Source organism: Leucoraja erinacea, chromosome 11, assembly GCF_028641065.1.
Source record: "Leucoraja erinacea ecotype New England chromosome 11, Leri_hhj_1, whole genome shotgun sequence".
NCBI lineage: Eukaryota > Metazoa > Chordata > Chondrichthyes > Rajiformes > Rajidae > Leucoraja > Leucoraja erinaceus.
This window is the reverse complement of record NC_073387.1, coordinates 53,648,101-53,764,218: the sequence shown is the minus strand read 5'-3', so window position 1 is coordinate 53,764,218 and position 116,118 is coordinate 53,648,101. Positions and strand designations below refer to the sequence as shown.

Genomic DNA, 116,118 nt, shown 5'->3' with positions numbered 1-116,118 from the left:
AAGATCATTCATCTCCCAACTCTTTACCTACCAATGCATGTTGGCAGATAAAGTTAAATCTCAGTTAAATCTAAATTACTAAAAGTCTCATCTTGACCACTTCCTGTTGCTCTGTATATTGATTTTAGAAAAAACGCTGCCACTTACAACGGTGATTTTTGGCCATCTTACTCAGAGTCCCCCTCCGCTGCGTAGGACAAGAGGATTTTTCCCATCAATGAAAAATAAGAGTTATTGATGTTTTGAAAATGTTGTGATACTCTCCTGAAGGCCACATCCCTTCCGGAGGGACTATAAAGCCTGGAAGTGTGGAGGTGTCTCAGTTCTCTGCAAGATGGGGGAGCGAGAGGTCACAATTCTCAGTCTGTGAATAACGCTAAACACATGTCTACTATACTGTGAGTGATTTTATTGACCTGTCAGTGCCCTTAATGTGGTTTGAAAATGTAGTTTAAAAGTGCTAAAGCTGTGTTGCCTTTGGTTTGAAAGTACTAGAGCTGTGTTGCCTTTGGTTTGAAAGTGCTAAAGCTGTGTCGCCTTTGGTTTGAAACTGCTAGAGCTGTGTAGCCTTTAGTTTGAAAATGCAAAAGCTGTGTTGCCTTTGGTTTGAAAGTGCTAAAGCTGCCTTGCCTAAGGTTTGAAAGTGCTAAAGCTGCCTTGCCTAAGGTTTGAAAGTGCTAAAGCTGCCTTGCCTAAGGTTTGAAAGTGCTAAAGCAGCCTTGCCGAATTAAAGCTGCCTTGCCCAATTAAAGCTGCCTTGCCTAATTAAAGTTGCCTTGTCTTCTATATATAATTAAAAGTTTAATCTTGACCACTTCCTGTTTGCGCTTTATATTGATTTTAGAAAAAACGCTACCACGTACGGCTGTGATTTTTGGCCATCTTACTCAGAGTCCCCCTCTGCACATTAGGTGCCGAGGAAGTTCCCCATTCATGAAAAATAAAAGTTATTAGTGTTTAAAAGCTGTTGAGATTCTCTTCTCACCTGTCAATCACGCCCCTTCTGGTGCGAGGGGAGAGGGACTAGAAAACCCGGAAGTGTGGGCGTGGCTCAGTCTCTGCAAGATGGGGGAGGGAAAGGTCATGACTCGCTGTCTTTAGTGGCCTTGCACCCTGCTTGAAATGGTATGAAACTGCACTTGAATTTGGTGGCCTTGCACTCTGCTTGAAGTGGTATGAAACTGCACTTGAATTTGGTGGCCTTGCACCCTGCTTGAAATGGAATTTCATGGGATAGCCGTGAGTCAACTGCCAGCCAACCAGCCGTGAGTGAGCTGCCAGCACAACAGGCTTGAGTGACTGAACCGCCAGCCCAAGAATCCATTCTGCCCACAATGTCCATACTAGCCCACAGGAAACCAGTCCCTTCAGTGCACAACACCCACACTAGCACTCCAGAAAGCCCCCCACTAGCCACCAATATTGGAATTGGTGGAGAGGTAGAATATTGCGTTGGGGGACCAGCCCTCCCATGTGATGCTGGGACCCGACGGGTCCCACTTAGTCTAGTAACATTTTAAAATTCTTATTTTCGTTTTGAAATCTCTCTATGGCCAATGCCTTAAATTTAATTTATTGTTGCCTTGCTTTTTGCTAAACTCCAAACTCCATATATTTGTCCATAAACTTCTCCTTCCCCATTTATTTTTTTAATCCCCTTTTGATCTTTGTGATGAAATGAAATAGAAATGCGTTTGTTCACATTCAGGTGTAGTAGTATCTTGGGTACTGAAATAAAAATATATTGCATATTTAACCTAACCCATCACGGGCACAACCCTTCCCACCATCAAAAGCATCTACGCGAGGCACTGCCTCAATAGACGGAATCTTTCATCTAGAATCCCCAACATCCGGCCCATGCTCCCTTCTTTCTGTTGCCATCAGGCAGGAGCTGTAGAAGCCTTAAATCCCACACCATCATGTTCAGGAACCTTTACAGCACCCATCAGGTTTTTGAACTGACCTACACAATCCTAATCCTCCCTTGGCAACAAGACTGGATGATCAGCCATGATCATATTGAATGGCGGTGCTGGCTCAAAGGGCCGAATAGCCTACTCGTGCACCTATTGTCTATTGACTCCATGGACCACTACTTTCACTACTATGGACTTGTTTTCTAATTGTGTTTTGCACCTTGATATTTTGCAGTCTTTTCTTTTCACCTCATTGTAAAATTTATGTGTAATTTATATGTAATTCACACATTTGTGTGTTTGCCTGAGTCTGTGCACCTGATGCTGTTGTAAAATTTTCATATACCTGTACCTCACTGTACTTGTGCATATAACAATAAATGACTTGATAAATAAATTATTGTTTTGGCTAGACTGAACTGAACCAGGTTCTAAGTAAAAGTAGTATCAAATAGTAAAAGTATGAGGGGCGACAAATGTCATGTTCTAATGTTTTGTCTACATCTATTTGATAGTTCCACATCTTTGGAAAAATGTTCTTATCTGACCCAACACAAATGAGCGGGATCTTTTGGTAGCAAAAGCTTTCCATGCTGAAAGTTTTCTCAACTTGTTTATCACAGAGACCAACTTGGAGGTATTGATTCTTCTGGTTATTCAACAAGGTATGACCATGTAACTAACTGGATAACATCCGGCTAACTGTCCATGCTGGCGTAATAATTGTTAAAATCAACCCTTTAAGTCTTCAATACTAACCATTTCAAACACTATAGAGAGTAATGGGCCTGTCCCACTTAGGTGATTTTCAGTGGACTGCCGGCAACTGTCATGTTGCTGGCAGTCGCCTAAAAAACCGGGAACTGGAATGGCGACTGTCAGAGTGGACACACACAGACAGCGCTTTCCCCGCTCGAAAAAAATTCACACGGTGCAAAGCCAAGATGATACAGACACACACCACCATGTTGGCGCGGTAAAAAGATGGCTAAAGCACATTGTATGGTAAGTCCTTTAAAAGAGAGGGGAGAAGGAGTGGAGACAACTTTTAAGAAGCCTGAGATACATGGCTGTGAAGCGGACATTTAACATTACCAGTCGGTTATCCTTAATTCTGAAAACTACTGCTTACACTTTTTTCCCCAATGAGCCAATGAAATTCACCAGTCAGCACTGGATCCAACCTACGAGAACTTCCGAGAACCTTTGACTTCCTGGCAACCCACTAGGACCTCCTGGCAACCCACTAGGACCCCCTGGCAACCCACTAGGACCCCCTGGCAACCCACTAGGACCTCCTGGCTACCCACTAGGACCTCCTGGCAACACACCTAGGACTCGAGAATTCTCGCTACTCTCCATGGCGGCTTCATTCTAGTCGCCGCTAATTTTTCAACATGTTGAAAATTTACGGTGACCATGAGGCCACGACTAGTTCCCAGAATGCGAGAATTCCTCACGTCCATGAAGGCGACTCCCCGGCAACTACCTGCAAACATGAGGCGACCATGTGACGACTGCAAAGTCTCCTGCAGTCGCTTAAATAGTTGCCTAAGTGGGACAGGCCCATTAGACTTCAATGTAGGGAATAAATGACAAGATCTGGATATGTTTAGCTCTTCATCAAAGCTACGAGGTAACCGGTGTGAACTAAAACGGACCATTTCCATTGGTGAACTGCACCTCATTTCTGAAATAACAAGCAAAATGACAGCCAAAAACAGGCACAGAATTGCGTAAACAAGCACAATTTGTTCTGCTTCAAAGATTCCTCATAGTAGGCATTGTGGATAGCCATTCATCTTGAATAAATGGGACAATGAAGCACTCCAACGTCCATCAACGCTGCACACTGCACCATTTTGCAACCTGGGTGCCCAAAAACATAACTGAAGACTAGTGTGTTCTTTAATCTAATGGTTTAAATCTCTGAAGATAGACACAGAGTGCTGGCGTAACTCAGCGCATCAGGCAGCCTATCTGGAGACAAAGGAAGGATGACATTTTGGGTCGGGCATTTTTGAACGTCACCCATCCTTTTTCTCCAGAGATGCTGCCTGACCTGCTGAATTACTCCAGCACTTTGTGTCTGTCTTGGGTATAAACCAATATCTGCAGTTCTTTGTTCCGAGCTTTAAATCTCCTTGCAGATGATTTGTAATTGAATTACAAAATTCAGTCTGAAAAATCCCTCAGAGCTGCTGGGTGTAGGTACCTACTCAGAAAATAACATGAACTATATTCTTCTCCCCTTTAAGAGATGAGGAGCGCAAATCCATCTTAAAGAAAGATGAAGAGAAGCCAAATTAATGGCACTAGTGCGAGGGTGATAGGAATCCGTTAAAAAGAAGCACTCTTCCAAATGATCTTGCAGAATGAGGTTGCGGTTATCATATTTTATCTCTCTCATTTTCCCTATGGACACTGCACTCTGGTGGAATTTTGCAAATATCGAGAGTTGGGTCAAGCCACCCACCCTCCATTCTTCCCTTCTCTCCCCTTTTATTCTTTTATCTCCCCTTCCCTCCATTCTTCACTCCCTCCCCATCCCTCCATCTTCTCTCCTTCCCCATTCTTCCCTCTCCCTCCATTTTACTCCTCTCCCTTTCCCTCCCTTCTTTTCCCACCCTCGTTTCTTCTCATCTCTCCATTCTTCTCTTCTCCCCTTCCCTCCATTCTTCCCTTCTATCCCTTTATTTTTCTCTTCTCTCCCGTTCCTCCATTCTTCTCCTCCCCTTCCCATATTATACTATCTCCCTCTTCCTCCATTCTCTTACACCATTCATCTCTCCCTCTCCTTCCATTCTTCTCCTACACTCTTCTCTCCCCTTCCCTCTATTCTTTTCTCTCCCTGCTCTCCATTCTTCTCTTTTCTCCCTGCATTCTTCTCCTCTCCCCTTCATTCTTTTCTCTCCCCTTCCCCCATTCTTCCGCTCCCCATGCTTCCATTCTATTCTCCCTCTACTCTTCTTTTCTCTCCCTCACCATTCTTCTCTCCCCCATCCCCTCTTCTCTCCCCATCCCTCCATTTATCTTCTCTCCCCTTCCTTCTATTCTCTTCTCTTCCTCCATTCTTCTCCCTCCCTCCATTCTTCTATCCGTCACCCTCCATTCTTCTCCTCTCCCCTTCCTACGATTCATCTTCCACTCTCTCCATTATTCTTGCCTCCCTTCCATTCTTTTCCTCTCCCCCTCCACTCTTCTCTCCCCCACCCCTCCCTCCATTCTTCTCACCCCTCCATTCTTCTTCTTTCCTTCCCTTCCTTCTCCTCTCCCTCCTTCTCCCCTTCCCTCCATCTTCTCTCTTCCTCTCCCCTCCTTCCATTCTTCTTCATTCCCTCCATTCTCCTCTCCACTCCATTCTTCTCTCTCTCTCTCTTTCTCTCTTTCTCCTTCTCTCTAACCCTCTCTCTCTCTCCTTCTCTCTCTTCACTGTCTCTCTCTCCTCTCTCCCCCTTATCTTTCTTTCTTCTCTCTCTCTTCTTCCGCTCATTCTCCTCTCCACTCCATTCTTCTCTCTCTCTCCATTCTTCTCCTTTCCCCCTTCCTTCCATTCTTCTCTTCGCTTCCTCCTCTCCCCTTCCCTCCATTCTTCTCTCTCTCTCCATTCTCATCTCCTTCCCTCCAATCTTCTCCTCTCCATTCTTCTCCTTTTTCTCTCCCTCCATTATTCTCTTCTCTCCCTCTCCTCCTCCTCTCCCCTTCCCTCCATTCTTCTCTTCCTCCACCCCCCCCCCCCCCCCCTCCCATTTTCCATTTTCCCGCCTTCAGCCCCGCACCACGCGACGGACGGGGGGGACGCGCGAGCCCGGCCGTTATTTTTCAATCCGCGCGCGCGCGCTCGGGGGGAGAGGGGGGGGGGGGGGGGGGTGAGCGGCAGCAGATGCATAAACGCAACCAAAAAAAAACCAAACACCCATCTGCAAATGCATCATTAAAAAACACAAATTGCAACGCCGAAACCCATGCAACGGAGAGTTAAAATAAAAATACATCGAAAAACACCCTCAGAAGGCGATGGACGCGTGTGCCTGGCTGCGTGCTGGCGAATATTAATTAATGTGGAGCCAGCCTCCTCCTCCCATCGCCGCGGCATTTGTTTCTCCCCCCTCACATCGCTTTCCCCCCCCTCCCCCCCCCCCCCCCCCCCCCCACCACCCCCCCCACCACCACCCCCCCCCCCCCCCCTCACATTTTTTTTTTATTTCCAAAAAGGAAGCCGTGCGCGCTGTAAACTGACAGCATCCTCCAACAATTTGGAAGCAAACCCCCCTTTATATTCTTCTTCTTCTCCTCCCTCTCTCCCCACCGTGGGGATGACGAGCCGGCTGCGAGGATAACGATCTGGAAGCAGCACCATGCGCCAAGATTTTTGCAAGAGACAAGCACGCCGTGTCCTTCTTCCTCCCCGGCGCTTCTCAGACGCTCTCAACATCTAAAGAGAAGAAGGGCTGAAGGAAAAAAAAAACCCAAACACACACAAAAAAAAGGAAGAAAACTGCGTTGAGAACAGCCACAGACATCTTGTTTTCTTCTTCTCCCTCCTCCCTGTTTACTTCTTTCCTCCCCCCCCCTCCCCTCTCCCTCCCTCTGCAACGCTACCCTCTGCTATATTAATTTTATTTTTGCATTATTTGCTCTGCACACATCTTCGATGTGAAGGAGGGAGAGAGGAAAAAAAGAAGTGAGGGAAGTGTGCGCAGGCGTCCCCCACCTTGGAATTACTGCACTGGTCAGAATAAGTTGCATCTTCTCTCTCTCTCTCTCTCTCTCACTCGCTTGCCTTCGCTAGGGGGGTTTGGAAATAAAATATAAATTTGTGTGTAGAGAGAGAGAGAGACCCCCCCGCGAAATCATCTGCAAACTTAGGGATGCTGAAAAGGGGCTACTTTAGGGTTCTGTCGTTCCCCTTGCTGGTGGCGATGGTGTGTGCACAAAGGTAAGCCACCTCTTCCTTTGCACAATACTTCAGGCTGTATATATACACATGTATATATATATATTTGAGCATGTTATTTATCGTTTCTGCTCTTCTTTCCCCTCTCTCCCTCCAGTGTCAATGACCCCAGTAACATGGCATTGGTGAAGGAGACGGTTGACAGACTGCTGAAGGGCTATGACATCCGTCTGAGGCCAGATTTTGGAGGTAATTTTAATGTTGGTGTTAATTATCAGTTGCTTGTGTTTCCCTCATTGAAGCCTGGTTTGAGGGGGTTTATTGTCATGTTGGTGTCAACATTGTCCATCCCAGAGTGAGGCTAGATTTTGGGGGCGAGTCTCATGTTGGTGTCAATATAGTTCTGTCCTTCCCTTATTGAAGCTAAATGTTGGGGTGAATCTCATGTTGGTGTCAAAATAGTTATCTGTACTTCCCTTATTGAAGCCAGATTTTGGGGGGGGGGGGGGGGGGGGGGTTAATGCCATGTTGGTGTCAATATAGTTTGTGTTTCCCTCAGTGAGGCTAGATTTTAGGGTGAATATCACGTTGGTGTTAACATTGCTCCTGTTTCCCCCAATTGACTAGATTTTAGGTTTAATTCCATTGTTGGTGTTAATATATTGCACTGTGATTGTTCCACTGATATGGGGGTTAATTTAATTGTTGACGTTAATATATTTCCCTGTGTTCCTTCCACTGATGCTAGATTCTGAGGTTTAATTTCCTTGCTGGTGTGAATAAATATATTTCTTTGTTTCACCCAATGCGGTCAGATTTTGGAGATAACATCTGGCTAGTGTTTATAAATCCTTGTGTCCCCCCTAGATTTGGGGAGTAATGTCATATTATTCCTGAAGTTTTCCCCTCTGAGGCCATATTCTGGGGTTAAGTTCACGTTGGTCTTAAAATGATTCCTCTCCCCCCCTCTCACCTTGCATCTTGCCCGTCAGGTCCAGGGCGATTTAAAAGTTTAACAAGATGCTCAGTTTGCTCGGGATCCCACTCTTGGTGCCCCCCATGTGTCCCCACCATCTGATGGCGAGACCCCCCCCAAAAAAAACACAAACAACTTGTCTTCTTACTTACAACCGATACATCCTCTGGTGGTGGAGGGAAGTAAAAAAATAACATTCAGCCAGCGTATTCAATTGGAACAAGTTTAATGTTTATAAGCGAGACATATTAATGTTAAGTGAGACATTTTAGTTTTAATGGAGATATGAATGTTAAGCGGGGCTTTGTTTTTGGTGGTGCCATTCAATCCCAAAACATTGGGCAGGATGAGAAACAGGATATCAAATGCCGGTCACATACTGTTACATTACAGGGAACCAGTGCGTTTCGTGTTTGTGATTAATTTGTGGGGAGGGTAGGAAAGAGAATAATGTGCTTTAAATGCAATGGGGATGTGTGTGTGTTTTTGTTGTTGGGGGGAGGGGGAGGGGGGTTTATACTACCAGCGGGTTAAAGAGCTGAACGTTGCGGACGGTCTTGTCTGTCTGCAGGTGATCCCGTCCTGGTGGGCATGAACATAGACATCGCCAGTATAGATATGGTGTCTGAAGTCAATATGGTGAGTACTCGGCTCTCCTACAGCAACTCCCAGGCCGTGGAGCTGTCGGCATTAAGTTGTTCGCCCGGTGCTGGTTATGTTTTTGTGCATCCTGGCGTGTCAAGCATTGGTTGACATTTTTTTTGCAGCAGCATCGGCTGCGTGTGTGTGTGTGTGTGTGTGGGTGTGTGTGGGTGTGGTGCGAGTGATGTGCAATGCATGGCCCTGTGTGGCAGGGCCGGGGGTGGGTGCAAGGGACCACTCCTCCCTCACCGGCCTTACGGACCGGGGGCTATGCAGTGCAACCCTCCCGGGCCGGGCCGAGCGGTTGCCAGCGATCTCCCTCCCCGCAAAGTGTGCGGGCCGAGTGTCCCCGTCACCGGCCGGCAGCGCCATCTGCTGCTCACCGCTCTCTGTATAACTGTCCAGCTCCCCGCTCACTGTTCTCAGTGACGCTCCCGGCCCCGCACAATTGATCCGAACCCGCACACTGCCTGCCCCGAATCCGCACAGTTGCCCCCCGGCTCCGCACTGTTGCCCCGGACCCGCACATTGTCCCAGCTCCCCGCACATTTGCCCCAGCTCCCCGCACATTTGCCCCTGCCGCGCACAATTGCCCGGCTCCCAGCACACTCTTCTCAGCCAGACGCCCCCCGGCTCCGCACTATTGCCCCGGATCCGCACATTGTCCCAACTCCCCGCACATTTGCCCCAGCTCCCCGCACACTGTCCAGGACCCGCACACTGCCCAGGACCCCGCACAGTTGCCCCGGCCGCGCACAATTGCCCGGCTCCCAGCACACTCTTCTCAGCCAGACGCTCCGGGAGCCGCACAACTGCCCCAGCTCCCACACATTGCATGACCCGGATCCGCACAACTGCCCCCGCTCTCCACACAACTGCCCGCTCATCCACCCCGGCCACCATGCCCCAGATCCCCGCACACGCTGCCTGCCCCGGACCTGCACATTGCATCCACTCCCAGCTCGCTGTTCTCCGCCAGCCGCTCGCGGTCTTGGGTCCCCACAACTGCTGTAGTTGGCCGCACAACTGCCCCCCGCCCCGCTCAAATGCCCAGGTCCCCGCACACTGTTCACAACCAGACACTACTAAGATCCACACAGCTGCCCCGGACCGCATCTTACTCCCAGGCAATCGAACCCTGGAGCTAGCCCCGCGTAACTGTCCCAACTACCCGCACTGCTCTCAGCTTTGATCACAATCAATACTTCTTTCAGATAGTGATCGATAAAGACTTGTACAACCCAATTGCGTCGGAGTCCTCTCGCTTTTGTTTGAGGGGTGCAGGTAACAGTAGAGAGGGTGGAACTTGACTCATCTTAGACTGACATCAGAAAATTGATATATTATTTACCTAAAAACTCTTATGGGAAGCAGGGCGGTCGAATCAAGTTGTAAACATTGGCTATTGTAAATCGTAACTTTGAACAAATATTCAACATGGGTATTTAAAGTATCTATAACTGTTAATTGAGTCTGAAGAAGCGTCCCAACCCGAAATGTCGCCTGACCTCCAGAGATGTTGCCTGACCCGCTGAGTTAAGGGCCTGTCCCACTGAGTTAAGGGCCTGTCCCACTGTACGAGGTAATTCAAGAGCTCTCCCGAGTTTTAAAAAATCAAACTTGTGGCACGTAGAATGTATGTAGTGGGTATGTCAGAGCTCGGGACATCTCTTAGCGGCTCGTAACGCTAACGGCAGGTACTCGGGAAAAGCGGTAATCTCGTGAAGACTCGTGAAGATTTTTCAACATGTTGAAAAATGTCCACGAGAGCCCCGAGTACCTACGAACAGCTAATACCGTAATTCTCCGAGTTCGAATCAGGGGAAACTCGGGAGAATCAGCTCGTACAGTGGGACAGCTCTTGAATCAGCTCGTACAGTGGGACAGTCCCATTATTCCAGCACTTTGTGTTCTATACTACTATAAAAGTAACACACCCGATGTTTGACTCCTGTAAATTTCATTTTGATTTAATTAGTTATATGGCGGTTTATTGAAAGTTTGTAAATCGGGTCGTGGGGTCAGTTGACTGACCTGAGGATTTCAAAAGCATAAAATGAAATTAGTTGTGCATAAACGTGTCCTCTATAATGTAAATTAATTTGATATTTGTGACATTATAGATGATTTTTTCACTCTCGTTGCATCATTAAGGTCACCAGATGTGTAGATGTAACTACGAAGTTGTCTCATTGACTTGGTACTAGCACTGATGCTTTGGTTGCCTTGTGGAATAAGGTCGACAAGGTCTCCCTTTTACTTCTATTTTCCCTTCATAACTGACTCTTGGTATTATTTAATCCTTTTAGCTCTATTGCTTAGTGGATCAGTGGGCTGGGGATGGCAAGTTGGGGGGGGGGGGGGCTTAACTCATGGTAGACTGACATAAAAAAATTGGACTCATTTCATTCACTTACCTGAAATGTCTTTTAAGTAAGTAAGTAATTAATTTATTAGCCAAGTATGTAAAAACATACAAGGAATTTTAGGAAGTGAGATGATAAATAATAAGTTGTACAACATTGTTTATTGTAAATTGTAACTTTGAATACATATTCAACATAGGTAATTAGAGTATTACTGTTAATTGAAGTATAATTTTAAATTACACGATTAACAGTGAAGGATTATAAGTAGTAATCTTGTTAATGTATCATCAGCTGAAGTTATTATCTCCGGAAAAACTTTAAAGTTATAAATGACAGTTATGTAGGCCACTTAATGTGACCTCTGGCAGTGCCATCTAGTGTTGCAGTGTTATGTATTTATACGATTAGCAGCAGCTGTTGAATGGGGGCAGTCAACAGGAAGAACAATTAAAGTGTTTTTTTTTCTATCTTTATTCATTAGTTTGCTTTAAGATTTATATGGGAATTTTAAATATGTTGAGAAAAAAAAATTACACTAGGATATCATTTTCCATTTGTCATTTCATTTTGTTTGTAACTTTTTCTTCCACCTTATTTCACCAACAGTTAATGCCTCATTAGCTGCAAAATGATTACCTCAAATCTTGTAACCTCATTCTGTATAAATTTCATAATGAATTATAATTAACAAAAAAAGAGTTAATGTGCTATCTGTCTTATGATGCACAAGAACACATGAGTATATACTCACATGACGTCTTGTTATCAACCTTTACAATGATTCTGCTTCAATTCATCCTGTGAGGTTTTTTTAGTGGTTGCATTTGAAGCCAGGTATGATGTCCCGCTGACTTTCTTATGGGATATATAATGAACATGCTGCTTCAGGTGTTTCTTACACATAGTTCTGTATCTTAAACACAATTAAAGGGAATGTTTGATTATTTGCCCATTTGTGGGGGGGATAACGTGGGCGTACTGATTTTGTTAATATTATGATTTTGTTAATACTATATATTTTTAGAAATTACTGAGATACCCAATTAGTTTATGACTGGGAATACATTTGCTGATCAAGTCTTGCTTAAATTAAATCAACTACCCTTAACACGAATAAAAGGGTACATATAGGTCCATTGAACACCCTGATTATAAACAGCTTGCAAAGAATTAAAGTGGAAAATAAACCCAAGTTGCAAGACTAACCTTTTCATGGTATTTGTTACCTTATATTCATTTTATTTTAATCTTTACTCATTGATATAAGAGTACAGGTTGATTAATACAGATGTGAGAGGTTACGGGGAGAAGGTGGGAGAATGGGGTTTGGAGGGAGAGATAAATCAGCCATGATTGTATGGTGGACTAGATTTGATGGGCAGAATGACCTAATTCTACTCCTATTCCTTATGACCATATGAGAGTTTTGTCTTTGGTTGTTTATTAGTTTGTAACTTGTAGTTTGATTATAACTCTTGAGTATTCTGACAGAGATAATGTAATTCCAATAACATCTTACATCACTGATCATGCATTAATATGAAATGTAACTGATTCTGCAATATTTCACATATGTATTGCAAATGTGAACCTAGTGTACTTACAAAAAGGCAAAAGTGCATGATTGCTCGAATTTAGGGTTTTTTTCTCTCATAAAGTGAAAAAATATTTCTCATATTTTCTGTTTGGACTCCAATATAATAACAATGTTCACACAGAGGGTAGTGGGTGTATGGATTGAGATGCCAGAGGAGGTACTATAACAGCACTTATAAAACATTTGATTAGGTATATGAAGAGAAGAGGTTTAGGGGGATATGGGCCAAACGCAGGGAAATGGGACTAGCTTAGGTGGGGCATTATGGTCAGCTTGGACGAATTGGGCCGAAGGGCCTGATTCCATGCTGCATGGCTCTATAACAATGTTTTAATCTGGCTTTTTATGAAAACTCTTATCTCTCTGCTGGTAGGATGTTATTGTTAATCAACGGCAAATCAATTGTTAGTATGTTTGTAAGGGTTAATAAGGTTACAACATGGATTTTTGTAGATTCCTGACCATTGGAAATACAATTTAATATTAACATTTATTTTGATATAGAACAGGAATGAAAGCCTTTTTTGTTTCCATTTTTTCATGTAATATAAAACTTGCTTCCAGGATCATTGGAAGTTAAAAATAGTAGGTTAGGTTACCAAACCAAGAGTGCAGCAGCCCTTGGGAAGTCAATCTTTTTGAAGACCAGAAAGGAATACCAACATAAAACAATTCTTGAAATAAGCAAAAGGACTTTGAAGTTGGCTATTTAGCTGATGGCAAATAGGTGACCCATTTTTCACCATGCCAACTTTTTTTCAAAATTAAAATTGAACAGAATGTGAAATAGATTGCCAGCTTGTTGGGACCTATGTCATGCCACCAGCAAGATGAATTACTGCATGTCTTTTTCAAACCAGAGCAGAACTAATTCCTAACAAAGCATCACCATTTTGTGAGATGTTTTTGATATTTTCTATTTCAAATATTTTCATACATCAAAAAACTGGGTATATATCTGCATCATTGACTTCATTAACACCACCAATTTCCCCCCTGCACTCAAATTCACTTGGACCATCTCCAACATCTCCACTTTTCTGGTCTCACCATCTACATCACAGGAGATAGACGATTGACTGACGTCCATTACAAACCCACTGACTCCCACAATTTTCTCAACTACACTTCTTCCCACCATGCTTCCTACAAAGACTATCGCCTACACCCAATTCCTCCGTTTACGCTGCAACTGCGCCCAAGATGAGGTGTTCCATGCCAGGACATCCGAGATGTCCTCATTCTTTAGGGAATGGGGGTGTCCCTCTTCCATCATAGATGAGGCCCTCACACGTGTCCCCTCGGTACCCCGCAGCTCCGCCCTTGCTCTCACTACCCCTCCCCCTAGTCACACCAGGACAGAGTCCCCTAATCTTTACCTTTTACCCCATCAGCCGTCACATACAAAACATAATCCTCCAAAGTTTTAGCCACATCCAACGGGATCCCACCACTAGCTGCATTTTCCCATTTCCACACCTTTCTGCCTTCTCCAGAGACCGTTCCCTCTGCAACTCCTTGGGTAACTACTCCCTTCCCACCCAAAGACCCCCCCCCAGGTACCTTCTCCTGCAATCGCAGGAGATGCAACACTTGTGCCTATACCTCTTCCCTCAACACTGTCCAGGGACCCCGACATTCCTTTCAGGTTAGGCTGAGGTTCACTTGCACCGCCTCCAACCTCATCTACTATATCTGTTGTTCATGATGTGGACTCTTATACATAGGTGAGACCAAACGTAGACTGGGGGATCGTTTTGCTGAACACCATCGCTCAATCCGCTTGGACCTACCTGTTCTCCCGGTTGCTAAACACTTTAATTCCTCTTCCCATTCCTACACTGATCTTTCTGTCCTAGGCCTCCTCCAGTGTCAGAGTGAGGCTAAATGCAAACAACATCTCATATTTCCCTTGGGCAGCTTAAAACCCAGGGTATAAGTATTGATTTATTTAACCTCAAGTAATCCCTGCATTCTCCATCCCTCCCCCTCCCAAGTCACACCAGCTTTTCGTTCTCACCTAGCTCCAGCTAACAATTACCTGTTTCCTTTATCATTGTTTCTTTTTTGCATATCTTTCATTCATATGTTCTATATCTCTCTACATCTTCGTGTGTATCCCTCGTTTCCCTTTGCCATGACTTTCAGTCTGAAGAAGGGTCTCGACCCGAAAAGTCACCCATTCCTTCTCTCCAGAGATGCTGCCAGTCCTGCTGAGTTACTCCAGCATTTTGTGTCTATCTTCGGTTTAAACCAGCATCTGCAGTTCCTTCCTATATATTCTGCATGCTAGATTTATAAGGCATTTAGTTTCTGTGATTGCTATAAATATTACATAAACTCTTCTCACTTTTGTTACATACCAAATCAACACTTTCCTTACAAATATCAAAATTACTATTGATATTTTTCTTCCAAACATTTTATAATGCAGTGTGCTTGTCACTAGCAGGAATAGTCATTTTGATTTTTATATTTTGTTGAAAGTGAACATTTCCACATGAGTGAAGAAATCCAGATGACATTCTAGAGATTCTTCAAAAATTAAAAATCAGTTTGATGTGCGATTTGACTCCAAACTAATCTTGGTCATTTGCTCATCAAGTGTTATATTGAAGACTGAAGAAATTTTATACAAATTTACTGTCGGAGCAATTCAATGTTTCAATGTTTACTGCGAATTAAAAAGAAAAGCCTCAAAAGCAAATTGAGTTTTTGCCCCTTTAGATACGGCACTACATATGTGGAAGTGGTGGCGCCTAATGGCAGCGGCTCGACTACAGTCGTCTGTCTTTTTTTTTTTTTGTCTTGTTAAATGTATGTCTTTGAGTCAGTTTTTATTATTACTTTTAGCTGTGTATATGTGGGGGGTGGTGGGGGGGGGCAGTGGGGGACACTGTTTTAAATCTCTTCCCTGTGCGGAGACCCGACTATTCCCTGTCGGGTCTCGGATGTCGTTGGGCCTAACATCGTGGAGCTGGCGGCGACCTCCAGCCGGGACTAACCTGAGGGCTCCAGTTGCAGAGCCTGCAGAACTGACATCGCGGAGCTGGCCAACTTCGGAGCGGGAAGAGCTGTGGTGGCGTGCGGCTGCGACCCGACTTTTGGAGTTCGGAGGCACCGGCCGCAGACCCGGTGGACGGGAACATCGGGAGCTCGCAGGTCACTGGTGGGAGACCGCTTTTCTGAGCTCCGCAACGGCGACTTCTCCCGCTAGAATCGTGGGTTTGAAGGACATGGCGCCGGGGTCTAACATTGTCCGGCGTGGCTTAAACGGCCTCAGCACTTACCATCGCCCGCCAGGGGCTTTAACATCGGAGCCCCAGTTCGCCTCGACACTGCAGTTGGACTGCTGAACCACGGGAGAAGGAACAAAGGGAAGAGATAAAGACTTTGCCTTCCATCACAGTGAGGAGATGTTGGAGACTCACTGTGATGGATGTTTATGTAAACTATGTTAAGTGTGGGTCTTGGATTGTGTTTGTAATGTAAAAAAAATCTGTAGAAATGGAATTTCGTTCAAACCCAGGTTTGAATGACAATAAATAGCATTCTATTCTATTCTATTCTATTCTATTTTACTTCGGAGTCACGTGAGTGACTACGTGAAGAACCCGCTTCCAACGCATGCGTGTCATAATGCTACACGCATTGCAACGAGTCACACAGGGGGAACGACGTTCCCCAAGCGGGAGAATTTGAAAGTCGGGAACAGCAGGTAAGAGACTCTGCGTTCCTTCCACTTACCCTTTTAGGTGGAGACATGGACCGGATCCATGAAGGCTGCGGAAAGCTGGCGGGGGAGAACCGCGGAGTGCGGGCAGCAGGCAGCAGCAGCAACGGCACCAATTTCCCGGAGAGGAAACACCTGTGCCCGACTTCGCTCCCGCACCGGCAAAATTCACTTCTCGGCCGGGCGGGAAGCGAAGCAAAGACGTCCCGTATGCCAGCCTCAAGCGAGACTGGCTTGGAGCAGTCGCTAACGGCCAGCGCCGAGGCTGCATGACAGAGAGCAACGAGGGACCAGTGCTGTAAGTACCGGGGATACACAGGAGAAGCTCAGCGGGTGCAGCGGCATCTATGGAGCAAAGGAAGTGGGGACGTTTTCGGGCCGAAACCCTTCTTCAGACGGTAAGTGCCGGTGTTGGTCCGAGGGGTCCCTACGAGCAGCTGGGAGCGGCCAAGGCTGAGGGAACAGCCGGTTTTCCTGACTGCGAACTGCCGCGAGGGACCAGTCCCGTGAACACCGGGGGTCAGTCCGAGCGGTTCGAACCCGACACGCAGGGAACGACGTTCACCAGCGGGAGAATTTGAAAGTCGGGAACAGCAGGTAAGAGACTCTGCGTTCCTTCCACTTACTTTTTAGGTGTAGACATGGACCGGGTCCATGAAGGCTGCAGAAAGAGTGCGGGCAGCCGGCAGGAGCAGCAACGGCACACTGATTTCCGAAGAGGAAAACACCTGTGCCCGACTTCGCCCCCGCACCGGGGACAAATTCACTTCTCGGCCGGGCGGGCAGCAAAGCAAAGACGCAAGTATATGCCAGTCTCAAGTGAGTCTGGCTTGGAGCAGCGCTAGCGGCCAGCACCGAGGCTCACAGAACTGAGGACATTGGAGTAGGGTTGACCGGCTACAAACGACCGCGAGGGACCTGTACCGTGAGTACCGGGGTCGGTCTCAGCGGTTTAAGTTTACAGACAGCGGGAGCGCCCAGAACTGAGGGCATTGGAGTGGGGTTGACCGGCTGCAACGACCGCGAGGGACCAGTACCGTGAGTACCGGGGTCGGTCCCAGCGGTCTGAGATAAACGAGCAGCCAGGAGCGCTGAGAGCATTGGAGCCGGTTTTGACCGGCTACACAGCAAAATCCCGACGAATCGGGTACAACCCCACGGACCCCATTGAATTGAGTGGCGGTGCAGGCTCGAGGGGCTGAATGGCCTGCTCCTGCACCTAATTTCTATGTTATTTCTATGTTTTTTCTATGATACTATGACCCTTATTATATGTGGGAAAATGGAGTAGACCTAAAAATAGGGGTTTTTTCATAAAAATCTGTTTGTTAATCCATTGGTTAAAGTATTAGATGGGTCCAGGGCGCCGGAAGTACGGAGACGGCGAGGACCGCTAGCCCACGCTGGAGGAAGCCGGTACGAGTGGCTGCAGCATGACAGCAGCCAGCACAGGTGCCTGTGAGTACCGGGACCATGTGGAGGGAAACCCACAAACCAGTGCCCGTGTGTACGGGGGACGGAAACAGCGGGGGAAAAAAGGAGCTCCTTCACAGTAGCAGTCACATGGATGTGGAGACTAGCCACAGTGGGCAGGAGGTAAGCCCCACACGGGTACCCCGTGCGGGACCCCTAGAGATCTCTAACTCTATAAAAAAGAGTAGGCAGGACCCTGATGGGCCAGATCCTGGTAATACAGCGTCCCATGATCCTAAAACAGCAGGGACTCTGCTGGACATGGTGGCTGATTACTTTAAACCAAGTCAAACAGGGGTAGACTTGGATCCCAGGATGGCAATAGTATTAACTATATGTCTGGCCACAAACTCCAACAAGAAATATTTACAGAGACTGGCCAGACATCTGCCACCTGGCAACTGTGAGGCATTACAGGTGCCCAGTGTAAACCAATGCATCTGGCAGCATATGGGGAGGAACATCAGGAACCAGGACCTCAAGATCCAGAAAACCTTAAAGGAACTAACGGCGGGGATCACAGCATACACCCGCACCCTGGACAAAACAGAGCTAACCAAAGACCATCAAGAAGCACTAGCTCTGTTTTGCAATGTGCAATATGAGCTGAACTACATGCGGAAGGCTGCCATTCAGCCAGCACTGGACCCCTAATATGCTACCATTTGCAAACAAAGAACTGCAAATACCTCAACCCTTTTGTTTGGACAAGACTTGACCGCACAAGTCAAAAAACTGGATGACGAAGCCAAGACACTGGGGCTCACAAAGGCCTATTTTGGAGCACGATACCAGCCACATGCAAGACCATAAAAATGTGGCTCATACCAGTGGCAGTGCCAGAAATCAATATTACCCGCAGCAGCCTTTTTTAGGGTATGGCCAGGGACGGCCACCCTGGAAGATGCGGAAGCCCAAACCTCCCACACAACCCTGAACAAAAGATATCAAACCAGAACCCCCCCCCTTTTCAAAAAACCAAGGAAATAACACAACCACCAGTAACCATGGAGGTAGGTGGGTGTGGTTCTTCTGTAAAAAAGGGACCCACGACGGTGGGGGGGGGGGGGGAGGTTGCAATACTACAGTTATGAATGGTGTAAAATCACTACAGACTCATATATTCTAAGCAGTATTCAGGGTTATCTGATAGAATTTACTTATCCCAATAACCCCCCAGTACAACATACACCAGAGAGGCATTTTGTCCTTACAAAACCAAACAATCTAAAGCCACATGGTGCTACAAAGATTGTACACAAAAGGTGTGATTGAGCATACTATTCATGAAAAATTAGAATTTGTATCAAACATATTTATTAAAAATAAAAAAGATGGGGGTTGCAGGATTATCATTGACCTTTCAACCCTAAACACATTTGTTCAATATGTTCATTTTAAGATGGATACTCTTATTACTGCTAAAGAATTAGTGTCAGCTGGGTTTCTATATGGCAAGCATTGACTCAAAAGATGCATACTATACAGTACCCATCAGAGGGGATCACAGACGGTATTTGAAATTTAACTGGAGGGGGGGAACTTTGGTAAAAGAGCTTTACCAAAAGGGCAAACATCAGCCCCAAGATTATTTACTAGAATTCTAAAACCAGCTTGGCATTGTTACGTAAACAAAGCCATAGGGTGATGTTTTCCCCCGTTCTGCCTCATCAATCGGGTACTAAGGAAAATTCAACAAGACTCGGCATCTGGGATTCTCATAGTACCCGACTGGCCTACTCAACCATGGTATTCGGTCATACAGGGGATGGTGTTAGAACCATGTTCCCTTATGGACATAGCCCGAATTTATTAATTCATCCAGTGACTGGGGGCAGTCATCCATGCCATAAGACTAGGGATTTGTTGATTTGTAGAGTCTGAAAGACCCACTACACGGCATGGGGCTGTCAGACAGGACGATGAATCTCATCTCATCTGCACAAAGACTGTCAACACGGAAGCAGTACCTTGGACACATCAAGAAATGGGGCATATACTGCTTGGACAACAACCTCGACCAAAAGGCCAAGAACATTCCGGCCGTATTGGAATTTTAACAAGCCTCCATTATGATAATCGATTGAGCTACAGTGCCATCAATAGTGCCAGAAGTGCACTCTCCAATTACCTATCACAAGGAATGGAGCGGCACACGGTGGGAACACACCCCCTGGTAACAAAACTCATGAGGGGCATATTCAATGCAAATCCCCCTAAAACCAGCTACTCCAAAATCTGTGAGGTGGGTGTCGTTCTAAACATGCTGAGGAGCTGGTCGCCCATAACATCATTGTCACTTCAGAAACTGACCATGAAGATGGTTATGCTCATGGCGTTAGTTACCGCACAACGAGTCCAGTCATTAAGCAAACTGAGCCTGGACTCCCTGATCATCTCACCCGAGAAACTGGTGTTTGTCATACAGGATTTAATAAAACAAAACAGACCAGGTTCATCGGGTCAAGTGTTTGAATTTATGGTATATCCATATGACGAACGACTGTGTATAGCAAGACACATCCAACTATACATAGAATATACTAAGAGCATTCGAGGTCAGGAAATGGCGTTGTTAATCTCTTACAAGAAACCGCACAAAAGGGTCACGACCCAAACTATATCAAGGTGGCTCAAATATGTCCTAAAGATGGCAGGAATAGACACTAATGTTTTTAACTCTCATTCCACCAGGGCTGCAGCAACATCCGCAGCAAAAATTCTAGAGGTACCCACAGACCAAATCCTCAGAATGGCAGGATGGTCATCCGAAAGGACTTTCCAAAGGTTTTTTATAATAAACCAGTTTTTTGGAGCCATCATCGTGTTCGGAAACCATTTTACGTTCAACAATATAATTTGCCCGAAAGGTTACAGGTCTATGATTTTCAATTTAAAAAAAATTATATTTTTTCGTTATACCACACAACTCTTTGTATAAGTGTGTTTTAAAATTACTAATGATGCTCTCTCCCAATACCCAAGGCAGTTGTGAAGCATGGACTCGTTCCACGGCATGAGGTCACAGAGCTTTGAAATCTTCACGTAGTCACTCACGTGACTCCGAAGTAAAATAGTAAGATTAAACGAAAACTTACCAGTTTGAAGTTTGATCTGTATTTTATGAGGAGGAACGTTGAGGGAATACGTGCCCTCCGCTCCCACCCTCCTATGATCATATCAAAAACTGGTATCTCTTTGATAATCTTACTATGTTAGGTCATTATAGGTTCCTGTGACCTCACACCGCTGCTTTGAAGAATGACACGCATGCGTTGGAAGCGGGTTCTTCACGTATTCCCTCAACGTTCCTCCTCATAAAATACAGATCAAACTTCAAACTGGTAAGTTCTCGTTTAATCTTACTATTCTTATTCTATTCTATTCTATTCTATTCTATTCTATGTCATTGTGTCACAGAAATCCAGAATTTCTAAAATTTTGGAAGACAGCAATTCTTGAATTCAGGTAGAAGTCCTGAGTATTTAGTTTTTCAGTTCCATCGATTTAATCCATTGTTTTGATGTAGCTGATGGTAATTTATTTGAAATTTTAATTCACTTCAGACGTGCAGGTCTACAAGGTGTTGTGTATCGCTTGTCAATGCAGCCACAGAATATGTGCAACCCTGCTAATCCAAAAGAAAAACTATTATGACATTAGAGATTAAATTGTAGGAATTATAATCTGAATTTTCTAACAATAATATTTTAGGATTATTTTGTAAACTTGACTGATAAAAGTATAAGGTTGACATTCTGTGTGCTTATTTTGCACTGGTATGTTTAATTACTTGTTTTTTTCTGAGGTGAGATCTGCATTGTAAGCTTTTTATTGTGATACAAATGTTGGGCTTTACATATCTGGTACATAATATGCAATTGGTTGTTACAATGTTAATCTTTACCTCACCTTAAGCTTTCCACATTGCCAACATAGATCTTTGGTTTCTCTGGATAATCATACTATTAGGATTTGAGTTTCATTCTTGAAGGTTAGGATTTTTTGATGATAATGAAATGTACATTTTGTACCTTTCCTTGCCTATTCCACACTTTTGAAATTCAGTATAGTACAGACATGGATCACCTAAAATAAATGCCGTGTGAAGGTAATTCATACCGGAAGCAGTATTGGTGAAATGGTTTGTAAATAATTAAATAAGTGTTATATATAAAAATATAAAATCTTGGAAATGTTATCTTACACTAGAGAGTTGGAAAATATGTTAACATATAAGGGGCACCAGTGTTAGTTACTAATCAGCAATCTGTTAGAAGAACTCAGCAGGTCCAACAGCATCTATGGAGGGAAATGGACAGATGGTGTTTTGGGTTGGGAGTCTTCGTAAGCAGTTTTTTTTTTAATTCAAGATTCCAGCATCTGCAGTCTCTTGTGTGTCCATTAGTAAATAATCAGGTATGTAAAATGGTCTGTCTTTATAAACTTTGAGCGAGAACAATTACAGTGGTGGTGATTTCTCTCCAGTGTTTTGAGAAACTGTCAGTCAACCATGTTTCAAGCATTGAGGAGGCAGGGATTATTGCTGCCCAGTAGATCATGAATGTTAAAGCTGTGTTTGAAATCTTGAACTTCAAACATTGCTCCTGAGACAGTTAAAGGCTGTAGTGGCATATTGATGGCAATCATAAATTTTATCTTGGATTTTTGCATTCACAACACAATAAATTGACTGTTTTATATTGTCTTTCTGTGGCACTTTTGATGTAGTGGGGACAGATTGGTAGAAGATGCCTGTTTTGTGGATATTGTGTCAAAGAATTGTTGTTGATTTCTGCATTATATACCATGCTTTTGAATTTTTTTCTCTCCGCTGTTCTTAACCATGCACCAAGTTGCTGCTTTTGCACCTTCAATGAGGGAAACAATATAAGGATGGTAGGACAGCATCTTTTCCCCATCCAACCTTATTCTCCAAAACGTGCTTCAGTCTTATACTACATCAGGAGTTACCTCAGTGTATCAGGACAGGCAACTCAGAAATACTTTAGACTCCTTGATTCTCTTTATTTTCACCTTTTTTTTTGGATCAGAATTTTGAAAAATGTGACAGATTAAAAAAAGAAAATAATTAGACATTAAACATGTTTCATGAAATTCTAAATCACCATGATTTTTTTCATTTAGCTTCTCAGGATACTGCTGTCCTGTATTTGAACAGTAGTTTGCATATTACATATGCAACTGAATAATGCGAAGCAGGAACATTACAGTGTAAGGATATACAATAGGTACAACCACTTTTGTCACTATTGTCTTTCATCCCTTTCACATTCTATTTCTCTGCCACTAACTTCACCCAATTCCTAATAGTATTGAAGGTTTAAATATGTCATTATTGGTACCAAATTTCATTTCACAATGACCTTTTGGCTATATGTGACTGTCTTGCTTGTCTGACTTTCTCCCTCAGTAAGATCAGTGACTGCCTTGCTTGTTTGGTTTATCGGCTAATGAAACATTCACCAAAGCCTCTGTACTTTGACCACCCCTGCTGGCACTTTGCATTTTATCCTCCGTAAAATTGTCATTTAAACATTGCTGTCATCACCTAACTTCCAACCAACATAGAAACATAGAAAATAGGTGCAGGAGTAGGCCATTCGGCCCTTTGAGCCTGCACCGCCATTCAATATGATCATGGCTGATCATCCAACTCAGTATCCTGTACCTGCCTTCTCTCCATACCCCCTGATCCCTTTAGCCACAAGGGCCACATCTAACTCCCTCTTAAATATAGCCAATGAACTGGCCTCAACTACCTTCTGTGACAGAGAATTCCAGTGATTCACCTCTCTCTGTGTGAAAAATGTTTTCCTCATCTCGGTCCTAAAAGATTTCCCCCTTATCCTTAAACTGTGACCCCTTGTTCTGGACTTCCCCAACATCGGGAACAATCGGGAACAATCTTTCTGCATCTAGCCTGTCCAACCCCTTAAGAATTTGTAAGTTTCTATAAGATCCCCCCTCAATCTTCTAAACTCTAGCGAGTACAAACCGAGTCTATCCAGTCTTTCTTCATATGAAAGTCCTGACATCCCAGGAATCATTCTGGTGAACCTTCTCTATACTCCCTCTATGGCAAGAATGTCTTTCCTCAGATTAGGAGACCAAAACTCCAGGTGTGGTCTCACCAAGACCCTGTACAACTGCAGTAGAACCTCCCTGCTCCTATACTCAAATCCTTTTGCTATGAATGCTAACATGCCATTCACCTTCTTCACTGCTGTATGGACAAGGCAAAAGAGGGATCATAAATAACTAATTTACAAAAGAGGCTGATGCAGTTTTGGTCGCCCCCTTTACAAGAAGGATATGAATGCTTTGGAAGGGGTGCAGAAGACTTTTGCCAGAATATATTCTGGATTACAGGGTATTGGTTATAAGAAATTGTACAAATTTGAATTGTACAATTTGGAGTGTCGGAGGTTGGCATAGATAGTAAGAAATGTTTTCCCAGGTTGTAAATATCAAAAAGCAGAGGACAGAGCTTTAAGGTGAGCGGGGCAAAGTTTAATGGAAACATGCAGGGCAAGTATTTTTACGCAGAGTGATGGGTGCCAGGGATGGTGGTGGTGGAAGTAGACATGATAATGGTGTTTAAGAGGCTTTTTGATAGGTAGATTGATATGCAGGGAATGGAGGAATATGTTTTTCATGCAGGCAGAAGGGATTATTTTAACTTGGCATCATGTTTGGCACAAACATTGAGGCAAAGGCTCTGTTCCTATGCTGTACTGTTCTATGTTCATTGTCATTCATTGGATCTTAATGAAGTCAAGCCTCTTTTATAAATTAGTTATTTATGATCCCTCTTTGGCCTTGTCCATACAGCTGTCCAGTAAGATGTAGAAACAGGTCTTAAAATACCACACACAAGGAACTGCAGATGCTGGCTTGGAGAAAAGGACGAAAAAGATGATAAGGTCCCACATAGAAAATTAGTGGGCAAAATTAGAGCACATGATATTGGGGGTAGGGTATTGACATGGATAGAAAATTGGTTGGCAGACAGGAAACAGAGTTGGGATTAACGGGTCCCTTTCAGAATGGCAGGCAGTGACTAGTGGGGTACTGCAAGGCTCGGTGCTGGGACCACAGCTATTTACAATATACATTAATTTAGATGAAGGGATTAAAAGTAACATGAGCAATTTGGCAGATGTCACAAAGCTGGGTGGCAGTGTGAACTGTGAGGAGGATGCTATGAGGATGCAGGGTGACATGGACAGGTTGGGTTAGTGGGCAAATGCACGGCAGATGCCGTTAAATGGGGATAAATGTGAGGTTGTCCACTGGTGGCAAAAACAGGAAGGCAGATTATTATCTGAATGGTGTTAAGTTGGGAAAAGGGGAAGTATAACAAAATCTGGGGGGTCCTTGTTCATCAGTCACTGAAAGTAAGCATGCAGGTACAACAGGCAGTGAAGAAAGCGAATGGCATGTTGGCCTTCATAACAAGAGGAGTTGAGTATAGGATCAAAGAGGTCCTTCTGCAGTTGTACAGGGCCCTAGTGAGACCACACCTGGAGTATTGTGTGCAGTTTTGGTCTCCTAATTTGATAAAAGACATTCTTGCTATTGAGGGAGTAGATCGTAAGTTCATGAGGTTAATTCCCGGGATGGCAGGACTGTCATATGTTGATTGGATCGAGCGACTGGGCTTGTCTACACTGGAATTTAGAAGGATGAGAGGGTATTCTTACTGAAACATATAAGATTATTATGGGATTGGTCACGCTAGAGGTAGGAAACATGTTCCCGATGTTGGGCGAGTCCAGAAACAGGGGCCACAGTTTAAGAATAAGGGGTAGGCCATTTAGAACGGAGATGAGGAAACACTTTTTCACACTCAGAGTTGTGAATCTGTGGAATTCTCTGCCTCAGAATCCGATTCTCTGGATGCTTTCAAAAGAGAGTTAGATAGAACTCTTAAAGATAGCAGAGTCAAGGAATATGGAGAGAAGGCAGGAACGGGGTACTGATTGTGGATGATCAGCCATGATCACAGTGAATGGCGTTGCTGGCTCGAAGGGCAGAATGGCCTACTCCTGCATTTATTGTCTTTTGTCTATTGTCTAAAGTGCTGGAGTAACTCAGCGGATCTGGCAGCATTATTGGAGAACATGGATGGATGACGTTTCGGATCGGGATCCTTCTTCAGATTGATTGTAGTGGGAATGGGTGGTGAAGGAAGCAGGGAGAGAGGAGGGGCCCGACAAAGCCTGGCAGGTAATAGATTGAGACAGATGAGGGGGGGAGTTTGATAGGCAGATGGTTCAACAAAGCCCGGAGATGATAAGAAAGAAGGTATGAGACAAAAGGATGGAAAAGATGTGAATTCTGAAGCTAGTGGAAGGAAAATAATGGGGGGGGGGGGGGGGGGGCGGTGGGGAATAGATACATCCAGGTGGGGCACAGAGGTGTGGGGAGGGGGGGGGAGGGAGAAGGGGGGGGGGTTTTACAGTTACCTAAAATGAGAGAATTCAATCAGTTGGGTTGCAAGGTCCCCAAGTGCTGTTCCTCCAGTTTGCGTTTGACCTCACTTTGGCAAACGAAGAGGCCCAGAACAGAAAGGTCAGTATGAGAAGGGGAAGAGATTAACTGGAGATCAGTAGGCATTGGCAGACGGGGCACATGTGTTTGGAGAACTGATCACCAAGGCTGTGCATGGTCTTGCCGATGTACAGGAGACCACATTGAGTAGATGATGTTAGAGGAGGTTAGAGGAGGTGTACATTAACCTGTGTCTCATCTGGAAGGACTGCTGGGGTCCTTGGATGGAGGTAAGGGATGAGATATAGGGACAGATGTTACATAATCTGCGGTTGCAGGGGAAAGTACCAGTGGAGAGAGTGGATTGGGTGAGAAGGGATGGGTGAACCATGGAGTTGTGAAAGGAGCGGACTGCGGAAGGCAGAAAGAGGTAGGGTAAAGGAAGATGCGACTGGTTGTAGGATCACATTGGAGATGAAGGAAATGTCGACAATTGATGTGCTGGATGTGGATGCTGGTGAGGTGAAAGGTGACAACCAGGGAACTCTTTGCTTTTCCATCTGCGGGGAGGGTGAGCAAGAGCGGAACTATGGGACACAGAGGAGACGCGGGTGAGGGATCCATCTATGACAGCAGGTGGAAACGGGAGAGAGGTGCCAGAGATAATCCAAGTGAATTTGAAGGCAGGGTGGATGGTAGTGAGAATGTCAGGAGGCAGTCCCGGTGCAGTTGTCGATGTAGCAGAGAAAGAGTTGGGGAATGGTATCAATATACATTTGGAACAAGAACGGCTCAACACAACGACAAAAAGGCTGGAGCCTACTTTCCATTCTACTCAAGGGACAATGAGTCTCCTACTCCCCTTCTCAGATATTAATTTGAATAATTGATTACTTTGGATCCTCAATTTAGTTTAGAGATGGAAAGAGACACTTGGACCACAGGTCCATGTCGACCATCAATCACCCGTTGACACTAATCCTATGTTATCCCGCTTACTCATCCACTTCCTACACACTAGGGGGACTTTACAGAGTCCATTACTGCTACAAACCTGCACATCTTTCGCCTGGAGGAAACCATTTAGTCACAGGGAGAATGTGTAAAACTATACAGGTAGCACCTGAAGTTAAGATGGAACCCGGGTATTTGGCGCTGTGAGGCAGCAGCTCTACCAGCTGTGCTACTGTGCCTCCGTCTTGCAGGAACTTCTGCTACAGCCTATTTGCTTGTCTTTGACTGTCAGATTTTATATTGGATGTGCTTTAGCTGGTTACTGAAGGCTCTCTAATGTTTACTTCCACTGAGAGATCCATTGAGTACAACATTACAACGTAACCTAACCATGGCCAATCTGAACCTGATACAACCAAGAATTCTTTTTTTTCTTCTGTAGTTAATCCAGTAGTGCGGTGATATAAAATTATTAAATTTTTCTCAGAAGAAATTTTGAGGGTCTGAAGAGGGGTCTTGACCCAAAACATCACATATTCCTTTTCTCCAGAGATGCTGCCTGACCTGCTGAGTCACTCTAGCATTTTGTGTCTATCTTCAGTGTAAACCAGCAGCTGCAGTTCTTTCCTAAACGTTATTGAAACTAATTTGCTTGCAAATAGAACATAATAGGTATACAATATCGCTAATCAAAGCATCCAAACTTGGATTAAGGACTGAGCTGCTTTGGAATAGTCCAACTCAATTTAGAGGATTTATCAAAATGTTTGTCTGACCTTGAACCCAATAACCTCTGCAACCAAATTCTTCCATCTCCCTTCCCTCAGCCACTTGATGGTGCTGCTTCTCTTGCATTATTCCTTGATAGATCACAATAAGGCAAAGAGGGATTGGCTTTAGATTGTTTGACCTGAGGTGATGCTTGGAGCTTTCACACCCACAACCGACAAATGTTGGTGACAAGGGATGAGGTGTACCTTCGGAGCCGTCAGGCCAGCCAAGAGCAACACCCAGGAAATCTTTACTGAGATTCAGATAGAAAAGGTTGCGCAGCAAATAATATGAAGTAACAGTGAAGGCAAACTATTAAACTGCATCCAAAAACTAGGAATTTATAGATCAGAACCAGGTGATTTGAAAGCCAGGAAAACAAGAAAAGACTGAACAACTGTATAAACTGCAAGAAAACCTGCAAATTGTTTAGATTGGACAGTAGTAACTTTTTACAGTTTTTTTTCAGGGAGTGAAATAGCATTTTTTGACATTAAAATAACATTTTAATGATTGTATACAACCACAGTTCATAACTTCAGTCTTGCATATTTTATCATGTTTAAATCCCCATGCTCTGAAAATCAACAGGAACAAGTGGGGATTTGAGGCACCACAGTTGGCTAGACGTGATTTGTGTGATGTATATATTTTTTAATCTGCAGAGTGTGATTGAAGAAATCGTCAGAGTTGTATTTGTGTTAATCATATGTAGATAAAAATGCTGGAGAAACTTAGCGGGTGAGGCAGCATCTATGGAGCGAAGGAAATAGGCAACATTTAGGGTCGAAACACTTCTTCATGTGTTAATCATGCTGTTAATGGCAATTAATTGACAATACTGCACTGTATTGCTTGCAATGGAAATCAATATTTGAAAATGTAGAATGATACAAAAATATTGATGTTATTGTTTAACTGTACGTTATATGTGATTAACTCTACCTAATTTTAATTGCCCTATTTTGTACTGAATAGATAAAAAAGTGTTTTGATGTGATAGGCTGGAACCCGTACCGAGAGAGAAGAGCTATTGATAGCATGAACTCCCAGTGGAAAAGCTTTGACAATTCAGATAATTAGGGCAGCATACAAGGCTTCAAACCAGGAAACTGTTTTAAGTGAGAAAGATACATTTTAATGAAAAAATTCAAAACCCATTGGTTGTTACTAAGATTGCTGTTTTGATCAACTGCATCAGTAAATAAACCCAATTCTAGAAAGAAAGATTAACAGAATATAAAATTGGGTATCTTAGGGCATTATATTAATGGCAAAAATAGAGATAGATTGCTTTGCTGTTGATCTAGTAACTGCTAAAGATTGTTTGCTGGAATGGTGAGCAGGGTTGGAAATTATTGGGTAGATCATTTTGAAAGGACAGATATCGAGAAAGGCAAATGACTTGGAGTGAAGATTTTTGGCTCAGAAAAGCAGGGATTAATGGTGCAGATGAAAGATCAGAGGGACAAAAAATATACGTTTGTTAGTGGTTCCAATGACAGGTACAGGGTTGGAGAGAGAGTTAAAGAAGAAATAAGAATAGCTTGCCGGAAGGTATGCAAAAGTTATGACTATATGAGGGATTTCAATTTCAAAACGACCAGACAAATCAAATTGGCAAACATAATTTAGGCTTTTGAACATACTTGGAACAGTTATTTGGAGCAATGCATTGTGGAATGGCATGATAGATTTTACTTAATGAAACAGTTAATTGATAATGGATCCTCTTGGGAAATGGTGCCTTAGCATGATAGAATTATGTATGCAATTATTAAGAAAGACCATTTTGAGAGCAGATTCATGAATATTGGCAAGCATTTAAAGAAATAAAGAATTCTCAACAAATGGATAGATTGTTACTAGAACTCAAGGGCTTGAGTTATAAGGAGAGTCCAGATGGGCTGGGACTATTTTCCATGGCCTCTGAAAGACGACCTTATAGAGGTATACAAAATCATGAAGCATAGAAAAATTGAATGGTCAGTCTTCTTCCCAGGATAGAGCAGTCCAGATCTGGAGGGGATAAGTTCAAGGAGAGAAGGAAAAGATTTAAAACAGACTGGAGGGGAGGGGCATTTTCTTCATGCAGAGGGTGGTGTGTTTGGGGAAACTGTAGAGGTGGGTACAGTGGGTAGATTTAAAACAAGCTTAGAATCGTTAACGGATAGTAAAGGTTTAGGACAGTGGCCGAATGCAGGCAAATGAGTCGAGTATAATTATAACTCTTAATTGGCATGGATGGGTTAGGCCAAAGGGCCTCTCTCTGTGCTGAATTATTTTAAATGAGAAATAAAAACTTCACAGCAAATTAATCTCACCTTGGCTAAAGAGGTTAATTAATATTGTTAGAGTAACAGAAAAAGACTGATAAAGTTGCCCAAGAGTGACAAACCTGTGAATTAGAAGAGCTTTAGGAATCAAGTCAATGAGAAAAAAAATCACAGAAGAAGATAAAGTAAATTATAATAGGAATTTAAAGGAAACATGTTAAGGTTCATTAGCAATAAAAGGAGGAAGAGAATATAAAAAAATAAATCTCCAATAGTGACAAAGATAAGAGCAATTTAAAACAAAAAGCAGCAACAAATTGGCTGAGGCATTTTTGTTTTCACTGCAGAAGACATGTTAGCAGAAGGGAAGATGAATCTCGAGTCTAATGACAGTGAAACCTGGAAAATATTAAGTGCTGGAGAAATTAAGGGAACTAAAATGGAAAATCCTTTGGACCCGAATCTATAGCTTGGGATCCTTAAAGGAACTGCTGAGGTAGTGGATGTATTAACGATAGCTTTCCAAAATTCTTCTCAATTTTATTAGATTGGAATGAAACAAATGTGACTGCTATTTAAGAAAGAAGAACAAAATATGAGACAAGAAATCAAGTTCTGTATGGCTTGACTGAAAATATTGGAACCCATCATTAAAGGACACTTATGGGCCTGTCCCACTTAGGCCACTGCCGGCGACTAGGCTGTCGTCACATGGTTGCCGGGGTGTCGCCTGTATGGATGTGAGTAGTCTCCTCAGTCGCCCAAAGATTCATAGTGTCTTTCTGGTCGCCGCTGGTTTTTCAACACGTTGAAACATTTTCGGAGACAGTCGGCGACTGGGTTTGACGCCAATGAGCGGGGGGGTCATTGGGGGGTCCAGTCGCGTTTTTTTCGGCGACCTGCTACGACTATGACAGTCGCCTAAAAATAGCCTAAGTGGGACAGGCCCATTAGAGTATCATAACAACCTGATTTGCTGAAGGGAAAATAATGCGAATTTAACAAGCGATATTGGCTGACTGATAGATGAAGTTTATTTGGATCATTAAAAATCATTTATTCGTTAACTATCACACGATAGTTGTAACAAGCAATAATCAGGAAGATATTAATGGGCATCTCGAGAAGTTGCTATTAAATCGTAACCTTTTTATTTTAAATTCCCCTCTAATTTACTTTTTTGCTACATGAAAGCAAACATGGTTTGTTAAAGCGAATCATGTATGAGTGACCTGATTTAATTCTCAATAAGTTAACAGAGAAGATTGACCAGAGCATTGTGCCCAGCTTTTGGAAGGATACAAAGGTCCTAAAGTGGTCGTGGAAAGAATTGACCAGAAATAATCCGCAAATTAGGGATTTTAACTGTAAAATTAGATGGAAGAAGCTGGAATTGTTATTCTTGAGTCAAGAAGATTGAGATTTGAATGAGCTGCTAAGCATGGGAGTTGTGGATGCCTTTTCTTGTCTTCAACTCTCCTAATGTTTCTCTTTGTTGCAGTTTTGATTAATCTGATTACTTGTGCCAAAGGCTGATTTCACAAAAAAGATTAATGAAAGGAAAATGTATTGATCACTGTTGAACTGCCTGAAGTATCCAGATTGTGTAATGTTACTGTTGGTGTTCACTTTGACGCTAACAAATAATAACAAATACGCAGTGTAGAATGTTATTTAAGATATGTAGGGCCTGCAGTCTGTCTTTCAGGTGTTTCATGAGTGATTTGGACAAATCAAGGCAAACCTGGCTGGATTTTGACGTCTCTGCCAGAGCCCCAACAATCTCCTCCCTTACGTCTCATAGCCTGCAAATAACCTCTTTCAATCATTTTTTGCGAGTTCCTGTCCGATTGGCCTTTGTCCCATTTAGGACATAACTTAGGAACTGGGCCTGCACTTTTCTTTGATTTTCTTGAAACTAAGAATTATGTTCACTAGTCCCAAAGTGCTCATGTACTGACACATCAATCACTTTCCCAGCCTCATTTCCTAAGAGAAGGTAACTCTGTAACTATAACTCCCCTCTACCCTTTTTACCTTGCCATGCTGCAGGCCCATCAATACTGCAGCACATAGAGTTGGTAGTCTTGCCTTCAACCATGTTTCAGTAATATGGCTGCAAGGTGACTTGGATAGGGTGAGTGGGCAAATGCATGGCAGATGCAGTATAATGTGGATAAATGTGAGGTTATCCACTTTGGTGGCAAATACAGGAAAGTAGACTATTATCTAAATGGTGGCCGATTAGGAAAAGGGGAGATGCAACGAGACCTGGGTGCCATGGTACACCAGTCATTGAAAGTAGGCATGCAGGTGCAGCAGGCAGTGAAAAAAGCAAATGGTATGTTAGCATTCATAGCAAAAGGATTTGAGTGTAGGAGCAGGGAGGTTCTACTGCAGTTGTACAGGGTATTGGTGAGACCACACCTGGAGTATTGTGTACAGTTTTGGTCTCGAAATCTGAGGAAATACATTCTTGCCTTAGAGGGAGTACAGAGAAGGTTCACCAGACTGATTCCTGGGATGTCAGGACTTTCATATGAAGAAAGACTGGATAGACTCGGCTTGTACTCGCTAGAATTTACAAGGTTGAGGGAGGATCTTATAGAAACTTGCAAAATTCTTAGGGGTTGGACAGGCTAGATGCAGGAAAATTGTTGGGGAAGTCCAGGACAAGGGGTCACAATTTAACGATAAAGGGGAAATCCTTTAGGACCGAGATGAGAAACACATTTTTCACACAGAGAGTGGTGAGTCTCTGGAACTCTCTGCCACAGAAGGTAGTTGAGGCCAGTTCATTGGCTATATTTAAGAGGGAGTTAGATGTGGCCCTTGTGGTTAAAGGGATCAGGGGGTATGGAGAGAAGGCAGGTACAGGATACTGAGTTGGATGATCAGCCATGATCATATTGAATGGTGGTGCTGGCTCGAAGGGTTGAATGGCCTACTCCTGCACCTATTTTCTATGTTTCTAATAGCTATAATATCATAATCCTAACTAAGATTCATGCTTACCTGAGTTTATCTGTCTTATCTGTGAGGCATGCATTAAAGTCATTGCAGTTTAGCTCTTCAGGCCTTCCAATCTTTGCCTCCCTATGGAACTTGTTTGCTGAAACCTCTATATTTCCTTTAACTTTCATCACTACTTTGGGTCTCAATCCTCTGGCAGACCAAGTTTAAACTTTCCCAAGTAGCTCCAGTAAATCTCCCTGCAAGGATATTGGTCCCGTTCATGTTCGGATGCAACCTGTCCTTCTTTTGCAGGTCATCTTTTCCCAGAAGAAATCCCAAAGTTTGAATTTGAGTTTAGTTTAATGTCACATGTACATGTTTATAGGTACAGTGAAAAGTCTAAATAACATACGCCCTCCTGCCAACACCATATTGTTCATTTTACTTTTTCCTCCTATTTCTACGCTCACTTGCATGTGGCACAGGAATAATCTTGAAATTACAATCCTAGATGTCCTTTTTATCATTTTGCTCAAATCCCGATGTACACTCTGCAGCACTTGTTCTCATCCCTATGTCCTTAATAACAATATAAACCATGACCACTGGCTGCTCTCTCTCCTCCTTCAGAATGCCTTGCACCCACTTAGAGACATCCTTGACCCTGGGATCAGGGAGGATGTGAGTCTGTAAGAAAATAATAGATTTTTCTTTATTGTCATTGACAGTGGATCTTTAATAGAGCAGGATTTCCGAATGCCCCATCTCAGTGCCCTTTAACAACTGGCCATTTTAATTTCCATTTAGGAGTGGGTGATCCTGGTGATTCTACTTGTTATTCCTCAAAGCTAGGTGATGGTGGGAAATTATAGTGGTTGCACAAAAGTCAGAGGGATTGCAGGTGAAAAAGTTGTGTCAAAAGTTTTTGAAACATCTAATTTGACCAATGCAGTTGTTTGCTCTGCTATTCAAATCATTTGGCAATAGATAATAGACGATAGGTGCAGGAGTAGGCCATTCAGCCCTTTGAGCCAGCATAGCCATTCAATGTGATTATGGCTGATCATCCCCAATCAGTACCCCGTTCCTGCCTTCTCTCCATATCCCCTGACTCCGCTATCTTTAAGAGGCCTATCTAGCTCTCTCTTGAAAGTATCCAGAGAACCAGCCACCACCGTTCTCCGATGCAAATAATTCCACAGACTCACAACACTCTGTGTGAAAAAGTGTTTCCTCATCTCCGTTCTGAATGGCTTACCCCTTATTCTTAAACTGTGGACCCTGGTTCTGGACTCCCCCAACATCGGGAACATGTTTCCTGCCTCTAGCGTTTCCAAACCCTTTATAACCTTATATGTTTCAATAAGATAACCTCTCATCCTTCTAAATTCCAGAGTATTCAAGCCCAGCCATTCCATTCTCTCAGCGTATGACAGTACCGCCATCCTGGGAATTAATCTTGTAAACCTACGCTGCACTCCCTCAATAGCAAGAATGTCCTTCCTCAAATCAGGAGACCAAAACTGCACACAATACTCCAGGTGTGGTCTCACTAGGACCCTGTACAACTGCAGAAGGACCCCTTTGCTCCTATACTCAACTCCTCTTGTTATGAAGGCCAACATGCCATTCGCTTTCTTCACTGCCTGCTGTACCTGTATGCTTACTTTCAGTGACTGATGAACAAGGACCCCCAGATCCCGTTGTACTTCCCCTTTTCCCAACTGGCCTGATGTAACTTTAAGTTTGAAAAAGGTTTTTGTGATGACTCTGTAACCAGAATGTATTTGCATTCCTTGAGTCTAATTTTTTGAAACTGCAAGTATTGATTAATGTAAAGGCCTAGACTTTGCTGTAACAATGACAAAAATGTAGATGTTTGCTGTCCATTTTCCATGAACCTAATGTAATTCATGCAACGTTTGTGAAAGCTTTGTTATATACTGTTATAGGGTTCACTGCAGCCTGCTCCGCTGTAATACAAGGAAATAATTTGAATTGATGTGAATTTCAGTTACTCAGAAGCTGATCCTAATACAGAATTTCCTAAAAATCTCATATTTAATAACCTTGCCATTTGCATTAACCTCTATATTTCCTTTCACTTCTTATCAGATACACCATTAAGGCACCTCAACTATCCCTTCCAATATTTAATGGAATGGGTTTTAGTAGAATGAAAAGGTTTTGGCATGATATTTCTAGATGTTTTTACCATGTATATTACAGTCTGCACTTCCCATTTTATGTTAAGTAGGTTAATTAAACAATTGCTTCTTGTTGTGTTACTGTTGGTGTTTCATTAATGAGTTTGGTTGGTTAGACAACTTTCTGACATCGGCAGTGAATCCCTTTCAACTGAAGCTGAGAGCAATTTGCACAGAGGTGGTTGGATATTTCTGGGAAGCTTTATTTGAGGTCTGTGGGGTCTAGAGAGTCTTGGTAAGTTTCCACAGTGCATCAGGTAGATGGTACAAACTGAAGCTACGATGTGTTGGTGGTGGAGTGATTGTTTGTGCCTATCAAATGGGCTGCTATATCCTGTATGGTGTCGAGTTTCTTGAGTGTTCAACCTGCACTCATTCAGGAAAGTGGACAACATTCCACCCTGAACTAAGCCTTGTAGATGGGTAGAGTTTGGGGAGTTAAGAGCAGAGTTAACTTGCCACAGGATTCCTAGCCTCTGAATTGCTGTTTTGTTCACATTGTGTATATGGCTACTCCAGTACAGTTTCTGATCAATGGTATTGATAGTGTGGCATTCAGTGACAGTAATGCTATGAATGTAAGGGGAGAGAATAGCTGAAATTCCCTGTTGGATATCATCATTGCCTGGAATGTGACAGGAATGCTACTTGCCACCTTTCAGTGCAGACCTGGATATTTGGTCGTGGATTATTTCATTATCTGAATGGTGCTGAACATGACGCAATAATTAGCTTACATCCCAACTTCTGATCGTACCATTGAAGGAAGGTCATTGATGAAGAGTTTTGGAAATACATCCCATTCTCCTTAGTACTGGTGTACTGGACTCTTCCACCGTTGCGAATGAAGATATTTGGGGAGTCAGCTCCTTTAGTCAGTTGTTTAATTGTCAAACACCATTCACAATGAAAAACTTTCTCCCATAATAGAGACACCGAAAACCAGATGATATGGGTTTAAGATGATAAGTAAGAATGTTTGAGGAGATCTGAGGAATGTTTTCTTCTGCCAGAAGGGGTGCAGTCTGGAAGTCACTACCCGAGGAAATGCAGCTTCTCTCAGAGCATTTAATTATCTGGCAAAGTAGTTGATTCATGAAGAAGTATGAGGCTGTGGGCCATGTGCTGGTAAATGGGATCAGTATTGATGGGTGGCTGATGGTTGGCATTCATGTAGTCGGCTGAAGGATCTGTTTCTGTGCTGTGGTCTTTGTGGCTGTATGCAAATTATAAACCATTCTTTCATTGTTTTGAAGCCTGGAGCAATTTCTCATTTCTCATGATAAATGTATGAGAAGAAATCTTCCAACAGCACCCATCTCATTAATGTTAAACACTTGTTTAGGATGATTTGTTTCAGTGCTATTGGAATATTTTCTTCCGCGACAGTATATGCACTTGCTGCGTACCCTAGCAAATACAATTTGTATATTTCTTAAAATGTCCAACCATCTTGTATAACCGCCCATTCAGAAGATCCATCACTTTCCTCACATTCTTTCAAGCCTTGTATAACAACCCATTTTATCAAACTCAGCAGCACGTGCTTTGGATTCTGAAGTTCTAACTGCATAATTAACCCTTTCTCAATTCTCTCCACCACTATATCTCTGGCCTTTGTAACACACAATACACATCCCATGGTAACATTTTGGATACTAACTTTTACCCTTCCTGCATTGATAAGGATTGAATGCTAAGAATTCAATCCTTATGTTTAATTGTCCTATCAGCAACGGAACTATGAATTTCTAACTAAAAATCAATAACACACAGATAATTTAAAAATACATATTAATACAGCCATAAAAATAGATAACCATAGGAAGGAATATGTTATTGTCACATGTGACTAGGCACAGTGAAATTATTTGCTTGCATACACAATGTATACAAATAGCAGCCACCTACGGCGCTGACAAATTTACAAAGCACACCGGCTCCCCCTTTACCATAATAGTCGTAAAACCGAAGTCTATAGTGCAATTAAAGACAGTCCATAGAAAATCATAGTTGTTGAGGTTAGTGTAGTGTCGTGTTCAAGAGCCGGATGGTTGCCGGGACGAAGCTGCTCTGAACCCGGTTATCATGGTTTTCTGGCTTCTGTACCTTCTTCCTTATGGTAATAGTGAAATGAGAGCATGGCCCAGGGTGGTGTGAGTATTTGATATTGCCTGTATTTTTCGGATACGGCCTCCCGTAGATCCTTTGGTGGGGAGGTCGGTACCTGTGATGGACCGGGCAATGTCTAACATTTTCTGTAGTCTCCGTTCCTGTGCGTTTAAATTGCCAAACCAAGGCACGATGCAACCAGTCAGTATGCTCTCTACCGTACACCTGTAGAAATTAATTTGTGTATTTGTCAGCATACCAAATCTCTTCAATCTTCTAAGGAGATGTTGATGAGCTATTTTTGTGATTGAGTCGATGTGCTGGACCCAGGACAGATCTTTAAAAATATGCAAACCCAGGAACTTGAAGCTGTTGACTTTCTCCACCCCTATCCCGTCGATGAAGACAGGTTTGTGGATCTCCGGCTTTCTCCTCCTGAAGTCAGTAATACTAATGTTGAGAACAAGATTATTGTTCTGGCACCATTCAATCATATTTTCAATCTCCCTCCTGTACTCAGATTCATCGTTATCCATTATTTGTCCAGTAACGAAGGCATTATCGGCAAATTTAACTATGGTGTTGGAGCTGTTGCAGCACAGTCATGGGCACACAGAGAGAACAGAGGACTGAGCACACAGCCCTGAGCTGCTCCACTTATAATGCAAGATTTAACGAACGGTTTATCGCAACTAAATACTCAACACTTTCACTTCTATTAATTACATACAAATTAGTATTAATGCTGTGATTTTCTTAGAAGAGGTGCAATCCTCAGAAATGCTGGGTGTTTTGAAGCCAAAAAAGGATGGAGAGAATTAACTGTAATGAGTCCTGATAACTAGCAGACTTGGTGTGCCCTTTGATATATTGAAAAATAAATCTTCATCAATTGGGATATGTAAAGTGATATGGAAATTATATTTCGGATTTTTTTTTCTCATCTTCCCTTTGATTATGTTTGGAAAAGTTCTGAACACATTCAAATCTTGGGGTGTTCTCAAAGCCCAAGAACAAAAGTTTTAACAGTGTACCACTGGCAGTTCGAAAGTCATAGGACATTTGTTGGAGCAGAGAGGTGGAAGGAAATAGATACTTGATGGGAAAGGCAGAGGTGTATCTTCAGAAAGGAGAATACCTTCCTGAAAAACTGGCATTTTCAACCAGTTTACTTCTCAACATATTATGCATTGGTATTTAATAGCATTGTAAAATGTTTATGATTCAAACTCAATGCTTATGTCATATAGAAAAAATGAAAAGGGTTCAAAGGTTCAAAGGTCAGTTTATTGTCACGTATACCAATTAAGGTACAGTGAAACTCGAATTACTCAAAAAGATGACAGGACAATGTTTTAGCTATGAATTGTACTCAAGATATTTTAAATTATTGTTTTGGTGTAATTAAATGTCTGGGGAGATAGCAACCTGAAAGTGCATACATGTAATCCCGTTCTGCTGCTTTTGCTAGTCAATAACTTGCCACATTAAGATAACTGTTTATTCTTATACCCATCGTGTTCTGATTCTTGATATTTTGCAAAGGAATTTAAGTTTCAAAAGGGATTTGAAGGCAATGGGTTTTTTTGGACCTTGCTGCCAGAGGAGGTAGTGGAGTCAGATATAATCACTATGTTTAAGAGACATTTTGACAGACACTTGAAAAGGCAAAGCATAAGATATGGACCTAGTGCAGGCAAATTAAATTACTCAAGACAAGCAAAGAGGTCAGCATGGATGCAATTGGGCTCTTTTCTTTTTTGTGTGACGATGATTCTATGGCCATTTGACTTCAATGGTGATGTTGTACTCCTTATCTGTTAGCTGTGGACTATTTATGGCGATTGTATTCATGTACAACTCATGTATAGTCTTTTCTTTGACTGCAGACCCTGCAAACAAATGTTTTTCATCTCGGAACATGTAACAATAATAAACCAAACAAAAAATCCTTTTTGCTGACACTGTTGCATGATTACAATTTTCATATCATTGTTGAAGGTGATAATACAGAAATTTGCCCTTGGCAAAATGATTAATTGAGCCCCCTGTTATTATTGAATTAAGTTATACGTGTACTTTAGCAGATAAATGACTTAATTTGAAGTACTGGTAAACAAATCGTGGAATTCTAACTGCCAGCCTGGGTTCTGCTCACTGATCTGCTGCTTCATGCTAATGGCAAATTACTGCATAAAAGAAAAGCTGGTTATCACATAATTCAAGATGAAGTTCTTAGATGTCATTGATTATCAGCAACATGGTTAGGCAACAATTATTCCCTCCTATCATTCTGCTTAAAGTGCTTTGATCATGTCCAAGTATGAGCAGTTGTTTAGATTAACGATTCCAAAGAAAGTATAATAAGCTCCATGTGTGAGCTGGATTTTATTAACATTTCGCAGTAGCATGCTGATGAACGTGTAAGCAATAAAAAATGTAGAGTAAATCACACATAATCTACAAATCAGCAATCCAAATTTGCATTTGCAGGTGTTTGGATTATTGTGGTATTTATCTAAAATATTGTTAGCACAAACAGAATTGACAAATTTAAGGTGTAAATCAAACAAAAAAGAAGACAAATTAAGAGTTCATGTTTCCCACAGATGCTGCCTGACCCGATTGGTTACTCCAGGACTTGTGTCTAATATTGAGAAGTGAAATTCTATCAACTCTAATCATCCTTGAGTCACAGTCACACAGTGTGTAATCAGGCTCTTTGGCCCAACTTGCCCACACCGACTGACTTGTTCACCAATTTGCCCATGCTCAAAAGTTTTCTGATTTAACATATTCTCGACCATGTGTAGATGATAAGGAATAACCAACATATAACTTCTGATGCAATTTGCTGACAACAACAATCTCCCATTTTGAAGCTCACTCATTTGGGTGTAAGTAACATTGCTGCTGAATTGAAAGGATTGCAGATTAAATCAAATATTCCCTTAAGTCGCGAGGGCCACAGTAAGAACTAGATTTTCAGAAAATATTTGTCATGTGTAATTAGGGGTGTGGTAGTAATTGTGGGTGTTCTAATCGAGAAGTCATTACATTTCAAAGTGAGTAAACTTCAAAAGTGCTTCTTTCTGTTGTGCAAAGTACCATATGTGCAATTTTTCTCTTACAAAAGGCTTTGAGAAATCCTGAGGATATGTAAGATGTTATATAAGTAGAAGCTATCTATCACTTAGATTATTTTTGTTAAAATCAACAGTTCAAAAATGTTTACCCTCTCACCAAGGAATGTACTATATGCCATATGCAGCATAAGTGAACAGGTGGAATAACTGCTGGAGTTGCAAGGAGTAAGCACGGTAATCTTGCTGGAGGGTTAGAATTTGATTTCACTGCTAAAAAATGATGCTGTTTGCCGAATAGCAGGAGTTCTGAAAATGGCAGCTTGTTTGGTGAAGCTGTCCAGTGACTGCTTTGGAGAATTATTTTCTAATTCTGCAGCCTGCTGTGCAAATGTGGCAAATCCCAAACATCAGTGTTGAAATTTACTCAATGCTGGTGTTCTTATGCGTTACAGATCTGAATGGAGCCTCAAAACGCACTGACATGAAATTAAATAATTTAAGTTAATTATGGGAACATTTAAGTTAACATTTAAGTTAAGTATATGGGAACATTTTCCCCTTTGGTTAGAGGGACAGCGCAGTGGCACAGCTGGTAGAACTGTTGCCTCTCAGCGCCAGAGACCCAGGTTGAATTTTGACCTTGGGTGCTATCTTGCTATCGTGAAGTTTGCATGTTCCCCCTGTGACAATGTACGGTGCTCCTGGTTCCTCCCACATTGTGTGACAAAACGTGTGGGTTTGTAGGTTTATTGGCCTCTCTGTAAATTGCTTCTAATGTGTGGGGAGTGGTAGAACTAGTGTGAACGGGTGATCGATGGTTGGCGTGGACCTGGTAGGCCGAAGGGCCTGTTTCCATGCTGTGTCTAAAACTAATACTTCATTTTAAGGTTTCTAGGTGTACAACTGCATGGAATGTGCATTTATCATTGTTGCAACAATGATACATGCAAATCCACACTGAGGAAAAGATATGAATGTCCAATGGAAAGCCAGCCTAAAAGGAAAGGTGAAGGCTGGCCAAGCATAACGTAAAGAATCAATGTCGTTTGAGTTAGGTTGGCATTGTGCTACCGAAAATGACTGATGAATTAGATGCCTCCATAAAGACTTTTCTTTCGCTGGAAGCAGATTTAATGGTACTTCAGAAGTTCCATAAAAATACTATGTTGTCTAGTTGGCGACTCTGGCGTGCCAAAATAGAATATAGATACAAGTGATCAGCTATCATCTATTTAGCATCCCCGAGTAAAATGACTGGAGTCCATTATATTGAATGGGAAGTCGAAAACTTTGATTTTAAAAAAAAACATTCCGAGGAACAGATTGTACTGTTAATCTCTTAAAGTATTTAAAATGAATAACAATTCAAACATCAGTGAACAAGCATTCCTGCAATAAGCTAGTATTGCTTTTCGAGAGAATTAAATCACCTGTGAAACTAATGCTGTGCTCAAAACAAAATTTGTTCTGACACCTTTATTTTGAATCCTTAATTTTAAGTTGTATATTCACCGTAGTCAATCTTTATGTTGCCTTGCAGTTGCACTTAGCAGCTGGGGTATGTTATTGAAGATCAAATTCAATTGAGGATTTTAAATAGCTTCAAAATTGTAACCACAAAAATAAATCAAATCATTTTCATAAGTAATTTGAATTTTTCTCCTGATTTATAGAGGTTTTATATCTGTTAAATTAGGCAATAAGGACAACTAGTTTAATCCTTAATGAAAACTGACATACAGATAGAAAAGTCAAAGGATGAGCATGCATTTTCCATAACACGTTAACAAAGATATTGTGGAGGTCCTTGAGTTCCATCCTATCACATTATTATTGCAAAACTAATATGATGTCATTATTTTTACTCACCATTTTGTTGTCAGTAGCGAAAAATGCTGATTATTTGCAACGTTGGAAATTAGGTCAGTAGGACATTTAGAAATTTCTGCAAATGTTTTGCTGATTATATATACATTTATATATTAATTAATATTCTGTACATTTTTTGAAGTACTGGTAAACAAATCGTGGAATTCTGACTGCCAGCCTGGGTTCTGCTCACTGATCTGCTGCTTCATGCTAATGGCAAATCACTGCATAAAAGAAAAGCTGGTTATCACATAATTCAAGATGAAGTTCTTAGATGTCATTGATTATCAGCAACATGGTTAGGCAACAATTATTCCCTCCTATCATTCTGCTTAAAGTGCTTTGATCATGTCCAAGTATGAGCAGTTGTTTAGATTAACGATTCCAAATAAAGTATAATAAACTCCATGTGTGAGCTGGATTTCATTAAAATTTAGCAGTAGCATGCTGATGAACGTGTAAGCAATAAAAATGTAGAGTAAATCACACATAATCTACAAATCAGTAATCCAAATTTGCATTTGCAGGTGTTTGGATTATTCTAGTATTTATCTAAAATATTGTTAGCACAAACAGAATTGACAAATTTAAGGTGTAAATCAAACAAAAAAGAAGACAAATTGAGAGTTCATGTTTCCCACAGATGCTGCCTGACCCGATTGGGTACTCCAGGACTTGTGTCTAATATTGAGAAGTGAACTTCTATCAACTCTAATCATCCTTGAGTCACAGTCACACAGTGTGTAATCAGGCTCTTTGGCCCAACTTGCCCACACCGACTGACTTGTTCACCAATTTGCCCATGCTCAAAAGTTTTCTGATTTAACATATTCTCGACCATGTGTAGATGATAAGGAATAACCAACATATAACTTCTGATGCAATTTGCTGACAACAACAATCTCCCATTTTGAAGCTCACTCATTTGGGTGTAAGTAACATTGCTGCTGAATTGAAAGGATTGCAGATTAAATCAAATATTCCCTTACAGTCGTGAGGGCCACAGCAAGAACTTGATTTTCAGAAAATATTTGTCACGTGTAATTAGGGGTGTGGTAGTAATTGTGGGTGTTCTAATCGAGAAGTCATGTCTGCTACATTTCAAACTTCAAAAATGCTTCTTTCTGTTGTGAAAAGTACCATATGTGCAATTTTTCTCTTACAAAAGGCTTTGAGAAATCCTGAGGATATGTAAGATGTTATATAAGTCATTTGGGTGTAAGTATATACTCTGTACATTGTTTTATTTTTCAAGTTCAAGTTCAAGTTACATTTATTATCACATGCATCAATTGGTACATTGAGATTTGAGTTACCATACAGCCATACGAATAAAAATAACAATACACGATAGGATTTAACATAAACATCCCCATACAGCGGATTCAACGTTTCCCACTGTGAGGGAAGGAAATAAAGTTCAGTCATCTTCCTCTTGTTCACCTGTGGTTGGGGCCTTTGAGCGCTCCGCAGTCACCGCTACGGCGGCCCGATGTTCAGGCCCTCTCGCCGGGATGATCGGAGCTCCAGCGTCGGAACGGAAGAACACACTCAGTGGCTTGGAGTTTCCGAATCGGCCGCTTCTTACTGGAGACCGCGGCTTCCGAAGTCCACAGGCCGAGCTGGGCGGAGATTCAACACTGGCGACCCACGGCAAATGATCCCAGCGCCGCCCGCGTCTAGAAGCTCCGCAAACCACAGCTCCATGATGTTAAAGCAGCAGGCTCAACACTCTGGAGCTTCAATACAGGTGATGCCTGGTAGGACATCGTCTCGCTCCACGATGGAATTCAGTGCTGTGCCGCTGCTGAAGCTTTGGCCGGTCTCTGGAAGGAAAAGCCGCGCCAATCCAGTTGATAGGCTGCGAGGGGGGGGGAGAAGCTACTCGGAGAAAAGACGCATCTCGACCAGGTAAGTGATTGGGAAACGGTTTCCCCTTTCTCCTCCCACCTCCCCCACATAAAAGACTAAGAAAATTTTGAAACATACTTAGTGACATACTAAAAATAACAAAAAAGGGTGAAAGGACAAACAGCTGCTGGCGAGGCTACCACACTTGATGGCGCCACACGATGGACACTTGCTATTGCAAAGCTCAAAGTGAAGGGAAGAGGGCATTGTTAATTTTGCCTTTTAAAATTTCAAAACAACAGGCACATAAATTAAAAGTGCCAGAAAATATCAATGCTGGATTTCCTTGAAATCTGTTGAGAATATTTATATTTTCCAAATATTTGAAATGGGTGGCATCAGAACTCAATTTCATGCAATGTGCATGAGGAGGCAATATTGAACTTGGAGCTCTTATTAATTTTCTACCACCAGACGTTATACTCCTAGTGCATGAAATCCAGGGTTGACACTTCAACTTAAGTAGGCATAATTTTTGTAGGCTTTGTTTTTTCCATGTATTTGAAAGTCTGATGGCCTGTAGTTGAAGTTTTTCATTAACCACCAGTTTTCAACATTTACATTTGCTTTGTAATTTCAAATAATTTGGAGTTTTCTTGCCGTTTGGTAATGTTTAAACTACAATGTATTTTGATAGATTTTTATGAATATCAATTTACATTGCAACCTAAGTAAACATAACTAAACTTAAATGGCAATAAAAATAAGAATTACTGGAACAATGAATGTAGATATTCAACCAAAAACACCTCCAATGGTTATAATAACATTCCAAATAAATAGTATTGTATTTCAACTAGCAAACTACCAAGATTGATGTCACTTCCGCTTTTACTGCATAGAATTAAAATATTCTGTTGAAGAGATATGCACATTTGTTGTTTTTCAGATGACATAAAGGACTATTCTAAACCATAGCGGGTAGTAGAAAGAAACAGAGAGAAATAGATTGAATCATCATTCATGTAAAATGATTTTTTTTCTCTTATTGGCCATTGGTTTCTTTGAGGGAGATTACACCTTTTCCGCTGATGTTTGTTGTTGTTTTTTATTATTTATGCATTTTCAGGATGTGGATATCACTGGTGAGGCCAGCATTTATTGCCCATCGCTAATTGCCCATCGTAATTGTCCTTGAGAAGGTGGTGGGGGTAAGCTGCTGCCTTGAATCACTGTAGTCCTTCTGATGAAGGTACTCCCACTCTGTTATTGGATGGGGAGTTCCAGGATTTAAATCTAGAGGCAATGAAATAATGCTGATGTATTTCTAAATGAGGACAGTCTTTAAGTTGGAGGGAACCGTGTAAGTGATGTATCTGAGTAACTACTACCCTTGATCTTAGAACTGGTAGATGTCATGACTTTGGTAGATTGGAGAAGTGTAGGCAAGTGAATCTGGTGCATTGTGTACTTGGTGAATAACACAGCCACATTGTGACAGTGTTTGGAGAAGGGGTGCATATGGAGCGATGGCAAAGTTTCGGGCCAAAGGGCCCGTTGCCTATTTCAAGATGCTGTATGGAGTTTCTCCAGCTTTTTTGTGTAACCTTGAGGCATCTGCAGTTCCCTTTAAACACATTGTGTTTGGTGGGTGGGATGCTGGGCCAAAGGGCCTGTTTCAATGCTGTATGGCTATGACTTGAGGTATTTAGGTTGGTGGGTGGGATGTTAATCAAGATATGCTGGCCTGGATGGTATTGAATATTGTTGAAGATGAGTGGAGAGTTCATGCAACCTTGTAGAGGTGAAAAGTTTTGGAAAAGTGGGGATTGAGTCACTCTTAGCAAGATACCTAGGCTTTAATACTTTTATTTTGCATGCCACAGTATTTATATGACCGCTGTAGATAAAATTGTAACGGCTAGGTTGTTAGTCATGGTAATGTCATTAATTGTCATAGTCATGCCTTAATGATGGCTAGGTCTTATGGCTTATTGGCATTTACAATTATATGTTCTGAAGAATTGTGAATGGAATTAAACACAACACCCAGCAATCTTATTTCAGTTCTAACGTGGCAGTGGAAAGGGGGGGGGGGGGGGGGGGAGAAGAGAAAGGAGATTGATGAAGGAGTTGAATATGTTTGGTACTTTCTTGAAAATCTTCTGCAGTAATGTCCTGTAATTGGGAGAATTAACCTCCACAGCTGATTGTCTATGTGAGATGTGACCAGGCAGTGGAGAATTTTGTTTTTCAATTCCTAACGGCCTTAAGTTTTTGCAGGCTACCTTAATACCTCACAAAATTAAATGATGCCTTGCTATTATAAAGCCTCACCTATAGTTTTAATCTTCATTTTGTGCATACTTGGATTGAGGTTGCGATCTAGTCTGGAGTTGCTGAATTCTCATTCATTAAATCAAAAATGAACATCATTGAGCACATTATTGGTGAGTATCCTCTACTTGATTGCACTGTCAATAATAAAATCCATCACTTTGCTGATATTAGAGAATAGAATGATGAGGCAATAATCAGCTGGATTAGATTTGTCCTGCTCTTTATGAAGTGATATACCTGAACAGCTTTCCACATTGTCACATAGACACCAGTGTTGTATCTGTACTGGAATAACTTGGCAGGTGGCATGGCTAATTCTGTAGTGCGTGGCATCAGTGCCACAGCAGGGTTGTTGTCTCAGCTCATAACCTTTGCTGTGCGTTCTGTTCTTAGCTTTTTCTTGGTGTCATGTTAAAATGTTAAATCAGCTCCAGACTGTTCTCTACAGTGGTGGAAACGTACCATCATTAACTCATCACTTTTGACTGAAGCATACTGCAAATATTGGGCTATGCAATCATTGAAAACGGGAATATTGTTGGATCTGCTTTTCCTATTTATTATTTAAGTGTTTATCACCTACTCACGAATTGTGTGACATGACTGGAAACTGTTGATCTGATCTATTGGTATGGAGTAGGTTATCTTAATCTATGGCATGTTATTTGTGCTGTTTATCACACATGTCCTCCTGTTTTGCAATCTCTCCTGATCGGGACGTAACTTTTAGATCCTGATAGTATTCCTGGTGTATCCTTTTACACTCCTCGTTAATACAGTTTCAAATGTTTTAATGCTGTAAAGATAGTCCAACTGGAAGCGTAGTCTGAGCATCAGAAATGTATTCAATTTGGGATTCTCAGTGGGTGATGACATATCCCAGATTGAATTGTTCTCCAATGACACCATAAATATCATGAATTCTCCCAAGGCGTGGAAAACATTCATATATCAAAATTAATTCCACATTTTCCAATACTTACTTAGAAACCAGCCATAATGTATTCCTGGTGGATTTGTCCATCGGTAATATAATTTCCATTATTTGAATTATTGGTAACACTTTACACCTCCACGAAGATTAGAGTTGAATACAAAGAATATAAATTGTTGCAATTTCAGTTTACCATGAATCACCTATGTTAATTTTTTAATTCTGAAGTGCCTTTCAAATGGAGGTAGAAGTTAATTTATTTAGAGGCCTTTGCCATTATCCAGAGATTCACACTTACCCACAAGATTAAACACTTGGCAGTAATTTTGATTTACTACTTCAATAATATTATAACTTTTAAAAGCCAAATTAAATATTTTGTTATCGAAATACGAATCATGAAATATTGGATTATTGAGGCAGATACTGAAATCTCGAGCAAAAAACAAATTGCTGGAGGAACTCAATAGGCCAGGCAGCATCCATGGAAGGAAATGGACAGATGATGTTTTATGTTAGGATTTCTTTAAACTTGATATTGTTGTTTATTTTAAGTAACTTCCAATTCTTTCATTGATCAAATTTATTCTGGTTTGGGTCTTTATTTTAGTGCTGCTTGTGACTATCAACATCTTTTGGCAGGGAGCAGGATTTGGCAGAGAATAGGCAGAGTAATAAGTGAGTTTCGTTTTTCAATTGCGCATGCCCAGGTCATAGGTCATTGTGCATACAGACCTGCGTTTCATCCGTATTTCTGTTTTGCTTCTTCGAGTTCTTCGAGTTTTGCTTCTTCGAGGTAAGAAAGTACTGCTTTCAAAACTATTAACTAGGTGTATATATGGTTCATTTGTACAAAACTACGATGATTTTGTTGGTTTTATTGCTTTATGCTTCAGTGTTTTATTGCTTTATGCTTCAGAGCATATAACTGTTAAACCAGTGTCTCAAACTAACTGCTTTAAGCAATATTATGTCTACTGAACATAGCAGTTAGTTTGAGACACTGGCACAACAACTATACACTCATTGCAGTTATTGGTGTGCCTGGTAAGAACTTCGGCAAAATAACTTTTACAGTTTTCTGTGATATATTGGGATTTGTTCACTCCTTGCGATATAGTAATGTGACTTTATCAATGGCAGTATGTAGGACATCGGCAGTAAGTGCAGTGATCATTCAGGTCATTTTGTGTTTTTTTTTTAACTCGGCTGAAAAAAACCCCCGTTGAAACTGATTCTCACTCTCGCTACTGCCAACCCTTGTAGGTCCATCATTTACATGCCCCATGAAATTAAATCTCACCCCGCATTCCTCCACTCTCTCTCTCTCACACTCCTCATGAACAGCCACCTGCTACAGTAGGCGGAATAGAAACATAGAACCATAGAAAATAGGTGCAGGAGTAGGCCATTCGGCCCTTCGAGCCTGCACCGCCATTCGATATGATCATGGCTAATCATCCAACTCGGTATCCCATCCCTGCCTTCTCTCCATACCCCCTGATCCCATTAGCCACTAGGTCCACATCTAACTCCCTCTTAAATATAGCCAATGAACTTCCCTCAACTACCTTCTGTGGCAGAGAATTCCACAGATTCACCACTCTCTGTGTGAAAAATGATTTTCTCATCTCAGTCCTGAAAGACTTCCCTCTTATCTTTAAACTGTGACCCCTAGTTCTGGACTTCCCCAACATCGGGAATAATCTTCCTGCATCTAGCCTGTCCAACCCCTTAAGAATTTTGTAAGTTTCTATAAGATCCCCCCTCAACCTTGTAAATTCTAGCGTGTACAAGCCGAGTCTATCCAGTCTTTCTTCATATGAAAGTCCTGCCATCCCAGGAATCAGTCTGGTGAACGTTCTCTGTACTCCCTCTATGGCAAGAATGTATTTCCTCAGATTAGGAGACCAAAACTGTATGGAATACTCCAGGTGTGGCCTCACCAAGACCCTGTACAACTGCAATAGAACCTCCCTGCTCATATACTCATATCCTTTTGCTATGAATGCCAACATACCATTTGCTTTCTTCACTGCCTGCTGCACCTGCATTCCTACTTTCAATGACTGGTGTACCATGACACCCAGGTCTCGTTGCATTTCCCCTTTTCCTAATCGGCCACCATTCAGATAATAGTCTACTTTCCTGTTTTTGCCACCAAAGTGGATAACCTCACATTTATCCACATTATAGTGCATCTGCCATGCATTTGCCCACTCACCCAACCTATCCAAGTCACCTTGCAGCCTCCTAGCATCCTCCTCACAGCTAACACTGCCCCCCGGTCCTTTCTTTTGTTAATCCTGCCTGCAGTCTCTGATGGGAGCCAGTTTCACAGACTTAACCGTGACCTGCCACGTTTAACCAGGGCTCTGGGAACTCGGCATCTGATGGGGACGAGGAGGGTTCCAGAGGGAAGGCAGGGACAACTTGGAGTGGCTGTTAATGGATTCATTCCACAATGAGCTCAGTTCTAAAAGAACACACGCCGGTAGATTCGCAGCCACTGGTTCAGGAGATCGATCTAACTATTGACCAACAGGCAGTGGAAACCAGCTGTGACAGACTCCACAGTGAGACGTGTCCACAGGAGCGTGTGTTAACTCTGATCAATGACTCAGGCACAGTGAACTTCACAATGTAAAACCATCCGAGTCAAAAATGCCCCGGAGAGTTGTCTTGCCCGAGCACTGGGACAACTCTGGGCAAGGTCCTGGAGGGAACTTCTGATGGTGGTCTTCAGCTGCTTCAGCCGGCTGAAGCCTTGCTCAGCCTCAGCTGAACTTGCCGATATGGTATGGACGAGGTCAAGGAGAGTGCAGATGTTGGGTAGCTCTTCTGGTGTGGGACTTCAGGAACACCTTGCTATATCACAACAACCCTTTCAGCAACATGGCTGTTACTTGGCACTACACTGGAACATTAGGGGGAGCTTCAATGCCCAAATTTTGGGGTGTGTTTTTTGTGAAAAATTTGGGGAGGACTGGTAAGCGAGAGACAGAGAGAGACAGAAAGAGCAGAGGCAGAGATGGAGACAGAGAGAGACAGATAGAAAGACAGAGACAGAGACAGGTACATGGGAGTCCGCCAGGTTCACCAGACTGATTCCTGGGATGTCAGGACTGTCTTATGAAGAAAGACTGGATAGACTTGGTTAATTCTCTCTAGAATTTAGGAGATTGAGAGGGGACCTTATAGAAACTTACAAAATTCTTAAGGGGTTGGACAGGCTAGATGCAGGAAGATTGTTCCCGATGTTGGGGAAGTCCAGGACAAGGGGTCACAGCTTAAGGATAAGGGGGAAATTCTTTAAAACCGAGATGAGAAGAACTTTTTTCACACAGAGAGTGGTGAATCTCTGGAACTCTCTGCCACAGAGGGTAGTTGAGGCCAGTTCATTGGCTATATTTAAGAGGGAGTTAGATGTGGCCCTTGTGGCTAAGGGGATCAGGGGGTATGGAGTGAAGGCAGGTAAGGGATACTGAGTTGGATGATCAGCCATGATCATATTGAATGGCGGTGCAGGCTCGAAGGGCCGAATGGCCTACTCCTGCACCTAATTTCTATGTTTCTATAGATAGGACAGGTTTGGAGGGATATAGACCAAATGCGGGCAGGTGGGGCTGGTGAAGCTGGGACATGTTGGCCGGTGTGGGCAAGTTGGGCCGAAGGGCCTGTTTCCACACTGTATCACTCTATGATTCGATGACTCTATGAGACAGAGATAGACAGTTAGTTAGGTAGACACAAACTGCTGGAGTAACTCAGTGGGCCAGGCAGCATCTCTGGAGAGGAAAGGATGACGTTTCGGGTCGAGACCCTTCTTCAGACTGATGTCAGGGGAATGGTTGGGACAGAGATAGAATGTAGTCGGAGACAGTAAAACTGGTGGGAGAACTGGGAAGGGGGAGGGATGGAGAGGGAGGGAAAGCAAGGACTACTTGAAGTTAGAGAAGTCAATGTTCATACCATTGTTAATCACTAGTTACTCCAGCATTTTGTGACTTCCTTTGATTTAAACCAGACAGTTAGTTAGTTAGTTAGTTAGTTAAGAGCCTGTCGCACTTGGGTGACATTTTTGGCGACAGCCTGAAAAGAGGTTGTCGTGTCGTGACACATGGTGACGCATGTAGTGACTTGCGGGTGACACGCGGTGTCTTCCTGCCGTCCCAGGATTTTGGAATGTTCAAAATCCGGGGCGACATTTGGGTGTCTCATCATGTCATGCGCCCTGTCGCACGTTGACGTATGCTGTCCTGCAGGGCCGGCCTTAGGGGGTGTGGGGCCCAATTGTGAACAATTTTGGTGAACCTCAGATTCCCAGCCAAGGTCTGTCAGCCCAGTTATTTAGTATATATTATGAAATTGTACACTAGGTACTATGGATTATACACTGTGTGAATCTCTCCTGCTCCCTCCCGTTTGCCTGTCAGTAGCTCCGCTGGCTTCCAACCTTTACCGTAGCTGCTAATTATGTGATTGGACACAATGTCCTTGGAGACAGCGGCTGATTGGACGGGAGGAGACCTATTTGTTGATTGGACGAGAATTTTAAGGCAAGCTGGTTGGTGATTGGATGCAACCCCCTTAGAGACAGCGTTTGATTGGCCGCCAAATAAAATTGTCAAATCTGTAACAAAAATCGCTGGTTGGTGCGAACTCAGTGGACTAACTGGTTGTATCTCCAAACTAAACAGTATAACATGCAGGTGGAGTCATTTAAAATTAAATTCAGTGATTATTTCACATGATTTCTCACTGTAAAGCTCAATATCTGACCAATTTCTGTTTAACACGTTTGGTCTGCCGTGAGCATTTTTCTCGCCCAAAACAGTTCATATCTAGCAAACCGATCAACAAACCAGACAGCAGTTGGACGCAGTCATAGAACCATAGACAATAGGTGAGGGAGTAGAGGCCATTTGGCCCTTCGAGCTTGCACAGCCATTCAATATGATCATGGCTGATCATCCAACTCAGTATCCTGTACCTGCCTTCTCTCCATAACCCCTGATCCCTTTAGCCACAAGGGCCACATCCAACTCCCTCTTAAATATAGCCAATGAACTGGCCTCAACTACCTTCTGTGGCAGAGAATTCCACAGATTCACCGTTCTCTGTGTGTAAAAAACGTTTTTCTCATCTCAGTCCTACAAGATTTCCCCTTTATCCTTAAACTGTGACCCCTTGTTCTGGACTTCCCCAACATCGGGAACAATCTTCCTGCATCTAGCCTGTCCAACCCCTTAAGAATTTTGTAAGTTTCTATAAGATCCCCCCCTCAATCTTCTAAATTCTAGCGAGTACAAGCCGAGTCTATCCAGTCTTTCTTTATATGAAAGTCCTGACATCCCAGGAATCAGTCTGGTGAACCTTCTCTGTACTCCCTCTATGGCAAGATTAGGAGCCCAAAACTGTACCAATACTCCATGTGTGGTCTCACCAAGACCCTGTACAACTGCAGTAGAACCTACCTGCTCCTATACTCAAATCCTTTTGCTATGAATGCTAACATACCATTCGCATTCTTCACTGCCTGCTGCACCTGCGTGCCTACTTTCAATGACTGGTGAACCATGACACCCAGGTCTCGTTGCATCTCCCCTTTTCCTAATCGACCAAAGTGGATAACCTCACATTTATCCACATATGCCATGCATTTGCCCACTCACCCAGCCTATCCAAGTCACCTTGCAACTTCCTAGTTTAGAGGGGTTTAAATGGTTTAGAGATGTTTAGAGGGCTTCAGATAGGTTCAGGTGTGTTTAGAATTGTTTAGAGGGGAATAGGGGGGCTAGAGGGGGTTTAGCGGTGTTCAGCGGGTCCCAGAGGGGTTTAGAGACGTTATAAGCCCCCCGTGAGAAATTGTAATTCTCTGAAATTGAAGATAGACACAAAGCTGGAGTAACTCAGCAGGACAGGCAGCGCAGCGACTCTGGAGAGAAGACCCTTCTTCAGACTGACTGAACTGAACTCGCGTTGGTGAGAGTACTTGTGATTGTCTGAAGAAGGGTCTCGACCAGAAATGCAACCCTCTCCCCAGAGCCGCTGCCCGCCCAGCTGAGCCACCTTCAACTTCAGAGCCAAACAAAAAACACGGAGTGCTGGAGGAACTCAGCAGGCCAGGCGGCTGCCTCACCCGCTGGGTTTCTCCAGCATTTTTGTCTACCACAAAACGTCAATGATTCCGGGAATGCTGAGGTGATAGAGAGGGAGTGGGAGAGCTAGAGAGAGATGAGATGGGGAGCGGGAGAGGGAGCGTGAGAGAAAGAGGGAGGGAGGGAGAGAGCAAAAGACAGAGAGACACAACGTGGGTCGGTAGGTGAATGACTAACCTGCACACCAGGAAGAAGCCCCTTCTCGCGGTCCGGGGCCCTCACTCATGATGGTGAGTTTAATGAAATTCTCAATGTGTCATCGATCTACATTCCTCAGTAAATGTAATTGTGTTTTAAACAAGTATTAATGATGCCGCGTGAATTTTATTCAAAGGAACACGGCGTCATTAATACTTGTTCAAAACACAATAACATTTACTGAGGAATGCGGATGGATGCAGATTGATGACATTGCATAACAAGGTGTTAACTACTTGCTGTTAAGAAGTGCTAACAGTACTAGTTATCGTTTGTGTCTGATGGCCGTGCAGCGGTTGTTATACATGTTCGTTTAAAAAAATGAAGTCCTTACAGGAAGCAGGGTGGGAAGAAGTGCAGTCCAGATAGCCATGGGAGTTAGTGGATTTATAGTAGATGTCGGTCAGTAGTCTGTTACCTGCGATGGATATAGTGAACGTCTAGAAACAGTAGGGAGATGTCGGAAATGGTCCAGGTGAATTTCAGATTCAATTTTAATTGTCATTGTCAGTGTACAGTACAGAGACAACAAAATGCATTTAGACAACGAAATGCATTTATAGACAACGAATTTGCATGCCGGATGGAAGTTAGTGGTGAAATGGATGGAAGTCAGTGACTTCTGTATGGGTGCAGGAGGTAGCACCAATGCAGTCATCGTTGTAGCCAAGGTAGAGTTCGGGGATAGGACCACGGTATGCCTCGAACAAGGATTGTTCGACGTTCCCTACAAAGAGGCAGGCATAGCTGGGTTTCTTGATTTAAGCGAGGTTGGCAAGGAAGGTGGTGGTTTGCCATCACTTGGAACAGCTGCATTCCTTCTGATGAAAGTACAGGTACTCACATAGGACAGCTGGGTAGGGAGTTCCAGAATTTATACCGAGGGGTGATCAATGACTGATGATATGAGGCTGGATGAAAAAAGATTGCTATCTAGGTAGGGCAGAGTATTATTTTCTAATTGTTCCCATGCTCCATTGGCCTTGTCTATTTTGGTGGTAGATTTCTCAGGTTTAGGAGGTGCTGTCGGAATAGTTGCAGAGGAATAATGGCAGGGCATTTTGCAGATAATACACACTACTGCCATTGTGTACTGGAGGTGAAGAGAATGAATCGGCTTAGTTGACGGCGAGTCAGTCAAGCAGACTGCCTTCTCCTGGTCGGTGAAATAAACACCACCACACAACCAAACACCGTGAAATTAGTGGCAGTTAAAAATATGCAAGTACGCAGATGTATTCCATTCTCAATGTAAGATAGATGGGTCAGTAGCATTAGGTTTGATGAACCCATTCAGCTAATGCCTCATCCATCTTTTTCATGTTTTTTTATGTACGGGCCCAGCGATGCCCATTTAACATTAGAGACTAGAGAGAAGGCTACAGTTACTTACACCATCTGCTGTAATCATAATGTTTCTTCTTCTCAGGAGTTGCCGGCTGGCTTTATCATATCAGTTGATTTAAAACTATTCTAAGGCAATCAATTCTTCATGCTGGCTGAATGCTAAAATAATTAAGATAATCAGGCAGTACAAGTTTTATACACGTGCCTCAGTTTGAGCAATCATTGGTTAATAGCATATCAATATTAATTTTTCACATTGATCCAATTTATTCTCCATCAGGTTTTACATGTATTCTTGCAGCGGGTGAGGCAGCAGCATCTATGGAGCGAAGGAATAGGTGATTTTTCAGGTCGAGACCCAGTTTTAGTTTAGTTTAGAAATACTTTCCTACCAGTTCTTTCCTACATACTAGAGGTAATTTACAGAAGCCAATTAACATAGAAACCGGGAAAAAAACCCACATGGTCACAGGGAGACAGAGAGAATGTGTAAACCGTACGGACAGCACCTGTTGTCAGGATCGATCTCAGGTGTCTGGCACTGTAAGGCAGTGGCTCTACTGCTGTGCCAACTCCTAGTGTTAATGATTATGATGTATTCGACTGCTGAATCCTTAAATTACATGTCTCCTTTGAGATGCCGCTTAAAATCTTTCATTGACCAAGCTTCTGGACACCTCATCAGTCCTCGTTCCTTTAGGTAGCTTGGTGAAAATTTTATATTTATTAATGCTCTAAAAGATGCCCTGGGACATGTTATTACATTTGTTATGTAAATGCAAGTAGCTTTTGATTAAGATCAATCATGTGGAGTTTTCCTGAATTAATAATTTACTGTCTTGGATACAATTCCGAGTGGTGAATTAAAGACCAGAGAATAAAAGTGGGATTTAGTTTAGTTTAGTTTAGAGATGCTTGCATTAATCCAGTACCCAATGTCTTCTCAGTAATTGACATTTAAAAGGGTTGTGTTTGAAACCATAGCCATTTATATTATAATTTACTTCATATATGATAGAAGTTCATTTTATAAAGGATTTCTAGCGTGGTATAATAATCTAAAGCACAGTTCAACAAATAACAAGGTATATCTATGTGCTGGGTCAGGGCAGGTCAAGATAGTTAGCGATCCATGCTTCTACTTTCTGTGGAGCAATATATCCAGAGACTTTTCAAATGTAAGAAAACCTTCAGACACCCATCATTAGTTAGACAGCTCCATCTATAGACATAAAGGTCAGTCACCAAAACTGCATCATGGCAGGTAACAGGAATGGCTTATTTATTTAAAATATCATAGTATGTGGCAGGCTGCTGATTTTCATTGCCATTTTTCAGAACACGAAACTGCATCTCGTTAGTCATATATGCACATAGCTTTATCAGGATTACTAAATCCTGAAGGATCAGGGCATGATGGATTGTACCATTGAGATTTTAATTTCAACATTTATCATTTTCTGAATGTCTAGTTGGTCTGTGATCTGAAATAAAATTTCTTGTGCTGAATCCTTCTGTTTCTTGGGAGCTGGTGTGACCAATTGATTCTGGAGTAGTCGATGGTTTTCTGTACCTTTCGATTGTCGCAATACGGTACACATTGACTCTTCCTTTCTCCTTGTCTCTCTCCATGCTCCAAATAGTGCAGGTGAGCACCAACATAGAGCCATTGAACGATCAAGAGACTAGGATAGGATGTTATCTTGGTATTCGGAATGAGAGCCCATATGCAGCCCATGGATAACTTTGTGCGCTGCATGCTTCACAACCAGGCCTTCTTAAGAGCCCTATACTCTGGAGGTGTCGAGTTGCATATATTGACAACTGAGACGGAATGTAATCCCAGACAGTCAAAGAATCATATCTATCTATCTATCTATCTATCTATCTATCTATCTATCTATCTATCTATCTATCTATCTATCTATCTATCTATCTATCTATCTATCTATCTATCTATCTATCTATCTATCTATCTATCTATCTATCTGTGTGTGTGTGTGTGTGTGTGTGTTTGTGGGAGTATGTCAGATTCGATTTTCAGATATTTTTTCAGATTAGATTTTTGGCCTGTGATTCCTTGGTCCGCCAAAACCATACGCAGAAACTCTGAGATTTTTTCCATTTCGCTAGCGATTTCACTTTTACATTCGCTAATCCACTCTAGACGCGCCTGCGAGTTGGGGGCTATGCGTCAGTGGGTAGGGCGGTTATGGGGTAAAAGAAGCAAATTAATAATATTAATATAATATCAAGGGGGGTAGTTAGCGTGTGTGCGGGATGGTAGTTAGTGTGTGTGACGCCACATGCTGCCCCCCCTGCTCCCCCCCGCAACCGCACTTTGGGGGAACAGACCCAACGGGTCTGCACTTGGTCTAGTATACATTAAAACTGTTTGTGTGTGTGTGTTGTGTGTGCTCCCGATGTTGGGGAAGTCCAAAACAAGAGGTCACAGTTTAAGGATAAGTGGGAAGTCTTTTAAGACCGAGATGAGAAAATCATTTTTCACACAGAGAGTGGTGAATCTGTGGAATTCTCTGCCACAGAAGGTAGTTGAGGCAAGTTCATTGGCTATATTTAAGAGGGTGTTAGATGTGGCCCTTGCGGCTAAAGGGATCAGGGGGTATGGAGAGAAGGCAGGTACAGGATACTGAGTTGAATGATCAGCGATGATCATATTGAATGGCGGTGCAGGCTCGAAGGGCCGAATGGCCTACTCCTGCAACTATTTTCTATGTTTCTATGTGTCCCTCTCTGTGCCTCTGTGTCCCTCTCTGTGCCTCTGTGTCCCTCTCTGTGCCTCCGTGTCCCTCTCTGTGCCTCCGTGTCCCTCTCTGTGCCTCCGTATCTCCCTCTCTGTGCCTCCGTGTCCCTCTCGGCGCCTCCGTGTCTCTCTCTGTGCCTCCGTATCTCCCTCTCTGTTCCCCGTGTCCCTCTCTTTGCCTCCATGTCCCTCTCTGTGCCTCCGTCTCCCTCGCTGTGCCTCCATCTACCCCTTCGTGTCTGTGAATTGGGGGCTATGTGTGAGTGGATAGGGCGGGGCATGGGGTAAAAGGAGTGAATGAATAATATTAATATAATATCAATGGGGGTGGTGTGTGTGTGTGATGGGGGGTTAGTGTGTGTGTGTGAGAGGTTGGTTAGTGTGTGTGTGACGCCGCTTCCCCGCGCAACCGCGCGTTGGGGGAACAGACCCAACGGGTCTGCACTTGGCATAGTTATATTATAAAACTCTGATCTTGGATTTTACTTATTTATTTGTTTGTTTGTTTACTTGTGTCTTTTTCCGTGTATTTTTGTTTGATTTTTACATATTCCGGTAGAGATTTACCTCATGATGTCAAAAATCGCCTCATCTGAAAATTTGATTCATTATTTCCCGAGTTATTTCTTCAAATTCTTCACCAATCTGAGATTTTAAAAAAAACTAACGAGCTGATGACGTCACAATGGCTCCTCTCGCTCACAGTCGACTGGCCGGGCATCTGCAGCGCTCCGCTCCGCCTGAGGCCCAGCCGCCCTCCCCCCCCGCCCCCCCCCCCCCCCGGGGCTCTGGATTGAAGCTGATAACGAGTTATGTTAACAATCCCCCCTCCCTGACTCACAAACATTTTGTCGCCTTCCGACTCACAGTCGACTTGCACTCGGCAGGCCATCCGCAGAGTAGCGCACCGTCTCGCCCACAGCCCAGCCGCCCAGCAGCCCTCCGCCCCCCAGGGCTCTGGATTGAAGCCAATGAAAATGCAGTACGCTCGCGCCTCGGCTCGGGTCTCCCAAGAGAACCCTAGGGATGCCGAGCAGCACCCGAGTGATGACATCGCAAAGAGAGAGCTTTCATTTCCAGAACATTCTTCACCGCCCGCAGCCCAGCAGAGATCCCGAAAGCTGCTGAGGCCCGTCGTCCGCTCACAGTCGGCCCCGCCCGCTCGCCGTGTTCAAGCCCACCTTCGCCCTCTCTCTCCCCCCCTCCCCCTCCTCTCCTCCCTCACTCCCCCCTCCTTTCCCCCTCTCTCTCCCCTTCCTCCCCCCCCCCCCCCCCTCCCCCTCCCCCTACCCTCCTCCCTCCCGACGTGTGTTGGAAGCCGGTAGGAGGGATTTTAACAGTAAAAATCGTGAAGTTTCTCCCCCCCCCCCCCCTCCCCTCCCCCCCCCTCCCCCCCCTCTCCCCCCTCTCCCCCCCCTCTCCCCCCCTCCTCTTCCCTCTCTCCCCTCCCTCTCCCCCCTCTCCCCCCCCTCCCGTCTCTCCCCCCCCTCCTCCCCCCCCTCCCCCCTCCCCCCCACCTATTCCCCCACACCCCCCCGCCCCCTCCCCGCTCCCCCCCTCCCTCCCCCTCCCCCTCCACCTCTCCCCCCTCTCCCCTCTCCCCCCCTCTCCCCCCTCCCCCCTTCTCCCCTCCCCCCCTCTCCCCCTCTCCTCCTCCCCCCTCTCCTCTCCCCTCTCCTCTCCTCCCTCTCCCCCCTCCCCCCTCCTCCTCCTCTTCACCCCCTCTCATCCCCTCCACCCCCGCTCTCCCCCTCTCCCTCTCTCTCTCTTTCTCCCCCCCCCTCTCTCTTTCTCTCCCCCACTCTCTCTGCCCCTCGAGATAGGGCAGGGATGGGGTAAAAGGAGCCAATGAATAATATTAATATAATATCAAGGGGGGTGGTTAGTGTCTGTGTGTGGGGTGGTTAGTGTGTGGGAGGGGGTGGTTAGAAGTCTACTTCTTTGGAACACTCCATTTCCTTCATCTATTTCTACCAACGGTAACTCCTCTTTCCATTACACTTTCCTGTACAGCCATAGATGTAATGCCACTTGGTTTGTTATCTGTTCCTTTCCCATTGTTGAGGACCCCCAAACAGTCTTCCTTAAAGTCAAAGGCGCACTTTGCCCATGCCAGACATCAAGTGCCTATCTATACTATTTGAAGCACTGATTTATATTGTACAAATTAATATCTTGTATTATCTGTTTCCAATGTAGATTCTGCCATGAAGAAATTAAGTGAATATTGAATAACAGTTTTAGGAAAATCTGCCAATCGGCAAATGTGGCCCACCAGAATGTAGCTGAATAATTTTCTATCCACTCTAATCTCTGTTGTCATCCTCCTACACTATTCCAATGAAACTCACTGAATTTAAGGCATTGCATCTTACCTTCTGACAAAGCACATTACAAGCCTTTTGACTTGAAATTGAATTGAACAATTTCTCTTGATTTTTATTCCAGCTTTCTAGCATGTCTTCCAAATTTCTTAAGTAATTTGGTAATATTCTTGTATTTTTGCCTCCTCCAGGCTTTTATCACCATGCATTATCGTTCCATTTCTCATTGTTAATGTATCCTGTCTTCCAGCCTTTTACAGCCCTTTCTTTATTGTCCCTGCTTTTCCCTCCATCTTAAAACCTCTAATAACATTTCCTAATTCTGATGAAGTATTCAAACTGAAACATTATCCATGGAGCCAGAGCCAGAGCCAAAGTTAATTTGTTTCGTCAGGAAATAACTTTTTTCTGCCCTTACTTCAGATTTTGCGCAATTGCAGTATTATTGACAATAAAAACTCAGAAGAAAATAAAAGTTAAACTGCGGAAATCCACGTATCAGATGCCAGAATATGCGATCCTGTTCACAGATGCATACTGACCATAGTACATGCACAAAGTCAGGCAAAACCCCTTTGGGTCATAGAATCATCATACAGGAACAGACTTTTAGTACAACTCATCCATGTCAATCAAGACGCCCATCATTTGCCTGTGTTTTACCCATACCCTTCTAAACCTTGGAAATCCAGTGTGAGAAAGGGCCCTGACCCAAAACGTAACCTATCCATGTTCTCTGGTGATGCTGCTGAGTTACGCCAGCATTTTGTTTCTTTCCTTGGTAAACTAGCATCTACAGTTCCTTTTTTTGTTCTTCCAAATGCTTCCTATCCGTGTACCTGTCCAAAATGTACTTTAATCATTGGCATTTTACTTACCTCAACCACTTCCTCTGGTAGCTCATAGACGTAACAGCCCTGCCTGCTTATCAACTGAACTTCCTGTAGTTGACCTCAGTATCAATTTCCAGCCTCTCAACTCCTTCACTGGTGCGTTGGATCCCGCACCCTTGCCAAATCTAGTTTAAACCTTCCTGAGAAGGACTAGCAATCTGTCCACCAGGATATTGGTCCCCCTCCAGTTCCGGTGCAACACCTCTGCCCCTGAATAGACGGGTGTTTGGCAAATTATGACTTTATTCTGCGTTTTATACTGTTTTGATACTGACATTACCATTTCTAAACATTTATGCCTCATGTGCAGCTAAACACTAATAGCCAACATTGCTTAATTATTTTGTACATTGGTTCCTAGATTATTTCAACTGACAGTTCTACAGCCTAGGAATATTCCTGTTCCTTGTTTTGTTTACTTTAAGGTGTTGAAGTACTTTGGTGGCTGGGCATGGAACTAACCATGACTGTGAAAAGGGACAGAAGGCAGGCAGAGATGAACAAGAGGCCAGGAATGTGATTAAATGGGCCATGATAAGTGGTTATTTCTGCAAAGGCTTTTTGGGGAACAATTTTCTCATCTCCAGTGACAGCTAGTACTTGAAATGGCTTTGCTTCAATAAAATGATCATTTGTGAAATCAGCCAACTGCTGCAATCACAACTACAAACCTTAGACATGGTAACAATCGTGTTGCCTGGGGCAGTCGAGATGATTGTAGCTGTTAATTTTTGTCTATCCTCCTTCCACACTGTTGAAAAGATAAGCATCCCCATACATTTTGCAGCAGGTTGTAACACAGTTGGTCTCCATCTTCCATCTGGTCCAGAATGACATACAAACTGTGGTATTGGTCTTAGCAATTAGATAGTGTATCATGCATCATTTTATCATAAATCTGCAAGAGTCCTCTACTGCTGTCCAGATGGCGGATGTGTTGCTTGAGGGTGAGGTTAAGGAGAGGTTGGACCAATTTGGATGCGATAGTCGCATTTAAGAAGCTTTTGGATTGGCATATGGCAATGCAGAGAATGGAGGGATATGGATCATGTGCAGTCAGAGCAGATTAGTTGAGCTTGGCATCATGTTCGGCGCAGACATTGTGGGCTGAAGAGCCTGTTCCTGTGCTGTACTATTCTATGTTCACTCTATATTTTTAAATCAAATACATTTAAAATCAGCTGTCTACTTTACTTCTTTTGTTATGGAATGCTTTCCTGATTGCTGTAACATGAGGGGTGGAAGGCTGCTGATTTTCAATCAAGGAGATTACAAATGGACTGTGAAGGTGACTTTGGGCCCAGATGTCCCACCTTCATGTTGCAGCATTCTGGCCTGGGTTGCAGGAATCTGCATTGGCTGGCAAACATTCCCGAGGTCACAGATTATATAGTGTTCTTCCCCATGTACTGTAATTTAAACTCAGTAAATACAGCAGCCATTTGGTGAACAGATTGATGAACCACTTTGATGCCCTGAAGCACTTTGAACGCTAATACCTAGAGTCATGATGATGTCTATTTCATATTGCATAGTTGGAGCCTGTGCCTCCACTGCAGCACTTGAACCTTTAGATTTAGAACCTACTTGTGCTAGAATAGGAGATGAGACATTGTCTGTCATTTGCTGTGGAATGTCAAATATCCATTCCTTATCGGAAAGAAGGATTTTAAAGCTATATCCACAGTTAATCTTGTCAATCTAATGCTGAATAGTTTCATATTCAATGTTTTCCAGTGCTTCTGTTACTTAGGTCTGCACCCCCATTAGTTTTGCTCAAGGTTCTCACCAGAGTCCTCAAATGTAGTGTGTGATCTTGCTGTTCAGTGAGCTGACGCCTATGCTTTCTTTCCACTTCTGTAATTTATATCTGGTGTTTTACCAAATGTAATTCCCTTTTATTTTTGAATCCTCTAAAATACAACATCTACAGTTCAATCTACAGTTCAAGTCAAGTCAAGTTATTCGTCACATACACATACGAGATGTGCAGTTAAATGAAAAGTTCAACTTCAGTGATAAGGTGTATTTACCTTTCTTAATGTATTCACTTTCCTCTGCTAAAAAAAGTGATTTGGGGTTTTGAGGTGTGAAGGTAGAAAAAAATATGAAGTGTTTTTTCTTACCTTCTACAGCTACTCAGAGGGAATTGAAGAATGAGAAAGAGGAATACCTATATTAAGTTGTGGTAAAGGCAGCTGCCTTAACAATGTTCCTTTACACAATATTCAGTGTTGATTCTTCCATGGAGGTTCTAACACACAGATATGCTCCAGGTATTTTTTTATTGTGTTCCGTTTTGTGCCACTTACCTTTGCAAGAAATATGTAGGTTGTGGTTGTGATAGATGAATTACTGCCAGTGTGTGCAAGCTGTGAGTTATGGGTGTGAAGCTGGCAACAGTAATAGGTGATGATCAGGTGAAAACAAATAAGTAGCATGGTAGAGATCTGGTTTCGTTGATGGCCGATAATTGAAGGATGTATTATGAATTGAACAATGCTTAAAAAATAATAGCTTTCAGATGCTGGAAATCTAAATTAAGACAAAATGCTGAAAACTCTCAGCAGGTCATGCAGCATATGAGAAAACAGATGCAGGCTGCTTTTAAGAATAGTATACTGAACTTGTTCTGTTATATGATGTCAGTGAACAGTGTGGGAAATGCTGACTACATTCAGCAATCACTCAAAACACCAGGAGCGTTAATTTGATGCACTGACTGCATCATGGAAATCACTGTGGCTGTTTTGGACATTATCCAGTTTAACACTCTGCATGTCTTAGTGTGCAGCCGTAAGTATAAGAAGCAGCCTAGATATGACCTTGACTACAGAATTAATATCAATTTTGTTTCAATGAATATTATGTATGTTGTTATACTTTCCTATTCATTTACTTTAAGAGAAAATGACACTGATACATCCATTGTGAAACGTGGTTATATATTTCTTTTGTAAAGAAGATAGGACTTTTCACATTTCAAAAATTGTTCTGTTACAATCAATAATGCACACATATAACTGATGAATATTTTTATTAATATTGACGGACATTTTATTCATTTGATGGAATAACTTTAAATTTACTTTTCACATCTGCATAGGTTGTGGTTATTCTGAAATGTAATTTTCAACCTCCAATTATGTCAATTATTTCCTCCATTATGGATTAAGAATGTCTTAGATACGACCCCATAACAAAGAAGAAAGGCACCAGTTGTGAATTTTTGACAATGTCATTGTGAGGTGTTCATTAAAAAGCACGCATCATCTGGGCGATTTACTATATGACATTGTTTTCTTCCCCTTTTGCATATGCACATAACCTGACTTGGTTCTTTAAAATAGACAAAATCATGCATTCATCAGTTTAGGTTTTGTTACTGGAACATATTTAAACTAAATGCCATTGGGTGAATTACAGATAGATTCAAACAAGTTGTTTGCAAGCCATTATCATAAAAATAGTTTCAGACACAAATTTTATGCAGAGATTGCACATAGTGAGACATGAAAATTAAAGAATTTCAGAGAAAGTAATCTGCAATTTAACGAGTATTTAATAAAGTTAAGATTTTAATACCTTTTTATCAAGGGTAAAGAGGAAGTGGATAAGATTAACTAACTACCATCTGAAAAAAGAGTTAAGTCAGATGAAGAAATAGAGTGTAGGGTTACTCATCGTCCATTTAGAGGCTAACATATTGTCGGATACGCTACAAGAAATCCTTGTGAAGTGCGTACAGCTCACCAGCACAATGCCGGATGGTAAATGTACGTTCAGGATACAGTTGACATTGGATTTGTTACTTAAGACTTTGTGATGACCTTATAACAGATATAATAAATGTATTGGAAGAACTGAGAACGTGGTCCCCGTAAAGCCAGTTATACATGGCTTGCAAATTCTTTAAGTTCCAGAAAAGCATATTAAATATGCAGCACCTGATAAGCCAATAATTGTCTTTTTTGAAGAAGGCTAAGTCAAAGGGGTCTGGAGGTATTTTTGATCACAATTTGGTGGCCAAAATCTATCAGTCAATCACTGCTATTAATCACTTGTTGTCTTTCAATGGACAATAGGTGTAGGAGCTGGCCATTCGGCCCTTCGAGCCAGCACCGCCATTCACTGTATTCATGGCTGATCATCCCCAATCAGTACCCCGTTCCTGCCTTCTCCCCATATCCAATGACTCTGCTATCTTTAAGAGCTCTATCTAACTCTCTCTTGAAAACATTCAGAGAATCGGCCTCCACTGTCTTCTGAGGCAGCGAATTCCACAGATTCACTACTCTCTGGGTGAAAATGTTTTTCCTCATCTCCGACCTAAATGGCCTACCCCTTATTCTTAAACTGTGTCCTGGTTCTGGACTCCTCCAACATCGGGAACATGTTTCCTGCCTCTGGCGTCTCCAATCTCTTAATAATTTTATATGTTTCAATAAGATCCCCTTCTTCCTTCTAAATTCCAGTGTATACAACCGCAATCGCTCCATTCTTTCAACATATGACAGTCCCGCCATCCTGGGAATTAACCTCGTGAACCTACACTGCACTCCTTCAATAGCAAGAATGTCCTTCCTCAAATTTGGAGATCAAAAGTGCACACAATACTCCATGTGTATTCGCACCAGAGCCTTGTACAACTGCAGAAGGTCCTCTTTGCCCCTATACTCACCTCCTCTTGTTATGAAGGCCAACATGCCATTAGCTTTCTTCACTGCCTGCTGTACCTACATGCTTACTTTCAGTGACTAATGTACAAGGACACCCAGAACCCATTGTACTTCCCCTTTTCCTAACTTGACACCATTCAGATAATAATCTGCCTTCCTGTTCTTGCCACCTAAGTAGATAAACTCACATTTATCCACATTAAACTGCATCTGCCATGCATTTGCCCACTCTCGCAACCTGTCCAAATCACCCTGCATCCTCATAGCATCCTAGCATCCTTCTCACAGTTCACACTGCCACCCAGCTTTGTCATCTGCAAATTTGTTAAAGTTACTTTTAATCCCTTCATTTTAATCATTAATGTATATTGCAAATAGCTGAGGTCCCAGCACCGAGCCTTGCGGTACCCCACTAGCCTGCCATTCTGAAAGAAACCCGTTAATTCCTACTCTTTGTTTCCTGTCTACCAACCAATTTTCTGTCCATGTTAGTACCCTACCCCCAATACCATGTGCTCTAATTTTGCCCACTCATCTCCTATGTGGGACCTTATCCAAGGCTTTCTGAAAGTCCAGATACACTACATCCACTGGGTCTCCCTTGTCCATTTTCCTAGTTACATCCTCAAAACAATTCTTTTCATACATGATGCACTGATTGAAATATAGCCAGCAATATGATTTTTAAAGTATTTTGAAATCTTCATGTTCTCATTCAATCCACCGTATCAATAATTAAAAATATGTACTTGCTTATTATCTGCCAAAGTGAGGGTTGTTTATCTTCTTCCAAACATTCACAGAGGAATTCCTGCTGGTAAATTATTTGATTCCAATTGTAATGCTGGAATAAAAGCACTAACCTAAAGACCGAGAATCTAGATATCAGCAAAAAAGACCATATCAAACTGGGTATACTAATTCTTAATTCAATTCACTACTTTGTGTTTGCAAGATCATTTACTGCCCCTTTGAATCTATATTGGCCGAGAAAATGGATTGGAGGTCAAAGCATTCAAAAATATTATAGAATGACTAAACAGCCTCAACGGTTTAAATGGCCTACTCTTATCCCCATTTTCTCATCTGCTATAATATTACTGATGGACTGTTCATCTTTAGAACATCTTGGACATCCAAATTTCAAAAGTGCAGATCATCACATCTACGTTGATGAAATAATGATCACAATCTCTTTGGATTTTATGATGGAATTTTGATTTCCCTTCATCACAAGCTTAGATAATGATGAGCTTCGAACTATTTCCTGTGCCTGCGCTCATCTTACACGTCAAACAATTGTGTGAAAGTAAAAAATTCAGGTTGTTGCAACATGATATTAAAACACATTTTAAAATGTCAAATACAATGATAGCAAACAAAAGAGTTAAATACATGATTTATTTCATGGAAGCCAATCAACTATTAATGAAAAAGAATTACTGATGTGCCATTGCGTGTCTAAATGTTTTTGCTTAGTTGCTGATATCGTTTTCCACATAGTGGATTTTCTCTGCAGCATTCTTATTTTAATCAAAATGTACTTTAAAAAATATGCAGCAGCACTTTCTGATCAATCAAATAACAGATAACTTTTTGATATTTTGGAATAGATTTTCAAGTCCAATAAAAATGATTTTTGTACTTCTAACCAACCGTAATTTCCATTTTTCATTTTTTTAGGATTATACTTTGACGATGTACTTCCAACAGGCTTGGCGGGACAAGCGACTTTCCTATTCAGAAATACCCTTGAATCTCACGTTGGACAACAGAGTGGCTGATCAACTCTGGGTTCCTGACACATATTTTCTAAATGATAAAAAGTCTTTTGTGCATGGTGTCACTGTAAAGAATCGAATGATACGTTTGCACCCTGATGGCACGGTTTTATATGGTCTCAGGTTAGTACCAGTTTTTCCAATTTATGGAACTAAACAGAATTGGGATTATATTCCTTGTTTCAATTGCAGTAATGATATTAAAGAGCCTGCTGGATACATATTTTAAGACTGTCAATATTGGATTGCTTGATGATATGGCACCTCTATGTCCTGAATATCAGATTTTAAGCCAATAAATATAGCTATGGTTTTCATCTACAGATATCAATGTACACTAAGTCTGCAGAAAGGATAATATGCCATGATACTTCTGTTGTGGGGCATGGTATTCAATAATAATTTTCATATTCATTTTTGTGGAATATTATCAATTTATTCAATGCAATTCAGCTCTGATAATTCAAATCCCTACGGGATTGCTTAATTCAAAGCACTAATTTCATCTGTTACCTGAAGCTGGAATTCATTTTAGTTTGCTGATAAAAAAATGCCCGAAGGAAACTCATCACATTCAAATTCTTAATGATGAGTCCATAAATTAAAACTGCTCATAGTTTGGAATAAGCCAGCATTAAATAGTCAATCCTTGTCTCATCATAAGGATGATTAAAATGGCAACGGAGTACAGTGAAGTTTCTGAGATTTTAAGTCATATCACCTTATGACATTGTGAATGGAGCATCACTATTATTGAAGCTCGCACAACATTTTTTCCTGTTTATTTGAATGGGAATATAACTACCATTTAGGTAGAAATGAGTAACAAGATCTTTTAATATATGCCTAACTCAACAATATCTAGATTAGGAATGTTTGGCATTGATTCACAGTGCCATGTATTGTTCAATTTTTAGCTATGATAATTTTTACTTTTTCCAAAATTCAAGAAAGTTAGTTATACTTTTTGGTTAATCAAAAGACTGATTAGTTATCTTTCTGTAAAATCATGCAAACAATCCAATGATGCAATATTAACGACATTAAGTAGCTCATTGGAAATTTTCTTGGTCTCTTTGGAAGTTATTATGCCTGACTGAAACTTAGCATCCGTAACCTCGGACCATATTTGAAATCAACCAAAGAGGCCATCCGTGCACCACAGTGAAGTCAAAAGTATACTGCAGGTTGCTGCAATTTTGGGATCCTGTGCTACTCTTCTAGTGGCATTATATTGATAGTACATGGTATTTTTACCGTGTCGATATTTTAGTCTAGGATTATTTTACTCAACAATTGATTAATTATGGAATAAATTAAGGCGAGATAAGATTTTCTTTAGTCAGGAGTCACTGAAATGTAGTTAAGATTGGTTTTCTGACCCTACTGTGCTACAGTTTTCTCAGCGAGAACTGTACGTATAAAACTGGTGCTGCATGAGGCTCTGCCACTTACATCCATGGACACAGTGTGCTTTTCTGCATGCAAGATTTGTGGGCATTTAGCATTGAAGCAAAAGCTTATTCACCTGAGGTGTTAAGATTGTGACTTTCCCTCAGAGTTGGTGCTGGATATATTGGGGTGACTGTGGCCAATGTGGAGAACGCTGGAATAGATACAGGAGCAGGTAGCTAGCTTTTTCTGACATTGTAGTGTCAACAGAGGTAGGCACTTAGGGTGAAGTTCAAAGCACTCAGAGTCATCACCTGTAAAATGTACACCACATCTGCAAAAGTACTGTGAAATCTGGTCCATCAGTATGTTGAAGTTAAATCCTGTATTATCTTCTGCACTGGACACCAGACCAACAATGCAGTTATTTTTTGTTGCTTTAACTTTTGATCAAGCAAATATAATTCCTTCCACTAGGACCTGCTTTTCCATTCATTGCCAAACAGTTTATTTGCTGTGTCTCTAGGTCTAATGTTGCAGCAGTGATCTGAACTGTGTTATTTGCCAATTGATGTATCTACTGTTAGTCCAGTGTCATTTGTTAGTCAAGCTTTGCTGAATATATTAATATTATTTTAAATAATTTAAATTTGTTTAATGTCACATACATGCTGCCTGACTTGCTGAGTCACTCAAGCAGTGTGTGTTTTGTTAAAATGTTTTCCTGTAGATAAGAGTGGAAGTGGTAAACAAGCAAGTGAGAGAGGGATCTCCTTACTGTAATTGGGGAAGCCTTTTATTCTTGGATAGTAGTCAGTTGAAGACTACTTCATGAAAACGAAATCATCTTGCAGTTGATTTAGCTGGAGTGTTTAAATCAAGAGGATCATAAAGCATGGATAATGTGTCTTTTAGAGTTGTGGGTTTTGGTAAATAAGAGGATGGCTGTAGTAAAAGCTCAACATTGTCATTAGTTTGAAAGTGTGATGTTCGTGCAAGTCAGGTTACTGATTGGAGACTATTTTGCTGACAAATTTCAATTTTATAAGCAATCAATGAAGATGAATGCAGTTGTCAGCAGAGTGCAGGGAGTTGGGGAAAGACATCAGCTATTTTGTGAGTGATGTGTTTAAAGTCTATAAACTCTAATGTTTAAAATAGTATAGAACTGTCAGAAAAGGTAGTTGAAGCAGGGACTATCGCACCGTTTAAGAAACAATTGGACTGGCACATGGATAGGACAGGTTTAGAGGTATTTGGGGCAAACGCAGGCAGGTGGGACTAGTGAAGATGGGACATGTTGGTCAGTGTGGGCAAGTTGGGCTGAAGGGCCTGCTTCCACGCTGTATGACTCCATGATTCTATGACTGTAACTGGTGATAATGTAACACCAATATAGGGTAACTAGTAGTACATAATCAATAAGCAGTTCATTCATATAGTAAAGATGGGAAGAAAAACAAGGTCGTTGCTGTGGCACGAGGAAGCTCCGGTTTGCTATTACATCCATGGCAAACATATGTTGCTTGAAAGGTTTTGGTTCAGGGTCATGGAGCTGAGTGCTCAACTGCAGAACAGCATCATGTCAGAGAAGTGAAAAGTCAAACACTGTAATGAAGGATCTTCTATAAACTTGCGGGTTTCTCAGGAGGCTCCCACATCCCAAAAATGTGCAGCTTGGTAGGTTAATAGGCTGTAATAAATCGTCCCTGGCAATGGTGGAATGAGAAAGAACTTGAATGGAATTATGGGAGAATAAAAAAAATTGAATTTATGCAAATGACCGGTGTGGATCTAGTGGGCAGAGCGGCCTATTTCCATTCTCTATGATACTATGACTGCAGTCTTTTTAATGGCTATACATGATGAGGCAATACTCCATTGTATTTAGAAGTCAATCCAGGAAGGCAGCTTTCTCTCGTATGGTGGTCCTCGTAGGCTATCTCTTGTCATTATGTTTATGTTTTATGCATTAGTTTTTCTCTCTCTACCTTGCAGTCTCTCCATCCTCCCAATGTTGCCATCAGAAGCCTGCCTTTAAGGGTTGTGATTGTTGTGCAGTTAAACTGACAGCAGCAGAATTCATTACTCTTCCCTTGGGGAGCACATGTAGTAATTTAATACACTTGTTTGTGGTGGAAACCACATTAGAACTGTTGCACACTCGTTTGCAGTCAATATCACAACCTCTTTGGGGAGACCCAACTTGGCATATCATTACGAAAAAAAGGCAATTCTAGCTAACCACGCATAATCAAATATAAGAACTAATTATATCCAGATTGCACTGCTTTTTATTTTGGGATAATGACAAAAGAAGCCAGATGTACATACATTTTGATTTAATTTTTAGTTCACAGGGAACACTATATTATCTAATTTCTGTAATTTCTGACAGTGAAGGAATTTTAAAGTAATGAACTATAATTATTTTTTTATTACTTTTTAATTCATTCCGTGTTCCTCTTGGTTTACTCTGTGTTGACTGCATGTAGAACTTGTTCTACTTTCTAGCACTGAAATTGTTGGTGAGCATAAACCAGAATGTATTATAAAATATAGGGCTATTTTCATGAATGAATTTGATTCCTCGATGTTTTAACTTAATTATTGATCGGATAGATTTTTAATCCATGATCTATATTACACTTCAATGTACATAAAAAGATTGTACATTGTACCATGTACAATTCTTTAAGGTTCAATTGAGTTTTCCATTGTCATGGGAGTTTCAATATGGGTCTTATAAAAAGTTCTAAGTTCCCCTACAATGTTACAAAATGAGTATTGCCTAGAGAATAATTTAATTCTGTGCACCTGACATTGAAATGATGTCCAAGGCACAAGAGTGACCCATGACTGGAGGTACTGCATGGAATTACAGGTCATGCAAAATGACCTAGTTCTGTAAAAAATCAAAAATGGCATTTATTGCATTGATTTTCTAGATCATGATTTTACAGTGATTCAATTATCCCGTGACGAGCCCTTCTCCCAAGGAACAATTTTAAGACTTTGTAAGACAAAAGCAAAAGAGACCACTGCATATGTTCACATCTAAATTGCCTAAATTATAAATCTTATCATGCAATGTGATTCATATATCTATTAGACATGCAGATCCCTTTTCAAATGTTCTTAACTTATTCCTGGGTGGCTCATCAGAGGTAGCACATCATTCAAGGAAGTCTGCTCATCACCACTTTCTCAAGGCTAATTAGGGATGAGCAATTAAATGGAGATGCAAGGAACAGTTGATGCTGGAATCTTGAGCAAAATACAAAGTGCCGGAGTAAAGGGTCGGTGGGGGGCGCTGCAAGATGGCTGCCCTCCAGCAGCGTGTTAGTCATTTCTACTTTTTGGGGGGTATTTTAGTATGTCCAAATGTTTGTTTTAGTGTCTCTCGGTATGTCTTGTGTGGGGAGTGGTGAAGGGGGGTAATGGGGGATCCGCTTTCAGTCGTCTCCTCCACGGAGGTGTGCCCGGAGCTTCAGCAGCGGGCGCAGGGTGAATCTTTTTCATCACGGAGCGAGCAGACCCTTGCCGGAGTAGCCAGAAGGTAGCCCTGCTGGCCCGCGGACTGTTACAGCCTGAAGCCGCGGTCTGCGGAGCTTCTAGCAGCGGGCATGGCGTCCGGAGCCTGGGAACCATCGTTGGGGATCCCCGGAGGAGAAGAGCTCCGACCGCCGGCCCGCTGCCTAGAGTCTGCGGTCTGCGGAGCTTCTAGCTGTGGGCGCAGCGGGGACTTACCATCCAGAGCAGGAACCCTCGCCGGGGATCCCTGGAGAAGAGCTCCGACCGCTGGCCTGCGACCTACGTCATCCTGAAGCCGCAGTCCATGGTAGGGAAGCACCGATTCAGGACTTACCGTCCCGACGAGAGGGCCTGTACATCTGGCCGCCCATAGCGGCGACTGCGGAGGTTTATGGCCCTGACCAAGGGGGAACAATGGAGGAGGACTGACTGTACTTTGTGCTTACCACCACAGTGAAGAATGGTGGATGTCTGTGTTAAATCTTTTATTGTGTATTGTGTGTTCTTTTTTATTGTACCGCTGCTGGCAAGTCATTTCACTGCACTTTATTGTGTATGTGATGAATAAATCTGATTGATTAATTGATTGGTTAACTCAGTGGGTTAGGTAACATCTCTAGAGGACATAGATAGGCGATGGATAGGTCGGGGCCCTTCTTCAGAGGGCAATTAAATGCTGCTCAGCCTGCGAAGCCAACATCCCTTGAATTAATAAGATAATGCTCTCAGAGTAGCTGAGGGAAGTAACCTCAGTGCATTTTGTACAAGGTACACGCATGCATTGAACCAGTGCCAGTTCGTAGTGAGTAACAGGAATTAATCTTTGGAGTGCTGGATGGGGTTCAAATCACATTAGCTCATTGGTTCTGGATAGTACCGAGCTTCATGCATGCTCAAAGAGCTGCAACTATCCAGGCAAGTGGAGAGTGTTTCATCATCTTCTTACTTTGTGTCATGTAGATAGTGGAAAGGCTTTCAGATGTCAGGAAGTGAGCACTCGTTGCAGCATTCCCAGCCTCTGCCCTGCTCTTGTACCCACACTTTTTATGTAGCTGCTCAACCAGTCGTGTTTTGATATTGATATTGATATTGATATGCCATTTATTGTCACTATACATGTACAATGAGATTAAAAGCAGCTCGTATTCAGTGCATACATATAATTTAGTACCAAAAACAAGAAACAGAAAACAAAACAAAAGGGGGAGGGGGGGGGGGGATAGTGCACAATTCTGCGGCGCTATATACATATCTATAAAGGCAAAATGGTGAAGGATGAATAGGTAGTATTCTTAGGCAGATGTTTAAAGATTATATTAAATATTTTTCTATTTTATTTTAATATTAAAAATTAGTTACAATACACATTACAGTTCCAAATTTCAGTACGTGGATAGAATAGATGGAAGTCCGGGTGTTGGGCTGTGAAGTTTCAGATCAGAGGTGTTCCCAGGAATGTTGATGGTGATGATTCAGTGATATTGAATGTCGAGGGTAGGTTATTAGAAACTCATGTTGGTGATGTTCATTGTTTTTGTGGCATGAATGTTTGTTGTAAATTATCAGAGAATACCTTGATGTCTTCCTGATTTTTCTGAATGGAGGCACTGGCTATGTAATTTTCTGAGAAATTGCAAATGAAACTCTCAACTCTTCTGACCTTGGTAGGAAGATTTTTGTTGCATTTGATGTGGATGTTTTAGGTTAGGACTAGGTCTTGAAGATCCCCCTGCTTTGATGTCGAGGACTGAGGTGATTAACCTCCAACAACAGTCAAACTTAATTAACTTTTTTTGTACAACTTGTGACTCCATCCATTCGAGTGGTTTCCCCCTTGGTGCTCCTTAATAATCACTGGGCAATGTGATCATCTTGTTGACAGGTACGTCTAGCTTAATATCACAGTTGACAATACTGATGATTGAGATTGAGATGGAAATTAGCCGGATGACATTTATCTGTTATGTGGCCAGATCATACCTGGACAATTTGTCTGTATGCTGAGAACATTCTATTGTTATTGTGTCGGAATAGAATGACCTGGTTTGAGGTGCAACTCAGCCGGAAGTCGTCTTCGGATTGACTCTTAAGATGTTTTCTTATCGCTTCATCTTTGTGAAATCCAGTTCTCCACCCCGTCTCTAGATATGAAGAGTGAATGTGATGATGCATGTGATGATGGAAATCTCAAGAGGAAACAGATGGTCGGTCCACTTGGCAGTGTTGAGTCAAGGTCATAGTTCAGTTTTGGTCTTCCATAATTGGGGAAGGAGATGCATACCATGGAACTATTATAGAGAAGGTTCTTTAGATTTGTTTTTGGGAGAAAGGGGTTGTCTCTTGAGGAAATGTTATGGTAATTGAATCTATATACCCATGAGTGCATAAGACTAAGAGTTGGTCTTACTGAAATACAAGATTCTGAGAGGATTTCACAACATTGACGTTGTTAATATGTTTCCTCTGGAAGGAGTATCTAGAGCAAAGTAAGTCCCATTTACATTTCCAGCTTCTGCTTTGATTTGCATTGGTTAAAATGCCCATGTATTGTATTGCATTCAAATTTATTGTCATTGTCTCAATTAGAGACAACAAAATGAATTTCCCTTTACAGTCAGTATGATAAAAATAAATAAATAATAAATATTAAAACATTAAAAAAATTAAATAGAATTTTAAAAAAAGCACAAACACAGGAAGTCCACGACACAACACAACACAATGGCACCAAGGTGAGGAAGGCACCATTGTCCAGCCAGCCTCCCCTCCGATCTTCCCAGATGTTCATCCGTGGTCTGGGCCTTCCGAGCATGTGAACTACTGTAAACATTTCCCATCAATTTGCAAATTGGAAATTGATTGGTGGTATTAGATATTTTTATAGACAGGTTTACCTGTGTCTTTTTCCATATTGTTTGATGCTTATATGCTAAGACAATTTAGCATGAGGTGTTGTTCGTTCTGGAGCATGGCTGTTCAGCACTGCTATATTATAAGGGGCCACAGGTTTTATCTTAATCAGTGCAGTCAGTTTTCATGATATCATGTGCAGTGCATAGAATTATCCAAAAACTGAATTTTCTGATGTTTGGTGACCTCAGGAGCAGTTTGAGGTGGGACTGTCTGCACTTTGACGGAAAAATGCTTTTACACTCACAGTTTAGGCTCTGTTGCCAATTAAAATTGGGATTTTCAAAGAGGATGCCATCCTGTTATTTAATTGCCCATCATTAGTTTATGTGGATGAGACTAGGCTACAGAATCTTTATTTAATTCATTGAAAGACTTTGAAAATTAAAATTGTGTACAATTAGATACAGAGCCCCATTAATAAATGAGGTGGTGGTAGAAACTGTTTCTGTTTCAGAAGCTCGGCAATGTGATAAAACTGGTTTGCGCTTTTGCCATGCTGCTTTGATGTGGTGCCAATTTAAATGATCTTCCTCTGCTGAAAAGTATCAAATACTTGATGAATTCATGCTCAGACAGCACCTTGTGTAATATTTAACAGGTCCTCTGTAAATGCATGAAATTGAAACCTGCAGAATAAAAGATAAGTATGGTGATAATTTTCAGAGCCTCAGGCAAAGCTGTCCACTCTGATATTCTTGATCACAGTAGCTGCCACAATACCCCTAATTTTACCTTGCTGAAGCACATTCTGACTGAGAGTTTTCTGACATCATTCTTTGAACATGTAACATTGTTTAAAGTGCATTCCATTAATACGTGTTTCTCCTGTATTGCTGTCAATCTCATAATAAAATTTCAAACATCTTTGATTAACTCCTCATATAGTCATCAAAAACACAGTTTGAGCAACAATATCCCCACAGTCTTGCTGCTCTCATGTATGCCAAGCCTTTGGAAAGCCAAACAAATACATTTGGAGGAGTCTAGAACCAGGAGCCACAGTTTAAGAATAAGGGGTAAGCCATTTAGAACGGAGACAAGGAAACACTTTTTCTCACAGAGTTGTGAAGTGTGGAATTCTCTGCCTCAGAGGGCGGTGGAGGCCAGTTCTCTGGATACTTACAAGAGAGAAAGCTAGATAGGGCTCTTAAAGATAGCAGAGTCAAGGGATATGGGGAGAAGGCAGGAACTACTGATTGGAGATGAGCAGCCATGATCACATTGAATGGCGATGCTGGCTCGAAGGGCCGAATGGTCTAGTCCTGCACCTATTATCTATTGTTTAAATCTGGCAGTGTTTAGTTAAAGTCAGCACTTCAGGTTGAGACCTTTTGTCTGAAGAAGCATCCTGACTTGAAACACCGCCTATCCATTCCCTCCAGAGATGCTGCCTGAATATTTTGGACTGAGTACTCCAGCACTTTGTGCTTTGCTCAAGATTCCAACATCTGCATTTCCTTGTATTTTTTCAAGTCTTTAAGGTTGCTATGCATATCTCTATTGATACTGGTGAGAGATATCTGCTAGTAATATCATAATTTTGGGATGCAAAGAAAGCAAATCATGGGATTTGAGAACTTCAGCATTGTTGCTTTTCATTTTGGTACAAGATAACAAATAGCCAGCCGTATTAGCTAACAAGCTCGTGAGGCCCACTATCATAGAAACTATGTAGAAATGACCTATTCCATGGGATATATGTCAATTGATACATTTGGCCATTATAAGTCCAAAATATATACTTTTTAAAATTAGTAATTCCAGGTCTTTGACATCTAAATGGGAGAGAAGGGGTAACCACATGGAGCTGTATAGGTTAAAGATATTATACTACACAATACTAACTTGACCTTGAGTAATATTTGCAGTATGCTAAGAGCTTATAATTGATGTGGGATATAATTCCCATGGATAACAAAAAGTCCACCTACCACTAGGGGTTCTGACAATGCGACTGAGGCTGTAATGACATAAACCAGTCAACTTTTTTATAGCTGCAACAAGCTGAAGCAGACAAGAACTGTGGATCCCAGCTCCGACTGTGCACTGCAATTAATATTTCACGACCTGTCAACACAAGACATCAAGTATAATCTTTCCCATGACAAATGAGATTTGCCAAACACCACACTAGTAGATGGGTGTCCTTGCAAGTACAAATCTGTAGAAAGGAAGTCGGCTGATAACAAGGACTTTGTTTGTACAGGAACCGGAGATGCTGATTTAGACTGAAGATAGACACAAAAGCTGGTGTAATTCAGCAGATCAGGCAGCATCTCTGGAGAAAAGGAATAGGTGACATTTCTCGACCCAAAACATCACTTGTCCCTTTCCTCCAGAGATGCTGCCTGACCTGTTACCCCAGCTTTTTGTGTCTATCTTCACTTAGTCTATTCACATATAAGATTTTAATATTTTTCGAAGATCATGTAATAACAAAAAACTGAAGGGAAACAAGTTGTTTAAATTAAACAGGATGGACATGTGACTTTTGAGGGGTGAAATGGTTTACCAGCTTCAGATCAGACACAGTCATACAAAACACCTTGGTCTTTGTAGCTGGCAACATTTGTTTCTTTACCTCACCTGTGATTTTTTTTTTGATCTTATAACTTACCTGTTTACATGATTTATTCTAGGGAGTGAGGAGCACTTCATGTCAATTATTATTTAAATTCTACCCAGCCACTACAGTTGTTCAATTACAGGACAACGTGCACACAAGATACTCATCCTGGCTTTAAGCAGTTGTCATGGGAACCACTAGTGACTCAAAAAAAGTATAGGCAGGTAATCGAGTCATGTATTGCTGTGATTTTACAGCTAGAATTGAATTTTTAGATGTAATATGTGCCATTTTGCATAAATTGCCCATTTTTTTATAAAATGACCTGGATATAGTATGATATTAGACAAAGAATGAGCACAGATGATTTTTGGCAATTCCCATTTGGAGAGTTAGTAGCTGGAATTAGGTCACATTCATCCACTTTAGGTCATATCAGATATACTATATATGAATACAAGCAAGTCAAACTCGAGTACAACAGGTAGAGCAAAGGGGGAAGATACAGAGTGCAGAATAGAAACATAGAAAAATAGGTGCAGGAGTAGGCCATTCGGCCCTTCGAGTCAGCACCGCCATTCACCATAACCATGGCCGATCATCTAAAATCAGTACCCCATTCCTGCTTTTTCCCCACATCCTTTGATCCCTTTGGCCCCAACATTGGAATGTATGCGGGATAGTTTTCTAAACCAACATGCAGAGGAACCAACGAGAAAGCAGGCTATTCTAGACTGGGTATTGAGTAATGAGGAAGGGTTAGTTAGCAGTCTTGTTGTGCGTGGCCCCTTGGGCAAGAGTGACCATAATATGGTTGATTCATTAGGATGGAGAGTGACATCGTTAATTCAGAAACAAGGGTCCTGAATTTAAAGAAAGGTAACTTTGAGGGTATGAGACGTGAATTGGCCAAGATAGACTGGCGATTGATTTTTAATGGGTTGACGGTGGATATGCAATGGAAGGCATTTAAAGACTGCATGGATGAACTACAACAATTGTTCATCCCAGTTTGGCAAAAAAATAAATCGGGGAAGGTAGTGCATCCGTGGATAACAAGAGAAATCAGGGATAGTATCAAAACAAAAGATGAAGCATACAAATTAGCCAGATAAAGCAGCCTACCAGAGGACTGGGAGAAATTCAGAGACCAGCAGAGGAGGACAAAGGGCTTAATTAGGAAAGGGAAAATAGATTATGAAAGAAAACTGTCAGGGAACATAAAAACTGACTGCAAAAGCTTTTATAGATATGTGAAGAGAAAAAGATTAGTTAAAAGAAATGTAGGTCCCTTGCAGTCAGAAACGGGTGAATTGATCATGGGGAACAAGGACATGGCAGACCAATTGAATAAATACTTTGGTTCTGTCTTCACTAAGGAAGACCTAAATAATCTGCCGGAAATAGCAGGGGACCGGGGGTCAAATGAGATGGGGGAACTGAGTGAAATCCAGGTTAGCCGGGAAGTGGTGTTAGGTAAATTGAATGGATTAAAGGCCGATAAATCTCTAGGGCCAGATAGGCTGCATCCCAGAGTACTTAAGGAAGTAGCCCCAGAAATAGTGGATGCATTAGTGATCATTTTTCAAAACTCTTTAGATTTTGGAGTAATTCCTGAGGATTGGAGGGTAGCTAATGTAACCCCACTTTTTAAATAGGGAGGGAGAGAGAAAAAGGGGAATTACAGACCAGTTAGTCTAACATCGGTAGTGGGGAAACTGCTAGAATCAGTTATTAAAGATGGGATAGCAGCACATTTGGAAAGTGGTGAAATCATTGGACAAAGTCAGCATGGATTTATGAAAGGTAAATCATGTCTGACGAATCTTATAGAATTTTTCGAGGACGTAACTAGTAGAGTGGATAAGGGAGAACCAGTGGATGTGTTATATCTGGACTTTCAGAAGGCATTCGACAAGGTCGCACATAAGAGATTAGTATACAAACTTAAAGCACACGGTATTGGGGATTCAGTATTGATGTGGATAGAGAACTGGGTTGCAGACAGGAAGCAAAGAGTAGGAGTGAACGGGTCCTTTTCACAATGGCAGGCAGTGACTAGTGGGGTACCGCAAAGCTCAGTTCTAGGACCCCAGCTATTTATGATATATATTAATGATTTGGACGAGGGAATTGAATGCAACATCTCCAAGCTTGCGGATGATACGAAGCTGGGGGGCAGTGTTAGCTGTGAGGAGGATGCTAGGAGGCTGCAAGGTGACTTGGATAGGCTGGGTGAGTGGGCAAATGCATGGCAGATGCAGTATAATGTGGATAAATGTGAGGTTATCCACTTTGGTGGCAAAAACAGGAAAGTAGATTATTATCTGAATGGTGGCCGATTAGGAAAGGGGGAGATGCAACGAGACCTGGGTGTCATGGTACACCAGTCATTAAAAGTAGGCATGCAGGTGCAGCAGGCAGTGAAGAAGGCGAATGGTATGTTAGCATTCATAGCAAAAGGATTTGAGTATAGGAGCAGGGAGGTTCTACTGCAGTTGTACAGGGTCTTGGTGAGACCACACCTAGAGTATTACGTCCAGTTTTGGTCTCCTAATCTGAGGAAAGACATTCTTGCCAGAGTACAGAGTACAGAGAAGGTTCACCAGACTGATTCCTGGGATGTCAGGACTTTCATATGAAGAACGACTGGATAGACTCGGTTTGTACTCGCTAGAATTTAGAAGATTGAGGGGGGATCTTATAGAAACTTACAAAATTCTTAAGGGGTTGGACAGGCTAGATGCAGGAAGATTGTTCCCAATGTTGGGGAAGTCCAGAACAAGGGGTCACAGTTTAAGGATAAGGGGGAAATCTTGTAGGACCGAGATGAGGAAAACGTTTTTCACACAGAGAGTGGTGAATCTCTGGAATTCTCTGCCGCAGAAGGTAGTTGAGGCCAGTTCATTGGCTATATTTAAGAGGGAGTTAGATGTGACCCTTGTGGCTAAATGGATCGGGGGTATGGAGAGAAGGCAGGAACAGGATACTGAGTTGGATGATCAGCCATGATCATATTGAATGGCGGTGCAGGCTCGAAGGGCCGAATGGCCTACTCCTGCACCTATTTTCTATGTTTCTATGTTTCTAACAGCTAAATCTAACTCTCTTGAAAACATCCAATGAATTGGCCTCCACTGCCTTCTGTGACAGATAATTCCACAGATTCACAACTCTCTGGGTGATAATGTATTTCCTCATCTCAGTCCTAAATGGCTTACCCCTTATTCTTAAACTGTAACTCCTGGTTCTGGACTCACCCAACATCGGGAATAATCTTCGTGCATTTAGCCTGTCCAATCATTGAAGAGTTATATTTGTTTCTATAAGAATCCCTCTCATCCTAAATTCCAGTGAATACAAACCCAGTTGACCCATCTTTCATCATATGTCAGTCCCACCATCTTGTGAATTAACCTGGTGAACCTACGCTGCACATCATCAATAGCAATAATGTCCTTAAATTAGGAGACCAAAATTGCACACAAGATGCGGACTCAAAAGGGCCCCGTACAACTGCAGTAGGACCCTCTTGCTCCTAAACTCAAATCATCTCGCAATGAAGGCCAACATGCCATTACCTTTCACTGCCTGCTGACCTGCTTGCTTACTTTCAGTGACTGATGTACAAGCACACCCAGGTCTCGTTGCACCTCCCCTTTTCCTAACATGACACCATTCAGATAATAATCTGCCTTCTTGTTCTTGCCACCAAAGTGGATAACCTCACATTTATCCACATTAAACTGCATCTGCCATGCACCTGACCACTGACCCAACCTATCCAAGTCATCCTGCAGCCTCATAGCATCCTCCTCACAGCTCACAGTGCCACCCAGCTTTGTGTCATCTGCAAACTTGGGGATGTTATGTTTAATTCCCTCGTCTAAATCGTTAATATATATTGTGAATAACTGGGGTCCCGGCACCGAGCCTTGCGGCACCCCTCTAGTCACTGCCTGCTATTCTAAAAATTCCTACTCTTTGCTTCCTGTCTGCCAACCAGTTTTCTATCCATGTCGATACTCTACCCCCAATACCATGCGTTCAAATTTTGCACACTAATTTCTTGTGTGGGACCTTGTCAAAGATTTTTTTTAAGTCCAGATACACTACAATCCACTGGCTCTCCCTTATCCATTCTACTTGTTACATCCTCAAAAAATTACAAAGATTAGTCAAGCATGATTTCCCCTTCATAAATCCATGTTGACTTTGACTGATCCTGTCACTGCTTTCCAAATGCGCTGCTATGACATCTTTAATAATCGACTCAAGCATCTTCCCCACTATCGAAGTAAGGATAAATGGTCTATAATAGTAAGATTAAACAAGAACTTACCAGTTTGAAGTTTGATCGGTATTTTACGAGGAGATACGATGAGGGATTATGTGAAGAACCCGCTCAGCACACATGCACGGCATACTTCAAAGCAGCGGTGTGGAATCACAGATAGACACAGTTATTGAAGTAAACATAGTAAAAACAAGGAGACATCAGTTTATCAGTTTGATCCATATTATTGAGGGTGGGAGCGGAGGACACGTAATCCCTCATCGTAACTCCTCGTAAAATACAGATCAAACTTCAAACTGGTAAATTCTCGTTTAATCTTATTATTTTACTTCGGAGTCACGTGAGTGATTCCATGAAGACTTCAAAGCTCTGTGATTTCAAACCGTGTAACAGTTATTACTTCACCAACTGTCGAAGTCCTTGAGGGAGGAAGTGTGTTATCGTAATCAACCAATGAATCTGTTTGTAGAAAAACACAATGGTATTTTTTAACAATAACAACAAAGAAATTAAATTGCTCCCCTGGGCTTAAATTAAATATTTGCAGTCTGTAAAATCTTTCCTGCAAATAAAACAGGTTTTGCCAACGGCTTATTATAAAATTTCTGAACGGTCTTTCTCCCGACCATCCTGCTGTAGCCAGGATGTGGGCTATAGGCACGTCCATTCTTTTAGCCGTCGACGTGGATGCTGCCCTGGTGGAATAAAATTTGTACATGTTAGTGTTTATCCCAGCAGTTTTTAACACCTACTTGAGCCATCTCGCAATGGTTTGGCTCGTCACCCGACCATAAGGTTTTTTTATGACTGACCCACAAGGCTTTTCATCTCCCTCGAATATTTTGGTTGTGTCTATGTAGGGTAGTAGGTGGGTCATGGCACATAACCGTGGTACTGGCGGGTAAGCCCGGAAATCCACGACTGGATTAGGTGTTCCTGGTCTGCTCTGTTTGATCAGTCCCTGGATAACGACAGAGATCTGGTCTGGAGCTGTGAGCATGCTGTCTAGTCGCAATAGGTGTAGTGACTGGACCCTCTGTGCAGATACAAGTGCCATCAACATGAGTGTTTTGAGCATAGATTGTTCCAGGTTGAGGGATCTGGCTGGTGGCCATCCCCTGAGGTATGTCAGGACCACACTGACATCCCATGTATGGGTGTACCTTGGTCTAGGGGGTTAGAGTTGTAAATACCCTTCATTAGTTTGACCGCCAGCGGGTGGGACCCCATGACCTGTTGTCCTGGAGCTGGTTTTAAATAGACAGGCAGGGCACTTCTAGCTGTGTTGGAGTACTCTGTAGCTGAGTCCTTCATCGTGGTGAAGGTTCGCCAGTAATTCCAGTACGTTGGTAACTGTGGTGGTTGAGTAGGTGGTCCCTGTATCCAAGCAGTACTTCTCCCATTTTTTGATGCTGGACAAGTGCTGTTTTTTAGTGGATGTTCGGAGGGATGCTAACATGGTGTCAACGGTTTGTTATGATAATCCCAGTCCCAGAAGTGGTTTGTGCAGAATCTGCAACCCAGGAGTTTGATTTTTTCATGGCACGGGTGGCTTGTGCCCGACACTGGGTGTTAATAACTCTGGGTCACTGGGGGATACCATCGGAGCTTCAACAACCATGTCATGGAGTATTGGGAACCATGGCTGTGTAGGCCAGTCAGGTACTATCAAAATACCTGAAGCAGAGTCCATTTGTATTGTGCCTAGTCCCCGACTGATGAGGCAGAAGGGAGGAAATGCATAGAAGAAGAATTTCCCCAATCCAGTGCGAACGCATCTACCGCTGCTGCCTCAGGGTCTGGTTCCCAAGCGACATACATAGGTACCTGGTGATTTAGCCTTGATGCAAATAAATCGATATCTGGCGTGCCATATTGCTTGATAACTTTTGCGAAAAACGTGACCTGGTGTCTGCCACTGTATTTAGCTTACCTGGCAGGTAAGTTACTGATAGCCAAATATGTCTTTGGACACACCATTGCCAAATTGTGTTGACCAACTTGTCGCATGATACCGATTTTATGCCACCCATATGGTTAATGTAGGCCACCACCGTAGTATTATCTATTTGTAACCGTACATGCAAGTGATGCATATTTATGCATATGCTGTTAAACCATAAAAGTCACCCAACATCTCTAGCTAATTAATGCCCAGTGTAAGTGATAACGATGACTCTGGGTTAGTCCATGTACTACTTGTGCTGGATATAGAAACATAGAAATTAGGTGCAGGAGTAGGCCATTCGGCCCTTCGAGCCTGCACTGCCATTCAATATGATCATGGCTGATCATCCAACTCAGTATCCTGTTCCTGCCTTCTCTCCATACCCCCTGATCCATTTAGCCACAAGGGTCACATCTAACTCCCTCTTAAATATAGCCAGTGAACTGGCCTCAACTACCTTCTGCGGCAGAGAGTTCCAGAGATTCACCACTCTCTGTGTGAAAAAAGCTAGTTGCTCCCCAGCCTTGTGCACTGGCGTCTGTTTGGATGACTGACGATGGGTTAGTGATGATAATAGGCTGAAACTATGCCAAACGTTTTTTGCCCACCACTGTAGTTCTGATATTGCTTCAGTGGGTAACTTCATGGCACGATCATAATGACCTGTATGTTGTTTTTGGTGCAAAGGTCCGAATTATGTAGCCGGAAATGCTGCTACCATTTTGCCAATTACTCTGTTACTTGTCGAGTAGTTGGTAGTTTGCTGACCATTAAATTGTTGCATGATTGTGCCAATTCAACTATTTTGTCTCTTGGCAATGTTACAGTCACGTAGACTGAATTAATTGTGAAGCCCAAGTAGTCCATGATTGTGGATGGCTTCAACTTAGATTTATCTGGATGTAAGACAATCCCAGGGTTTCAAATAACTGTTTGGTAGCTGATACAGCTAACATAGTCAATGTCATGGTCTTGCCTACCATTTAAGATATTATCGAGATATGCCATGACAATATGTTTTTGACTTCTGAATATTGCCAGAGCTGGTTTTAGTGTCTTGGTGAGCAATCTTGGGCTGATGTGAACCCATTGGGTAAGCTTTAAACTGCTATAGCTGCCCCATCCAGGTAAATTTCAGGTATCTGCTATGATCCTTGTGAATGGTACTAAATAGTAAACATCTTTAAGATCAATGCTTGCCATGAAGTATCCTTTGGAATTTAGTTGTTTGGCAGTAACAACTGTTTCCATTTTGAAAAGTATATACTTAACAAACATATTTAGTGAAGTTGAGTCAATGATGATGCGACATCCACCATCTTTTTTGAGTTTAGTGAATATATTTGATACGAATTGCAAGGGTTCAGGTTTCCCCATGATACCCTTTGTAATTAGTCTCACCAGTTCAGCTTGTCCCTCTTGTTTCTTTAACGGAGAGGGGAAAATACCCTCTGGGGTGAATGTTGACCTGGTGGCAATTTTTCTAGTATGAATTGTATTTGTATCCACTAATGCCATTGAGTATATACTGATCACTCGTGATAGACTCCCATGTGTTAGTATTACTCTATATGCTGGTAGGAACCAGACCCACCTACCTCCATGGTTATGGGTATTCTTCTGTTTCCTGCTGGTCCGACGAGTGTTGCACGTCGTCTGACGTGGCGGTGATGTTGGGGGGTGGCACATTTTCCATGGGGTCCGCTCTGGGCACTGGTCTACAGAAAGACTTTCGGTGATAGAATGCGGACCCCGAGCTTTCATCAGTCCCATATGGTAGACGTCGACTGATAGACGCGATGGGGTGCTGCTGCGTAGGAATTATTGTTTTTGGTTTGCTCGTCCCGGCCCGGCCCTGCCCTCATGAGACCAAAAGTTTTTTAAAACCTTTTTCATGTCCTTCATATGCTTTGTAAGGTTTTTGCCAAAGAGCAGTGGGTCTGGCTCAGTGGCTGGGGTATGCACAACCCCACAATGTAGGATTTTTATGGCAGGTCTTATGATTTGTTTACGAAGGTTGTGGTCATCTCCGTATTTGTCCACAGAACGAGGAGAACCCTACACGTGGGGTTTCCACGTAGCGGTCCACCACACCTAGCAGCTCTTCCTGTTCCTGCATCCCTTGCATACTGCCGAGATCTTCAGCCATTGTCCCCTGTTCTTGACCAGCCCAGTCCTGGTCACCAAAGCTACCCTCGGGTAAGGAGGAAGCAATGGACAGTGCACAAGGCACTGTGGAGGGAGTGCCTGAACTCCCCCTGCGAAAGCGCCCCTCACGAAGCGCATCTCGCTGGAGCTCCTGATCCAAGAGCCGCTCCATGCGGCTCAGGCGGCTGTCTCCCCTCCCCGTGCGGGTGGAGAGACGTCCCCGTCCGACAAGTCGGAGCCACCGGCCGGACGCCTCTTCCGTGGCTTTACTTCCAGCCCGCTGCTCAGGCGCTAGCGGGGCTGGGCTCGGCACGGTGTCGGGGTATAGGGAAGCGCCCGATAAGCGGTCCTACCGCCTTGTTGCTGCCCTCGCCAGATGGAACGCTCCTCCGTGGAGTCGAGCGGGGGACAGGTCTGTTCTGTTGCTGCCCCCCCCCCCTCCAGATGGAACGCTGCTCCGTGGAGTCGAGCGGGGGACAGGTTTGTCTAAGAGCCTTTCTTCTCTGCCTGAAAGCAGAAGGCTCCCTGTGAAAGAAAAACCCGACCTCAGCTTACCTGACGGTCCGTTCTTTCACCTCCGTAGCGGAGCGCCTGACTCCCGCTGCGCCGCTGTTGCTCTGCTGAACGTAATGCCGCGCATGCGTGCTGAGCGGGTTCTTCACGGAATCACTCACGTGACTCCAAAGTAAAATTCCCCGTTTTCTCTCTCCTTCTCTTAAAAAGTGTAGTTACATTAGCTACCCTCCAGTCCACAGGAACTGATCCAGAGTTTATAGAATATTGGAAATTTATCACCAATGCATCCACGATTTCTAGGGCCATCTTCTTGAGTACTCTGGGATGCAGACCATCAGGCCCTGGGGATTTATCTGCGTTCAGTTCAAACAGTTTACCGAGCAGCATTTCCTGACTAATGTGGATTCCCTTCAGTTCCTCCCTCCCACTAGATCCTCGGTCCCCTAGTATTTCTGGGAGATTGTTTGTGTGTTCCTTAGTGAATACAGAACTAAAGTACTTGTTTAACTGTTCTGTCATTTCCTTGTTTCCCATTAGAAATTCACCTGTCTCTGATTGTAAGGGACCTACATTTGTCTTCACTAATCTTTTCCTTTTTACATATCTAAAGAAGCTTTTACAGTCAGTTTTTATATTCCCTGCACGCCTTCTTTCATGCTCTTTTTTTCCCTCTTAATTAACCCCTTTGTCCTCCTCTGTTGAATTCTAAATTTCTCCCAGTCCTCCAGTTTGCTGCTTCCTCTGGCCAATTTATATGCCTCTTGCTTGGATTTAACACTATCCTTAATTTCCCTCGTTAGCCACGGTTGAGTCGCCTTCCCCGTTATATTTTATCGCCAGACAGAGATGAACATCCATGTGATCTTTAAATCTTTGCCATTGTTATTTGCTATTTGCCATTGAGAATATAGTTCTCAGCATTGCAATACATCATTTACATAAACAAAGTCCAATGTCTTAGGTGAATCGGATAGTAACCTAGCTTATGGAAGGATTGTTCAGAATCTTGATAGCAGGAATTAGAAGTACCCTAACTTACGCAAGGGCCGTTCAGAACCCTGATAACAGGGAGAAAGAAGCTGTTCCTGAGTTAGGCACTTTGCGCTTTCAAGCTTCTATACCTTCAACCGTACGGGACCATTTACACTGTGAATGTCTAACTGGCTTATTACAATGAGAGAGATATCCAGTCACTCATTGCCAAAGCTCATCTGGGGAGCTCAAGGATTTTATATTATTTGACAGCTTGCGTAAATGACAGTGTTTTGATTACTTCACCACATAAACTTAACACTGAACTTTGCTTGCTGTGACTTATCACCCCCATGGTATTTGACCTCTTCCTACTTGAGCTAATGCAGCAGAATGTTTTTATAATATACAATACAATACAATTTATTTGTCATTTGGACCCCGTTGAGGTCCAAACGAAATGTCGTTTCTGCAGCCAAACATTACAAAACGAAAAAGACCCGAGACACAACAAAATTTACACATACATCCATCACATCGCTGTGATGGAAGGCAAAAAAAAAACTTATCTCTCCACTGCCCCCCCCCCCCCCCCCCCCTCCCCCCCCCCCCGATGTCAGAGTCAAAGTCAAAAGGCCTCGTCGGGCGATGGTGATTGTCCCGCGGCCATTAAAGCCACGCCGGGTGATGCAATGTTGCGCACCGGGTCTTGGTGTTGGAGCCCCGGCAGGCGCTCGCAAAGTCCCGCGGCCATTCCAAGCCGCGCGGGGCGATGGTAAATACCCGCTCCAGGTGCTCTTCAACCCCGCAACTCGGGCTGGAGAAGTCGCCGCTGCGGAAGCCCCGAAAAGCGGTCTCCCACCAGGGACCCGCGGGCTTCCGGTGTTGCCGTCCGCCAGACCCGCGGTTGTAGCCTCCGAATCTCCAGGTCGCAGCAGCGCTCCACCACAGCTTCACCCGCTCCGGACTCGGCCAGCTCCGCGACGGTGAGTAGGACCACAGCTCCGCAACTGGAGCCCCAGGTCGTTCCTGTTGGAGGCTGCTCCATGTTGCAGCCCCAACGACAACGGAGACCCGACAAGAAAAGGTCGGGTCTCCCGTGCAGGGGAAAGATTTTAAAGTTAAACTCCCCCCCACCCACACCCCCCCACACACATACCCCGACAAAAAATAAAATAAAAACTACATAGAAACGAGACAAAAATAATAAAAATACAGACGGACTGCAGAGGCCGCTGCTGACGAAAGTCGCGCTGCCCACTGGCAAATGATTTGACACTTGTTGGAGCATGCTATTTGATTTCCAAATATCCACAGGCACATGCATGTCCTTCCTAATATTGAATATTCTACTTAGGTACAGCTCGTACATACGAAGGAGCATTTGGCAGACCAGTGTGTTACAAACACAACAGTGCCATAACCTGAAGAGGACCTATATCTGCATTGTTCCAGGGTCAACCACTATTACCTTACTCAGAGGATTAAATACAATTTCTTCATTAGCTCCATGCTCCACAACTTCACTAACTGGAGGGCCTACCTATGCCTGTGGGTTTTCACCTGGAAGGAGAAATTGAGATAGTAGATAGAGCGATATTTGCTGGTAGAAGAGGTCTATTTCTGGAGTGCTATCAGGGACATCGTACTGTCTGGAGTTTCTCTTGAAAACACTGCCTTATGGACACCATGCACAAGCTGAGCGGTAGTAATAGGGGAAATGATGGACTGTATAGCACAATGTTGCAAAACACTAATTTATTATAATATGATTATGGTCCAATCAATATGTTCACTTTTTTTGTTATTGTACAATTAATAACTGGAACAAATTGTTTATAGTATTCATTTGGATGATGCAGGTAACAGCAACTGACTGAGTCTTTAATTGCCCCTGACGCCACTCAGGTAGGAGTATTTCGGGTTGAGACAGAGATCTAGACTCAATCATTCCAGAAAATAAGACAGACAATGCTTTTGCATCCCGTCTGCTATTCCAAAGTCCTAGACACAGCAGATGTAGCATATCTTTTATGCTTCCTGGCATTTCAGGAATCTGTCCTCTGTGCTCTCTGGTAGCATTCTGCAGTTACTGCAGCAGGGTTAAGGTGGCTTCTTCTACTCTAGAGTGATGGTGTAAAAGATACTGAATTTTCCATAGAAAGATATTGAATTTCCCGAATAAGCAACATTTAGGGTTGAGTTATTTCAAGTGGAAACAGTTTGGTCTGCGGGTCGGTGCCCAAGCCTCACGGGCCAGAGCCTCGCCGATTGACGAAGCCCATGGCCGAAAGAGCCTGGGTCGACGGAGCCCCGCAGCTGGGGCCTGGGTCAGCGCTGCAGATGTGTCAGGAGGGGACCTGGCAGCGATCGTGGAGGAGGTTGGAGCGGCGGTCGATGAGGGTGCTGCCGGTCGAAGATGGGCTACGTGGGAGCCGGAGGACGTGCCGCCGGGAACAAAGGAGGACCCAGGGTGGGGGGGACCGCCATAAGGGGTGGAAGGGGGAGAACAAAGGAGGACCTGACACGGGATACATAGTAACTTTGTAAGAGCCCTTTACGTGGCGACTATTTGCATGTAAGCAAAGAATTTCACTGTGACTTGTCACTAGTGACAATAAAGTATTCAATTCAAATCAATTCACAGTCATCAAGAAGAGAACAGAGGACACAAGCCGGATGGACAGAAACCTTTGTGTCCAGGTTTAGCAGTTTTATTTGTTAACTTAATTGATTTTTGTATGATGTTTTGCCAACTGTGGCTCATTGAACTGATAAAAATTGTACAGATATGGTAGTGTTGTGTGGTTTTATAATTATCAGATCTTGGCTGGGGTGATATCTCGTGCTATAATATTTTTCTTCATAAGTATTGCCGTGCCAGATTTGGTGTATGCATCAGATACTTGTTTATTTTCTACAGTCCATCAGATGAGTAAGAGGTGAATGCGGAGCCATCTGCAAAAACAGATTCTGAATAGTAAGCTAGGTGACAAGTGTTTTGCTCTGAAATAGCATGCTGTTATAAAAGCTGCTGTTCGACTCTGATTTAACTAGATCCCAAAATTAATTGTTTTGGAAAGCACATTTGCTAAGAAGATGCCAAAATTCCATTTGGGACACAGTCAGAGGGACAATATCTGCATCTTAAGTAGTATCCCACATATTTTGTTTTTGTTTGTGCACTCTACAGTGGTAACTTTAAAGTATCACTGGTTAGGTTGCATGATACCTTTCAATTGAACTATCTCTTAATTTGTGTTTTTAATTTTGGAATCAGGATCGTGGACATAATATTAGAATTTGAATTTCCTATTTAACCACTCATAAAATGTATCAAATAGATGAATTACTGTCAGATACTGCGTGGCAATAATTTAATCAGGTGACTTTTTTATTACTATTATGAGTTACGAAAGACAATGACATTGCCAGCATTCATTATACTTCCCTATATTGTGCCAGAATTGAAATATTAGAATCAACTAAATTGGTGGGTTAGAAGGCAGATAAGAAGCAGTGTTCTTTCCTGGACAGTATTTGGAAACCGATGTGTTCAATTTTCAACAATCCCATGGTTTCTAATGCCTCCCTCTTGGAGCTTGATGCTTTTTGAAGTATTCCAACAAGAGGTTCCACTATCTCCACAGTGTCTTCCTTTAAAACATTTGGGTGCAGATCACAGGGTCCTGCTGATTTGTTTTCCTTTAGGCCCAATATTTTTTCTAATACTTTGTTGTTTGTAATCAGCCTTGTTACAAGTCCCTCCATGCTATTTGCAGCTAGCCAATTGCTACCTTTGATATATTTACCAAAGTCCTCTTTCTATTTTGGATGAATTTCTGCTGAGCATTATGAAACTGTTTGTATATATGACATTGCTCATTTGCCGGCCTAGTTCAGTTAGACAACAGTATCTCCATACATTTGTAATCATCCTTATTTAAGCTGAAATTACTGGTTTTTAGACCCACAATGTTCATCCTCAAACTGTTGTGAACTCTATCACAGATTGGTTACTATTTCCTAGGGGATAGTTCACTACAAGATCTCTAAAACTCCCAACTTATTACACATAATCAAATGTAAACTAACCTGTTTCTCTGTGTTTCTGCAACATATTATCCTAAAAAAAAACACTGACGCACTCCACAAATTCCTCTTCTCTGGTCACCTTGCCATTTTAGTTTGATCAATCAATATGCCATCAAGTATACCTTTTGATATCTCCCTCTATTCTTTCCTCAGTAATTACTATGTGAAACTGAATCCACATTACTATCCACTGCATCTATATCACATGTCAACACTGCTCTGATGCCTGCCCTGATGAACCACACTGCTATATGTAATTTATCTCTTTTGCTTGATCATTTAGGCATTGAATAATATGAGATATTGAATTATCAATTCTGGTCAACCTGTAACTGCATCTTTGTAAAAGCTATTAGATTATAGTTATGACACTATTTGTCCTGTCAGCGTGTCTAGTAGCAAATGTCACATGAATTCAGAAAAAGAGCCTTAAGCTTTGACATTTAACAATTTTTATTTACCTTAGATTCATTTTCTACTGCACATTTTGCTTATGTTTTCTTCACCTTTCTTTCATATCTTGATTTTCACCCCTCCTCACTATCCTATACCACTGCTCTCTTTTCCTTTTGATTTATTGAACTTCCATTCACAGAACTCTCTCCCTCCATCTCTCTTCAATAATTCTAAAGCACTGTCTGCAACCTATTTATACAATTCTCCACAACACTTACTTCAGCACAGTCAAGAAGAAACCAACCTTCTTCCCCTGTACTCGTGCCGGTGCCCATGAATTGGAACCCATTTCGCCCATACTAATCTTCTCACCTGAAAAGGTGTGATACTTTTTCATGTCTAAATATATTCGTCCTCTGCTAATGTGTGCACTTCAGGTAATAATCCCCCTAACTGCTCACAATCCCTCAACAGCACCTTATTTCTGGTCCAACTATTACTGTTGCTCTCAATGCCGACTGGATCCTCCCTCTCCCACTCTCTTTCCCCAGCCCAGAAAAGACTTAACTCTGGTCCCAGGCAGGCAGACAACCTTCAGGATTCGCAAGTGACAGGTGGATATAGGTGAGGAGGGGTTTACCCACCTATCACTTGCCAGGCTTCGTCCTGCCCCCAACTCTCTTCTTTCCAGCTTCTTCTTCCCAGTGCAATCCGACTGATGAAGGGTCCTGACCCAAAACACGCCTGTACACTCGCCCCACAGATGCTGCCTGAGTTACTCTGTGTGTTGCTCATAAATGTCTGTTATTAAGCTTCCAGCAGGTAACTGAGAAGGAGTAGCATGAATTGGTGAATCGCCATCAGTGTTGAGTATGATCACCAGTCTATGCAAAGAAGTGATTGACCTCCTTGTTTTGCAAGTTTTCCATTGTGCCAAGAATAAATAAATAATGCCTTTCATGACACCAGAACCTTCCAATCTTGAAGTATCGTTACTGCTTCAGGAAACATTGCAGTCAAATTCTCTGGACAGCACAGCAAGGCAATGAAATGAAGAACAATAGTTAGCTAGAACATGAAACAAATGTCCCCGATTGTTCATGAATTGTGCTGGGGAAATTCAAACTCCAAGAGTTGTACTTTAAGAGGGCAATTCTAAATGGTGTTTATACTTAGAAGTCAGGAATTATACTTACAAGTATAAGCTCTGCTCCAAGCTGGAGGATGAGACGGATGTTCGACAGCTGTGGCGGGGCCTGAATGCAACACCTCGTACAAGGCGAAATCAGGAGGCAGCACACGTCAGCAAAACATCACTCCCTGATGAACTCAATGCGTTTTACGCACGCTTTGATAGGGAGAACACTGATGTGCCTTATCGAGCCCCCATTCGATGTGATGGTATTTCGGTCATGGTCACAGAGGTCGACATCAGAAAATCCTTCAGAGGGGTGAACCATTGGAAAGCATCTGGACCTGATAGCATACCCAGTCGTGTTCTAAAAACCTGTGCGGACCAACTGGCTGGAGTATTTTACGGACATTTTCAACCTCTCACGTCTGAGGTTCCCACCTGCTTTAAAAGGGCATCAATTATACCAGTGCCCAAGAAGAGCAAGGTGACGTGCCTCAATGACTATCGACCAGTGGCACTAACGTCGGTGGTGATGAAGTGCTTTGAGAGGTTGATCATGGTGCAAATCAACTCCTGCCTTGACAAAAACCTGGACCCACTGCAGTTCGTTTACCGCCGCAACAGATCAACGGTGGATGCGATCTCGCTGGCTCTGCATTCTGTTCTGGACCACTTAGACAACAAAAACTCATATGTCAGGCTGTTATTCATTGACTATAGCTCGGCATTTAATCCAATCATCCGCTCCAAGCTGGTTACCAAACTCTCAGAACTGGGTCTCTGCGCATTCCTCTGCAATTGGATACTCGACTTCCTCATTCACAGACCACAGTCTGTCCGTATTGGTGGAAATGTGTCAGCCTCGATAACAATTAGCACGGGAGCACCTCAAGGCATGCTCAGCCCCCTGCTGTACTCACTCTATGCTTATGACTGCGAAGCCGGTCATAATGTGAACTCCATCAACAGGTTTGCTGACGACACCACTGTTGTGGGACGTATCACTGATGGAGACTAGTCAGAGTATAGAAGTGAGATCGACCGTTTAACCAAATGGTGCCAGCACAATAACCTGGCTCTCAACAGCAGCAAAACCAAGGAACTGATTGTGGACTCTGGAAGGGGTAGGATGGGGACCCATAGTACCCTTTATATATAATTGGGTCGATGATGGAGAGGATCAAGAGCTTCCAATACCTGGGCGTGCATATCTCTGAAGATCTCTCCTGGTCCGAGAACACTGATGCAATTATAAAGAAAGCACATCAGCGCCTCTACTTCCTGAGAAGATTACGGAGAGTTGGTATGTCAAGAAGGACTCTCTCGAACTTCTACAGGTGCACAGTAGAGAGCATCCTGACCGGTTGCATCGTGGCTTGGTTCGGCAACTTGAAGCGGAAAAGACTGCAAAAAGTTGTAAACACTGCTCAGTCCATCATCAGCTCTGACCTCCCTACCATCGAGGGGATCTATCGCAGTCACTGCCTCAAAAAGGCTGCCAGCATCATCAAGGATCCACACCATCCTGGCCACTCACTCATCTCCCCGCTACCTTCAGGTAGAAGGTACAGGAACCTGAAATATGCAACATCCAAGTTCAGGAACAGCTGCTTCCCCACAGCCATCAGGCTATTAAATTCAACTCAAACAAAACTCTGAACATTAATACCCCATTGCACTTTATCTGATTATTTATGTGTGTGTGTGTATATATATTCAATAGTATATGGTCATACTGATATATTCTGTATTTATTTATGCCTACTATATTATGTTTTTCTAAAGCAAAGCAAGAATTTCATTGTCCTATTTGGGACACATGACAATAAACTCTCCTGAATCTTGAAGTTAATGTCTTCTAATTCAAAATTGAGTAGCTCTGCAAATGAACAATATTAGGTAATCGTACAGATTCAATTAAAAAATAATCATCTTTACCAGTGGATATTTAAACTGAAAAATTATGCCCCACTGCTTTGATAATTTGTTCACATAACTGAATACAAAGGTCTAAGAATAAAAAAAGCTTTAAGAATTTATTGCCCACTAAAAAAATCTTAAAATATTTAACAATTCTTAAGAATTTAAAATGAAACATTTATGGTACAACTGCTTATTGAGTCATCATTTTCTTCACAGAATTACCACAACAGCTGCTTGCATGATGGATTTGAGAAGATACCCACTTGATGAGCAGAACTGTACTCTTGAAATAGAGAGCTGTAAGTATTTGAGTCATTAATATCATTTAAATGTGCTAGAATTGATATAATTTTATGACAATTACCTCTATGTTTCCAGGTGTTCAGATATATATTTCTAGAATGGAGCCAAAAGAAATAGAATATATTTAAACAAAACATAAGAAACAAGATTGACAGCACCAATTAGAATTACATATTCTTGAATTATCGCTACTAGAGTAGCTGAATTTCTTCAACATACAAACATGTACAAAAAACTGTGTCACCCTCCTTGCCTACCCAAGGTTGCTGTTAAACTGCTCAAAATAGACCAGACACCAGAACAAACTGCAAACTGTAATGCTTCAAACAATGAATAGCACCATGCTGACAGAAGGTCAAAGTAGTGCAAATGCACAAGCAATCCTTTGTGTGATAAACATAATTGTATTTCACTGTAGGAAATTTATTGTTTACTTTTCCAGAAGGAAAGCCAAGCAATGTTTAACAACTGTGAACGTAGCAGGATCTTTGGATTCATTGTGAAATGCCCGAGATTGCTCAAAGCATTTATTTAAGAAGCCATTGTGTCTGTAGAAATCCATTCATTTATTTACTAAACAGCTAAAGTTGAGCAGTAAATGCAATGAAGATACTGGGTATTCCAGACAAAACTGTTCTGACCCTGATTTATCTTCAAATAGTTGTTTGCAGTTCACTTTTGATAAATCATATTCAAACCTCATAAAAATACCCTGGCTCAGCTGACAACATTTAGTCACCTTTATAAATCTTACTTTATAAATCTCATAGAACTTTGATCACATAATGGTTCTTCCACTCATACCCTTTCCACCTCCGAAAACCATATCCAGAACGTTCCTCTTTGTTGAGCTTGTTACATATTAATTTAAAAGGTAGTTTTGAATCCAAAGTGAAAAATCACCAGCTTTCGGACTTACTAATTATACTGTCCCGGTCATATTAGGATAGCTTAAATTGTCGATCATTACTGTCTAATATTTTCTTCTCTATCTCCTTCTGATGGTGCTTTTGTAAAGCATCAACAGTGCAGCTGCTTTTTTTGTTTCTTACTTGGCTTAATTTTTTGATTGCAGACTCTCCCTCTCTGCAGTTACAACTGTCTGTACTGCTGCGGCACAGTGGTGCAGTGGTCCAGAGACCCTGGTTCAATCCTGAGTAACCCTGACAATTAGATCTAACTAAAACAAGATGTCTCTACTGTTGGTTTGTAACTATTGAATAGTTACTTTGAGAAATGTATGTGTCAAGAAAGCCATGATAAACATATGTGCTGCAGTAAACACATTTATGCTGAGATTTTCTGCTATAAAATTCTGTTGTGCAAAAAGCCCAATGTTTCATATGCAATAGAACAGACTATACAAGTTTAATAGGCACTAACGTCTTTCCTGTACTCATAGAAAAATAAGTAGTACAAGTCAGTGTGGAAAAAAGTTATGGTAGAGAATTTGGATGATGGGATTAAGGAATTTAAAGGTAATCTGAACCTGTCAAGGGTAATCTGAATCTTGAAATCCGATGGGGCATGAAATGTACTGTAATCACCTGTGTATAGTTGTGAGTGGGCAGAGGGTTGTTGTTTGAATCACAGTGAGACAGTTGGTGCAGTGATCGAGTGGGGATTTGATGAAAAGCGTAGGGAAATTTACAGTGAGAGGTAGGATTTTAATTTATCGAGTGTCAACACATTTACCTCTCAGTGCTAGATGGGAACTGCTTGGGCAAATTCCCCTTCACCATTACCAAAGTAAGCCTCGTTTGTGGAGAAGACTTGGTTCTGTGTGAATAGTGGACAGTTGTTCAAGCAGTCAGATGTTCAGTACACACTGTTTGATGCCACTGTACCTGTGCTGGGTGCATCATGCAACATTTATACATACACACACAGACATATACATCTGTGTATGTGTGTTGAGAGAGTATGCTCCATTCTTAATCCATTCACAAAACATTTTAAACAATATCTTGAACTTCTGGACACAAATTAACATATCTTAATGTATGTTAACATATGTGTCATCAGTTTTATAACAACACTTTCACATATCAACATTACACCCCCAGCAGTTAAATTTCTATGTATTTTAATGGTGGGTCAGCTTCTATTTCTGTAATGGAAAATGAATAAAATGAATCAAGATCAAGCAGTTGTGTTCATAGCATTAATACTGAAGTGGAATATCTTAGCTTTTTGAATGGCAACATGAAACATCATTTGTGGTTTTTTTGTAATAAGTTGAATGCCTTCCAGTTACTTATCCCATCTGCATGGTTTAAAACTGTCTTTCTGTTGCACGATCTGACCATCTGGTAGTTCCAGATTGTCATGTGGATTCATCTGTTCTGGAAAGTGATGCTCCAACTCCCCAATTGTTAAACAAAATTAAATCCAGTGGTTCTCATCTCCGTGGTTCCATGACTATGTGGTACCATCACATTCATTTTCTGATAGTTACTAAGAACAAATCACCTTATTTATAATCCAAATGGAATCCATAGAGCATCAATTATTTTCAATTCTCAAGATCAATGTTAAATAAGTATTAAATGATTGTTAGTAAAATTGAATCTTCAGTTATTATGTGATATACATTTTTGTTTTAAATGTGTACTTCATGAATACAATTTGGAGAGGCATATGGATATGCAGGCAATGGAGGGATATTGATTATGTACAGATACAATACAATACAATACAATACAATACATTACAATACAATTGAATTGTCATTTGGACCCCTTGAGGTCCAAACGAAATGACGTTTCTGCAGCCATACATTACAAACAAATAGACCCAAGACACAACATAATTTACATAAACATCCATCACATCGCTGTGATGGAAGGCCAAAAAACTTATATCTCCACTGCACTCCCCCCCCCCCCGATGTCAGAGTCAAAGTCAAAGCCCCCGGCTGGCGATGGCGATTGTCCCGCAGGCCATTAAAGCCACGCCTGGTGATGCAAGGTCGCACACCGGGTCTTGATGTTGGAGCCCCCGGCGTGCGCTCGCAGAGTCCATTGGCCATTGCAAGCCGCGCGGGGCGGTGCTGTGAGGCCCCGCTCCAGGAGCTCTTCGACCCCGCAACTCGGGCGGGAGAAGTCACGTTGCGGGAGCCCTGAAAAGCGGTCTCCCTCCACTGACCCGCGGGCTCCCGGTGCCGCCGTCCGCCAGACCCGCAGTTTCAGCCTCCGAATCTCCGGAGGTCGGGCCGCAGCAGCAGCAGCGCTCCACCCGCTCCGGACTCGGCCAGCTCCGCGACGGTGAGGTGAGTCGTCGGCACCAGAGCCCCCGGTCTTCTCCTGTTGGAGGCCGCTCCTTGTTGCAGCCCCAACGACAACGGAGACCCGACAAAGAAAAGGTCGGGTCTCCCGTGCAGTGAGAGATTTAAAAGTTGGCCCCCACCCCCCACCCACACACACTTAACAAAAACTACTAAAAACTTAGTTAAAAAAACGCAGGGGCTGCAGAGGCCGCTCCTCGTTGCAGCCCCAACGATGGATAAGAGATGGTCTTGGCATCAATTGTGGGCCAAAGGGCCTGTTCCTGTGCTGTATTATGTTACAAATTATATAGTTCCCAGCAGGATCAATTGTTTAATTCATCATTATAGATTAATTAGAACAATAATGTATATATAATCTATAACATTTTAATATCCATTTTGTCATTAAGCCTTTTTAAAATCAGGATGTTTGCATCAAAATGGACAGGATAGAAATGTTTTGTTTTTTAACATATCTAAACACATTTTGAAAGCACAACTACAAATAGGTTGCAACGATCTTGCGAAAAAATAAAAATGTGGTTATCTGTATTTTCAATGAGTAAGATTAATTCTGTGATTCAGTGACACAAACTGCTCCATTCTTGACTGAGAAGATGCCAAGAGTTTAGTCCCTCAGTCACGCTGAGGATTTTCCAGTGCCCACTAGGTGATGTTAAAATATTCTTTATTTAGGGACATTGCTATGCTGTGTATCAATTTAATAAACTAATTAAAATCATGTTTGGCTTTATGTTGGGGTAACATGCTGCATTTATTAATGCAAACAAGTTTTCATGAGCAGGTTAATTCAATGAGATTGAAGATTGGTTATTGTTTGATGAAAAGCTTGTGCTGCAAAGCTGCACAAGTTCACAAGTTATAGGAGTAGAATTAGGCCATTTGGCCCATCGAGTCCACTCTGCCTGATCTGCCTGATCATGGCTGATCTTGGCCTCCCAAACCCATTTTCTTGCCTTCTTCCCATAACCTTTGAGACTTATTCTAATCAAGAATGGGTCTATCTCAGCCTTAAAAATATCCACTGACTTGGCTTCCAAAGCCCTCTGTGGCAATGAGTTCCATAGATTAACTACCCTCTGACTTAACAGGTTTCTCCTCACCTCCTTTCTAAACGAGAGCCCTTTAATTCTGAGGCAATGACCTCTGGTCCTAGACTCTCCCACCAGTGGAAACATAATTTCCACATTCACTCTATGCTTTTCATTATTCTGTAAGTTTCAATGAGGTCCCCCCTCAACCTTCTAAACTCCAGCGAGTAGATGCCCAGTGCTGTCAAACGCTCATCATATGCTTACCCATTCATTCCTGGAATTATTCTTGTAAACCTCCTCTGGATCCTCTCCAGAGCCAACACATGGGGCCTCAGATATGGGGCCCAAATCTGCTCATAGTACTCCAAATGTGCCTTATAGAGCCTCAGCATTACATCTCTGTTACAAAGCTGCATTACTTTAGCTACATTGCAAAGCTGTAGCTGGAGGCGAGTAATTACTGCAGGGTGCTGAAGCACTGAATAGAAGGGGAATTGTGGGGATTGGGGACAGAGCCGTCGGGAGGGGGTCAATTAATTATGTGGAAGAGAGAGGTAAATGAGAGGTTTATTTGAGGGAAAGCATGTGTCAAAGATTATGACAATTAAACCATATTTATAGTTCGTTATTGACACAATTTAGGATTAAGATACCCAATTAAATACATTTCCCACACTTTCAAATTTCTCCAAATTGACAGATTAAATATTTCACCAAGGTCATCACTATTTAATAGATTGATATAAATACATCGATAGATGCTCCTGAACCCATCATCAGTGATGTAACCTGGGGTCATTGGGTGTTTCGGGTCTTTCAACATCAGACACCCTCACCCAGGCGACCCAGCCGTGGTTGATCAGACCACGACTTGTGTTCAGGTGGCATTCGCTCCTCCCCATGGACCTCCTCTCCTGATCCAGAGCCATCTCGAGGCCTTCTCCGCTGCCTCTGAGGTGTTCTTGATGGCCCTCCTCCTTGCCACTCCGTTGATGTCCAGTGCACTTAAGGCTTTGTAGAGCGATTGCCCTGCAAAACCTCTGCAGCCAACCTCGATGGGCATCCACCTTGCCTTCCAGCCCTGCTTGCGGCAGTCTACGACCAGTTCTTCATATTTGGCCATCTTCCTCTCGTGGGCCTCCTCCAGACAGTCCTCCCACGGCACTGTCAGTTCCAACAAGACGATGTTTTGGTCGCCTCTGAGACCAGGAGGATATCTGGCCTCAGGGTGGTCATGGCAATGTGCTGTGGGAACTTCTAAAATTTATTCCTACAGATTTAATTGTATATGTGGAATTCCTTGAAAGTAGTACAGTAGTGATTGGTTCTAATTTTTATTGTTTTGCAATGTGAATTAATTGCATGAGTCTAAAAACAAAATATTATTAAAACACTAGTTCAGACTAAAGATAGACAAAATGCTGGAGTAACTCAGTGGGTCAGGCAACCCTGGAGGACATGGATAGGTAATGTTTTGGGTCAGAACCCTTCTTCAGACAGCACTATTTCTGACTAGTTAAGCAAGAGCAAATATGTGAACATTTAGTTAAAATAAAAATAGAAGGTAATATCTTGTGAGATGCAGAATTGCCATCAGACAATGGTAGGTCCTTGCTGTCTGCAAAGGGGTAAACAGCACAATTTGCTAAACATAGATCAGTTGTGATGATGCTTGACCTTGGGTTATTTTCATTTCAGATGGGTACACTACGGATGACATTGAATTCTATTGGCTTGGAGGTGACAGAGCTGTGACCGGAGTGGAAAAGATTGAGTTACCACAGTTTTCTATTGTCGATTATAATCTAATGTCCAAGAACGTTGTTTTCTCTACAGGTATTTTACACTGAATACCCATAAATATGTGAGCAATGGAATTATTTTAGAAAATGTAAATAGAAGCTATCAGACCAAGTGTACATACATGGTGTAAAAGAAAAGCTCGCTCTGTATGAGTGCTAATAAATGTATGCAAAACTACCATATCACAAGCAGGCAACCAAACCTGAAGTACATTTCACCAGATTCAGTCCTGACCTTGGATGCTGTCTGTGTGCTGTTTACACATTTTCCTTTGTTTCCAGAATTTTTGAAGGAATATGTTTGATATATTATATGAACGATTTTTGAAACCCTCATCTGTGCCTTCTTCATCCTAGATGTTGCCATCTCAATGCCTTCCACTACAATTTTCATCAAATGCAAACTTAAATTCATAAAAAAGCTGTTTCCAATATCTTAATTCAAACAAGTTCTGTTTACCCTTCATATCTGAACTCTCAATTTAATTTTAAAATTCTTGATCATAGTTTTGTAAATGTATCTCTCCTTCCCACTCTAATCTCTGCCAAACAACATCCCATAAGGATCACTATGCCTCTCCATCTGGGCTCTTGTTTATTTGTGGATTGTATTTGCTGAACCAATGGTTTAATCAACTTACATGGCTGAATTCAGTGGAATTTCTTCCCTGAACATTCTTTCTCCTCCTTTAATATGCTCCTTAAAAGCTAGCTTATGTCCAAGCTTTTCATCAAATGTCCTAACATCTCCTTGCACGACTTGGTGAGAATTTGGTGTGATAATGCTTCTGAAAAGCACCCTACGTCAATGTTGAATCCACCAAATAAATGTATTTCCTTTCCTATCAAAAAAGGTGTGTCCTTATAAGGATAAAACAGAGTGGCTTTCTAAATTGTGAAATGCATGAAGCAGTAAAGGTATAAAGTGATTTGAGCAGTTTTATAGCCAATAAGTAGGTCATTGAAATGTCATGGAGAAGTACCGAAGATAACCAATATGATTAAGGGAATTCTGATACAAGTAGTTAGCAGCTAAATTAAAATGTACTAAAATGTACTTGAAGTACTGTAACCAGTTCCTGGCATCATTGCTTAGGGACCTTAGGGGTAGATTGATCAGAAAAACACATGGAATACAGGGGTTAACTTACTTGGAGAAATTATAGTAAGTTGAGTTATGTTCACTGGAATCCAGAGAGTTAATGCATGATTTGATTATGTTTATATTAACATAGATACAGATAAATTTTAAATTGGTGGAAGAATTTAACACAGGGAGGCTTAATCTAAAAACTAGAGATAAGCCTTTCAGGAGTGATATTGAGAAATAATTCTGAATACAAAATTGATAGTAATTTTATACATTTAGTTGGTAGTGGAATAATTATTGATATTTAATCTGAGGCAGGTATATTTTTATTAACCAAAGATAGTAAGGGATATGAGGTAAAGGTGGATTAATAACATTTGGTCTCAATCAACAATGAGCTCTGAAAGGCAGAGAACATTCGTATGAAATAACAATGGCTTATTTGATTTTTATTTCACCTTTTTGCATAACTTTAGGAATAGATGATGACAAATGGGATTTAATGGGTTTTCTTTTGTTTGCTTGTTGGGAAATAAAATTACCTATACTTAATACAGATTTAATATTTTGGCCATGGTCAGAGTTGTAAGTATTTATATATTTTTCAGGTGCTTACCCCAGGCTTTCCCTCAGTTTCAAGCTGAAAAGAAATATTGGTTACTTCATTCTGCAAACATATATGCCCTCCATCTTGATCACCATCCTTTCTTGGGTTTCTTTCTGGATTAATTATGATGCGTCTGCTGCACGAGTTGCTTTAGGTATGTTGTTTAAGTACTTGCAGCTTAGAACAGCTACTGTTATTTCTTCCTGCATTACTGAATGCTGAATTAGTACGAGGAATTCATTTATAAAATAGTTTTGAAAAGCAATCATTAAGCTCCCTCATCACACAAATGACTCTTGATTAATTTAGTTTAGGAATACAGCGCGGAAACAGGCCCTTCAGCCCACCAGGTCCGCGATGACCAGCGATCCCCGTGCACTAATGCTGTCCTACACACACTAGGGACAATTTACAATTATACCAAGCCAATCAATCTACAATCTGTAGGTCTTTGGAGTGTGGAAGGAAATCCCAGAGAAAACCCACGCAGGTCACGGGGAGAACGTACAAACTCCTTGAACTCAGAGACAAGCACCCGTAGTCTGGATGGAACGTGGGTCTCTGGCTCTGTAATGCAGCAACTCTACCGCTGTGCCACCTTGCTGCCCCCTCAAAAGTTCTGATTGTCTATTCCATCTATGCTCCTCATAATGTAATATACTTCTATCAAAGCAATACAGCATCCCTTAGTGAGGGTGCCAAGGGTTTTTAGGAAACAGCAGGAGAATGGGGTTGAGAGGGAAAGATAGATCAGCCATAATAGAATGTGTAGACTTGATGGGCTGAATGGCCTAATCCTGCTCCTAAAACATGAACTGATGAGCATTTGCAATGTTTCACCATGTGCACCTGGAGGCCAGACCTTTTTGTAAAATCATTGCCTCGGCTAGATCTCTAGAATCAAATTCAGTAATAACAACCTGTCATTGGAGCATTTTAATTTTTAAATTATGTTCATGCATTCAGAACATTTAACCTTTTTTAAAATCTAGTTAATGAACTATTTTGCACATGGGGTAGAAAGGTACTGTTTTTCCAAGAATTTGTCATACACATTTTTATTGGATCTTGATATATCCATGTGAAATGTATTTGAAAAGTACTAACATAATGAAGAGTTTTGTTGGTTCAGTAACCCATTGGAAAAAATTGCACTGTTTAGAACAATTTGTAGTGGAATGAATGCCATAGAAAAATTTTTGTTTATTAAATGATTTATGCATGAGCAAACTTCTTTTCACTCTTTCCAAACATATATTGTTTATAATGTTTTGAGTCTGTTTTCTAAGTGCTTCAGTGATTTAATTTGTTTTTCAGTATGATGTGTAGTGCTATCTGATAGGAGAAAGCAAGTTTAAATGTTGATAACTATACATTCAGGATTATTACGTAATACTTTACAGGTATTACCACGGTACTTACTATGACTACAATCAACACCCATCTCCGGGAAACCCTTCCAAAGATCCCCTATGTAAAAGCTATTGATATGTACCTGATGTGCTGCTTTGTGTTTGTTTTTTTGGCCCTTTTGGAGTATGCACTGGTTAACTACATCTTTTTCGGAAGAGGACCACAACGGCAAAAGAAGATTGCAGAGAAAGCAGCTAAAGCCAACAATGAGAAGATAAGATCAGAAGACAAGGTATTATCTAGTGGGGAGAGTCAGATTGAAGCATTTCAAGGGTGCATATGCTATTGGATGTGAATGCTTAAAATGAATAGTTCTTAAATCAATGGATCTCAGCGACTAATATCACAAGCATCCTTTGATGGGTAGCAGTCTATTCGAACAGATGGGGATAGACTCATTCTGCGTGCACTACTTACCTCACCAGCTGCTGCCATCTTGATCATTGTTTCTTACCATGTTTGCAATGCATTAAATGAAAGTGCCATTCCAAACCAGGTGACACTCGGCGAGCAGCCAGAGGTCCCAGAAGCTCTTCATGTGGGGAAACGTGAGGGAGGCGGAAATGAGTTCACGCTCAATTTCAGACATTGGGTGGTACAGTTGCTGGGACTATGGAGTGAGAGCAAGTGGCAGTCAGGGAATGACTCAGACCAGGTGAGTGTGGGTGGCTAGAGAGTGATGAAAAATTCTGGAGGAATGGGAGAGCACAAGTTGAAATGGGAAAGAGGAATGCGTCTGAGGGCAGGGTTTGGGGAAGGGGGACTGATGGATGGACAGGGTTATAGGAATGGATAACAGACTTTAGAGATACAGCGCGGAAACAGGCCTTTCTGAGTCCACGCCGAACAGCGATCACCCCAAACGCTAGCATTATCCTACACATCATTTTACCAAAGCCAATTAACCTACAAACCTGTACTTCTTGGAATGTGGGAGGAAACCGGAGCACCCGGAGAAAACCCACGCCATCACAGGGAGAACATACAAACTCTGCACAGACAGCACCCATAATTAGGATTGAACCCAGGTCTCTGACATTGTAAGGCAGCAGCTCCACTACTGTGGCACTCCCAAGACGAGAGGGTTAGGGAAGGGGATGCTGTGGAAGAGGGTGTGGTCACAGTGTGAACGCACACAGAAATATGTGTAACATCACCCTGAGACCAGAGATCTCCCAGTCTAACATTTGTTTTTTATATTTTCATAATCGACGGTTACCCAGTCTTCTTTCTCATCAGCTACATCTGTAGGTTTTCATGCAGATGGACTTCTGACATTTAACATTTAATCTTCAGTGGAATTAGCACCAGTAATTAAAATGTTGAAAGTAGCTAAATAATAATAATTAATCATATAACTGGAACAAGTAAACTGTGAACAACTAACTATAAATCTATTGGCTTACCAGGAATAGGAAGCCATCACATTGTGAAATATCGGATGGGGCTTGTAAAGTCAATGAACCATTGCTTTTGGCTCTGGCAGAAAATTATTAAGAAGCTCTACTGTAAAGGCCCAGCGTTATTTTTTTTTTTGTTGAAAGGAAAAAGTGGGAAATATAATAGTTTTATTTCCACTACCATCAGGTGTTGAGCCAGTGAATGTATGAACTGGTTATATATCCGAGCAAAACTCAACATCACCCATCCATTCCCTGCTAAGATGCTGCCTGATTAGCTGAGTTTTCCAGCATGTTGTGCTTGTCTCAAGTTTCCAGCATCTGCAGTTCTTTGTGCCTGAGGATAGCAAAGATATATATTTAAAACCAGTACAATAGTTTATAATCATCTGCCCCATCATTGGCACCCACAAAGCAGAAATTACCGAATATATCTTTAAATACTTATCTATCCCTGCCTAAAAATAAAATCGGACAATGCTTGAAACACTCGGCAGGTCAAATAACATATGTGGGAACAAAATGAAAATCAATGCTTTAGTTTGAAGACAATATTAGAATTGGGATCAGAGATTTTCAATTGTAGCACGTTTGAGGGAGTGAGGAATGGCTAGGACAAAGAATATCTATGATCAGCTATTGGTGGAAATCATCTGATTGCTAGGTTAAGGAGAGAAATAGATGTATGTTAATAACCCAAGAGAAAAAATCAAGGTCCTAAATGATCTAAATGAGGGGTTTTCTAATAACATGACATTATTTGTGATCTTGTTAAAACTGTAATATGTCCAGTCATTTGAATTTTCAGGAAAATGATTTGATGAAAAGTGGTTCTTTATCTAATATTGGGTTTTTTTTTAACCTTCAGATGGATCCACATGAAAATATTCTCCTAAGCACACTTGAGATTAAGAATGAAATGAGTGCTGCTGAGATCACAATGTGCATCGGTGATCCCAGAAGTACCATGATGCCATATGACACCTCTGGTATTCAATACAGGAAGGCAGGATTGTCCAGGCACAATTTTGGAAGGAGCGCCTTGGAAAGACACGTAGCCCAAAAGAAGAGCAGGCTACGGAGACGTGCTTCTCAGTTGAAAATTAATATCCCGGATTTGACTGATGTGAATGCCATTGACAAGTGGTCACGGGTGATATTTCCCCTTGTTTTTGGATTTTTCAATGTAGTCTACTGGCTGTATTATGTGAATTAAGATGAAGAATGTGCACAGACAGTATCTTTCCACATTTTATTTGTTTTGCAACAAGGTGGAACCATCGTTTTGAATATGAGGTTGTTCAGAACAAAATTTGCATGCACTTTAACTCCTAAATGGCTGGCTCTATCGAACTCTTCATTGATTAAGTTCTGAGAATTGAAACATTTAGCTGTGTCTGTGATTCTACTTATCACAATTAAGTTATAGAGTAATATTTTCCTTTTTTTAATAATATATCTGCCTCAGATCAGTCCATATACCTATCACATCAAAATGTGTTTATTTAAAAACGATAACATAGCTATAATTTTTCATTTAAGAGCAAGAACCTCTCTCTGAATTTTTAGTTATGATTAAGCAGTAACTTTAACAACGTTTTCTATCATTTAAGCACGTTCAACACAGTGCTAGTTTGTCAAAGCAGCCTTGTTAAAGGCTGAGAGACAACGATGCATGCAAGGTGTCTAAGAGCTGCTATTCATTTAAATGAAAACAAAATAACTGTTCAAACTGAAGACATTAGGACACAAAGTTTAGAGTGGACCTTCAAAATAATGTTAGAACTCGAGTCTGCCTTTTACAGAATTATGAAATTACATTTAATCCAAATCCTGAAAAGATCTCATTTGTATACACATTACAAAACATTTCAACTGAAAATGTTGATCGTGTTAAATAATATGTACATTGCTTTTTTTTTTAAATTATTGTCATTAATACATTCAAGTTAACATGGAAATAATTGACCCCATTGACTATTGAAAAGGTGAAAACATAATAAATGCCTCATGTACACTGAAGGTCCAATTCAATAGTAAATTCCCAAGTTACAAAAGATGGTCAGTCGTTAAGTTATAAAGGTTGCAGACTTATTACGACTAAGTGATAATTTGTTAACCCACCACAAAGAAATCTAGGTCTTGATAATTAATAGCTGACCTGTTCTTTGCTCAATGTAGAAAGGAAGGTGAAATCTTTCACTGATCTTTAGCTAGGGAAATCCAAGGGAGGAACTGTTCATCCATCTATTTGTGAGATTTGTTGAAAATAGGTTGATCTGTGGGTGCCCATCATAATCAGAAATAAAAAAGCACATTTTGACTTTATAATGGAATATTTACCAGTGAGAGTCAATGATGGTGCAACACTTTTCTCTACCGCTGCCAGAAACAATGCACTCATAAAATAATATCAACCTTGTGTTTTAATATTTTTAATATACCGCAGCATAATAATGTTCCATAATTTATTAGAACATATATTTTTATTTTAATGAACTGTAGGTGGTTTCTAATCCACCAATTCTATTTTCCTTCTACATAGTCCCATGTAATGTGTCAAATATAATTACAGAAGAAATTATGGCCTTGCAGAAAATACATTTATGACTAAGGTCAGCGTGAAATGACTTTAAATTGCTTAGAGTTAAATGCATTCTACTTCATATAAATCTTCTAGTTCATATAAATCTATCATCACGGAACATTTATAGAGGATTTTCAGTTCAGTTTCATGTATTGTAAAAATGAGTTTCATGTAAGCTTTTATAAAAGAATGTGTTGATTTTGTAATGTGTCAAAACGTCACGTCTGTAAACCATATTAATCTGTTAACCAGCAAACAGAATGTAATTAGTCCATTGTTATATAGGTGTAACATCGGTAATGTAAACTAGGCAGGTAATTGATATTCAAGGAGGCATTACCAAGTGCAGAAACTATTTTTATAGTTAAGATTATTTTGTACACTCAAGGATCATCTACGCCTGAGTTAAGATCCAGTGTAGATAAGTAGAGAATGAAAAGCTGTGCTGTTGTGGGGACCAGAATGTTCACATTATTCTCTCATTATCTGAATTAGAATCCAGTGACTTTAAAGATAAATATACCTGAATTTCAGGTCATCTGAATGGTGTAGCTAAGCACATTCTACAGTATGTCTTTTGGTAAGTGAGTGTAGCTTTAGTGTGGTGGAAAAAAATCAAGTCCTTTCTTTTGCTGAGAGACAAGTTTTAGTGATCTTTCACGAGCATTAGTCTATCAAATTCCTTACTCGTCCAAATCCATAAAGCAGACACTCTTTCTGACTGCATTAATTTTGCATTCGCATCAGCCTCCTTTTTTCACATGGAGCCAGCTATTCAGGCGTTATGTGTTTTAAGAGCTTGAAAACACATTAATATAATTACACCAATTGTAATGTGATTCACAGCTATCTGTAAATATAAATAATTTGTGGACAGGGAGTATATTTTCTAGTTATTCATCCATTATTTTAATTTAGTTTCAATGCTTTACAAATGTTTACATAAGCAATGCTCTGTGTTTTTCTTCAGAATTACAAATAGATTGGAAATGGGTAACTCTTAAAATCTCTTCAAGCATATGAAGATAATTGTAGGCACAAAATAAAGATGAAACATTTGGGTACATTGACAGAGCCAGGGATTTAGAGTGCATGCCAATATGTTCTTGAACTGTGTTCCGAAGAGTTGTTTATGCAACTCGGATCTGATTCTTGCACCCACATAACCTTAGATCTTGGACATAAAATGAAGGAAACTTCAGCACCTAAAGTTGTTCACCCAAAATTGAGTAGCAAAAATGCTTCGAGCAAGTACCAATGTAAAAGATTTTTATGGATTCCATGCATTACTTAAAATAACCTCAGTCTATTTGTAAACAAATGAAAGCATCAATTCTCTACAAACATTTCACAAACTAATCAATCTCTCCCGATACACAATACACCAAAATGTTCCATGTTGCAGTTTTGGTTAACAAAAGGAAAACTAAAGAAGACTGAAGAATAGTTTGGCAATTTAACACCAACAGTTGCTAGCACTTTTTTTGCATTTCTAGAAGGTCAACTTGATTATACAGATAGATTGTCTGATTTGTGATATTTATCTTCATAGTATTAACAGATTGGTAGGTTTTGTTCCTGGTGTTAGAAACTGCCAAATGCAGTTACACCATCAGTTTGCACATAGTTAATTTGCAATGTTGTTGGAAGGAGTGAATGTACTAAATAATTGACTGAGATAATGAAATCAGCAAGACAAAGAATGTTGGTAATACTCAGCAAATCAGTCAACGCCTGCAGAAAGGGAAACAGACATTAATATTTCAGTTCAGAAGACTCGTCATTTAGTCGGAGTTCAACATGAAACCCTAACTGTTTTGCTTTCCATAGAAGCTGCTTGACTTGTTGATTGTTTACAGTGTTTTGTTTTTATTTCAGATTTCCACCATCTACAGTTTTGTTTAGATTTTCTTTCGTGAGACAAATCTACTGAACTCACATCGCTTAAAGTTAAAAGTAGAAAATGTCCTTCTTATAATTGATATATTTGATTTTTTTTCCATATTGTGTGTGAATATTATGCATTTCAACATTGTCCACCAGCCAGCACAGCTGGAGTTAGGCATCATAGAGATTGTCAACAACAATAATCTGAACACAGGTTCACCAACAAAATATTGTTGGAACAATGCAGTATCACAGATGCCATAGTTCTGACGACTTATTGTGCTGGTCTCTGGATGATGATATAACTTAGGTAGAAAGAAGAAAACAGGTGTCATGGGCCTGCACCTCATTTGAGGTATCTACATTCTCTAAAGAATGGAACCGGATAGCTCATTTTTCTTACATAATTTTACAGGCATCTAGTAAAAATTCTAATCCATCATCACCCTTAAACAAGTTCATCATGACCTTGAATATGTTTTCATCAAATAAACAGTTCTGAATGAATAGATCTAGCATTAAGAAAATGGTAAGTAGCAGCAAAAAAAAAAATTAATAATAATTTAAAAAAATTTAAATGAATTAGATATTTGCTACTTAACTTTTTTTTACTAATGCAGTGGATATTTTGTTTCCTTTAATATTAATTGGCAAATGTATAGTTGAGAATTGATTTGATTACTTATGTAACACATGGTGTACTAATTTTTTTTTTAATTGAATGTGGCTAAATATGGTTAGCCAGAATGTATTCTCCTTAACCCCAATCATGATTTACTATCAAATAACAAATTAACTACAATTCCAGGACAGTTTTTATCTAGAGTGAAGTAGCGCCTTTTTTCAGAACCCATATATCAAGAAGTGTGAAAATAATGTCAATATAGTGCTCTACGGATTGTACTTATAGGTTTTTTTAAAGAACCTTTTTATATACTTGAACGTTGGTAAAAATCTACATTATTCAACAGTCCTTTCATCCTTTACCCTCAGAAATTCTTTCCCCAGACATCTCAACTGCAGTTTCACAACATCAAAACTGTACCCCCGATGTTAGGAGAAACACACTGAATTGAGTTTCTTCCAAATCACATTTCTTCCTAACTGAACTGGTTCAACAGATGACTGTACATCTGGCTATTACATATACAGTTGTTCTATAAGACCTAATGTTTAGTGGCAGGTCCATTCATTCAATACCTTCTATGGTGCATAGTGCTAAAAGACAGCTCACCCTGATTTTACATGTATAATATTAAATAATTAAAATCATATTCTATCGGAAATATACACCCTAATTTTGAATCCCTTCATTTGTTTGGATTATCAACATCAAATCCAGAAGTTATTGCCCCTTCAAAATTGTTGTTGAGAAAATGGTGAGAAGGCACTGCCTTGAACTGCTGCAGACCTTCTGGTAGCAGAGTTCAGGATTTGATGATGATTTCAGTGGTGCTGAAGGAATATGTTTCCATGTCAGGATGGAGTAACAAGTGGTGGTGTTCATGTGTTCCTGAATGCTTTGCTCTCCATGTGGTCGAAGGCAGGGCTTTGGGAGGTGTTGTTGGAGTAAGGTGAGTATTGGCAGTTTGCAGATGGTACACTTTGCAACTGCTGTGCCCTCTAGTGGAGCAGGGAATGGACATGTAGCGTACAGGATGAGGTACCAATTAAGTAGACTGCTTTGTCTTGGATAGTGTTGAGCTTCTTGAGTGTCAGGAAATGCTCTCAAGCAGGCAAGTGGATAGTGGAAAGGCTTTGGATGAAGATGTGCTCCGTCTGTTGAATAATCTTTGTTCTGTTTAGCATGAGTAGTTCATCTTTACCAGATTCCATCACCTGGTACTGCTTCCAGCATAATTCTACAATTATGGAATCAGGACTGATCCCCTGATCAGTTAGCATGAGTGAAGTGAGAGATTTTCATGATTTGTGGGACAACAGATTGTAATGTACATTTCTACTACTATTTGATAGGTCGTTCACAAGCTGCCAGAGTCGAGGCAGGGACTATCCCAACGTTTAAGAAACAATTAGATACATGTATAGGACAGGTTTGGAGGGATATGAGCCAAACGTGGGCAGGTGGGACTAGTGTAGCTGGGACATGTTGGCCAGTGTGGGCAAGTTGGGCCGAAGGGTCTGTTTCTACACTGTATCGTTCTATGACTCTATAACAAGGAAGCACATAGATTGGGAACAGAGAGGAGCCCTGATTCATTAGCTGAATAAGTACACTAAGTATTGGAGTAACTCAGTGGGTCAGGCAGCATCTCTGAAGAACATGGATAGGTGACGTTTCAGGTTGGGACCTTTCTTCAGACTGATTGTAGGGTGGGTAGGGGGAGAAATCTGGGAGCGAGGGAAGGCAGCACAAAACATGGCAGATTTGTAAGGTGAAAGTGTGCGATACATATTAATCAAGTAGTTATCTTGCTCAGGTGCCTTTGGTGCATGGATGTCACTGTATTGCTCCCTCTGGTGGATCAATGTGACAGGACATGGCCATAGATTGTAATGGGGGAGTGTTGCATAGTTTGTCTGACCAAGTTAAGATGTGCTTGACAGCTCCCCAAATTTAGACACTCGTCTCCAGCTGTTTGTTTTGCAAAGTCAACGGTTCTATGAGCAACATTGTAACATTCAGTGCCTGAGAACATCTGGTTGTACACTCTTTGTTACATCATTTCAAAGAGCATTTAAATAAACTGTTAGTACAATCTTGATTCTAGCCATCAGGTCGGGCTGGTATATTTTCTCCCCAAAGGACATTTTAAACTGGTTGGCTTTTTTAATGGTGAAGATTACAAATGACTGTCTTTTTTTTCTTTTTAATTCCATGTTCTTATCCAAATTTAAATTCCACAACTGCCATCATGGGATTTGACTTTGGATCTCTTCCCTGTTCCTTCAAGACTAATAATTTAACTAATACTTAATTTGTGTCACATTTAGAAGAACCCTTCTCCACTCCCATTACTAGGTCATAGTGACTAAACCTTTTTGAAATCATAAAATAGTTTACTAGTTTTAATAGAGATATGACAAATGACTAAAGTCAATGTATTACATGTATGGAGGGATTATCATAGAATTAGTCAAATATGTGGTTTCAAAGCAATTGTTTTGCTACCATTACCATCTATGCATCTACATTGATGTTTTCCATTCAGTTTCATTGTCCTACCATTCTCAATATCAAACTTACCATATTTGCAGTCTCATTTACTGCTGGGATGAGCATTTCTTTCCGCTCAGTATCAGAAACTGCACAAATATTGATTTTGAATCATATTCTTCAGTGCCCAAATATAAAATCACATTATTTTAACAGAGATTATAACTAGATTACACTGGTTGAAAGTATTCAGATTATGATAAAAACAGACCATCCAACACTTTGTTCTATCTAAAAACACAACATTTCAAAAGCTTTAGCTGGATCTCTTACAAAATTTTATTTCTTTTAATGTGTATCTTTGGAATCAAAGATTTTGTTTACAAATCATTACAAACATATCAAAACTGGCCAATTATATGAAGAAAGGTTACAAATTACAAGGCAGGAATGAATTCAAGGAAGGATATTCTAGTAGGAGAAGTTATTTAATCGTAAAATACTTGTCACCGGTCCACCCCCAGTGTTCAATTTTGTTCATTGTCAGCAACTGTTTTTAGCTGAAAAATAATCAGCAGTTGAAGATCTCCTTTCTGGGGCACTGTAGGTTGAATTTCATGAAATGCAAATTCTGCCTATAGCAAACAATGTCCATCTTTGGGGATCACATTTTGTAGTTGGTGTCAAATCGCAGGAATTGAAATTGCGACGTTTTACCTTGTTCTCTGCAGAAAGCAAAACCTCATAAGGACTTGCTTTGTGTGACTTCAAATTTGTTTGCAAAATAGATCAACTGTACTTACTTCGTGAAAGCCAATGGACATAATCCATATGCTTTCCTTAACATATATCAACATTCAAAGTTCTTGTAATTAATATAATTAAAAATTGCTAACATCTATGGAAGAGATGGCATCTTCTGGCATTACTTTACAGCAAAAGGTGACTTGCAGAAATTCTTAAAGGTTATGATCGCTACATTTTTACAGCTTAGGATTTCATATTTTATGACACTTCACCGAATGTATATAGTATTAATCTTGTCAATGATCATCACTTGAGGATGAACTCTTGTAAATATAAGTAGATTTCTTAAAACATTTTTAACTTCTAATTTGTATTTTAATGTAATGCGAATGCTAAATCAGCTTCATGGTAAAGCTAAAGTGTTTAAATAACTATGTAAATATTAACAGAAGTATACAATTCACACTTGATGGGAGAATAACTTTTGTTTTATTACGTTAGAACAATTAGTAAGATAGCTATTAATAGACTTTTTTTTCTGGGTGGGATGGGGAGTATTTTATTTCTTGCAGTAGTTTACATCAGCCTTACTATAAGTTGAAAAAGAAAAGCCTTTTCTGTCTTTGCAATATGCACATTTTCCATAGGATGAGTGGACACCATCATATCAATATTTCATGACCACTATTTTGAAGATTATTAATGTTTGAATAAGAAAAACTAATTGAGGGATGTTGATATATTAATTATAAATGATTTGGGCCATAAGGAATATTTTCATGACAAAATTTTTCTGCAGCAAATTTCTGCATGTAAATATTAACAACTGTTGACTAGTGTGTAATTCTTCACAGCAGAATTAATGCAATATAAATAAAGAAAATTTTAAATGGACAAAATATGGATTCTATACTTTTTCTGAAAGATTTCTTCATTCAATATAATTTATTGTGGTTGTGGATTTATTCTAGAGAGCAAACAATAAGTTAGCAACACCATCAGATAATTGAACATGTTCAATGGAGGAAAGGCAACTCAATGTGGGTATTTGTTTAATGCCATGCACCACACATTCAAATTCAAATAAATATACTAGCCAAAGATCATGAAACAAGAACATATGAATATAGAATTGTCAAGTTAGTGAGAGTGCTTACTGAAAGTACTTACTGAGAATTTAGAAGTTTCTCGTAAAAATGGTAAGTCACCATGAAAGATAAAACCATACTAAAAATGTGGCAATAGAACACAGGTTGAAACTATTGATAGGTAAGATTTGTTTTAGAAAATAGTTATTGCAAATTTGGACGTTTGGACAGGTACATGGATAAAATAGGTTTAGAGAGATATAGGCAAAACACAGGCAGATGGGACAAGTGTA

The 116,118-nt window shown here is 41.5% G+C and overlaps 1 protein-coding gene across 1 annotated transcript; it reads left to right on the top strand.

The window, feature by feature from the left end:
* The first annotated feature begins 6,125 nt into the window (after nt 1-6,125).
* LOC129701833 (gamma-aminobutyric acid receptor subunit beta-2) lies at nt 6,126-115,658 on the top strand. Its single transcript, XM_055643302.1, has 9 exons — nt 6,126-6,858; nt 6,974-7,065; nt 8,364-8,431; nt 67,528-67,748; nt 95,677-95,759; nt 101,785-101,922; nt 103,587-103,739; nt 104,989-105,230; nt 107,267-115,658. The coding sequence occupies exons 1-9, from the start codon at nt 6,791-6,793 to the stop codon at nt 107,612-107,614; spliced, it is 1,413 nt and encodes a 470-aa protein (XP_055499277.1). The 5' UTR covers nt 6,126-6,790; the 3' UTR covers nt 107,615-115,658.
* The last annotated feature ends 460 nt before the right edge of the window (nt 115,659-116,118 follow it).

Coding starts and splice junctions, on each gene's coding strand:
- LOC129701833 (XM_055643302.1), top strand. CDS start 6,791: ATGCTGAAAAGGGGCTACTTTAGGGTTCTGTCGTTCCCCTTGCTGGTG. Junction 6,859..6,973: donor GCGATGGTGTGTGCACAAAG/GTAAGCCACCTC, acceptor CTCTCCCTCCAG/TGTCAATGACCCCAGTAACA. Junction 67,749..95,676: donor ACGGTTTTATATGGTCTCAG/GTTAGTACCAGT, acceptor TTTTCTTCACAG/AATTACCACAACAGCTGCTT.